Genomic DNA, 144,179 nt, shown 5'->3' with positions numbered 1-144,179 from the left:
AGTAGCCAGGAACAATGCAGCTAAGAGTTCTGAGTTCTAGAAGAACTGTTCTAACAGAAGTTCCATTGCTGGCACTGCCCACTGCCCCACACCTTGGATACAAGGAACCAGGCAGTAGAACCCCGTCCCCAGCTACTGCATCTCGACGTCCCCGTATAGCTCTACCCTGTATTCCTCACTTGCACCTTCCCAGGTGCACCTTTTAAGTTTCACACAGGGGCCTCTGCTCGGAAGAGCTTCGAAGGAGTCTGGGAAAGGGGTTTCTAGGTTTTCAGGCTTTACTCCTGAGGGAGTTACATTGAGACTTGAGGGGCCAGTGGGCTGGGTCTGCTACAGCTCCCATTTACAGGATATATCTCGCTACTCCAGACAAGGTCTGGATTCCCCTAAATGCCTGCATTATGACGCCTGCAGATCTCCATAAGTGAACAAATACCGCAAACCCTCTCGTGATGCTGCTGCCCACTAGCCAGTGGGTCTGTCTCTGTGGTGTCACCATCTTCGTTCAGCAATATCTGTTTTACAGCTATTTGAAACTTTACTTCCCCTTGTTCTTTTTTCTCTCAAATGAGTAGAAAACAGAGATATGAGAGTCATGATATTTGTGGTAAGAAACAAAGTTCTCATAAATTTAGTAAAACTGAAACAAAGACTAAAGATTACCAGGAGTCCCCAAAGAGGTCCACCTATAGCCTCAGTGAGACCCTTTTATGTGACAAAAAGATCAACATATAAAGAACACATCCTTTCTGGGAATGGAAACCCCCTTGTAATGTGGAAGGCTGTTTTTTGGTTTTGCGGGGTTTTTTTGGAGTTCTGAGTATTTATTTAGATAATACTGTATAATTCTAAATTATATATTATACATAAAAATTAATTTATAAAAATATAAGTTATTTAATTATAAGTTTTTGTAATTTAATTTTTTGAATTTTATTTGTTTATACAGCAGATTCTTATTAGTTACCCATTTTATACATATTAGTGTATATATGTCAGGAAGGCTGTTTTTAACTTTTGCACATTATCACTTGGCTGCATTTTCCAGGCTCCATGAATGTATGAAATGTATGTATGTTTCAGTCTACAAAGAAAGAGAAGCAAGAGAACAGGTGTGCACGGGAGAAGAGGGAGAGCCGTACACTGAGTCCTTGCGTGCTGCCCCGCCCAGCACTCTCCACTTTGGCCCATCAGCTGCCAGCCCAGCCCCTCCGCTGGTACCAAGACCTCGCCCAGGAAAGCGATAAGCCCTGTTCTCAATCCTCCGTCCTTTTCTCCGACTCCTGCTGGTCCAGGGCCCCGTTGGCTGGCTGGGAGTGAAGTGAAGACGCCGGGGAAGGGCAGGTGGCCGCTGAAGGAAAGGCGCCCTCCTCACCCACAGTAAGGAGGTAGGTGGAGGGGTGTGAGGGGTTGAGAGGCTGATCAGCCTATGCGGCGTCTACTGCGTGCAGGGCGCCTTGGGCTACACAGAGCTGGACGCCTGTCCTGTGTGTGTTTCCTTCCTTGTAGGCTCCAGTGAAATCTCCTTTCATTTTCTGATACAGTGTCTTCTCACACTTACAGACCTATTTTCCCCTGTGTCATTTCCATGTGAAGGACAGTGGTGATTTCTAACAGAGCACAGAAGCTTACATTGCTGAGGAGGCCACCAGCATGCCCCCCCATGAGACAGCCTTTTGTGAACAGCAAACGACTGGCCCTACAGCTAAATTCACCAAAAAAAAAAAGGAAGGAAGGGAGGAAGGAAGGGAGGGAGGGAGGGAGGAAGGAAGGAAGGAAAAGAAACAAAAGAAATGGTTGGGAACTTCTCCAGATAACAAAAGCTGGTTTAATTGGGGGCCAGTGGAGTCATTACCGGAGCTAGGGGGCCACCTTGTGGCTTAGTATTAAAAAAAATGAGGTCCGGGTTTTTTTTTTCCCCACGCCCAAACACCAGGACAAAATTTGCCAAAATTCTGCTCAGAATGTTCAATTGACCTTCCAGGCTGGAATATTTAAGCCCAAGTATGTGCCTGGGTCGGAATCATCAGCATCACCTGGGAAGTTATTAGAAATGCAGATTTTTAGACCCACCCCAGATCTACTGAATCTGAAACCCCTCTAGGGGTGGAGCCAATCCCCTGAGTTTTAACAAGCCCTTCAGGTGATTCTGATGCCAGGTAAAGTCTGAGAACCACCAGTTTAGACCAGTTGGATTAAAAAAAAGCATCTCCCTGGGCCGGGCTAGCATAACAGCTTGTACTAATTGTTATATTGATTACAATTATTATAGAATTTAATTCACTAATTCATGCATTCAGCAACTATTGGATTTCATTCATTCAACACAGATTTATGGCATATTTAAAGAGCAGCAAGAAAGCTCATGTGATGGGAGCAGAGCCGCCAACAGGGAGAGTGGAAGAAATGAGTTTGGAGAGGCAGGCAGGGGCTGGCTGTGTAGACAGTCGACCATGATGAGACGTGGTGTGTCATGGGAGCCACTGGAGAGTACAGAGCCGGGAAGAGACAGGATAAGACTGTCTTCTCATAAACAATCACTCCAGGTATAGATAGAGAACAGACAGTGGTGGAAGTAGGGGACAGATAAGGAGCTAAAACAAAACTCAGGAGAGGGAGAGAGGAGGTGACCTGGACTGGGGTGTAGTGGCAGAGGTGTCAGCTCAATCCTGGATGGATTTTGAAGGTAGGGTCAGCAGGATTTACAGATGGATTGGATGTGAGATGAGACCAAGGGAAATCTAGGATGACTCCAAGGTTTTGTGCCTGAACAAAACTATATTTAGTGAGAAATAAGGTGCCTACTAAAGATACACTTAAGATGTATCTCATAGTTAAAGATCAAACGTTTTAGTAGGAAAGACAAACTGGAGATTATGGGTTTTTCCTTCCACACAATTTATCTAATTCTTTGTTTTAGTCAAAATATTTCATCATCTTTTATAAAAAAGTGTTTTAATTTCAACAAGTAGCCTGGAATTTCAGACAATACTTTCGTACACTGGTATCTACAATGAAGGTAGGGGCTGTACTTAAGGTAATCAAGGGCTGTTCTTCATATTAGAAGTGGAACTAGAACTCCTTTATCAGTTTGCTACTGTTGTTCTTCCTGCGGTACAAATCAGCAGCAGTTACGTGTACCCGCAAACATACATTTTGATGCATACTAGAGCCGCATCCCCCATTTAATTCCGTAGCCAGGCTCCTGGCTACCTCAGCCATTTGGAACTCAGGTATGAATTCCCAAACCTCACTCAGCGGCTTAAGGGATGTGTCTAAAATTAAAGTTAATGATTTAGTAAGCTTAATCATTTGATTTCCTTTGGCAAACTTCCATTCTTCCCAGGTTTAATCCAATTCGGTAAATGGTTATTGGGTGCTTACTGTGAGCAGGGCCCCCTATTAGGCTGCTATGAGGAGTGTAAGAGGGATAGAGAACAGACTACAGTTACAAGGTGGGGACGTGGGGAGCAGATATGCTGACTGCAGCAAGGAGGAGGAAACGGAAGATCACCATCTAGAAGAGAAGCAAAGTCTCAGGTCTTTTGAATTAACACTAATAACAGCAGGTAATTACATAGCCCCTTAGGCTAGATTACAGCCAGCTCAGTGCCTGAGGTTTCCTAACAATGATTCTGAGTCATAAAATGTTTTTTAAAAAGTTGTTAGTGACTCAATTTCCTATGACAGGCAGTGATACAAGACATTAAAAAAGTATAATCAAAATAATTAGCATTTAACATAAAGGAGTTATTTTTTAGTCGCCTGAATGATTAATTAAATCTATCTAGCTTTCATAAGAATCAATAGGGGGGCTTCCCTGGTGGTACAGTGGTTGAGAGTCCGCCTGCCGATGCAGAGGACACGGGTTCGTGCCCCGGTCCAGGAAGATCCCACATGCTGCGGAGCGGCTGGGCCTGTGAGCCATGGCCGCTGAGCCTTAGTGTCCGGAGCCTGTGCTCCGCAACGGGAGAGGCCACAACAGTGAGAGGCCCCCATACTGCAAAAAAAAAAAAAAAAGAATCCACCTGCCAATGCAGGGGACAAGGGTTTGAGCCCTGGTCCAGGAAGATCCCACATGCCGCAGAGCAACTAAGCCCGTGCACCGCAACTGCTGAGCCCACATGCTGCAACTACTGAAGCCCACACACCTAGAGCCCGTGCTCTGCAACGAGAGAAACTACCCCAATGAGAAGCCCGTGCAGCACAACGAAGAGTAACACCCCCTCACCGCAACTAGAGAAAAGCCCGAGCGCAGCAGCAAAGACCCAACGCAGCCAAAAATAAATAAATAAATAAATAAATTTATTACCAAAAAAAAGAATTAATAAGATGTTATTACAAATGTGCCTGTAAAGTTCTATTAAGGAAAAATTTGAAAACTGAGATCTTGACTGGCCAAATATCAATAGATGTCTAGTCTTTGGATCTTTTCACATTAATGGGCTACAGGCTAGCCAGAGGTGTAGGTCTGGGAATAGAGAGGGTAATCACTAACTTGTTGTTGTCACCTTGTGTTCTTTCCTTTAAAGCCTTTTTATTATGGAAAATTTTAAATACACACAAAAGCGGGGGCTACTCTTCATCGCGGTGCGTGAGTCTCTCACTATCACGGCCTCTCTTGTTGCGGAGCACAGGCTCCAGACGTGCAGGCTCAGTAGTTGTGGCTCACGGGCCTAGTTGCTCCGCAGCATGTGGGATCCTCCCAGACCAGGGCACGAACCCGTGTCCCCTGCATTAGGCAGGCAGATTCTCAACCACTGTGCCACCAGGGAAGCCCCTATGATGTTTTGACATCTTGGGGAGCCTTGCTGACTGGAAGGACACTGCCTCTCGCAGAGCTAGCTAATTCCTAAAATAATAAACAACTCACCTGCACTGCACCTTTCATACGCAAACCAACAAACCCTTAGTCCATACTCCCAACCACAGGCTTTATCTAACTCTCACACACCAAGCCAATATTTCCCTGGCCCCAAATCAACCCAGGGCCAGGTACTGGACAGCTAGAGACCATCCCAGAGCCCACCAACATTATGCAGACTATTCAGTCCTAAACTGTTTATCCTGCTCTGCCCTGCCTTTCACACAGAAAACACAGTAAAGGCTCTGGACCATGCTGTCTCCTCACTCCTTATGCCTTCTGTCGAAACCTGGTGCTTCCCCATATGGCCCAGTGTGGTGTGGCATGCTCTGCTCTTGGAAAATGTTAGTAATAAATTCTTTTAATGGCATTACCTCTCTGTGTCATCGCTCAGTCACCTCCATAAATTAATATCCTAATATTAATATAATATCATAATATTAATATAAAATGGGTACCTTTTAACACATGATGCCACAATCTGGAGGCTAGGAGTGCTCATTATTGGTATGGGTTGGTCATTATTTCTAGGTCTTTTCCATGGACAGAGCTAAGAAATACATTCTGAATTCATCCCAATAGTTCCTATTCAAATTCAGGACCACAGGGATTTTACTTGACCTCTTCTGCCTTATACCCATATCACCTTTCTCCCACACGGAGAATTCTGGCTCTCATTTACTCTGGGAGTGACAGAGTTGCAATGTCACATATTGTATTGCTTTATCATACCGCAACAAACACAACAATCTGAGAATAATACTTCTGCTAGCAAAAACATGATTACTTTACACATCTTATACTTTCATTTTGGCCGTTCTTTTTTGTCCTCAGGGTATATTGGACCGGGGATATACACTTAAGGTTACTGTGTTTTACACTTAGTAGAGTTCCTTCTCTGGGTAGTTATCCCCAAAACTGATTTAGTTTTTACTTTTAGGGATGACTTTAAAATTTTAGAATGTTATTTTGGTTTTTTTTTGTTTTTTTTGGGTTTTTTTTTGCTGTACGCGGGCCTCTCACTGTTGTGGCCTCTCCCGTTGTGGAGCACAGGCTCCGGATGCACAGGCTCATCGGCCGTGGCTCACGGGCCCAGCCGCTCCGCGGCATGTGGGATCTTCCTGGACCGGGGCACGAACCCATGTCCCCTGCATCGGCAGGCGGACTCTCAACCACTGCGCCACCAGGGAAGCCCTAGAATGTTATTTTATATTTATGTAAGTTATTTACATGGCTCCAAAGTCATATCTACAAATGAAGTTATGTTCAGAGAAGCCTGGCTTCTCTTTCTCCTCCCACATGACCCTGTTCCCTCTGTCCCCATAGGTAACCATTTTTTAATTTTATTGATTATTCTCCCATTATTTGGTTTTTAAATATAAGTATATGCATAATTATAGGTATATATATTTAATATTTTATATATTTAATACGGTTGTACACTTTTCTCCACCTTGCTTTTCTCACTTCACAATACATGCTGGAGACCACACCATGGTAGCATTTAGAGATATTCTTTATTCCTTTCATGTGGAGAGCTGTCAACTGTGACTGAGTGCTTAGTTTACCATGTGCCAGGCACTGTGCTAAGTGGCTTACAGAGATTATCCCATTTAATCCTCAGAACAGCCCAGTGAGTTTGGCACTATTGCCATTTTACAAACAAAAAATTGAAGGTTAAGTGATTTGTCCAAGGTCACCCAGCTGAAAAGCGGTGAATAATCTTTTAAGATAGAAACAGGAAATGGGTAAATTTTAGGCCTACATTATACATGTATTTCTTTCTCTCTAGTAAAACATAGAGTTAGAGAAACCATTTATACCAGTGAATTGGTAGACATCAGTGCCCCAGAATACTCAGGAGTCCTGAATCGTTTGTAAACAAGGATTCATGGAGAAGTTTCCATGGATGCAGAGCAGAAAGCAGGCAGAAAATTTAAATAGACCCATAAAATAACTTGAAAATCATTTTTTAAAGTTATCCTGGCATGTGAAAAAGAGCAGCCTACTGTGTAGATTAATATATATATAAATAATGAGGTAACTTGGAATCAGCGAGAAATCAAAGTAGACAAAAGTCATCTTGGAACTGTCAATTCTTTGGACATAAAACCAGAGATGTGTCTACAGACATGCTGCACCTCGTTCTTCATTTTACTGTTGTTCTTTGTTTTCTCATAGGAGAGTCTCTTTCTGCCATCAGCTGTAGTTGGCCTCTACCCAAGGGCAGGTGGGCCAGACTGTAGAGAAAGGGGAATGAATGGCTGGTGGGGTGCAAAGATACCCCACATGGTATCTGTCTCAGGCCTTACAATGCTTTGTATCCTAGTTATTTGTATGCTTATTTTCACCTTTTGGAAAAATTGTTAGCAAATTTAAGCAGTCCCTCATACACTCATTCCCGTATACCTTCCCCCATCTCAGCGTAGCTAGTGGACCAGGGCGGGGCACTTGACCCAAAGGGAGCCAATCAGACTCTTGCCAGACTTTGTGGTTAGGACCTGAGATGTGGAGCGGCCTTTGCTGGACACTCTTGATTCTCACCCCCATCACCACAACTCAGTATTCAGGCCAGCAACTGAGGAGTCCCTCTACTTTTCTTCTTCTCTCACCTCCTACTCACCCGCTTCCCACCCATCGGTAAATCGATCATTGCTGATTCTACCTCTAAAATAGGTCTCAGATTTGCTCGGTTTCTCCATCCCACGGTTGGCACCTGTCTGGGTCTCTGCCATCTTTCACCTGGACAATTGCAGCAAGTTCCAAATTAGTGCCCCTTTTTCTCGAGTGATCTTAAGATGTGAATTGGAGTAAGGCCCACCCCTGCTTCAAATCCTTCGGTGGCTCCTCTCTGCACCCAGAATGGAATCCACACCCTGATTCAGGAAGCCCTGCTACCTCTCCTGTCTCATCCAGGCAGCTGTGCCCTTTGCCCACCTCACTCCAGCCACCTGGCCTTGTGTAGTTTCCTCACGCACCTGGCACTTACCCACTCACAAGCCTGTGCACATCAGGATGCCTGGAATTCCTGCCTTCCCCCTGCCCTTGCTGGCTCCTCAACTCTCCAGCTCGGCTAATGTCACCTCCTCCGAGGAGCTTTCCCTGACCACACCACCTAAAGTAGGTCATCAATATTTTTCTTCTCTCAGCACCTCATTTGTTTCCTTTCTGGCACTTAGCATAATGTAAATTGTCTCCCTAACTACACTGTAAGCTCCATGAGGGCAAGAACCACACCTATCATGCTGGCCATTACATCATATCCTCTTGGGGAAATAAGGACAGACTTTGTATTCATCAGAGTTCTCCAGAGAAACAGAACCAATAGGAGATAATAGAATGTGTATTACTCAGTCTACCTATTCAAATGCTGGTCTCTTCCATAAACACCCTCCTAGACACACACCCAGAAATAATGCTTTACTAGCTCTCTGGGCATCCCTCAGCCCAGTCAAGTTGACGTGTAAATTTTACCATCACAGGCTTCAAAGAAAGAGATGGCATTGGGGCGAGTGTGCTGCATCCCCTCCTCTTTCCATGTAGGACAGCCGCACCTTTGTTTTGTTTTGAGGGCATCGCCCCTCATCTATTTCAGGCACAGGGTTTGGGTTGAAATGACCTCAACCTCAGCACCAGGGAAGACTCTTATTCGTTTAGCTGGATCCGCACATTTCCGTTCTCATCATCATCACCACCACCACCACAGTGATTGGTTCATGAGTGGATGAGTATACAGTGGAAGCCAAAGAATATGAAGATATGTGCTGGGCTTCCAGGCAAGAAGCTTCATCTTCCTTTTATGGAAGCAGCTAAATGAGAACTGCTCCCTCCCTTGAACCATGCAGGGTGAAGATGTATGATGTGGGACTGCTGCAAATCACTTTGCTACCATGGAAGGGGAAAGCCTGCTATATCAGTCAAGATCCCAGCAGGAAATAGAAGGCACACTCCGTGGGGCAGTTTGAGAAGCAATTAATTAATGGCCTATTTACAAAGGTAGGAGCAAAGTGCAGGGAAAACTCAAGGAATAGTAAAGTATCTTGGGGCCGTTACTACTCTAGACCCACAGAGGATGGTTACTGGAATGCAGAGACAGCGAGTACTGTATAGAGACCGTCACCTCATCAGGGAGGGATGTGCCCCATGAAAGACAGAGGTGTGATAAACACCCCAACCATCTTCTGAGCCCTTGCTGGTGCTCTACACTGGCCAAGCCCAAGTGGGAGGCAGAGAACACAGGAGCCCACTAATGTAATCCAGGTCAGCCTCCAAAGACATGGAGGACACCTACCACCACTAGGAGAGGGGAGAGGGGAGCCAACAGGGAAGAGAGGGTGTGTGAAGACAAGCTGATCCTGCAAGAGGCAGAAAAGAAGGCTAGAGCAAAACCACGTCACTTGTGGTGCTGAGTTGCTGGGTCAGGCATCACCTGAAGCCATATACCTCTGTGTTTCTCACTTATATGAGCAAATAGATTCCCTTTATTGTCTGAGTGTCACCTGAAACATAAAGAGCCCTCCCAGATGTAATGAGTCTTTGAATATGATTGAGATTTCAACAAGCAGACATGGGAAAAGAACTTTCCAGAAATAGGGAACAGGATAAGCAAGACAAAGGTAGGAAAATGAGGAACATGTTTAGGGATCTATGTTTGGGTAGGCAGTTGGCTAGAACCTATAGGTCGAGTAGAAGAGTATTAGGAGAAGATACTGGAAAGGTCAGTTGGGATTATAGAGTGAAAGCCCTAGAACTTCCAGGTCAAGGGTCTGGGAGCTCCTGCAATTGGCAATGGTGAGGCATGAAAAGTTGAAATATGCTTATAATAATTATTTTCTTTATAGTTTCTTTGGGGTGCTGTGGAGAGGGGGGCACTGAGGCTGGTACATGTCATTGTGCTTAACTTGATAGCTTGAAAGATCAGTCACCACAAGGCAGGAGAAAGGCTAGATGGGACTCACCTGCAGAAGTAGGCTGAGGGCTCTGTGGCTGCCGTGGAATCTGATCCTGCACCCTGCTAAGCCCCTCTCCTGCCCAGGTTAAGCCGTTCCCACTTACGGTGTCCTCCCATGAAGCACCAAATGGTTGCCCACCTGGCTGTAATAATCACCGCAACAGTCAGCAGCACATCCGAGCGCTACTCCGTGTGCTGAGGAAGCTGGGTGCTCCTAACAGACTGTCATAGAAGTCTGGACATAACCTCATCTCACACTCCCTTTCTCCTGGCAGTGACTCAGCTATTCCAGGAGTGGAAGGAAACAGTCTGACCATCAAAATATGAGGGACATGAAATTAGCTGGGGACTACTAATGATGCCTTATTTTGAATACATTTATTCCCTTGGAAACAAATAAACTCAAGTTACATAATAAAACTATCAGTCCATGCTTGTCTACTCAGGCTGCTATAACAAAATAGCACAGACTGGGTGGCTTAAATAACAGAAATTTACTTTCCTGATTATGGAGGCTGGGAAGTCCAAGATCAAGGTACTGGTCGATTTGGTTTCTGGTAAGTGTTCTCTTTCTGGCTTGTAGACAGTCACCTTCTTGTTGTGTGCTCATCTGGTCCTTCCTTAGTGCATCCAGAAAGAGAGAGAAAGAAAGAGAGAGAGAGAGAGAGGGAGGGAGAGAGGGAGGGAGGGAGAGGGAGAGAGCTCTCCAGTGTCTCTTCTTATAAGGACACTAATCCTATCAGATCATCCTTATTATCCCATTCAACTGTTATCACTTTCTTTCACCAAGTACAGCCACACTGAGGGGTGGGGCTTCAACATATGAATTGGGGGTGGGGGAACAGATACATTCAGTCTACAACACAATCAACATAGTGACTAAGACTGCAGGTTGTGGAACCAGGTTGCTTGGGTTTGAACCTTGGCTCCATCACTTACTTATTGTATGGTCTTAGGCACGTTACTTAATCTCTGTGTGCCTCAGTTTCTTCATCTATAACATGGGGATGAAAAAGTACATGAAGATCAATAATAGTATTTAATGATAATAGTAAAACTGTTGGTGATTAAATGAGATTTATTAATATGTAAATTCCTTAGTGCTGCTTGGTACCTTGTAGATGCCTATGAAATGTTAGCTAGTATTATTGTAATGGACATTAAATTAGAAGTTTCAGTGGAGGCACCAAGATACAATAGATTTTGGATACTAATGTGTGTTGTGAGTTAGAATAATTTGTAGAATTTTCAAAGTAGAGGACTGAGATCTATTAGACAAATTACCCAGATCAAGTGTATCAGAGAGTACTGGTGGTTGGAAATGAGAATAATTTCTGGAGCATTTCTTTAGAGTAACAAAGAAAGGATGTGGCAGTGTTTAAGCTAGGGTCTGTCAGCTTCAGACCCACCCTCTGCACTAGGCTTTGTGATTCCTGGTGGGGACTCTCCTTTGCCAGCTGCTCCTTTTAGGTTCTGCCAATAGGGGGCGTTAGAGGAGCTCGCAAGGCTGGAGCGGGAGGAAGGGCTCTTCCCCTCCGTCTGCTTATCGTTTCTGTTGCCATCACCCTAAAGATTCTTCTTCACCTTGGCAGCAGCAGTTCGTTCCAGTAGCAGCAGTTGGTTCCAACGTACAGTTTTTCCACCTCTGATCCAGCTAATCACACCCCCTTGGGCATGCAGCACCAGCTGGCTGGCACCCCGTCCTCAGAGGTCTGAGTTTCAGCTCTGCTGGCCCCTCCAACAAGCTTCTCCTGGTAAATAATTCCAACGGCTTCTCTGTGCTTCCAGCCTTAGGCTTCCTGTCGTTGCCACCTCCATGATATCTTCACGCTCTTTTGCTTTTTCGGTTCTTCAATACCTCGTTAGCAATTCTTCACGTTAAATTCTCTCGGTTAAAATAACAGATGTGGTTTCTGACTCCTGACTGGACCCTGACTGATGGGGTAGGGCAGTGCCTGCCTTTGCCCAGGCTAAGCAACAGGGGCTTCAACCAGAGCCCTTAGAAACCGGGATCCGTGTGCCCTGCAGCTACGGAGGCAGAGCGGATGAGTGTCTCGCCCTCACTCAGGAAATCTAGAGGCAAGAGGTGGGCTGACGAGCTGCTTTGGGAGGAGAATGAAGAAGAGTTGCCTCTGCCCTGGGATGGACCTGACGCCCAGTTTCTCAGGCCACGTAGAGTGAGAGTGTGTCTCGTGGACCTGATGGTAGCAGAGAGAAAGAGAGCCACTGGGGTTGTCTTAGACCACCACCAATGGGGCCGTCTAGAGGAACATTGCAACCTCAGCCAAAAGAAGACTGAAGTGGATTCTTAGGGACTGTGGAGGGAGCAAATAAACTGCTGAATTCCCAGGTCAAGAGAACTCAGGTGAAACCAGCAGTGTTGGGATTCTTGAAAGAGAACTCCATGAGAAAATCAGCTTTAAACACCTCCAGACCTGAAGAGCAGGAAGCCATCCTACTACAGTACCAGTTGAGTAAAAATGTACCTGGCCCCCTCCCACCTCCTGTAATCCTGAGGGTCCAAAAGCAGAGTTAGAAAGTTGGGGTGGAGGGGGTTTGCCTGGAGCTGGGGACAGGAGGAGACAGACGCCTCCATCCCCGATACACACTGCATAGCGCGCCCTTGTAGGGAGAGGGGAGAATGCTTAAAACAATGTTTGGAGTTCTGATTCTTTAGGACTGACATCTCAATGGCTAAACTGAGCCTGTTTATGATGTAGAGTGATGACCTCTTTTTACTTAAAGTAACTAGGATAATACTGGGGATTGCAGGGTTTAATGCAGATGAAGGGGGAAAATTACTTACACCCCACTCCCAAAAGGGATAATGGGATTTAAAACTAAAGTTGCTGTTTGGATTACAACTCATAAATCCATCTTCTTCAACATACAGTTAGACTAATAATGCTGATAACACTGTACTTCCTATTAATAAGGCATTTTATTTTCTCTAGATAGGAGAGGTTTACTGTCCCCCAACACTCTCTACAGGGAAGATCTGTGCCTTTGGTCAGATTTGCACTTTTCAAATGGGTCAGTGTCCTGGGTTTTTTTTTTTTTTTTTTTTTTTTTAAAGGACTGGAAGGTAGGGAAGAGCTTTGGTAGAAAGCCCCAGGAAATCTCTTGAGTTCTGTTAAATGTTATCTTTTTTCTAAGTGCATTGTCAGAAACAAAAAAGGACTTCAGGCTTAGGGAACTCAGTTTTGCAGTTCACTCTACACCTGGTCAGATATATCAGTGACCAACCTGGAAGGAAAATTTCCCTGATTAGGTAAAGGTCTAAAAGCCTACAGTGGTAAAAAGAGAAACTCACTGTCCTCCCACCAAGCTGAAGCCCCCACTGTACAAGTCAGGAAGCTTCTGGAAGGCAGAGCCCAGTACAGAGAACATCTCCATGGATGTTTGGCAGATGAATATGGCGCTCCCACCCCACCAGTCAACAGTCTAAGGAGCTTTTTGCACAAAAGGGCCTTCACCTTGTGGTCATACTTGAGAACTGCACCATTGCCCAAGGGTAGCAGGATCACCACCCCCTCTTTTCTAGTCCTTCTCATACACGTGGGTCTCTTAAAATAGTATACCAAGATAAACTCTACTGCATGGAACCTCCTGCAGACATCTTAAACACAATTCCTCTCAAACCACATATATTCTTTATTCTCCAAGTGATTATATCCTCTTCTATCCATATAATCGCTTTTCTTTCATTTCTTCTAAGCCACAATAGGCCAGGCGCTTTAAAAACATTTTCATGTCTAATCCTTACAGTAACCCAGGAGACTAACATATGTTACTATGGCCACTTCACAAGTGAGGAAATCTAGGCATGTGGGCTTAGAGAGTTTCAGTAACTTGCCCAAGGCCACACAGCTAATTAGTGGGGGGTGGAGGGCTGGGATTTGAGCTAGGTCCATTAGATCCATGACACAGGCTCTTTCCACCAAAGCTCACTGCTTCCTGATTGATAGGATTTTCATCTACCCAGTTTTGAAACTGGAAATTAGTAAGTTGCTCTTGATTACTCTCTCTCCTTCACCGATAGTCGGAGATGGTTTACTGACATCACCTCCTAAATGGCACTGGAATTTGTCCCTTCCTCTTTCCCCACTGCCATAATATTACTTTGGCCCTTCCTCATGTCTCATATGAAATACTGCAAGAGCCTCCCAACAGGTTTCCCGTCCCTTCCCACCCAACCTCACTGAGGAGAGGTCCTAGTTTTAAAATCTAAATCTGAAAAGTCACAAAGATTCCGGAGGACATTTAGGTCATATGTATCAAGAGCCTTAAAAATGTCGATACCCTTTCAATCAGTAATTCTTCTACTTCTGTGAATCTACCTTTCAAAAAGCATCCCATAGATAGAAAAAACTAAGTGCACAGAGATGGTCAGGGCAGTATTATTGAGGTAGTGCATTAATCCCCTCCAAGTTTTTAAAAACTCTATTATGGAATAAATTATCTAAATCAAGTTAATTTCACCTCCAAACAGGAAGGTCTGTCTCAGGCCATCCTTGGGAGGCCCTTGGAACACCCTGCCATTATGGGTCATCCCTCGTCACTGCCAAGGCCCCCAGTCTCAGTTTACCTGGTTCCCTCAGTTCGAGGAGCCACTAGCTTACATGTCACCCTGGGCGCATGTGGAGATTTGGTGAGGTTGGAAACCCCTCACTGTTCCCTCCGAGGTCACCCAGCCCCTGGGGTGTTGTCAGGGAGCAGGGCACAGGTCCTGGCTGTCGCAGGAGCCTGGACCCTTCCCCCAGCCAGAGGACATCTTTTTTTTTTTTTTGCGGTACGCGGGCCTCTCACTGTTGTGGCCTCTCCCGTTGCGGAGCACAGGCTCCGGACGCGCAGGCCCAGAGGCCATGGCTCACGGGCCCAGCCGCTCCGCGGCATGTGGGATCTTCCCGGACCGGGACACGAACCCTGCATCGGCAGGCGGACCCTCAACCACTGCGCCAACAGGGAAGCCCAAGAAACCTCACCAGTGCCTCTGCTCCCGTAAAGTCATTTCCTGTCTCCTCTCCCCACTGTGCACTAAATCACCTCAGGGGGGCTAGACTTTTGAAAACAAAGCCAGGAATGGAATGTTTCCTAGGCAACTTCTTTCATCTCACCACAAACCTCCCCTGAGGAAAGTAAACACAGAGCCTGCTACCTGCTTGAGGAAGGGGAAGAGGTAAAAATGGTTGAAGGAATAGATATTATTACAACAGTGGCCCTCTGCATTTTCAGCTTTCTAATCTCTTCCACGCCTGTGGAAGTCTCTTTCCTGTCTGTAGCTTTTGCTATATCACATCTGTTGATCTAAATCAAATAGACTGCCAGATTTTTCTCCAGCAAAGATGGGTTTACTCAGGATCAGTCAAAATTTGCAAGTCAGGGTCTGCAAACCTGCCGTGCAAGTTTCCCACGGCAAGGGAAGGAGAACACTTTTATAGAAGGGAAAAGGAAGTGGGGAGAGCTGTAGTAAACAGAGTCCATGGCTTTTCCTTCCCAGGAAAGAAGAGGAGTCTTTCTTCTTCCTGTTGGGCTCCGCTATGGTTGCAGGGTGTGAGAGCTCCCCATTCTGGTCTCCAAATTATTTAATTGAGGTTTCTGCTTATTAATTTTTACATGTGTATATGATCAATTATCCCATCTTCACCTCCAGCCCTGACCTCCAGGTAAGCTTTCCAGACAGTTGGGGAGCAGAAGAAAGTACAGGAGGTGTTTTCTCTTCTCCTCTCTCTCTCCTCCCCCCCACCCATCTTCTTTTTTCCCTCCTTTCTCCTTTTCTTTCTTTCCCCCTTTTTTTCCTCCACCCCCCCGTCATTATTATTTTTTGGTCTACCCAGCATCTGAATAACTTTCCCATCTGAGAGGAATCCCCCATTGTATGAGTCCTGGCAGAAGGCAGGAACACAGTTCCCACTTGAGAAAGCCAGGTCGTTTCTGGCCCTACACCTGGAAGCTTGAGCTTGGGCACAGGACGATCCTGCTAGTGAATCCGTTGAGAAATAATTTACTGCAGGAACATCAAATGTCAGCAGTGGCTGGATTCAGTATGCAGGGCCATGGTGCCAACAGCAGTGTGCAGGCCAGAGTGTCCCTGTGGTGAGAAAAACTGCAAATGCTCAGAAATATTAAAAGAGTACAATAGGTGTATCCTTTACTTAGTGAATTAGTTCTCTGTCACTGTGAAACAAATGACTCCAAAACAGCTACTTAAAGGAACAAATATTTATCATGTCACAGTTTCTGTGGGTCAGGGCCCCAGGCACAGCTTAGCTGGGTGTCTCTGGCTCAGGGTCTCTCATGAGGCTGCAGTCAAGGTCTTCAGACTCCCATGAAGGCTGGTCTGGGGAAAGGTGTGTATTCAAGCTCACTCATGTGGTTGTTGGTCGGATTCTGTTCCTCATGGGCTGTTGGACTGAGGGTCGCAGGTCCTCACTGGCTGTTGGCTGGAGGCCTCCCTAAGTTCCTTGTCACGTGGACTTCTCCATGGAGTGGTTCACAGCAGGGCAACCAGCTTCAATCCGAGCCAGTGAGGGAGAGAGAATGTCCAAGACAGAAGCCACAGTCTTTTTGTGACCCAAGCATAGAAGTGACATCCTATCATTTCTGCCACATGCAGAAGCCAATCACTAACTCTAGCTCATACTCAAGGAAAGAGATTACACAGGGTGTGAATTTCACGGGGGAAGGACAGGATTCATTGCATGCCATCTTAAAGGCTGCCAACCACAGATTCATTGATTGTTAACAGTTGCTATTTTTATATAGCTATAGGTACACACATATACTTTTTTTGTTAACCAAAAATAAGTTATAGACATCAAGACATTTACCTCTAATTACTTCAGCATGTGTCTCCTAACAAGGAGGACATTTTCCTATATAACTACAATCTTAATAATAGTGCTATAATATCACTCCCCCAGAATTTAATAATAGTGCTATAATATAATCTAATATCAGCCCAAATTCAACTCTCTCCAACTTTCCCCCTAAAATCTTTTATAGCTCTTTTTTCATTTTGCTCCAGTTTTCAGTTGAGTTTCCCATATTGTTTTTTGGTTGTTTAATCTATTTAGTCTCTTTTAATCTAGAACAGTTTATCCCGATACCATCTGTTTCTATTTTTTCATACCTTTGACATTTCTGGAGAGTCTAGGCCAATTGTTTTGTAGAACATCCCATATTCTGGAGACAATTATTTCCTTATGGTGGTATTAAACTTGTCCAAGTATCCACTGTATTTCCTGTAGTGGGAAGTTAGGTTAAATATTTTTGGAAAAAATACTTCTTAGGAGGCACAAATTTGGTAGTCCCATTGTTAGTGATTTTGGTCACTTGGGTATGGTGATGACTGCTTGATTTATCCTTTATGAATGCATAACTTTCCTCTTGTAATTAATAAGTAATCTGTGGGGTGATGCTTGGAGTCTGTGTGAATATCCTGTTCCCCAACAACTTTTCCCAATAGTTTTAGCATTCATTAATAATCCTTGACTTGGTTAATTATTACATTTGGGGTTGCAAATGGTGATTATCTATTTTCTTATTCCTTGTACACTTACCACTTTGTAAAGGTGAACTTTTCTTTTTCTTCCCCTTTTTGTTATGTTTTGTTTGTGCAAGAATTACAATGGACGTATTTTTTAAATTATTATAATTGATTAACATTATTCTTTTTGATGTGCAAATTGTCCCAAATTTGGCCAATGACAAACTCTTTGAAGCTGACTCCTGTATCCATTTTTTTTTTAAAGCTTTACTGAGATGTAATTCACCTACCATACAGCTCACCCATTTGCAATGTACAATTCCATGGTTTTTAGTTTATTCACAGAGTTGTGCAGTCATCACCACAATCACTTTTAGAATATTTCACCACTCCACAAAGAAACTTGTTACCCATTAGTGGTCACTTCTAATTCTCCCCAATTTCCTTAGCCCTAGGCAACTATTAATCTATTCTCTGCCTCTATAGATTTGCCTATTCTGAGCATGTCATATGAACGGAATCATATAATATGTGGGTTTTTTTGTGACTGGCTTCTTCCAACTATGTTTTCAGGGTTCATCCATGTTGTGCAGCATACATCAGTACTTCATTCTTTTTCTTGCCAGATAACATTCCATTTTATGGATATACCACATTTTATTTACCCACTCATCAGTTGATGGACATTTGAGTTGTTTCCACTTTTTGACTATTATGGATAACGCTGAGATGAACATTCATGTACAAGTGTTTATGTGAACATATTGTAAGCTCTCTTGGGAACATACCTAAGAATGGAACAGCTGGATCATATGGTAAATCTATGTTTAACCTTTTGAGGAGCTGCCAGACTGTTTTCCCAAGTGGCTGCACCATTTTACATTTCTATTAGCAGTGTATGAGAGTTCCATTTTTTCATATCCTCACCAACACTTGTTATTACCTGCCTTTTTTATTATAGCCAACCTAGTGGACGTGAAGTGATATTTCATTGTGATTTTGGTTTGCATTTCCCTGAGGCTAATGATATTGAGTCCATTTTTTCCCCAGGTCCCTTTGGTCCCTTTGAGGAATTCATGTCTTATTTTATTTCCAGAAAATTGTCTTGTATTATAGTTTCATGGGTGTTTTTGTTTGTTTTTCTTTTTTGGGGACCCTGATGATACATATGTTGGCTCTTCTTTGTCTATCTTCTGTGTTTCTCACTTTTTCTCTGATTGTTTACTTTTCCAAATTTATTTTTGGTTCTCCTGTGTTAATTTTTTTTCTCAATGTTCCTTACTGAATTCTTAGTCTAACCCATTTGTCCTTAGACACCATATAAAGATTATTATTTTTTTTATTTATTTATTTTTTTGCGGTATGCGAGCCTCTCACTGTTGTGGCCTCTCCCGTTGCAGAGCAGAGGCTCTGGACGCGCAGGCTCAGCGGCCATGGCTCACAGGCCCAGCCACTCTGCGGCATGTGGGATCTTCCTGGACCAGGGCACAAACCCGTGTCCCCTGCATCGGCAGGCGGACTCTCAACCACTGCACCACCAGGGAAGCCCAAGATTATTATTTTGTTCTTCTTTTTCTTTTCTGAATCAGTCAATCCTCATTTCTCAGCTTTCTGTTTTGTGTCCATTTCTATCTTGAGCTTTTCAGTGTATGATTTTTTATGTTCTTTGTAGCTGCAGTTGCTTACCAAATGATATTTAATTCATGTTGAGTGCTGTGTTGCAGTTTCCCCCTATTTTTTGGTTGTATTTTCATTAGCTGAAAAGGGTTGTTATTTTCTTCTTATAGTTGATTTATATGGATGGTGTTTGCTGTTTTCTGTTTATTTCAGAAAGTCTTGGATCTTCATGAACCAGAAATAACAAGTTTTTCTAGTGAGGGGAGATTACAGTATAGGAGGCCTAAGGTAAAATAATAGGTCAAGGTTGGAGCAAGAGGTTGGAAGTAAACAAGCAAGCAAGGAAGAGAGGAAGATTTCTTAGGAAGAAAATCTCTAGGGGAAAATGGCCATGGAAGAATATGTGATGAGTGTGAGCATTTTAAAACAATGGTAGAAATATGACACATTTGATGGAAAAAATAAGTAGAGATACAATGAAATCTATGCAGGGAAAAAATCATTAACTCCAGGGAAAATAAAAGTTTTAAGATAAAGAAAATATAACCATGGTATAGAACTTGGCTCAGCAGTAAACAATATTTACAAAGTCATAATGATATAAGTGGTGTCTATTCAAATGGTGTCTATCTTAAATTATAAAGATTGTGATATAGCAAGTAAAAGGTGGATGAGAGAAAATGGGAAAGGGCTAAATTCTCATATAACAAAAAGTCAACAGATCGGGTATCAAATTCATAAATCAATAATAACACAATGAGTATGTTATTTATAAATATGAAGATAATAGAAGAGAAAGCTAAAATTTTGAAAATGAAAGCCTCTAATAAAGGAGACTAAGGGGGCGGAATGGGCAGTGGACTCCTTTGTCTTATTAATCTTCTAGTATTACATGATTTTTAAAAAGAATACGTGCATATATTACTTTAATAACATAAGAATGTAATTTCAAAAAAAGATCAGTTCACGTGCCAGCCAGGAGACAGTACTCTGAGAGTTTGTAGTACTGTCCTGCTAGGTGAAGTGTATGTTCCAAACCAAGGACGAATAGAGTTTTCTTCCTCAGCAGAATGCAAATGTCAGTGAACCAACTGGTTCACTGGTGAAAGTGGGTGTGGCACCTCTCAGATTATTCCTACTGATTCTCCTCCGAAATTCATGCTTCCCTTTTACTCAAATCAGCTGATTTAGATATTCAAGTGCAATACTTTCACCAGAGCCTTACAGCAATGGCTCCTATTAACTGGAAACTGATGTGGTCTCCTCATGCCACTGGAGGTTGCAGTGTTGGCTGGTACCTGGTCCTGACTATCAAGGGGATAGAGGCAGGAGGGGTATGACTGGAACCCAGTAGGTCTCCTGGGACACCTCATCACCCCCACACCAGGGATACAAGTGAATGGAAAGGTACTGTACTACATATAGGCAGGCTCACCAAGTAGGATTCCTCAAGAATGAAAGTTTAGTTAACCCCACCAGGAAAGAATCCTGGGCAGCTTGAAGGTAACTGGAAACCTGGAATAGGTATTGAAGATGGGGAATCATAAATGCAAATAAAGCCTCATGACTAGTTTCAAAAATGAGGATTGTGGCCTCTACTTGTATTTCCTTTCTTGCTGCATTTATAAATGTAAAGTTTTTAGTGACTGTCTTTTTCTTTCATCTTCCTTCTCTTCATTATTGTATTTAAAGTTTATTAGTGATAGTTAATTCCAAAATTTAGTCTACATATTACAACACTGAGATAGGATGATGATGAAAACTTAGAAGAAGGATGTGTTACCAACCTGGGTTCTTGGACTCTTCAATCAATAGAAATTGATAAGAGAACAGATGAGGAATTCAGGCAAGGCTTTACTGGGACTCCTGCTGTAGCACAAGGGAGCAAAAACAAGTAAAAGATTCCCTTGCTCACTCCCTGAGGTGGGGCGACCTGGTTCCTCAAATGGAGTGAGGATTGGAGTGGGTCGGTGGGAGCCGGAGGCGTGGCTTAGGTGGCCTGGCCACCCCCATGGTGGTGCTGTGTGCAGGGATCATGCGTGGCACCCTGCTTTTGCTCCTGGCACCTCAGAAGAGGCAGCTGGGTTTGGGCCTTTTTTGTATTTTGTTGTTCATAATTTGCCCCAACTACTCATGCACACAGTTATTTTTAGTCCCTTATAGTTTCTTTGTATTCTGTTGCTCAAGGAGATGTCTAGCTGCCAGCATTGCAGTAAAGGTCCCAAGTCCCAGGTCCCAGCCTGTCTCAAATGGACCGTCACCTGCAGACTTGGACTTGGGGCCAGATAAAATGACTGATGAGACTTTGAACTGTTCTCCTTTGAGGAGGGCATGAGTGCATTTTTGTTGTTGTAGGAGAGATGGTTGCATTGTGCAGCCTAAGAAATGGACTATAGTGGAGGTCCTTTTGGCTGCCAGCACCTGAATATCCTTCTAATTTGGAGGGAACCCCCTTACTCCGAGTCTTGGAAGGAAATTGGGCCCCTCCTCCCACACTAGAAGCCAACTGATCCAGTACAAGCCACAGTAGAAACCAGAACTCTCCTTGCTTGTTGGCAGTTAGAATACAGGAACATGACCTACAGTTAGACAAGTCAATGGTCCTGCCCAAAACTTGAATCTGGAGTGAATACCTAACATCACAGAAGAGTTGAAAAATAATTCATGGTGGCATTAAAAGTACACGCATACACCCTAACCAGAGCAGCTCAAGCAGCTTGACTTGGGCTGAGTATCTTGCTGCCTGACCTTCCTGGATTTCTACCATTTCCAGACCTGGTCCCCCAGGTTTTCTGATAATAAGGAATATAACCATACACAGCTCTAGGTTTACTTTGCTTAAGCTTAGAGGCACCTGAGGAAATAAACTCTCTGCCAGCCTCATACTTTAAAATCCCAGGCAAGGGTTCAGACCATCTCAGGTTGGGTCTCTGTGGAGAAGAGGAAGGAGACTATAATTGGCCAAGCCTGCTCACTCTCCACCTTTCCTGCCTTGGAAGGAGAAATGAGAGAAATGAGACGCCCCTAAAGAATAATCTGGTCCAGGGGATTTCAGACAATTCCTCAAAGGAAAGATCACTTGTCAGGCAAAAGCAAAAGATGCTCACAACACAAAAGTACAGAACGTCATAGCTGAAAGGAACCTCAGGAGCCATCCATCCTATGCCATCTTACGGATAAGGAAACCATACAGGGTAGAAAACTATAAAGGCTATGGAAAAGGTGAACACAGATGCTGCAGAGTTCAAAGGAGGGAGAGTGCACATCTGGTTGAGGAGATCAGGATGGGATCTGACCTGGGATCTGACACACAGCAGGTATACCGGGCGGCTTTTTTGCTAACTTCAGAATTACTTTTTTTTTAAAATCAGCTCAGCTTTATTTATTTACTTATTTATGGCTGTGTTGGGTCTTCATTTCTGTGCGAGGGCTTTCTCTAGTTGCGGCGAGTGGGGGCCACTCTTCATCGCGGGCCTCTCACTATCGCGGCCTCTCTTGTTGCGGAGCACAGGCTCCAGACGCGCAGGCTCAGTAGTTGTGGCTCACGGGCCTAGTTGCTCCGCGGCGTGTGGGATCTTCCCGGACCGGGGCACGAACCCGTGTCCCCTGCATTGGCGGGCAGATTCTCAACCACTGCGCCACCAGGGAAGCCCCCAGAATTACTTTTATGTTCATAGTCTGCTTATCTCAAATTCCACCACCCATAACTTCCTTGGCTTTTTGAGAGCTTATTCATTTGGGCTTGATTTTGTTTTCAAGTTCCCTTTACTTGGATTTGGTGCCCTGGTTCTATGCTTGACCTGGTTACCCGTTTGGACTTGGCCCCATTCTCTGTCCAGCTGGTTGTCTTGTCTGGGAAAGACCCAAGTCTCAACCAGTGGGATTAGGTGACACCGCCAGAGGTCTTCTGTGTACTCAGAGAAGATCAGGGGTCACAAACGTAAACATCTTTCAGTGTCAGGCAGGTAATAAATGTGTGAAGTGGGTGGCTGTTACTTAATACAGAAGTAGTGCTTGTGGGATTTAAATTCTTAATAAGAAAACAAAAGCAAATAAAATCAACAGACTGCCCAAATAAAAATATCTGTGGGCTAGTTTCTGCTCTTGCTGTCAAAGTTTGTGACCCTTGGATTAGACAAAACCTCCAGCTGTCATGACAGGTTCTGGAAAACCCAACAAGTCTTTTATTTCCTAAACCAGGGGTCCCCAACCCCCAGGCCACGGACGGGTACCGCAGAGCAGGAGGTGAGCAGCGGGCGAGCGAGCGAAGCTTGATCTGTATTTACATCCGCTCCCCATCGCTCGAATTACTGCCTGAGCTGTGCCTCCTGTCATATCAGCAGCGGCATTAGATTCTCATAGGAGCGCGAACCGTACTGTGAACTGCGCATGCGAGGGATCTAGGCTGCGTGCTCCTTATGAGACTCTAATGTCTGATGATCTGAGGTGGAGCTGAGGTGGTGATGCTAGCGCTGGGGAGCAGCTGCAAATACAGATTATCATTAGCAGAGAGGTTTGACTGCACCACAGACCATAATAAATCAATTGCTTGCAGACTCATATCAAAACCCTATCAGTAAGTCGCAAGTGAAAACAAGCTCAGGGCTCCCACTGATTCCGCATTGTGGTGAGTTGTCTAATTATTTCATTATATATTTCAATGTAATAATAATAGAAATAAAGTGCACAATAAATGTAATGCGCTTGAATCATCCCGAAACCACCCCCCTCCCCCCCGCCCCGGAAATACTGTCTTCCACAAAACCAGTCCCTGGTGCCAAAAAGATTGGGGAGTGCTGTCCTAAGCTCTCTGACGCCCAAGAGCTCCACGGTAACTAATTTGTACTCTGGAATTCAAGTTGCCCACAGCTGGGGTTCAGACATTTACGGACATGTTTTACGAACTGGCTAGGCATTCAACGTAACCCAGATTGCTGAAAGTGCTGCTAGGTAAAAGCATCAGAAGGCAGGACCGGTCTGAGAGGGGTTACCTTGTGATCCTTTCCCCCTCCCAGCCCGGTGGGACTCCACTGAGTGGTACAAGCTAAAGAGCTGTGCCAGTATCCTCCCAGGCTTCATGCTGGCGGGAGCGGAGGGGAGGAGGAGGTGGAGGAAGGAGATGTGCATCATAGCCTCCCACGAGCTGGATCCCACTTCCCCTCAAATTCCATTACCGATTTCCCATCGGACCAGGCTGCTCCGAGAGCCGCTAAGCAGCTCCTGGCTCATTTATCCACACCCCTCCCATCCTTTCCGAGCCTGCCTAAGTCCCACCTGCCCCCTAAGGCTGTCTCTAACCACCCGACCTGATGACCTCGCCCTCCTCCGGTGCTTGTGCCCCGTGGCACCTGTTCAGGCCTCGGTTCACGCCTGGTTGTTTACATGCGAATGTAAACAGACGCACAAAGACTGTGGAACCGCCTCCCTGGCAGCGTCGCGCCAGGAACACTGCCCGGCGCTCTGCGCAAAATGAATCAACGAACGCATGCCTCCGGCTGCGGCCTGCTCGCAAGGAGAGCGCCCCAAGTCACCCTCCCCTCCTCGCTGCTCGGGACTACGCGCCCTCTTGCGACCCCATTGGCTCCAAAACACGCAAAGCGAGCGGCGAGCGCGGAAGGCGAGGGAGGACTGCAGATAGAATAAAGTCAGACCTCCCATAGGCCAAGACGGTGCCAGGGGTGGGCTCTTCTTGCAGGAGTGGGTCGTACATTGGTCAATCCTCCGGACTGACGGCTGCGATTGGTCGCGCGGCTCCAAAGACGCCCTCCGCGCGGAGGCAGGGCGGGCCCGAAGGGCGTGGTCATCACTCGGTCCCGCCCCAGGCGTTCAGGACTCCGGCGGGAGGGCGGCGGTATCCACCTGGGAATCCCGTTTCGGGGCCGCTGCGTGCGGCTGCTTTCGCCCCCGGCCCGGTCCGGGAGTCCGAAGGGTTTGAGGCGCGGTATGTAGCTGTCGGCGTACGGGCGCGGGGTTTGGGGGTCCGCGGCGCAGGGGGCTTTGGCCCGGCCCCCTCTGCCCTGCGTTCTCGGGGTCTGCGGAGGCGGGCCGGGCTGGCCTCTGGGCCTCGCGTCCCCCGCCTGGAAGGGCGCAGAGGCTTCGCGGAGGCGGGGGCGCCTCGTGCCTGAGACTCCATTTTGCAGGCGAAACGGCGGGTGAGGTTAGCGGCCGGGAGTCTAGGCGCGGAGGTGGGAGGCCGGCGTTGGAAAAGCCTGAGCGCCGCGAGGCCGGGCCGCGGGAGCGCGCGTGTCCGCGCATCCTCCGGTCGAAGCAGCTGCGCCGCGGGGCTGCCTCAGCTGCTGGGGACTCACTTTCCCTCGCGGCCTCGCCCTGGGCGTATCTTGTTTACACTGCGCGCTCGCCGGGCCCAGGTTCCCCGGGAGTTAGGGGCCCGCGCTGCTCCCGTACCTGGTCTACCGCAGAGACCCTCTCTCACCCGCTCAGGATCATTACCACTGTTAAGATGGAGACGAACGATGCCTTCTGGTCACCTTGAATGCAGCAGCCCCGCTGCCGAGGGGAAAAAGCAATTTGTCTCACTTTTTTTGCCTGGAGGGGCCACCCTTTCCAACTGTCATCGCTAGAACGGTTCTCAGCCCAGGGGCACAAGTCCAAAACCTGTTTCAAGGCCTTTTATAATTATTAGGTTGGGTTCGGTGTATTGTTTGTAATAAAAATGAGCGGAAACCTGCTAGTGCCAGAGCAAATTTGGACCTCACTGGGAATTCATTGGAGTGGGTGGGGGAAGGCGGGCACAAAGATAGATGGCATTCATAAATACCCTTATGTTCCTGGACCTAGGGTGTAAAGGGTATTGTTAAAATGCATGACAAAATGGGTTGGGTCAAGGAGTCAACGATACAGGGCTTGGTTAAAAGAGGTAGAGGTCACCCCTTCTCATCCTTGTTCCCTCCACTACCTGGGTCGATCAGTTCTGGGCCACCCGGTACAGAAAAGAGCAAATAATTCAGGTTTTCTGTCTTCTGGAAAGCTTTTTAAAGCCCTTGCCCTACCCCACAACTAATAATCGTTCCCTCCTTTGCACAGCTGCCTTCCATAGCCTCTGATTTTATACATCACACTGTATTGTGGTTTCCCCAGCCCGTAGCATAGTGCTTGGAGCATAGAAGGCACTCAGTGATTGAAGGAAGCCAAAAGAAAACAAAAAATCAGCAGTGTAACCAAAAGTTGACAAAATAAAAACTTTAATTCCTTTAACTCGGCCCGATTATTCTTACAGGCGAGGGAGTCAGTTGAGCTCTGGCTCTCAAGTCAAATCAGACTTTAGCTCCGCCATGTTCCTAACCCTGGACAAGTTATTTAACTTCCGTATGCCTCAGTCTCTATAAAGTGGGAGTGACAATAGGTCCTACTCCATTATTTCTGAGGTTTAAGTAAAACATTGACATAAAGTGCTTAGCATAGTTCCTGGCACAAAGAAAATGTTCAGTAGCTGTTAGCAGTTGTTAGGATAAAAATAAACGTACTTGAACAGATTTACTAGTGCTAAGTATCTGTATAGTATTTGACCCTTCAGGTTCTGTCTGCCTCTTGGTCCTTATCTGTTCCTTGATTTTAAAAAATCCCTTAAGCCATTCCAGACTTTTCCCCCCACTGTAAAAGTATTCCATGGAAGATTACTTGTTTATGCCTTTAGAGTACCTCTACCCACTGGAGATTGATGGAGTGCCGAATAACAGTTTGGCCAAGTAGTACAGTAGTATTTGATGCACTCTTCACGTGGTCTGTTTCTCAAAATGGTCATGTGAAAGCAGAGGAGATGGGGGCTGATATGGCTGACAAAAATGTTGGTTCAGTTGGAGGCAGACTTGAAGTGGCTTCTCTCCTTTTAACTTAAATCTGTTCTCTCTTAAAAACTGTCTCCTGTCTTTAAAGTTGTTCACAAAAATTGTGAAAAGTGGAAGAAGTCTTCTGGTAGCTCTAAATCTATTTGCCAGACCTTGAGGTGGCATATACATCCCCTAGGAGGATGTTGCCTCACTTCCAGGTTTTCCTGTACCACTTTCTGGTCACAGGAAACAGGCTAAGTTGTCCATTTCCTTCCAGCTGTAGGTCCCCTTGGCGTGTCAGTTTCTCTAAAATTATTTGGAGTCCCCAAAACAGAGACCGTACCTCTTCTCACTTATAACTGTCTCAGGAGAATTCTGGTCTCTGATTCTGCTTTTAGTGTAGTCACATGAATCTTGAATCCTTTCTAGGGAATACTGTTCTTTCTGAAGATGCCCTTCCAGTTGTGACATACTATAATTAACCATTAAAAACCTGCCACAAGGTGCGAGCTTTTTCTAGTGTCCTGTTGGAAAGACCTTGAGCACAAGGACCATAAATTTCCTTCTTCTGTGTGCCTCGCGTAAGTAGGCGCTTGATGAATGGTTCAGGGCGCTGAAACAGGCTTACTAGCCTGGTGGTTCTGAAACATTACTGTGCTTACCAACCACCTCGAGAGCTTGCTAAAATGCAGATTCTGATCCCAAAGCTCTGGGGTAGTGCCTGAGAATCTGCGTTCCCAACAGGCTCTGAGGTGCTGCATATGCTGCTTTTCCGTGGACTTTGAGTAGAAAGGTACTAACATAAGTATCTACGTTTGCTTTTTAGAGGTACTGGTAAACAGGCTTTGTTTCTTTCTGGTATTGAGATGAAGTCTTGGATTTAGGAGTTGTTGTTTTTTTTCCTTCTGTTTTTAACAGTTCCTCTATTTTGTTCCAAAAATGATTTGAGGAATCTTTCCAAAATAGTTTCAGTGTAACAAGATTTTTAATGAAAAGTGATTGAGGCAGATAGGGTAAAAGAAAATTAAGAGAAGTCAAAGATAAGTACAAAAGGTGAGTTCCTCTCTGCGCTATACATTTTACTTGGGTGGGACTACTGATTTGGTTCTGAGCTTCCAAGCAGCAAGAGCAAAGAGGAGAATATTTTTTGGAACCAGTTTTGCCAGTACCTATATAAAGTAAAAACAAACTGGCTACTCAGTGAAACAGCTGTTTCTATTCCTGAGACCTGAGAATTCTTCTCCAAAGAGAAGTGTTCTGAATAGTATCTCCAGAAAATCAGTAAGATTCTTATCAATCTTCATACAGTGTAGCCCAACAGACTCACAGAAAACTGTCAGTACAGTAAAAGCAGTGGCCTGTGGAATTGCAGCCATGTGGTCCAGGGCCAGCTTCTTCAGACAGTAGGAATGATTTTTGTTACAGGGCAGCAGTTTTTCGGCCTTGCTCTTTGGTGGGAACAGAGTGTCCAGCTGATTGACATGTTCAGTCCCCATCATCCTCATACTTCGAGTTTGTTGGATGGCAACAATCTAGTGACTGCTGAGGAGGCCAGAGAGCTTGGGGTTGAGGGGAGGGGTGGCTGGAAGCTCAGTTAAGATCCTCGTAGATGTGGCAGTTGCACCTCTTCATAGGTCATCTAAAGACCTCATGACAAGTTAGAAGACTGGCCTTTCTGTGAGGTTCTCTGCGGCCCCAGTCAGTCAGCCAGCTATTGAGTGAGAGTGTGAAAGTAGGGGAGAGCAGCCTGGTGGCAGCCTTCCCACCACTTCATTAGAGGGACCCAGTGTGCCTCCTAGGGCCCTGGAGGACTCTTTGTCTCCAAGCAAAAGGTAAGGAAGCTGCCCCAGTTGCGGGGGAGGAAAAGGGCTGCTGGGGCCAAGGATCCTGAAGACGGCGTCGACCTATTGCCAAGCTGTGGGAGACACGTCTACCCCTTCATAGCTTTGAGCCTGTTCTCCCTTTTCATTTTGCTTGCTTTCACCTGCAAAGGAGGGGGACAGAACACTTGGGGTGACCTGCCCCACAGGGAAAGACAGGGCCGGTGTGGAGGACTGAGGTGCTGCAGGGCTTGTACATCCAAGGAAGGAGCAGGTGGAACGGCGGTAGCTCTCCGCCGTCGGCCTCCCAGTCTCAAACCTCCTGCCACAGCGTTCCCGGCACCCCCCCCCCCCCCCCCCCGCCTTTGAGGCGGGCCTGGCCCTCTTGTGACTGCCCCTTTTGTTGGCCTCCCCCGCGTAGGTCTTTACCCGCTTTCATGCTGCCTCCCATGCCTGGACTGGCTTCTGCCTTTGAGCTCCTTTCTGCTGTCCATCTAGTTCCCCCAGAAGCCTTCCAGCAACCTGACAGTGCTGGGTCCTCCCCACTGGCCCCCTTTCCTTGTGGGTAGCTTTATGTTCCTAGAGAAAGAGTGGCACTGAGAGCCTCTTTGTCTGCTTCTCTGGCCAGATTCTGCCACTGTGTGTGCACGCCGTGACCACTTACACCTGTGGCCTCCTGCAAAAACAGCACGGAGCTTCAAGACTTTGGACCCTGAACAGGTAGGACTGGCTCTGTCAGGCAGCACCTGGCCTTCGTGGCCTGTACAGGTGCCGTCTGTGCACTTGGCTACAGAGACAGGCCCTGATCAGAACCCAGCTTCCTGGGCAGAGTTGGTAGTAATCAGATTGTTTGGAAGGGGAGCTTGTGATTTACAGAATCGTGGGGAAAGTCTTTCTGATCAGAGGAGGATTGCTCCCTAAGTCGATCATTTGTACATTTGACTGGTTTAGTTAAGGGAGGGGCATCACCCCCCCCCCCCCATACACATGCACACCTCCCTGTCCTCTGTTCTCCATCCTGGACAGCAGCAAGTGGGAGGAAGTCCTGGTAGCTGTGACAGGCCTGCATGAGGGTGGTGCAGCAGATAGCAGGAAGCGTCAGGAGTCCAGGCTTACCCAGTTAGTGTGACCCCATACTTCTGTAGGGCAAGAGTAAGCCAAGCCTACATAACTCCTCATTGTATCTGGTAGGTCATACGGTCTCTGCAGGTCGTAGAAACTAATGGAGAATTTTAATACCAAACTCCAGGTGGTCCCTAGAACATCCTGAAGCTTATGTGTCTTGTCACTTGGTCTGGCCAAGCACAGGGGTGAACTGGTGTGTGCAGACCCTTTTCAGATGGGAGGCTTGAATTCATTGTTCATCGTCTGTGCTCAGAGCTCTCCAGTCACTCTGTCCAATCTCCTGTTGCTTCCCGGTTAGGAAGGAGGCTGACTGAGGCCTCTGCCGACCAAGAAGCTGCTAGCCTCCAGAAACACTGTAAACTGTGTGATCAGAGAGCAGGGAGGACCCACGTAGAGTAGTAGGTTGTTTGAAGCTACTGACGGCATAGCAAGTTGTTTTCATCTGAGCAGTCCATTGGGTGTTTAGGAAAGGAGTAAGCTGTCTCACTGGAAGGGTTCAAGCAGAATCCCCATCTCCATCCTCACCCTCAGAGGGTTAGAAGGAATGATGATGTGTAAAATCTAGCATCTATGGAAATGAGGACTGGACTTCCATGCAGTATTACAGACGCCCACCTGGCAGATGTAGACAGAGTTGAGCCCTAGAAATCCAGAGCTTATACATTTGCTAGGCTCATGTTTTCTTCGGCATGATTGATGTATTCAGCAGTCATCACTTAAAGGAGTTTCCCCTGATTATCTCGCTCCGAGTTGATTTCTCTTTTCTTTGTATTCTGTAGTACTTTACATAGAATTTGGAATGGACACTCCTGGACTTTTTTTCTTTCACATGAATCTGTCTTAGTTCTCACATAAAACCCTGTGGCGCAGGGAAAATAACAGCATGATTTGTTAGGCAGATTAATAAGTAAGATTATGAAGGGACTGCGTATCCAGACTGAGAAAATAACCACCTATAATCTGTCTCTTCAGAAGTACCATTTCCATGAAAATCACTGAATTTCAGACCTTCTTTCCTGGTTGCTGAAGGGCCTCTGGCGACACTGTTAACCTAGTTCAAGTTTGTATGTATACTTGAAAGTTATCTAGAGGTATATCTCCTGCATAGCTTATAATTCTAGCTCACCACTCACCCCCAGAATGAATGGATACCTTCTTTTTTGAATAACGAGATCCAGACAAGACAAATCAAAAATACATCATTAAAACAAGGACAGAGATCATTTGTTTGCACCCCTCTTTTGCCCCAGCATCATCTTATTCCAGTCCTGTCATGACCACACGCTTTAGTGGAGGGGGAGGGGACTAGGAGAGTAAAAGGGGTATTAGCTACCCATCATGGCCCAACTCTGGCCATTGAGAGAATTTCTAGAGGTGGAGCAAGAAGTAGAAATTGGAGGCTGCAGGCTAGGTTCAGCCGTCACCCTAATATTTCCAGCTTGTGGGCTCAGCTTATTCCTATAATTGTGAAAACACAGATTGCCTGAATCGTCTTCATGTGCAGTTCCTTAAATAGCCACTAGGTGAGGATGTGGCTCCAAGAAAATCGTCCTCAGCAGGACTTGGTCACTCATCTCTTTGTTCCTGTACCAGTCTCTCCCCGCTTCTACTTTGTGTGTCTGTCTGTTTTGTAACTTGTTCCCCAGTTCATAAAAAGGTTGGGTTCTGGAGTCACACAGGCCTGGATTTGACTCTCTCTGAGAGGTTTTCCCCTCTGTGAAATGAGGATAGGAGGACCTGCCTTCTGCGGGAAACTGGCACTCTCTCAGGCCACCGGTGGGAGTATAAATTGATGCCACCCGGTAGAGGTAGAACATATGCCAGAAGTACACATGCGGGTCCCCTTCGCCTCAGCACTTCTCCTTCTGACTGTTGGCGCTGTGGGTGTGCTAGCACACGAGCAGTGGTGTGTGTACGTGGTTGTTGATCACAGCGGTGTTTGTAGTAGCAAAAGGTTGGATCTAACGTAAATATCCACCAGTAGGGGACCAGTGGAATATGCTGGCGTGCATCCTTACAGTGGAGTACAGTGCTGGGCAGTGGTTAAAAAAGAGAGAGCGCTGTCTGTTTACTGCTAAGGAAGGATCTCCAAGATATTTCATTTAAAAAAAAGAAAGAAAAGCAAGGTTCTGAACAGTGTGTCCTGTACAGTTTGCTACTTTAATGTAAAAAGAGGGGGATGAATGAAATAGATTTTTGTGTTTGTCTGCATATACAGTCAAGAGGTGAGAAACACACATGACTTTAATTAGCATATTTACCTGTTTTTGTGGGAGTATGTAGTGGTAAGCATTTTGCTTGATTTATATGAAAAAATAACCTGCTTTTTCTTCCTCTGTTGGACTCCTTCGTTCCTCGCAAGGTGACTTTCTGCACTGATTCCGCCCCTCCCCCCAAAACACTAGCTGACACTCAGCATGCACTGTGCACAGGCGCTGTCGTCATGCCCCATGTGCCCTGGCTTGTTTTAGGAATGGGGACAGGGCTGGAGGGAGACTTACATGTGCAGTGTATTTTATATTTGAACCATGTGTGACCAGTTCAAGACTGTCGTTCTTCTGATTAGTCCCTGCGCACGTGCCGCTGGCGGTGAGAAGGCGATGAGAGTGCGTGTGACATGTGCTCTAGGCTCGCCTCTGATTGTCTGGAGCCCCACCAGGCAGGCAGGGCAGGACACTCTTGTTTTCCGGGCACACGGTCCGGTCCGCACCAGTGGTGGTTCCCAGTGTGAGGGCCCAGCAGGATGAGCCTGCAGCCCCAGCCCTCCGCCCTCTCAGGCTTCCCTGCTGCCACCAGCACCTCCTCTTGCCGTCACCCGCCTTCTCGTCTCTGAGGAACGGGGCTGTTTCTGGCCAGGTTTTAGCTTTGAGGTTGACCCAGTGCATTCCAGGCGGCCGCCCAAATCCTGGGTGCTTGTGCTTCCCTCGCCTCCGTGTCCAGATCCTCCTGGAGTTCTCTTCCTGCCCGCTTTTTGTCCCACCCCATCCAGCCAGGGCTCCTGGTAGAGCCCCTGCCTGCACACTCAGGCTGGGGGGGGGGGGGTCTCCCTCTGTGGTCCCTGAAGCTCCTGTTGGAACGGTTCTGTTTTCAGATCCAGCTTCCAGATTGTTCCTTCTCTTGCCCCGAGTGCTCACCCTGGTCCCCTGCCCCGCCTGCCCACCTGCCCGCCGCCTGCCCGGTGTGCTTCTCTCTCACTGTCACGTGCATGCACACGGCGTGACCGTTGCTGTTGTTACCAGCCGGATTTCCACGGTTCCCTCAGTCGCCGGTTACCTGTAACCCAGTCAGCAGGAGGAGAGCTGCCTCTCCCGCCGGTCACGGGCCATCTTGGAGCCCCCCAGTCCGGGTGTGGGTACGAGGCTGCCTCTCGGCCGCTGGGTGTGTTGCGACGACAACTGCTGCAGGCTGGCACAGGGAGGACCCAGGCCGGGCCCCTCACCCAGCGGGGCTAGGCCAAAGCGACAGGGGCGGAAAGGCGACTTGAGGCAGGACAGACCTTGACTCTAATTGGGGCCTGCACTGAGCCTCCTGGCACCTGCTGCTGGGACTGCTGCCAGCCACACAACAGCAGAGGACACAGTGACGTGCTCCCGTGTCCCCTGTGGAAGGGTCTGGAGCTGAGGAAAAGCCAGGCCTCTCTGTTTTCCTTCGAGGAGGGAGCCATCATTTGCTCTTTTGGCCAAAAAAGTGTTTGTCTTAATCATTAGAAGGTAAAAAACAAGGTTTCTTAGCCGTAGATGCAGAAAGCTTCTCTTCTTCTCTCCCCTTCCCATTTTGTAGGGAGCTGAAGCTTCAGCAGAGCCCTGATCTAGGAACATCTCGATGGCCCTGGGAGAAGAAAAGGCAGAGGCAGCTGCGGCCGCGAAGGCCCCGTGCCCTGGGGGGTGGAGCTGCCCGTATCAGGAGCTGGACCCCGCAGGGCCTGCGCGTGGGGAGCAGCCGCCCCACCTGCAAGCCGAGGGGGGCCTGCCTCCCCTGTCAGGGGTGCCCAGGGGCTTCCTGCCCCTGCCTGCCACGGTGGGACTGGCCCTGGCCCCTCGGGAGCCTGCCAGCCGCAGGCCAGCGGGGCCAGCAGGGAGCCGGCAGCGGGTGGGTCTAAGCCAGCTCTCAGTTCCCTGCTTCCCCCTGCCAGCCTGGGGACTGGAGATTGGCGCTCCGTGAGAAGCCAGGTAGGGGCTGAGGCAAGTGGGGCTGTAGCTCACCTAAAGCTGTCCTGTGAGAGTACCTTCCAGCACTGTCTCAGCATCTGGCACGCTTTCCCAGCCCCCGTACGAGGCGGGGAAGTCGGGGAGCTTGGGTGTGATGATTTCTGTTTTACAGGTTCACATGGAGAGTTGGGCCTTGGGGCCAGCAGGGGGCTCTGTCCACAGCAGCTCCTGTTCCTCAGGAGTGTGACTGGTGACCTTTTGAGGACCAGGGAAGCTATGGCCCAGACCTGCTGTCCAGAGGGCGAGGCCGGGGAGCCCCGACAGGGGGAGCCACGTCCTGTTTCTCACTCGGTGACGTGTAGGCTTTACGGGGCCCCTGAGGAGACGTGCGAAAGGAGGGTCCGGGGCTGTGGGCTCCTGAGGGCTCTGAGACTGTATCTCCTCAGGACCCAGGGAACCTGGCGGTACCTTAGAGCCCCTGTGGTGGGCAGCACCATCTCTGGGCAAGGAGAATTTTGGGGGCCTCCCTGATTACAGGGCAGCCTCGCCTAATGGGAGTCACGTGGAGCAGGGAGTCCTGCCTGTGTCTGTGACCTCAGGCAAGTCACCGGATCTTTCAGGCCCTCAGTATAGTTGGGAAGATTATCTGATGGACCTGCCCCTCCCATCTCTACGTCCTGTTGCGTTCTGCTTGCCAAGGCCTTTCATGGGAACGGCTTTGATCTCTTCCACGGCACTGTGGCATTGAGTGCCACATGCTGCCCCCAGAGCCCCATCTTGTGAGGAGGTGCTGAGCTGACTGGGAGAAAACAGGCTAGGCCCACCTGCCTGGGGGCTAGGGGCGGTGCCGGGCTCGGGCACCTGAGTCAGATTCAGTGAGGCTGGCAGCACGTGAGCCAACACAGAAATGGGCTGTTTCCTGAGTGTGAGTCTGGTGCTGTTATAACTCTGCTGTTTGTTGAGCTCTCACCCTGTGCTTTTCACCCTTGAGCTCATTTAATCCACATGTCCTGAGGAAGCGGTCCTGTCACTACCCCCATTTTACAGGTGAGAGAAGTGAGGCTCAGAGTCGTACATCTGGAAGCTGGCAGCTAGGGGCTGGCCTCAGGTCTGTCTGGTTCCAAAGCCCATGCCCTTAACCTCTGTGCTGTCCTGCCCGCCTTGGGGGCAGCCTCTTCATCGAGCATGTTAAAAACTTGAAGGGAAGAGGCTGAGGTGAATGACTCATTTTGCCACGCGTCACCGCTGGGTGTGAGCTGAGCCAGGTGGGCTGCCTGACTGCCAGGTTTGGATGTGAGTCAGCGACAGAATGGTTGAGGTTCTGCCTGCCCAGGACACGCTTCTCAAAGGTTAGGCAGTGTGTTCCGGCTTCAGCACGACAGAGCTATTTGAGTTCTGCTCACTCACGAACTAGGCATCTGCGGAGGAAGAACTTTGGAAAGGACGGGGGTGTAGGATCAGCTCGGGGCAGGCAGTCTGCTCCCCAGAGCAGGCTGCGTCTCCAGTCACCAGCAGCACACTCTGCTGATTCTCGCACCAGGTAGCAGGCTCTTCCTTTCAAGACCTTTCCTCAGTATCATCTGGGTCCCCAGAGAAAAGTGCCAGCTTGTCATTGAGGAAGGAAATTCGGCGTGCTTATTTTCACCTTTTCCTTCCCTCCTGTCACTGCAGATGGAGGAGGCTAGGCCTTCTGCCTCAGAGGAGCTACCTCAGACTCACACCATTCCCAGAACCGCCGCCCTTTGCTCAGGACATGATGCTGACACTGAAGATGACCCGTCCCCAGTGGAGTCGCCGCAGGCGCTAGACCACAGCCCACAGTCTCACGTCTCAGGGTTCCCGTTCCCGTCAAGGTGCAGGTCCACGGTGAGCCCAGGTGCCACTGCGCCTCAGTCTTCCAGCTGCAGCGTCTGTGCCTCATCCCCGGGCAGCAGCCTCCAGGGTCACCAGGAAAAGGTGGAGCCTCAGAGTTGCTCCCTTGCCAAGGTCTCCTCCTCTCTGGAGCTGGCTGTCCCGCCGTCGGCCCCCTCGGTGGTGGGGCCGGGGCCTCGGCTCCAGTGGTCGCCCCAGCCAGTGTCCTCAGGGGGCGATGCTCCCGGGCTGGGCAGGAGGCGCCTCTCCTTCCAGGCCGAGTACTGGGCCTGCGTGCTGCCGGATTCCCTGCCTCCCTCCCCTGACCGCCACTCCCCGCTCTGGAGTCCGAATAAAGAGTATGAAGACCTGCTGGACTATACTTACCCCCTCAGGCCCGGGCCTCAGCTCCCAAAACACCTTGACAGCCGCGTGCTGGCTGAGCCCGTCCTGCAGGACTCAGGCATAGACCTGGATAGCTTCTCCGTCTCCCCAGCAAGCACCCTGAAGTCACCCACTAATGTCTCGCACAGTTGCCCACCAGCAGAGGCTGCTGCCCTGCCGTTCTCAGGGCCCAGAGAGCCGATCCTCAAGCGGTGGCCCTCTGGAGTACCCGAGAAGCAGGGCAGTGTGGGGTTGGCATCTTGTAGCCCCACTGCCTCTACCCCCAGAGCCCCAGGCAGTAGGGACACTCCTTGGGAGAGCAGAGAGCCAGCCCTGAGGGGCATGAAGCACTGGCCACCTGTGGGCAAGCACCTTGAGCTGGGCTCTCCCTACCTGAGAACACGGGACAGAGGGTGGCCCTCGCCCAGGCTGGAAAGGGAGAAGGGGGCCAGCCAGGGTATCGAGCGCTTCGCCTGCACGGAGTCTGGGTGGAAACCACAGGAGGAGGCGGAAAGTGAGGACGAGTATCTGGCCCTGCCCTCTCGGCTGACGCAGGTTTCTAGCTTGGTTTCGTATCTGGGTTGCATTCCCACCTTGGTGCCCCTGCCCACTGATGCTGCCGAAGGGCAGAGATCCCTGGATGTGTCAGACAGTGATGGGCCAGCTTCCCTCCCGTCAGACTCCAGCCAAAGCCAGCTTCCCTCTGGGGCTGCCCTTAGAGGGTCCCGAAGCCCTGAGGACCACAACCACTGTTTGCTGCGCTCCTTCGTCCGCGCAAGGGGCTCAGGAGGAGAGGGCAGTCTGCTGAGCAGCCAGGCCCTGGGGGTCTCCTCTGGACCACTGAGAACACGCGCCTGCTTGCCGGCGATGTTGGACCAGCGGGCATCCTCGGATCCAGATGCCGAAGGGCAGCTTCCCAGGAAAGGAGGAGAGCAGGGAAAAGAGTCGCTCGTGCAGTGTGTGAAGGTAAACTCAGCATTTCAGAGGAGTCTTCTTTCTTCTTCCCCCAGTCCACTGGCCTCATAATAAAACCTAGTGACACTGAGTACTTACGCACCAGGCACTGTATTGCACCTTCTCCTGTCTAACCCTCATGACTTTCTACTGGCGTTCTCATGTCACAGTTGGAGAAAAAGGCAGTGAGAGATGAGGTAACCTACCCATTCACAGTTAACAAGGGCTGGAGCCTGAGCTGCTAACCACTACCCAGGCTGCTCCCCGAGGCACTTGACCTTGAGGATTAACAGGTACTCTGCACAGGAAGGACCGGTGCTCAGATGCCTTCAGGAAATATGGGCTCAGTGAAAGTGCTTCTTGGCCGAAGGACTTCTCAGAGCTTCAGTTTGATAAAGGTGTAACTGCAGGGTTGGAGGTATCAGATCGCCGTTTCCTGGGCTTCTCGGTCACTGAACCTTCTCTTGTGGACCACCTAAGACCACCAGGAGATGGAGCTAATACTCCGAGGAATCGGGTTGTCAGCGTCAGGCAGATGTGAACTTTGGCTCCGTCTCTTAAGCTTTGCTCGTTTGTAGAATGGGGAGCTTTGCCTCTGTGGGACTGTCGTGTGGATTAAATTAAGTAATTCATGCCGAGGGCTTTGCGTAGTCCCTGACACAAGGATGTTTGGAGTGTGGCTGTACACACACTCGGAGAGCCCACGGCCTGCCTTCCGGCTGAGCGCCCAGGTGCTGTGTCCACACGGCAGCAGGGCAGCCAGCCCGAGGGCTGTGTCCCCAGGAGCGACATCACAGAAATTTTCTAGCTCTCAAGGAGGGCTTTAACCTGCCCCCTGATGTTCCGTGGATGACTTCATTTGTACGGTGGAGCAGGTAGGACAGGTGTTAGCCTGTGCCCTCCTTTGTGATGAAAGACTGAGAGAGACCGTGGGGTGAAGTGCTTGGGTCACGGCCACCCCTGATGAGTGGGTGGCAGGAATCTAGGGCCCCAGTTCCCTGGGCGGGTGGGAGCAGAACAGGGACAAGCAGTTTTAATTCAGTCGTTTTCAGGCATAGGATCAGGTAAGTCACAATCACAGTCACGTATTTTACGTCCACGTCTTCCCCAGGAGCAGTTCTAGAGTTGGCGGTAGTGCTGACCCAGGAACTGGTCTCTGTGCCAGGCAGGCCCCTTCTGGGCTGTCCCCGTCCCTGCCCTCACCTGAGCTCCTCTGTCCCTACCTGCGGGGCTGGACTTTCTCAGACTGAGGGGGCAACAGAACCAGGTGCGCTCTTCTTACTGCCCTGGCGGAGGTCTGGAGTCACGGGGTGGGGACAGGCATGGAGGAGAGAGGAGACAGCGCCTCAGTGGGGATTGCTCTCGAAAGGTGCACAGTCTGTATCCTGGGATTCCCCCAGGTATTTTTAGCCTTTGAAAATGTAAACAGTGGTTCCATGGGTAACACCACGTGTTAATTTGTCTACACAGACATTTTGCTGTCAGCTGGAAGAGCTGATCCGCTGGCTGTATAACGTAGCAGACGCTGCTGACCACCTGACTGCATCCAGGTCCAGCCTTACAGGCCTCAAGTCTTCTCTGCAGCTTTACCGGGTAATGTGTGGTCCTGGCATCTGACTGTTCACTCACGAGAGTGGTGGCTAAATTACTTGATTAGAAAGTAGAAGTTCAAATAACTGACACTATGTGTGTTGTGGTCCATTGACTTTCACCTGAAATCTAATCAGAGGTTCTTTTCAAATTCTTAGAGCTGAAAAACTGTAACATGTATGAGTTATTTCCCAGACCAAATAGAATTTGAAGAAAGTGCATTTTATTTATCCTCAATCAAAAATACTTCAGGGTTATTTGTGATATGATTTCCCAAATATCTCAGGGATTGATAGGCATAGATCTGCACTTTTCGGAAGTCATGAGTCACACGTGGCTATTGAAATTAAGTAAAATTAAAGATCAGATTTTTCAGTTATCTGGCCACGTTCCCAGTGTTCAGTCATCACATCTGTCTGGTGGCTACCGTATTGATTGAACAGAGCATTCAGAACCTTTCCAGCATCACAGAAAGCTCTTTTGGACAACACTGACTGGATTTAAGGATCTGAGCTGCAATTGTACTGACTCCAGAATATACACAAGGCATTTTGATGGTATTTAAACAAAAATAGGATCCAGTTTGCTTCTCAAGGTATTTTTTGGGGGTGGAGTTTGCCTCTTTTTAGATTTTGTTATTTTAAAAATCTCTTTGTGGGTTCCGGTTAACTTGACTTTAGAACAGGTGTATTTTGGGTGACAGTTTGTGCTGTTCTGGCGTAATTATCAGTAGGTCCCTCTTCATTCTCAAAAGTGTTCTGAATTGGATGATAATCAGTTACCCTAAGTATAAACATTAACTGTGACTGAAGTACCCACTGACTTCTGGCATGTCTGGTTGGCCAAGCCTTTCTCATCTCTTCTGAAGGAGCAGAGGTGGTATTTGTGGTCTGAACCTGATGCTAGTCTAGGAAGGGTTTTCTGGGACAGTTCTTTGAGTAGGAGAGCGTGTGATTTGCTTGTGCCTGAGCCAGGGCCGTACCACCCCACTCAGAGCTCCCACCACACCCAGGCAGGAGGGAGGGCCTTTGTTTTACAACTTGGAGCCTACTAAGGTTTAGGGGAGGGGGCTTGCCTGGGTGGGCCAGCTGCCCTACCCTAGTGGGAATGCTGTTTCCTGCTGTCTGGAGAGAGGCTGCCAGAGTTCCTTTCCCGGAGTACGCTGGAGGAAGGAGAGGAAGGCCGAGTGCAAGGGTCCTCTGTGTGGGACACCCGCAGAGTATGTGCAGAGCTGGGCAGGGCCCACCCCCGGGAGGCCCAGGGGCAGCACCACTGTGAGGAGAGGACAGTGCCTGGAAATTGCCCTAGTTGGATCTACCTGGGTGGTCTTTCTGGAGTGCCCCAGCCCCGCTCCCGTCAGAGCAGGTGTCACGTAGAACAGCTCCATGCCCTCCGTTTTATCCCGCATTCTGTCCTCCTGCACCTCCACTTCCAGGGTGGTCGTAAGCAACTATCTTGCTCTGTGGGTAGAGCTGAGGTCTGAGCTGGGAGTTACCCCTGCAGGTCAGCGAAGCCTAGCCCACTTGTGTCATCCACACAGCTGTGTCACAGAGTGGGACCACACTGTCAATCCCTCCCTGCACAGAATGGGGCTTGGCTCAGGCACACGTATGAGCTACCTTGACCTAATATAAGCACGCGCACTTGTGTTCATGTATTTTCACTCGTGACTCTGTCGTACTTACTTTGTCTTAATAACACAATAACACAGGTGGGTTCCTGGCAGCATATAAACTGCAGAGAGTGCTAAAGAATAAAATAGTAAGTATAGGTAATAGGGCAAAGGAAAACTGAACACAGGAATACAGTAAATCCAAAAGTAAAATTGTAACTTCAAAATTAAACTGCCAGTTTCTGCACCCTGTACTGAAGGTGGTCACGGATTTGACTTTACGTCTTAGCAGCTAAAGGAAAAACCAGAAACGGCTACAAGGCTTGATACTGCGAGGGGAAAAGAAATCAGCTGCTTAGGAGACTGTCAGCTTCCCTGACGCCTTCCCATGTCCTGAGGTCCACAGAAAGCAGGACCTTGAGGGGAGGACGTGGGGCGAGGCAGCAGCTCCCTGTGGTCATGTGAAAGGCGTTGCCCTTGTGGCTCTTACTTACCAGGTCCGTGTTTTGAGACTCTCACAGGCCTGTGAGTTTAAAGAGAACCCTGTGAGGTGTGGCACAAGCAGGAAACCCTGACTCCAGGCTGTTCCGTGAGCCAGGCTCTGCCAGGGAAAAGAAAGCTTTTCTTTTGTCAAACTGTAAACAGAAAAAAGGATTGACTCTGTGTTTGCCTTGGGCTCAGAGAAGGTGAAGTTAAACTGTTTACTTGGATTCTGAAGACTGGGTGGGTTAAAAGGGGAATCCAGCTTCTGAACAAGGGATCATTTTTAATAACTTCTACGAAATGGTAGTAATGAAACTTTTTTTTTTTTGATATGCTTTAAGCAATTTAAGAAAGATATAGATGAACACCAGTCCCTGACGGAGAGCGTCTTACAGAAAGGGGAGATTCTACTTCAGTGCCTGTTGGATAATACCCCAGGTGAGATGCTTGAGGTTTTGAATTAAGCCAGGGCTTAATACCTCTCAGTGTAAGTCCGGGACCCACACTGTCACTGGGAAGGAGCCTAGTGCCAGAGTCCCGCCCATCCGTACCCGTTGCCTTCGACTCCCACAGCCATCTGCCAGCCCGTCGAATCATCACGGCCCCACAAACACTTGATGAGGCAGTCACGGCCCTGCAGGTGCTAAGAAGTTAGGCACTGAGCCTGCAAGAACCGTGCTCTCTAGTTTCTGCTTTTATCTTTCCTTGGTGGTGTCCTGGATGGGAATGCTGGCTTTAGTCCTGTCCTTGGCTTTCGGCTAGGGTGCTCACAGCAGGGAGCCCCTAGGGTTCCCATCCTTTCGCAGTGCAGGCTGGACCCCTCTCAGATTATCTGTTTGGGGAGGGGTTTGTTCCAGGATCTGAGAGCAGTCAGTCTATTCTACAGGAAGAGACTGAAGGAAGAAGTGAACTGATGAGAGGGGATAAGTGGACAGCAGTGCACAAACTAAGCTCGAGCCCCTTTTGCAGGATGGGGTCCCAGGTTAGAAAGGTGTGAAAATCACAGACTTCGAGAGTACATCTCAGGGGGCAGGGGTTTACGATTGGCCTTGACCTTGCCGGGGGCAGGTATGATAGGATGAGCTAGGAGAACGCTAGGTTAAAGCAGTGAACTGATGGGCCGGCCACCCCCCCCCCCGCCCCCGCCAAGAGCAGCCGCTATTTTCCTGTAAGACTGAACCACCAAGTGTTGAAAGAGCCTGTCTATGTCTTGCCTCAGTTTTGGAGTGAAATGGGGTTTACGCTGGAAGCAAACAGCATAAGCAGAAGTGGGCAGGACCCACTGGCTTGAGATGGGAAGAGGTGGCGCTTTCCTGACCAGAAGTGGTGGGTGGTGGGCGGTAGGGAGGTGGTGGAGACCGGAGTTTCTCAGCCTGAGCACCGCTGACGCTCTGGGCCATGCGATGCTTTGCTGTGAGGGGGCCGTCCTGTTGTTGCAGGGTGTTCAGCAGCGTCCCTGGCCTCTACCCATTAGACGCCAGCAGCACCTCCCCAGTTGTGACAACCCTGAACGTCTCCAGACATTGCCAAAAGTCCCCTGGGAAGAAAAAACCGAGATTGAAAACTGTGAATGGGCAGAGGGGTTTGGATGGGACGAGCAGCCACTGAAGGGTTTTCGGCAGGGCGTGGCTTATCCAGTGTGAATTATGTGAGCCCTTGGTGATCCCCTGCCTGCGGGAGGCCTCTGTCTTGGCTCTTCTGATGTTCTCTTGCACTAGGGTTTTTAGGGTTTTTTGGTTTTTATTGGGGCAGAAATTCAGTATGCCGGGCTCCTTTGCCACTTGTAATTACACCAGTATTTTCTTGAATACTGTGTGCTGAAGCAGTTGACATACCAGTTTTTTCATTCCATCACAGCCCTGTGAGATGGATACTATTATTACTCTTATTTCACAGAGCTGTGCATCTGCCTTGGGCCACACAAGGAGTGGCAGCCTGGCTCCAGCCCCTGTGTGCTGACCCCCCGGCTCAGGCTCCTGCACCTCCAGACTCAGCAGCACAGAAGAGCTCAATACCAGGACACTTCCTGGAGGCCACATGTAACAGTGGGCTTCTTACAAGCTTCAGGTTCTTGGACCTTCATTTAAAAAGTGATTCAGTAATACTTCTCAGTGCTGAATCTGTAATAACAACCCACTTTGCCCTCCTCTCCAAAGGAGTCTAGAAGTATTTTACTGCCCAAATAAGAGGCTTTTAGGGAATTCCCTGGTGGTCCAGTGGTTAAGACTCGGCCCTTTCGTTGCTGTGGGCCTGGGTTTGATCCCTGATTGGGGAACTAAGATCCCACAAGCTGCAGAGCACAGCCAAAAAAAAAAAAGAGGCTTTTGGGTATTCTACGGTTTCAGAGTGACACCCTGCCCCTCCCGACCCTCTGCTTAGAATAGTCAGAAACTTGGCTGTTTTGTGAAAATCACAACTTTCCCTAGACATTCACAGGGTCTCTCCAGCTAGGTGCACAACTCTTCTTTCCAGAGCATGCTGTCAGAGACAGTGGAGCCTGAGCACGGACACCTCCCATCCCGTCCCCCGCCCCCGCCCCCCTCAAGCTTCTTCAGAGCCTGCCTTCTTCCTCAGCCACAAGTATAACTTTAGGGACAGGTCGTCAAATTAATTCCTTCAAAACCTGCCCATCTCGGCCTCCAGCCAAAGGCCTCCCCAATGGCTATCTGGCAGGTTTTCACAACATTTTGACCCAGTTACTTTGATGCATGAGTTGATGGTCCTGTCTCACACCCTAATTTCTCGTTATTACTGGATCAGGTAACTAGAACCCATTGGCATCAAGCTGAACCAGGCCCCTGTATGCATGCATTCAATTAAAACATCAAAGTCTCAACTGAGAAAGATAATTTTGTTACTGTTCCCAGCTTTCCTTTTATTTGGAGCCAACCAAATGTTCTAACATTGTAAAATAAAAGTTCAAAAAATAAAGGTCCCCTGAATTCCATTGACCACTCACAGGAGGACTGGGCAAAGGTCTGGTGAGTGTGGGAGGGGAGAACCCAGCCCATTTGCCTTTCCAGGTGAGCTGTGCCGCGTGCCCTGGCTGCATTCCTCAGCCTGCCTTGCTGGCTCTCATAAAAGTTGTCAGGTCGGCACTTTGCCCCGATGATGCTGCACTGACGTGGCTTCCCCAGGGGCTGATCTCAACACAGCCAGCCCCTGTTCCTTCTTCCACCCCTCTGTCAGTATCCTTTGGAGATATGCAGCTTCCCCTTTCCCTTCCTCTGTTAGCAGATGTTGCAGCTGTGGCAGGAAACTAGGGAGAGTGTGAACACAGCTGATAAAGGCGCAGGAAGCAAAAGCAGCCTTTGTGTTTAACAAAGGAAGTAAAGTTTTTAAGAGAAAGAAACAAGCCTGCTGTGGGTGATGCACTCTGAACCTAGCCCATCCCTTCCTCAGATGAACACTTGACCTGTAGGGGATGGAATCTTGGCCTCACTAACCATCTTGTCTTAGCCTGCTTTCAGGTAATTTTCTTTTGAAGTCTGTTCATTTAGGACCCACAAAAAAGGGTTCACAAGCATTCCCATATTACATTACCAGATCACCCATATATGTGCTAAAGGACAGTCCCACAGCCAACAAGCTGATAGGACCTGGTAGCAGGACCCAGAGTCCTAATCTTGGCATGTTTTGGTTCATTTCAGACTTCTGCCCCACAGGATCTGGGTGTGTGCCCTGGGTCTTATCTCTAAAAGTCAGATAATTCCTGTCACCAGACACCTATGTCTCTGTGCCTTTTTGTGGATTACGTTAACTCCAGAGTGGAGCCAGTGAAATAATTCTCTCAGCTTTAATCAGAAGTTAACAGCATAGGTCCTACAGTGCAATACAGTCCCTGGAGAGTCACTGTCAAAAAAAAAAGTGGACATTGTGAAACGATTGCCATGTTCCTGTCTTGTATGAAGTGCTACACCCTTGTATGTTCTTTTGAAAACACACTTGCATTGCCTCTTTGGCCTGACTGCTTTAAACCTCATTTGTTAGTGTTAAAGGACATCCTCGGGAGGATCTCCAGGCAGCCCAGCGAGCTGGAGAGCCATGCAGATCACCTGTATGACACTATCTTAGCCTCTCTGGACACCCTGGCTGGCTGCACCCTCATCCCCAAGAACACACCAATGGCACACAGGAACGCCAGTGTGAAGGGGATTAGCCTGGTAAGTAGAGCAACCCAAGAGAACATCTGTCCTTGTGCCCAATTAGGGCACAGAGCTCCTGCTGTAACAGTTGGCTGTTTCTTAGAAGCTTGTCCAGCTAAGAGCTGATGAAACAAATAAGAGGCTGGGAGAAGCCCCTGAAACTGAAAAAGGGAGATGCTGGGGGGGTGTCTTCCAGTGATGATGAAAGCTCACTGTGGTGCTTCCCATTACTCAGTTTCAGCCCTGCACCTGCTGAGGACTAGGGTGCTCTAGCTTCCGTTGTCTATGCAGACCCGACACTGCCCCCACCCCCCACGAGAACAACTGCAAAATGTACCTGTACCCACTTTTTTATGTCTGCACATGTACACTTCTCCAGTACAAGCTGCCTCTGTTCTGCAGACTCTTCTCACCCAACGCATTTGGTGCCCCATCTCTAAGCAACTCTTAACAGCACCAAGTACCCACAGGATCCAGAATTGCTGACCCCTCTCCATACCTCCTTTTCCTGAAAAGGCTCCCTTCCAAAAAAGGCTAGGGGGATAAGATGGGAGTTCCATGCCTTGGAGACTTAACAGTACAACTTCGTATCTCTGGAAAAGTCAAGCAGGAGTCATAGGGAAGGGAGGCCAAGAGAACAGAGGGATCACTGCTGGCTGTGGGGTGGCCGCTGCCCAACATGATGATTCCACAACTGGAGCATACTTTCTCTGAAACTTCCTGTCCTACAGCCAAAATCTGGCATTTAACTCATAGATTTTCTGGGTGAGAATTCACTGTAGACAAAAAGAAGGTAAAGGATAAATCCAGGTATATCAAGAGCAGGGGAGTCCCTTTATTTGCCTCAAATCTGAGCAGTAGTCATTTTAATTCTAAAATGAATGCAGGTGACTGCCCTGTCATTTCTTCCTCTGCAGCATTCTGCCTGTAACAGATGCTTCTCTTTCTCTTTCAGGCATCTTCTCAGGAAGAGATGTAATCTGTTAGCCCAAATCTGGCTATTGGGAAACTTTCAGAAGTCCTTGTTGAGAGCCATTCAGTACTGAAATCAAGGGGGAAACTTTCATGTACTAGCTTTAAAATGCCTTTCTCTTCCCTGAAGGGCTGTTGAGTTAACTATTTTTATTTAAAATGAATCCTTCCAAATTAAGGTTTTCCTTTGGTGCTTCTCTACAAAGAGCATGTAGCTTTGCAGTTGTTGATAAAATAATGCAAATAAGGCTTACAGGTCTTTCCTCTGTCCATTTAAAAAGAGGAGAGAGCGCTCCTAAACTAGTCCACCTGCTGAGATCATTTAAAGAAGGTATGAGAAAGCAGGTACCCGATACTTGGTATTCTCAGGCATACAAGAGGATCCAAGAGACTGGTGGGCCAGGAACTTGGGTCTTTTCATAAAATGAAGCATAGGCTTATAAATCCCTCCTCTTTGAAGAGACTTTTAACTCTTCCAATTAATAGAAGGTTCTGAACAAATAGAACCTCTGTCAGTTATTTTGGGCTGCTGTTAGGATATCTTTTATCATCCTAAGTGCTCAGGGCTCCATCTGCCTGCCTAACTAACATCTTAAAGGAGAATGTGTTAGGGACTTGGGGAACTGCCATTGAGCTTCAGCAGGACTATGGACTAATTATCCGCTTTAAGGGTACCTCCAGGAGGAGCCTTCCTCCACTCCTGCTCTCCCTTGTAAGAGTAGTCCAGGGTCAGAGAAGGGCATGGATAGGATCACACAGCCTGGTTAACTACAGAAGCTAAGGCTGTCGATAGTGAGGGGAAAAAAGTAATTCTTCGTTGCTTTGGGAGTTGACATGTAAGTAAGTATCTTGTAGAGAAAGAAAAAAAAAAAATCTATGGATCAGCCATTTAAAGCCAATTCTATGGCTTTTTAAAGCAAAATGATCAGCTACTGCTGGTAACCACAGATTCTGCAAAAATAAAAAAGCACTTAAAAAAAAGTTTTATTGGGCTGTGAATGAACATAGAAGGAGGAAAGCACTTTCCCCGTTTACTTTTAGTGTTACCGTGGGCTAAGACTTGAGGAAAGGTTCTTCACACTTAAATATGTGAGATAAACACTTACAGATCTTTTTTTCAAACTGCAGATTCTCATTTGAGGAGGGTGCTTAAGAAAGGAAGATCTTTTAAGTTTATAAAGCAATGAACAAGTCACCTGAACCCAGAAGGTAACATTAGAAGTTATTCTCGTAGAGCAGACTTCTGATGTCCCCTCAGAATAAAACATTTAATACAAAATTAGCCTCTTTAAGAGAAGTTGTGGACTTTAGTTTTGGGGGCTGAGCCACATAATCTTAACACCATCTCGTCCACCTAGGTGTGAACTAAAATCCTATGAAAGTGACTTTTCTGCTTCAAAATTTCTCAGACTTTATGCTGGAAAATGAGCTATAAGTTCTAATATTTAAAGATTAACTATGAAGTAAAACTATATAATTCAATAGTAGCTATATAAAATGCAGTATTTCAAGTGCCTCTGTTACTCTGGTATGATTTGTCATAATGCTTAAGGGCATGATCAGAACTAAACTGTGTATTATGATTCTGCCATCTCTATTTTAATCTTGGTTCCACACATAGTGAGATTTTAAAAAGACAAAACACCTTCCTAGCAGATCATTATATATGTAAAGTATTTTAAAAGCCTAGAATTGGTTAAAAAGGCCTATCTAATGGCCTCTGTTCTTAAATTGATATATTTCACCTTCTCTCTGTGGCTATAAATTGGTACATGCCTTTCCAATGAGTGTGTTACAAGACAGCCCTTGGGAGTTAAAACCATTTATTTACTAACATTTGATCGGCATGAAAATAAGTCTTACTAGTCAGCAAAAAAATTGAAGATGACAACCCTAGAGAAACTAACTGGCTGATGGTATTTTATAGCAGTTGAATGCTGAACATGCCATTCTACCATTCAACCTAATAATTAAATCAGCTTCAGCTGACAGGAATTTTCACAGAATATTTTATTTCGGAGTACCCTGTTTCCCAACAAAGTACTGCTTTTACCTAGAGATGATCTAAGATATTTTTGTTCACCTCCTTTGAAGTAAGGTGTGACTGAAGGGTGCCTACTCTGGACCTAGTTGTGAATGCCACTGAAGAGTATCAGCACAGCTGTTAATGGTGTCTTCGGCAGTGCTGTAAGCAGTTTGTTTAAGACCTCCCTTACAACTCAAGCTGGAATTGTTTCTGACTAGGAAGACGCTGCCAGCAGCATTCCATGAGCAAATACAGCCAGGTTAGATTCAAGTGGCCTGGCTAGCCAGTGCACTGTGGTACATATTACCTTAAGGACAGCAGTGCCTTACAGTGACATATCATGTAGTTCCAAAATCCCAAGTTTACCTGTATTATAATTTCCTAGTAGTCCCCTTAAATTAGTAGAACTTAAGTCCACAGGGAAGTGGCAGTACTAGGAGCTGGATTGGCAGTTTCAAAACCTGGGTTCTTGTTGAAGCTCCATGGCTAAGCTCATCTGCAAATAGGAGACAGTGTCAATACAGGGCTGTTTTGAAGCTTAAATGGGAACATAAAGAAGGGCCGATGAAAAATATGCTGCAATGGCGACATACATGCCAAAGGAAATTTTGGTCCAAGGTCAAAGAACAGGAAGTTACTGCTCATACCAGAATGGCTATCATCATTCTGTAAGGATTCCCAGAGACTGTGACTGCTTAGGTTTAGAATACTCTTCACTTATGTAAGCTAATTCATGGCAGCCACTTATACTATTTAAAATATGGCAAGCAATAATTCCCTTTACTGAGTTGAACGGATTATTAAAAGCCCATAGTAGCTTGAAATATTTGTGCCTGAAAATGGGGGTAGGAATGGGAATTTCTCCCCCCCCAAACTGCATTTATTGGCAAATTTAAAATAGCCAAGTAGTGAAGCATGCTGAAATATCTTACAGTAAGCCCCAGTCTGGACTGCCATGGAGGAAAAAGAACACTAGACTTTTCCAAACTAAATAAGTATGTAAATATGCTTACATCTCAAATTCATGTAATGTTTTTTGCTAACTCACCAAGAATAAGCTGACAGTTTGAACAACTTGCTGTATAAAACTGAACTGCATCACACTTCTGACATTTGTATCATCTACTTTAAAACACAGTTTCTGAATTCTTTCCCCCTGTATACTGTATTGATAAGGCAAAAAAACAAACCTTCTGAAGCATTAAAAAAAAATCTTCACCCAAATACCTACTGGTAACTTGAGGAATTTTTCAGTTGCCTTATGTGAGGATGAATAGATCCAACAAGCACATCTATAATACAAAGTAAACTGTGATTTTATTGTGAAATTCTCATAGATGGAAAATTAAATTGAATATTTATTCTGTCCATTTCATTTTACAATAATCTTACCACTTATTTTTGTACCGTGTATTTCAATTGCCTGTTTAGTGAAAATAAAGAAACCTATAATTTTTGGCTTGTTTTAGCTTAAATTTTACCATTGAATTAAAGACCCCACCATGAAATGCGTTGCCAACAGCCACATCCCAAGCCCCTAAGTAAAGAATGTTTTGGCTGCTAGTTCAACCCCAAGGAAACAATCTTTCTTTGACTTCTATCACCTTAAAATGCCAGTGTTACTAGCAAAAGATTTTTGTTCCCCACAATAAAAACCAACCCTAGGATCTTTAAGGTCCTGGTTAACAAAATTTTCACGTGTGCAAAATTCGACTGAAATAAATATATTTCTCTCATTTATCATTCCCACCCAGCATTCCTGTTCTCAGCTAATTTTAAGAGATAATGATTTCTAAAATTAGGGCAAAGAGTAAATTTCCTGCATTCTACTTCAATGCTTTAACTCTCCTCCAACCTACACAGCTGTGGAGGATAAGAGAGCTGACATCTGACTCCAAGCATGGAAGAAACAATATTAGCACACGTTAGTCTAATCATCTGCCACTTAGGAAAGGTGTGCTGCTTTCCACCTCTACCACAGAATTAAAATGTTGCTCAATGAAGCCATTTCAAATGGTTTTAGAGAAGGATCAGAGATAACAGGCTAGATAGCATACATCTCCCTGAACCACTAAACTTGGTTAAATCCCTATGCAGCACGGAAGCCTCCCTAGGTCATTTATTAGTTATATTATCTGGAAAGCATATTGGATGCTGCTCTAAGATAGGTCTACAATGCCCTGGTTGCACACACAAATGGCTGTTTTGAGTATAATGCAAGGCTCTATTTCCCTTTAGCCATAAGAATTAAAACAATACTTATCACCATACATTTGATATTACTTCCAATAAGTACAATATTTATTAAACATATCTTCAGTTGTTTTGTTACATAGTGTGCAACAAATTACAATATTCTGCAGCCACAAATTATATGCAGAGTATGAAGAAACTATTAATCAGATAGTGTAATCTTTCTGTTTATAACTCTACGAGGAAGAACTAGCAAATCAGATCTTACATATAACATCTCACTAAACTTTATGCATGGAAAGTGACAGACACTGGTTGTGCTGTTTGATACAAAATGGCTGAACTTCATCTTCAGAAGACTAAACCTGACATCTAAACATGCCAATATAAACATCAAAACAAAATATATTCTAACCAACCACGGGAAACAGTCTGGTATCAGGAAAGCAACAAGGATTACACACATTATTTTATAAACCAGCACACAAAGGTTTAAAACAGTTCTGAAAATGAAGTTAGCTGTCTTGAGTCAAGGGAATAAAAAAAAAGTCAGTATTGACCATTTACAATCTCTGACCTTTGTGGAGACGGTAAGAATCTGTTGTAGTGCAGCTACATACAGTACAATTCAGGCAATTTTGTTTTTTTCACTTGGGTTCAGATTGCAAATTCATTGCTGTGAGAAAAGGATGGAGGCAAATTTTAGCAGCAACCTCCACCTGACTGCTTGACCGGAGTGCTCTGAATTTTAACATTGGACTTCTCTGCACCACCAGCTGTTGCTCCAGGACCCATTCGCTTTTTAATCTCAGCTGCCATTGTCATGAAAGACTGTTCTACATTCGTTGCATTCTTAGCACTGGTTTCCAAAAATGGAATTCCAAGGGAATCAGCAAATTCCTAAGAGAATATATAAGGCACAATTAATTGAAAAATCTTTTTCACTTAGTGCATTTCATCATCTGAAATGGGGATTGATGAAGGACTAAGTTTACTGAATCCAAGTAGACACTGCACAAATTATTACTGTCCAAGTATTCTGGCGCATGTATTTTTAAAAGCTAAGGCGGTTGCGGCCCTTGTGTGACTCCATACCCATATATAATTCAAATTCAGCACCTTCCAATTCAGTTTGAAACTCAAACTTTAAACATACCTTTGCTGTTGTGTAGTCTACTACTTTCTTTGTGGTCAGATCACATTTGTTCCCTACCAACAACTTGTTGACGTTTTCACTGGCATAACGGTCTATTTCCTGCAGCCACTGTTTAACATTATTGAAGGACTCCTAAAAAGATAGACATTTTAAAGAATAATATAGTTCTGGACACAACTGTTCTAATGAAGCAAGTGATAAACAGACGCATCTCTCCTGACCTAAGACGAGCTAGTGAGACAATCTAGCTACAAAAAAAGAACTCTTAATGCTGGGAAAGAAGTGAACTGACATATTAAAATGATACATACGTACATGAATAAGAAAACAGAATTTTAAGGCTTGAGGATGAAAATGCCTTATCTGAGAGGGAAATACAGCTCAGCATTAAACTACAGCTCAGGCAAATCGAATTGTTTTGGAGTATGCCATTTATATGCACTACAAAACCTGGTTTTTGAAACGTGACAAAATTTTGGTTTATGAATAAGCCTACTAAATGTGAACTACCAGAGATGTCAAAAATCATTAAATAAACGGGTCCAAAGTAAAGATGCTTGTTTTTTCCATAGTCATATTTAAGGGAGGAAATTTTCCATTTTTAAATATTACAAGTCATTACTTGAGATTTTTAAAACTAGCAACATTTTTTTCCTCATGTTGATATCACTCACCCAATACTCCTAATGGTGCTGAATCTAGTCTGTAATTCTAGCTGTCTCCTAATTAGCTATGATTTCATAGTTGAGGTGAGATTTAACATCTCCTACAAGCATTATATATTCTAATTTTCAAAGTTCATCTTTCATTCTTTTCTTTGATGGGCAAAATAAAAGGACCCTGAAATTTTCTAACTTTCTGATCAAAAGAACAATTATGGCCCTCAGATCACATTCTTCACACTACCTCCACATCCCCCTACCTTCTTTCAACAGCTCACCTTTAGCTACTCACTCTCCTCTTAAAATCTTCCTCAAAGCTCATCCTATTTCTGAACCACATACTCCACAGGCAGAAGCCTCTAATCTTACTTTTGGCAATTCCGACAGGTCTAATTACCAGGCAAATTCCTGTTAACACTTGGCACCAAAAACACAGTATAAGCCAAACAATCCCAGTCCCTACACACTCTTGACAAAATGATCAGTTATTTAGTTGATAATAAATAGAACTTGGGTCCCTTGAGAGCAAATGTAAAACCAATTACTAAATTTCCTATTTACTAAAGGAAAATATTAGGAAATTTTGGTTGACCCATTCATTAGGTGTTCAAATGATGTAGGGGAGAAAAATAACAATGTACCTGTCCTTAAAAGATAACATTGGTTTAAAACGTTTTTTATGTCATTCACTTCCTTAGGGGTGGACAAAGTTTTCTGCCATATAAATGATACTAATGGCTTATATGTAAAGTAAAATAGTCTGCTATTTATCAAATAGTAGCTTACTACTTTGTCAGTATAACACAATTTTTCCTGGAGCTTACCTGATCTGTAACATCATACACAACTATGATGCCATGGGCTCCTCTGTAATAACTGGAGGTGATTGTTCTAAATCTTTCTTGGCCTGCTGTGTCCCACTGTTATAAAACAATCAAGAAATCCAAACAATTCCATTAAAACAGAGTTGGGGAAAAGGAGGGAGGAGGGAGAACAGTTTAGTTTACATAGTTGTGGATTACCAGGATTTGATATAGAAACATTAGCTCTCTGTGCTCACACTACTAAATTGCAGGGTAACTGCCAAATACCCGAAGGTTCAGAAGAGAAGGTAGTATCTAATTTAGCTTGCAGTAATGCTACCAATACTATAATTATAAGCTCTTTGAGATCAGAAACTGTCATACTTTTCATATTCTCTACAGCCTTTAGCATTGTGCCAGGCTAGTATGAATGCAAAGACAGGCTGACTTGGTTTTAGGAAAGCTACTGGTCTACTAACACCCCTGTAACACAGTACAACTCTCACACATAAGACAGAATTACTTGCTAGCACAATTTATCATCATGGAAAGCGCTGACAGGACCTAATGCAGATAACCACCTGTCAAGACAGCACTTTAGCCATCTCTGGAACAATTATTTTAATCCCAGGGAAAACAATGTAGGTAACATGATTCCAAATACTTTTATAAAATTCATTTTAAGAGCACTTTACCACACTTCATTCAGGCTCCAACACTGGAAACAAATAACATTGCTACATTAAAGTTCTGGGTTAAAAAAAAACTATTAAAAATACCAAGGGACTCCCTGGTGGCACAGTGGTTAAGAATCCACCTGCCAATGCAGGGGACACAGATTCGAGTCCTGGTCCAGGAAGATCCCATATGCCACAGAGCAACTAAGCCTGTGCGCCACAACTACTGAGCCCGTGTGCCACAACTACTGAGCCCGTGCGCCTAGAGCCTGTGCTCCGCAGTAAGAGAAGCCACCGCACCTCAACGAAGAGTAGCCTCCGCTCGCAACAACTAGAGAGAGCCCGCGCGCAGCAATGAAGACCCAATGCAGCCAAAAAAAAAAAAAAATCAAGAAACAGATTTTTAAAGCCACAATTTTAACCAGGGCAATGAGAATTTTGTTTAAATTGCTCCTAGACAATGTCCTTTTCTTAAAAAAAATTGTTTAGAAAAGATACCTGCCCCACTAAAAAATACCGGTAAAAGATAACAGCTTGATTGATGGGGAAATAACAGAATGAGTTACTTAATGATTACCATTAAGGAAACAAAAACAAAAAGTGGACTTAAAGCCTAAGACGAGTGGAGATTAAGATGCAACAGCCTTTAGTGGGAAGGAATTGTAAAGTTTTGGAATATATCTGTGAACTTGACATTGATCCCCACTAGTCCTAGATGGCCAAAAAAAAAAAAAAAGTTCAGGAGCACTCAGTGAAATCACTTCCTTTTCTAAGACCCAGCCAACCTAGAGCTGTTAAAAATAAGCTTTAATTTTGGGGAAATTTAAATACAAACTGGATATTAGATAACATTAAGGCATTAGTGTCAGTTTTGTTAGATGTAATAATGGTGGCTACATAGTAAAATAGAGATGCATAATTAGTATTTCTGGAGTAAAGTATCATATCTATAATTTAACATACTGAGAGGGGAGGGCGGGGAGAAGTAATAATGAAGCAAATAAGGTAGTATGTTAACAACTGTTAACTTAAAACAAACAAAAGCCACCATAGCTTCATTACCTTTTTTGTCCAAAGTACTAGCCTATGAGAGTCAGGAGACTAGATCTACTGTATCAGTAAGGAGCCTCAAGTCTTTCAGGATATCCTTGGAGAAGCATGACCTCTGGAGCCAAGCCAACGTGACTTCAAAACATCTTTAGCTTCCTGGATACTTAACTCTAGGGAGAGTCACCTAACAGTTTCTTCGTCTATAAATCCCAGATACCGCTCACTTTGTAGAATTGCAAAGTTTAAATGAACTAATGCTTGTAAAATGCCTAGCACAACGCCTGATTATAGATGCTGCTCAATAAAATGTTAGTTCCCTTCTCTTCTCTGCCCACCAACCCCTTTCACAAAGATAGCACAGCAACAGGAAGAAAATGTTTCTGCATAAATGTTAACAAAGAATTGTAGCTGACTAAGCAATGGCATCCAAAGAGCAAAACTTCTGAGGTCTCCTTGCCACTTGAAAACTCTGCTGACTCTATATCCTAACAGTACCTTCCTCTGTAATTGATCACCCTTTATGTACATAATCCTCATTACCCCTCATAATCACAGGGTAACTGATTTTCCCATGTTTGTCTCTCCCACTGAAATGGGATCTCCTCCTATGGGGCTGTGTTTCATTCATCCCTGCAACCTTGAATCTACCTGAATGTCTGTGTAACGTATGCATTTCCATAAAGCTTCGAAATTGAATAAACCATCACAGAAAGAGGCCTTTCATGGTATGGGACTACACTCTGTACGTGCCCCGCACTGCTGAATGTTCTGTAATCACCAACTCTGATAAAGACTCAGATGGCACACTTGAACAGGAAAAGCAGAAAAGATAATTAAAATATAGATAAACGCAATCATTTTGAAAGATCCAGAAAACTTGGAAGGGTAATTCAAACCAGGCAAGATGAAATGTAACAGGGTTAAAAGTAAAATCCTGCATTTAGATTTTTAATGCCCTAGTCACAAAATATAAGACTTAAAATCAAACCAAAAAAAACAATCAAAAACTTTAAGATCCAAACTAGTAGGTAAAATGGTTATTGAGGCAGCAAATGTAGTAAACGCAGGTTTTCTTTTTATGTCCTTGAATGGACATAAAAAGAAAACGCAGGTTTTCTTTTTTTGTCTTTTTATGTCCTTGAATGTCCAATGGTGAGAAAATGGCATGAGTCCCTGAAGTGTGAGAGGAAAAAAAGAAATTCAGAGTCCGAATCAATAGAGAATTTACCCCATGTAGTCACACAGGCTGGATTATATCTTTGTATTTGATTTTAGGAATCATATTTTAATAAATGACACGATAAAATGTAAGAGCAACCCAAACCCGAATTGTAAAAGGTTCTGAAAACATGCTTCCAGAAGGGAATGACCGACTTCAGAGGTAGAAGGTGTGGTAAGATCAATCTAAATGGCAGGCTGCCAATAGAAAAGAAATTAATCTCTATCAGGCAGCTACAAAAGGCTGAGTAGTAAGAGACAAAAGTTAAAGGAAACTGGCTTTGGCTCAAAATAAAGAATTAATAACTAAGAGGTTATTTATAAATGGAACTAGCTGCTTTGAAAAATGGTGAGCTTCTCAGAAATGTTCAAAAAAGGCACCAGATAGGGAAAGGAAATTCCTACTGAAGATGAAAGAAGACTGAGTGACCTATAAGATCCCTTCCAGCCAGAGGAAGTAGCAATATATAAGTGTTTCACAAATACATACCCAAATGTTATGAAGACCAATGATCACACATAACACAATCATTTCACATCAGTAGTTACAGGCTTGGGTGCTTCTTTCTGAAATATTCTTTATGGTGCCAAGCTGGCACTCTACATATAATGGGGAAAAATCAATATGGAAGATACTCTGTTCATTGGTTGAAAGTATTTCAAGGTATCTCTGATAACTACATCCTTGCAAGTCCTAATTTGGGACATCAAGGGTGTTGGTCACTTGTATCAAAATCCACAATTCTTTTGTAATGTACCTTTCTTTTCCTTATCAGAGTCACATGAGAGAACAAAGAAAAAAAATAACCTATCAAATATCCACTCGTCTGAGTGTGTCGTATCATCAGTAACAATTGTATATTGCCTAAAAGTTTACAAAGGGCTTTCACATACATTATCATACACACATACACAGAGCTATAGATTTGGTTCTCAAAACTACCTTATTAGTTACTAAATCAAGCATTATCACACTCATTTTAGAGGTAAGAAACTGAGTCTCAGGAAAAAGACTGAAGTTAAACCCATGACGCTAATAAATAGCAGAATGAAGACAACAAATCCAAGTTTTCTGACTCCAAATTCAGAACTCCTTCCAGTTCAGGGTGTTATCAATTCTATATAAAGAACAGTCACTTGTTTTCTATGTTACCTCATACTAATAGCCAACTCTAAAAGATACCCAGAGGTTTTTTTTTATGACCATAGGTATGTCCACACTGGTAGTAGCCAGACCCATATTAAGTTTCTACTACAACTGTCTACTTCTAATTCAGGGTTGAGGATATAAGGATGGATAAGGGAGTGAGGACGGCACAGGGACACAAAATATTGAAAACAGAGAGCTATGGGTTACTTGGTTCTGCTAGTAACTGTAGGCAAGTCACTGAATCTCTTAGCATCCATCTTCTGAGCTGTAAAATATGTAAGAAAAGCTAAGTTCCCTTCCAATAAAATTCTACTTTTCTACAAAGTTGGTACATACTATCTAATAAATACTCTTCAACTAAACCACATATGAAGAACCTCTCCTAGGTTTCTTCGAATGTTCCATAGTATTCAGCACAATAAAAAACACGAAAATTGCTCAATATACTTCTGCTATAAGACAAGGTAAACCTCAACTTAGACCCCTTAGACCACACTGATAAAAGCACAAGAAAAAGAACTAGGACCAAGTTTGACTTAAAAACATGTATTTCTCTGCTTTATGAATAGAAAATTCAATGAGGAAGGTAATCTTATATCATTTTTAATCTAAACAATTCTTATTCTACCACTGTCATTAGATGAATGATTCTTAAGATACTTTAATTTTGTTAACATATTAGTAACAAATACACTCTAAATTTACCAAAATAATTTCCACAAAAATTTCTAGTCCAAAAATTACTTACTATTTGAAGTTTGATTGTTTTCCCATCTAACTCTATAGTTCTTATTTTGAAATCCACACCAATTGTGCTGATATAGCTTTCTGTATATGTATCATCCTGAAGGGAAAGAAAGCTAACAATTAAAATGAATGTTCAATAGAGTAAATAAGAAAATATAAAGTTAATTTTTATCTACAAAGCTGATAAACAAAGTTTATAAGGCATAACATGTTGAGAACAGCCACTCCATCCTCTCCTGCACTCTGTTCATGTTCTGAAGACAAAGTGCTATTTAACAATGGTTTCTTCTTCTTTTTTTTTTTTTAATGGTTTCTTCTTAAGACATTTTTTTTCAATAGCTATTAATTTTTCCAAACATCTCTTGGCAAATTCTTTACATACATCACACAGAGAAAGGTTTTATATTTTCAATGATTATGAAAGATTTTTCTAATTTTCTAATCAGTGGAACTCTTGCTCCTCCCCATCCACTTATTCACCACAAAGCTATGATCATGTCACTCTCCTGAAATTTTTTACAAGTCAATTTTATTTCTTAGTTTTTTTAAACAGATATAACTCACATACATGAAATTCACCCTTTTAAAATGTACAATTCAGTGGTTTTTAGTATATTCAGAAGGTCGTGCAACCATCAGCACTATTTAATTCCAAAATTAATGGCTTCATTCCTTTTCATGGCTGAAAAATGGTACCCTGTATGGATATACCACATTTTGTTTATCCATTCATCAGTTCATGGACATTTGGGTGGTTTCTACATTTTGGCTATTATGAACAATGCTGCTGTGAACATTTGTGTACAAGTTTTTATGTGAACAATAAACTTTTAAACTTTTTAGATTACACCTTTTTTTTTAAATTGAAGTATAGCTGATTTACAATGTGTTAATTTCTGCTGTTCAGCAAAGTGATTCAATTATACGTATATACAAATTCTTTTTTTTATTCTTCTCCATTATGGTTTATCACAGGAAACTGAATATAGTTCCCTGTGCTATACAGTAGGACCTTGTTGTTTTTCCATTCTATATATAATAGTTTCCGTTTGCTAACCCCAAACTCCCACTCCATCCCACCCCATCCTCCCCTCCCCTTGGCAACAACTGTCTTATGTCTATGAGTCTGTGTGAACTATGTTTTGAATCGTGAATCAAACCAACTATAACACCACACTTCTTAGACAACTAGGGAAATTTATTTGTTAAGTCCACAAATGTATTTAATAGGAAAATGTCCAGTTCTTAGAAATACATATTGAAGTATATAAGGGGAAAATGACACATCTGGGATCTGCATTTGTGGCACTCCCAACAAAGAGAAGGGGAAAAAGGATTAAATGAAGCCAGTGTGGGGAAGTCTTGATAATGCTGAACCTGATGTGTACATGAGACTGAAACAAAGATCACTAAAGAATAAAATGTGATCAAAGAAGAGTTCCAAGTGGCTGGAGGTAGCTATGCTGACTTATCCTCCACATATATTCACATTAATGCATACATAGAATCACTGGATAAAAGGATACTCTTGAAGCATTGACTGCAATTTGACAAAATGCTCATCATTAAATTCAAATTTTTTACTTGTCTAATAAGCATCAGGTACTATAGAAAGTGGATAGAGAACAAAATGAATGCAATAAACATTCATTCAGCACTCGTACATGCCACTTACTTTGTTAGAAATACTTATAAATGCTGTTAGAATTCTTATAAACCCCTAAATGACCCTCACTTGCGTGCCTCTGAACCATTGCACATGCCCTTCCTACTGTCCAAATTCTCAGTATCTCCTTCTCCCCACTCCCAAGCTTTATCCCCCTACTCCCCAGTCCCTGGGTCACATGACAATTTTTATTCATTTTTCAATTCTGAGCTCAGGCAATACTGACTGTCCAAACATTCCCCAACTATTCAGCCAATAGTTAAGAGATTCTTCCCTCTGTACTCCCAAAGCTTATACATTTATCACACCTTTTGCAGCTTGTCTCTACTTCAGGGGTGTGAGAATCAGTATTTTCAAAATGCATCCTAGGTGATTCTACTGTGTAGGTAGTATGAAAACCTATGACTTAGGTCAATAGGCATCCTGCAAAGAATTTTCTTTGAAGCAAAAATACCTCAGGCTATAGCCATTTTCCTCAAGAGAGGCCAGCTTCTTCCCACCTACCTAGAATTGCTGATTTTTTTTGAATTGCTGATTTAATACTAGGAATTATTCTTAATTTTAATTAATTTTTAATATTTGCCAATTTAATAAAAGTTAAGTAATATCTAATTTTAAAGTCCTTTAAATACAAATAAAATTGAACCTTTTTTTTTCATATTTATTGGCAATTTGTATTTCTCCTTTTGTGAACTGCCCGCTCATGTATTTGCTCATATTTCCATCAGGGCAAACATCCTTTTATTATTAATGTGTAAGTGTGCTTTATATATTGAGAATATCACCCCTTCCTCATATATATTTTTTCCTAGTACCATTTGTTTTCCAACATTTTTATGTGCTCAGCATTAATCTTAATGCAATCAAATTTAACAATCTTTTCTTTCCTGATTTTTTTTCTATGTTAGAAAATACTTTCACACAAGATTAAAGAGCCACCTAGGTTTTATTCTGGTACTTCCATGGTCTCATTTTTTAACTATTATATATAGTGAAGTTTTATACATATATATATATATATATATGGGATTCATTAATATCACTTATATCATCAGAAAAGTCATATTAAGTATTTGAGACGCTGTCAAGCTTGCAGTGGTAAATTTTAAGTTTTCTAAAATTCTAATTTTCCTTTGAAAAGCTTGAATTTATTACAGACAGCAAATGCTGTTAGATATTTTCCTTGAAGTGATAATGTCTGTTCATCTGATAAAATGTGTACCCAATACTCAATTCTACATAATTATAGTTTGTTAGTTGTTCTTTCAAGTAAAAAAAAAAAAAAAAATGTTCAATGAAAAAAGCAGCTAGTTTAGCTCAAAATGGAAACAACTATACAAGTGCTTTTCTTTCCCTTGAGACAACCAACATATTCCAGTCTTCAGTAAAACTACTTTATGCAAACTCCTCATTTCTTCACACAGAATATTTAAAAAAAGAATACTCGAGGATCAAGATTTTATTAATTAATCATTTTTAGAAGCAACCTAAGTGTCCATCAACAGATTGAATGAATAAATGTGTATACATATACATACAATGGAATACTACTCAGGCATAAAAAACAATAAAATTTTGCCATTTGCAACAACATGGATGGACTTGGAGGGTATTATCGTAACTGAAATAAGTCAGACAAAGACAAGTACTGTATGATATCACTTATATGTGGAATCTAAAAAAATAAACTAATGACTGTAACAAAAAAGAAACAGACTCACAGTTTGTTCATAGAGAACAAACTGGTGGTTACCACTGGGGAGAGGAAAAGAGGGAGGAGCAAGATAGGGGTAGGGGATTTAGAGGTACAACCTACTATATATAAAATAAAAAGCTACAAGGACATACTGTACAACACAGGGAATAGAGCCAATATTTTATAGTAACTATAAATGGAATATAACCTTTAAAAATTGTGAATCACTATGTTGTACACCTGAAACATGTAATATTGTATATCAACTATACCTCAATTTAAAAAAATATGAAAAAAATTAATCATTTTTACTGTTTCATCAAAGACACTCTGAAATGAAAATGGTGTTTTTCCCCACTGTGAGTGAACAGAGGTAAACACCAGGACTGTGAGTATAATTTGGGGCTTAGCACTACTTCAACATGGTGCTAATAAGGCACCGGCAGTTTTACCCACCACTGCTTTTGCATCATCAGAGCAAAGATCAATAGAGTGAAAAAAGGCAAATGTCTTTTGCCTTAGTACTAAGTAATTATTTACTTAGTAAATACTAATGGTTTAGTGTTATTAGGAAAGTAGTTTTGATCTCCTGGACCCCAAGATGGTCTTGATAATCCCTACTGGTCCATACTCTTAAGAACCAATGATCTAGACAGTGAGAAGGAAAACATGCTAAATTTAAAGGCAGCTGATAAGACTATGAATAAGACTGTAGATTTTATTTATTAGGTTGAAAGTTACTTATCAGTTTGTAAATTTCAGCATATAGAACACTATGCCATTTTCAAAAGAATTTTGTACCAGGCCCTGCTTTTTCTTTTTATTCTACTGAAGTTTTACTTGAAGATTTGTTTTCCATCAAGTCACTTTCAACACAGACCTATTATTTTCCCCTTACCTCACTACTTATGTTGGAATGAAACACTGATCTCCAAGAAGAGTATTAGACATTCTGACTTTATAACTATACTTTGCTTGAATTTCTTTGAAGAGCAACAGCATTTCTTCTATTTAAGAGTCTAGATATCACTGGGGATGTACACTTGGAGGCTTTATATATAATATATAAATTCTGGAAGAGTTAATATTCTGAATAAAACTGTTTAAACTTTTGTCTCCCTAGAAAACATAAACAGCATTAATTTCTTTAAAAGCATTTTGATTTCAACTTACTGCAAACCTAAGAAGGAGGCAAGACTTTCCAACTCCAGAGTCGCCAATCAGAAGTAACTTGAATAAATAATCACTGCAAAGAGAAAAAGAAAATCACATTAATAAAAAGCATATTGTATTTTAAGTTCTACAGCAACAAAAATATAGCCAAGAATAACAGCTCACCGAGGAAGACTACAGCTCCTGAAAAGCCCATGAACGGCCTAACAGAAGACCAAACTGCAACAAACAGCAGGAGCCCTTTTGATGAATCACTGAACATGACAGAATTATGTAAAAATAAGATAGGCAATGCCACCCATGATCTCTAATATCAGCTGAACTTCCACTGCCAAGCAATGAATGAAAGGAAACATAAGTGATATGCATTCTTGGAGGGCCGAAGACCTATGCTAGAAAAATCCCACTCTTCTGCAATATTAGAATACCAGGAGTTAACTTTTCATTGTTCTTGCCAATGAAATGTATCTCTCCTTCAAATTCCAATCTAAAGTCATTATTTCATAAGAATCCTCCAACGAAGGGCTTTTATGATCCTTCCCTAGCATCCACCTGGAATTCTCTCCCTTTAAAATGGATCATTTAACTTCTGAAAGTCTGTATTATAAATATCTTAAACTGGAGATGCAGTAAAATCAAAGGCTGTGTAAATGCACAACTTTCCCAACATTCTAAGCTTGTATTAAAGCATTCTTTGGAAAACACTGAAAGCTAGGCTACGTTTATGCACCTTTACCGCTGCCAAACCTAACAAAAAACCATTCCCAGGCACGGACATATATACACTACCAAATGTAAAATAGATAGCTAGTGGGAAGCAGCCGCATAGCACAGGGAGATCAGCTCGGTGCTTTGTGTCCACCTAGAGGGGTGGGATAGGGAGGGTGGGAGGGAGATGCAAGAGGGAGGAGATATGGGGATATATGTATATGTATAGCTGATTCAGTTTGTTATATAGCAGAAACTAACACACCATTGTAAAGCAATTATACTCCAATAAAGATGTTAAAAAACAAAACAAAACATTCCCAGGAATTTTTTCATGAACCTGAAGACAACAGTCAGTCAGCCAACGGTCTCCAAAGGAATCTCTCATAGATTGTTCCCAACTCTGACCAATTCTGTATGTTCTTTTTTTTTTTTTTTGGGTACGCGGGCCTCTCACTGCTGTGGCCTCTCCCGTGGTGGAGCACAGACTCCAGACACGCAGGCTCAGTGGCCATGGCTCACGGGCCCAGCCGCTCCGCGTCATGTGGGATCTTCCCGGACCGGGGCACCAACCCTGTGTCCCCTGCATCGGCAGGGGGACTCTCAACCACTGCGCCACCAGGGAAGCCCTCTGTATGTTCTTTTAAAGCAATGTCAAAATGACAACAAATCCAGAATTCACAGATTTTTTTTTCAGAAGATATACATGATTCTTAATTTTCTTCCTTGTGATTTAGTTAAAAAAAAATGCTATGTACTTAAAGTGAACCCCAAGTATCACTTGCAAATGAAGTGTAGATTACAATTATCAGATTTACATGTAAGCAAGATGTTTAGAAGTGATTATCTCTGTGAATATTAATCAACTGTTACCTAGGTTTATACAGTGATATGTATTACTTAAAACATAGCTTTCTGGTTTTACCGAATTACCATAGTACACTTATTGTTCCTAATTATACCTAAAGGAAAGAATTTTTTTGAAAATCCAAAGTGCCCTAGTCAGCAGCAAAATAAAGGTCACAGAAGGAAGTAAGCTTTTAAATAAGTCATTAGGAAGAGCTGATTGAAACATAGGATGAACTTAACAACTAACATCCTTTCCAGTTGAGATCCTAAGGAAAAAAGGGGGTAGTGGGGATAATGATTATAAAAATTTACTCTTAATAAATTATTGGTACCTAATACCAAACAACTTTTAGTCAATGCAGTTGCTGTGCTGACTCACTTCAGTACTACTGATAGCTTTCTCTTTAATTAGACCAAATGAATTCTTAAGAATGCTGAACACTGAACATTAGCAATGAATTTACATTTCAGTCAGCAAGAAAGAAAATCACACCACCGATACTACTACAATTACTTAGTTTTTAACAAAAATTTTGATACAACAAATGCCCTGAATTAACCAGTTTCCCTCAGGACAGTGCCAGGCATCCAGTAAACACTCAATAAACATCCTCTGAATCAGTGGTACTGGACCCCTTTACAGTAAAAGACAGCACTGGGCCCACATATGCTGCCTGTGGTATCATTCATTACCTTAAAGATCAATTTCTCTCTTTCAGAATAACCATAAGGCTGTAAAAAACATGAAAGCTTCCTAACTGTGCTACAAGTTACATTATGATTTCAAGAAATTAGTAGTCAATTTTTTTAAACTTACTTTTCAATTATCATTCTTTTTAAATTTTACAAGCGGCGTTATTTTGAAACGTTATTTATGAGTTCCTGATAATTTAAGGCTCAGAGCCATTGTAAATAACATGAAGAGTTGAGCACTCTGTTCCAAAATGAATCTTGTCAAAGAAGGCTATTTTGTTCTCTCCCAAACCATCAGCTTCACTAACACCACAAGAGACGTGGAGGAGAATGGCAAACAAAATCAACTAACAAACTTCTTGCCTTATTGAGTTCACACACCAGGAGACTGTGATCAACAGCATGTTACCTGCACTGGAACGTTTTAAATTACCTACTCCTATAGTACCTTATTTCTAAACTATTAATACACAGGATGTACAAGAGAATTCATATTTGAGATCACTTAAAGACATTTCTGTAACTATATTTATAAAACAGAACACAGTAGAAGTGTTGATAGGAAATATACAAATCTAAAGTTAGAAAGCTCAATATCAGAATTCTGGTACAAAGAGTCAAGAATAATTTAGCAAATAGTAAGACTTTAAATGTATTTTTCTTTTATTCTCAAGAATTTGGATTAAGTTTTCAGTCTGCAATACCATTTTGACTTAAGTGAAAAAACTGAATTATATCAGTTGAGAAATCTTTATGTACAACTGTAATCACCACTCACCTAAATCAGATAGTTCTAGTAAATCCTATCCACTGTTCCCAATCAGAATTTCCTCAGGTCCTTTTCATGTCTAATTTACTATGACAACGACACTTCATATTTTCTCCCCGTAAGTAGTCTGGAGTCTGTTTTTCCCCACTCTTATGTTTAACATACCTATCTGTGTGAAGGTAAACTGACTTATTCATCCAAAATATAACACCGTGCCTTTTACAAAGCACTGTGCTAAGAGATCAGAGAACATTTTAATTTTGCGTTTTTAATCAGGTCTCTTTCATTGTGAGAAACACCTAAAGAATATCTATAGCCATACTTGAGTAACATTTTGGGCAAAATGCTAGAGAAAAAAATTTACAGGGACATGGCATATTAAAAGGACAGACACCAACCTCAATGGCCAAGGCAACAATCTGAGCCACAAAGTAAACAATCATGTACTGGATTATAACCCGAAGAATAAAATAAATATCCATGAGTCCATAAGTGTATAAATCATTAACTAAATAAATAGGAGAGGAGAGACAACACTTCCTTACATGAGGATTCCAACTAATGCATGTAGAAGGGATGAGAGAAATAGAAAATCACTGGTAGATTAACTGCTACAGGCAAGATCCACTGATGAATGCTAAAATTAGTGGGTGAAACTTCAAGGAGACTTAGGATATTTGCACAGCCTCAAAATTTGTCCCCCCCAAATATTTATTACTGCAGTGGTTTTAACATATGCCCACAAATTCTTTGAACACTCCTCCCTCCAGGAAGTGGAGCTTAGTTCCCTTCCCCTGAGTGTGGGTTCTTAACGACTGGTTTCTAACAGTGTGTAGAAAGGGAAAAATAGTAATTTTACACTGGAGAAACCTGACAGATGCCACCTTTACTAAGTGATCAACGTGAACATCACCAGCAATAAGTCATATTGATGTTATGTACCTTCTGATATGATGTAATGAGTAGAGTGCTTCACCTCTATGGTATTTCTCTCCAAATCCATAACCCCAGTCTAATCATGAGAAAACATCAGACAAATGCATACCGAGGGAAATTTACAAAGTATCTAAACTCTTCAAAACTGTCATGGTCATGAAAAATAAGACTGAGAAACTCACAGACTGAAGGAGGCTAACATGACATAACAATTAAATACAATATGGTATCTTGGATTAGGTTCTGGAACAGAAAAATGACATCAGTGGAAAAACTGGAGAAATTGGAATAAAAGTCTATAGTTTAGTTCATAGTTTACCAGTGTTAATATCTTAATTTTGATAAATGTACCATGGTATATAAGATGTTAATATTAGGGGAAGCTGGGTGAAGGGTATACAGGAATTCCCTGTACTACTTTTGCAATTCTTCTGTAAATCTATATTTATTTCAAAATAAAAAGGTTTTAGAAAAACAAACTATGAGGACATTAGTGAAACAGGTACAATCTCGTTGAAAAGCTAGCCCCTGATATTTTTTAAACATGAGAGACATATTTTGTGTTTTCTCGAGTTAAATCAACAATCATAAATCATGCTGGATTCTGTAAAATAAAAACTTTGCTTTTGAGGCACAAGTATGTTTTGAGAATATTAAAGTGGAAATAATTCAGTGAGAAAGTAAGACAGTTAAGACTGACATAGATTAAGGCTCGATGGAAAGGGGCAGATTCAACCTTTTAATAATTGGATGGTGGAATGTCAAATATGGTAGCAAGTGAAAAATTATTTTTGCTATCAGTTTCTCCTTAAGTCTACTCCTGGTCTACTTCAGCAATACTCTAGATCCTCTATTTCCATTATTTATGATCTGAACATAATCGTGATACTCATGCCATTTTTGCATGTAAGCATTAACATTTTCTATACCTTAAAAAACATCACTATTGAGAGAGCATGAAACAATATTTTTAAAAAGTTACCAAAACCCATTTTGACTCAAAATTCTATTTAGGTAAAATGTTTTCCTTTTTAATGAAGTTACCAAACTACATCTATAAAATATGAAGTAGGAGATGAATCTGCTTGTTGCTGAATCTAAAATACTACTCGGAATTCTATAATCTCAAAAGAGACTACTACATGATACTGTTATGTAAAAAGATTACAGACTATGTTTGTCTAGTATAACCCATTTTTGTTAAAAAAAAATTGTACACACAAAAGATTTGGGGAAAAATGGACACGTCTAAATTGTACGATTACACTCAATCTTTTCTTTATATTTTTTAAAAAGTCTGCAGTCAGACTGTATTACTTTTCTAACCAGAAAAAAAAAAGTCATTTGAGGGGAGGAAAAACTTTTAATCAATGATTTATTCAATGACTGAACAACCTTACAAGTTCTTTCAGCATACCTGTCCGAACACAAATGACATCTAAGTAGGTAGAGTAGGTCAAGGTTGTAAGCAGACAGCACTGGCACATTCCCAATATAGCCACAAAGATATGAAGTCAACTTTTTGGATTAAATAAGAATAAACATTTTTTTCTTCTTTTATGAAACAAAATTTGGATTACCAGACATAATTCACCTGTCAATGAATATAAGAGATAGTTGACTGACATTAACACAAGTTTCAACTACCCTTTGGAAACACACCAAGGAAGACAAAAGTAAACAGTGAAGAACTATATAATTGTTTTTATCCAAACAGTACCCCCAAAATACAAATTTCATAGTGTCAGCTATAAGTATACCTTAGAAAAGGCCTGTTATATTAAAAAGTTCAATGGAACCTAAATTTGTTCTCTTTCACCTAGAACAAGTTCACCTGCATGATAGAAATCATTTAGTTTTTATCTTTTTATAAAATCATACTTGAAAACACCCTAAAACTAAGCTCACATAACAAATTTAAAACAAAATCATGGTTATGATATTATGATATAGTGGCCAAATAAACTTGAATTCACTTTTAAACTATACACTAATCTATTAGTCTTTGGGGTATGGAATGATTAATAAAACTTGAGCTGCAATAATTGTGCTTGACATCTACTTTTCTTCTTCACTCACTTTAAGTATGCTCCACAGAACACAATTCAAAATTGACCATCAGGGGACTTCCCTGGTGGTCCAGTGGTTAAGATTCTGCACTTTCACTGCAGGGTCCGTGGGTTCTGGGCAGGGAACTAAGATCCCACATGCCATGTGGTGTGGCGGCAACAGCAACAAAATTGCCCATCAGGCTGGATAAAAGAGGTAAGAACTTTTAGTTACTTCATATGCTTCTATATCATTTGAATTTTACAGAGTACATATTACTTTTGTGATTAAATTAATAAAAAAAACTAAATAAACCTTCAGCTATGGACAAAAGCAGCCTGTTAGTCAAATAAATAATTACCAAGAATCTGAGAGGGCAACAGTCTTTCCTCCATATTTAAGAAAACAGCCAAGCAATTTTTAAAAAACTCTCCCCATAACTGACCCCTAAAACTACATTAAAAAAAATATTTAGAGACAATAGATTAATTTTCCATGTTCCACTTTATCTCTGTTTAAAACAGTGTTCCAAAAATCCAAAGCTGGAATTCTGAAAATGAGGGAAACTTTGGTTGTTCTGAAGAAGTAGTAAGCCATACAAGAGGACAAGAGAGTAAATGGTCTTACCACGTAGATAACAGCAAATATTTAGTGAAAAACGCACCAAGGAGGGGCTGTAAGTGTCCATACCTCCTTACCTTTCAAAGCCTGCATGGGTTTTAGACCTGGAAAGAACTGTATTTGAATTCAGGCTTCATCACATACTAGCTACAAGATCTTGAGGTAAGGGTACTTAATCTATCACTATGAGGCTCTATTTCCTCATCTGTAAAAAGATTCAATTAGCACTCTCTACCACCCAATTAGGCTCTGATCAAGATTATAAATATTGCCTCTAAAGCATTTAGCACAGTGTCTGGTACAGGGGCACAATAAGTGGCAATTATTATTATTTTTCCTTCCTCCCTCCAAATCAGGATGCAACCTAATGAAAAATCTCAAGAGCTACAGACAAAAACTTTGAAGCTATTTATCCAAAGTTTCAGTACAGATGATGGGTGACAAAGTATCACAGGAGTTTACCAGTATAATCTAAAGTAAAAGTGTAAAAATTACCAGCTAACAGTTATAAGTACTATGATCACAACTCCCGAAGTCTAGCAACACATGAAACAGTAACACGGTCTGCAGCAAATGTGCCTGCCTCTCCAGGAAGAGACAGGCATTCTCTGCTTTACTTGCTTTTCTCACAGAAAGACATCCATGACTTTAAGGCCCCAAGTATAAGTATTCAAGAATAGTCATGAGGGTAGAAAAACTGAGAATGGATAAGATAATTAACTTCACGCCTAGAGAAGCTTTAAATATCAACCCAACACAAGATGTGAAGAAAGTCAAAGGGCCATTCACAATACATACCTCACAAGCCCTTCTTAACATTTTTAAAAAGGCCTCTCCAATCACGAATTTTAGACATAATTGACCACAAAAATGCTAGTCGTCTAATTAACTGGCTTAATTTTAAATTCCTAGAAGTTAACCACACACACTAAACTGGAAACAGCATACTTGGACTGTAAAATCACAGGCCCTTGAGTTAAAATTCCAATTCTACTGCTTCCTCTGAATGCCCCTGGGCAAGCCATTTAACTCTTCTCTGGCTCTGATTGCTGTAAAATTAGGACACTATTTCTTCATACTATTAGGGGAAATAATGGACATACATAAAATTTCTGAGTAGTGGTGGGAACTCAAATTGTTATTTGTTGACCTTATCCCAAGACTAGTGTCAGGGCTTCTGGAAAGTCCTCCTCAGTGCTCTGTTCCTCTCCAGCTAAAGCAATATAACTAAAACTTTGTGTTAATAATAGAAATCCTAGGCCCCTTCTTCAAATCTTTTGCACTATTATGCCATCTTATTCTTTAAAAATATCACAAGATTTAATTTCTGCTAATACTGTTAAATTGATTATGCTTGTTTGAGCCTGAGTCATCTTAACTGGTAATCACCTGGGAGCAAAGTCCGTGTTTTATAATTAAAAAATAAAAACCCCTCAACTCCTAGCACAGTCTAACTGATAAAAGAGAAAGAAAGGGTTGGCTATTTTCTTTACCAAGCTTTTTTTTCCAGGGAAATCAGATTGTGTGTGCGTGTGTGTGTGTGTGTGTGTGTGTGTGTACATTCATTGGAAGATTTTAAGTATCTGTATTGAAAACATTTTTCAAATAGACAAGGTCAGAGATCAATGTGTAATGATTAAATGTGTTAGAAAAACATTAAGATTGAAACCACCTGCATATATATATATTACATATATTCTAACATCCCTTACTGGAATACACGTGTCAACTCCTGCATAGCACTGTACAGTTTACTCTTGAGACTCAGAACGGAGGCGGTACTAATCACGTTATAAAGAAACAGGCTCAGGGCTTCTGTGGTGGCGCAGTGGTTGAGAGTCTGCCTGCCGATGCAGGGAACACGGGTTCATGGCCCGGTCCGGGAAGATCCCACATGCCGCGGAGCAGCTGGGCCCGTGAGCCATGGCCGCTGAGCCTGCGCTCCGCAACGGGAGAGGCCACAGCAGTGAGAGGCCCGCGTACCGGGAAAAAAAAAAAAAAAAAAAAAAAAGGAATAAATGCCCTAAATCAAGTTACTGGAAAATATCTATGGGCAGAGTAGGAAGGACAAAGAACAATTCCACTTAAGTACTATTGTTATTCAAAGAAAATACATTCAGACAAGTTAAATCCATCACTGTTCCTAGAAAACTTCAATTATATAATTCACTCAATTTCCTTTGTAAAGATCACTAGTTTGAGATGCAGACTGCATAAAATATCCTGGGTAAAGACCCTAGCCAAGTAGCTGGCACAAAGAGTAAGCACTTGTTAAATAGTAGCTATTATTATTAAAAACAATGTTTCCAAAGAGTGGTCACCTTTGTGAGCAAAGGTAACACTACCTGTCAGAATTGGGAATCTATAAACATGGAACAGAGTAAACAACTGGAACCTATCAACAATCTTGGATTTAATAAAGTGGGGTGTTCTGACCAACTGAGCCATCAGTCACAAAAGTACCAAGGAATATTTCATTTCCTACCTCTCCTTTGTACCCTATTTCTTCACATGTTTAAGTCAGTAAACAAACCAACAAACACTTGTTCTCTTGTTTCCTAAGGCCTCAGGACTATTTTTTTCCCCAAAATATCATTACACCATTATCCTTTTATAATCTGAAACATCACAGGGTGGTTCCAAAGAAAAGCCAAGACTTTGGTTTTTTTCCCTAAATTCTATTCCAGATATCAAAGAAGCAATCTCTTCTCAGCCCCACCTTCTACAAGAAAACAGTGGAATAGTCTGACTGTTCCCCTCTCCCTGTAAGATTAAAAAACAAAAGTGGGGGGGACATTTTCGGTTTCTCTTCATCTTAAAACACTCAAAGTATTTTTTAGCAAATCTTTAAAAATCTCAAAATCTTAAAAAGCATTTTATTTAACCCTGTTTTTATATATTAGGAAAGAGACAAGAGTGGGTAACATTAGCAAAAGGAAGCTATTCTTAACTATCAAAAATGAAACTTAACTATTACAACTACAAATAGTAAAACCATCATATATGTACAATCAAAAGTTGCCAAGGAGAGAAAACACACACAGCCAAAGGACTGCTGATAGGATATGAATCCAGCAAGATGCTTAGCATTTGTTAATCATAATCACTTAGATAAATCACTAAGATTGCTTCTAGAATAAAAACTGAAATATTAAAGAAATTGCTCAGAAAGCAAAATTCTCTTTAAAAGTCAACTAAACAGTCGGCAAGAGAACACTTGATTCTGAAGCTCTTCCATCTTTAAGACAAAAAAAAAAAAAAACCAAAAAAACAAAAAAACCCTTGAATATGTAAGAAACCGTCAACATCTTATACTTTAACCTAATTATGATGAAAAGGAAGAAGAAAATTTTAAATGCAAAATTTCAGTTTCTTTCAATGATCCTTCAAGATCATCCATTCACACAAAACTCTTAAGATGGAAAGTCTATATAGCTACTGGTAACTTACATTACCCAAAGAATTACATACATTGATTCTCTACGGACATTAAATAATCATATTCTGAATAGTGAGAATACCTCTTCTTTAAACTTCTTTGAATTTCTCAAATCATTACCAACACTACGAAAAAGTCATCAAGGCAACCTACAAAAAGAAAATCTATTTTTAGTTGATTTCTGCTTCTTTTCTTATAAAAAAATTCTAACTAAAAATTATGTAAAAGGCAGTAATGATATACTTATTAATGAAATTACACTCTTTCAGACAAATAACAGAACTGATTAACTTGTTTTTACCTTTAAACCCTTAAGTTAAAAGACAGATTTATTCAAAGCAGAGTGCTGACAAAAAAAAAAAAAAAAAGTCAGATGTTCCTTGAGTCTACCATAACAGAAAACAAAGTTTAAGAGACTGACTAAAACTTAAGCCATGATATTTTAAAAAGTTAAAAACAAGGTAAGTTTTTTTTTTTAAACAAATTTTTTCTGCATTAACCGATGGATCTAGCCGATCCAAAGAGACTACTACATATAGTTCTTCCTACCGTAGTTAACTGGTATATTCATGATAGGTACACCTACTTTATTCTTAACACACTCCTTGATGAAACGGCCAAAATTATTTTCTTGACACTAAAAAAAAAAAAAATCTGCTAGAAGCTAATGGATTACGAAAAATGCTTCTGATATGAGAATAATGTTAAGTACTTCTTAAGCAGTGTGCTGAAATAATCACTGCCTGCTTTACCACCTAGCTCAGGAAAATCAAAATCTTTCCTCAAATCTCCAGAAAAAAAAGAAAGCTCTGATCCTTTCCATCTACTTTTTCCACCGCTCACATTCCACTTCAGTTGCATTTTGTTTTTGTTTGTAGCATTTGTAATTCAAGTGAGTCAGTCATTAACCTTAATTTCTACCATAAAGATAACGCAGGGCCATCATTTCTCCCAAATCAGCCAAATAACATAGAAAGTAGTAAAAGAAAAAGCTTAAAATTTAATCATTGATTGACATATTTCTTATTCTCCTCACTCCCAAACCAAAAGCTTACAACTTAAAGATCATAAAGTAAAGGCATTCCATAATAAAGCTACCAACAGGTAATCGTATGTCAACCTATATAAATCTAAAATCCTGTTCATTCTGAGAGAACCAAACTTTTTCTTTTGTCAAGAACACATCTTCAGTACCAAATTCAGCAGCACCCATGAAGCAGATTTTGAAAGTTTCTAAAAGGATTAAGATAAATAGTAGATGATAAACCAAAACAAGGAACATTTGGGGGTGCACCTGTAAACATTACCTAGTATACTATTATTTCAAATTAGTATATAAAGTGTATGCTATAATATACATGTATTATAATGTACAATATTGTACCTGGCATATAATAAGTGGCCATAAATGTTAGCTATTAGGATAACACTGTGGAATCATGAAAGGCATTCATCCATTAAAAGTTTTAACTTAAGAAAAAAACATGCGACTTTAAAGTTTAGAACAAGGTTTTAAAGCAAATGGACTTGTGTTTGGGCGATTAAACTGTAAGAATTTCCTTCTTTTCTCTATTTTCCAATTTTGCTCTACTTTTATGATGGTAACAAACTTTATTAAAGATAAAAAGAAGAAACCGCTGAACTCAGATTTCTAAAAATCTGCTTGCTGGTTGCCTTTGTGACCTTCTGTAATAAAATACCACCTCCTCTCACCTTAGTACTTTTCACTAGTGCTTTTCCAAACATTTTTCCAAACTCCTAGGTTATCTTACTTAAGAGACAGTCTAGAATATAAATACAGTAACCCAGGTACAGGCACACTCAAGGCCATAAAAATATACAAATGATTTCTGGGACTGATTCTGTTGAGGTCATTAATCTAGAGTCCTCAAAAGAAAGAATGGTTTGGCACTCTATTTACTTAAGAATTACTACCCTTGCCATTTATTAACCATTCTTCTTTCTTCTTCTCTCTTGAACAATCCTTCTCACTCCCACTGCTTCTCCAAATCTAATGCTAGTAACTCCCTTACTGGTTTGTTTTCTATAAAGTCTTTCTAAACCCAACTAGCCAACCACAATCCCATACCTTCTTTTAAAATCTTGTGGCTCCAATCCATGCCACACATCTGGAACTTGCCATACGTACTGGTATTCAACATATATAAAATCTATTTTTTATATTCCATTATAAGTTCCTTGCAAGTAAGGATTATATTCCTAAATCCCAGCACTACTGGAATGCCTCACATAATGATGTACACCATCTACAGTGCTCTTACAGTTTACCAAATTGTTCTATATATACCTGAGCCTCACAGCTACCCGGATAGGAATAAAGATGACTCCTATTTTACAAAAGGAGAAACAAATTCAGAGTCTAAATCATTTGTCATGGTTCTGTCCAACTAATCTTCAAGATCTATTTACAGTACTAAATATATGTAGCAAATTTAAGAAACTCCTGAACAGAAGACAAACCTCCATAAAATGGAAAATCCATGTGCTTTACTGTTGCCAGGAACTACTAAATTAGGGACCTCAAGTTCAACTCTGCCCAACTATGCATAACCAACTTTGTCCTTGGAGCCCTTGATAAAAAACTGCCAACACAGCAAATACGACACTATTAGAACACTTTCTTCAACTTCTTAAGGTATATAAAATTTTAATAAAATACTATGACTTCTATTTAGAACAAAAAAAAGGGACATTTCAGCATCAAACCACAGTATTACAAAACTTGAAGTCAGAATGCATTTTGCAAGAGCCATGTGACACACACATGACAGTCAGCTAAACCCATGGGCGGACCTTTTAGGGGAAATGTTAGGCAGTAACTGACCAAAGCAGCAAATAAATTCAACATTTAGGTCAAATACTGATCTTTGCTTTAAAAAATTCCTCAAAGCCTTCTGACACTATAGAGGAATACCAATTAAACCTCTTTCAATTATTCCTTAATTTCAATATGCAAACTGTAGAAGGATGTTTTTAAGGGCCATTAAGGAGAACCCAAGAAAGTCTTCCCAAGGAAAGTGAACACCAGTTCCCAGGAAAGGTGCCAGGTGTGTCACATCTGCTGTGGTGACTTACTGAGTAAGCAAGAAAAAGAAATGCATTAACTTTTCATGACACGTCATGGAACCTCATTCCCTATCTGCAAGCATTCAAGTAGGTAATCCAAACCCTACAGATCTATCATAGGGCCCATTCGTTTCTCTTTCAACTTGAAAGCAAAGTCTTCCTTTTAGTTGGTAATATCACAAAGATGTCCCTAGGTTTTAGTGCTGGTGTTTTGTTTTTCCCTTGACCTACACATGGCAAAATGACTGTAGTGTCCTCAAAAAAATAAAAAATTCTCACAAATGCCCAGGTTTTTGGGAAGGCAATGGGACCGCTGAGTTCGTAAAGAGCTCCAGGAAAAAACTAAAAGAGAACTAAAAATTTTAAATCTCTTCTCACCATCTACCCATTCCCCTAAATCCCACGCAATCCTGAAAAGCATCCATATTACCTACAACCTGGCGCGGAGGGTGGAAGAGAGAGCCAACAAGCTCAAGATTTGCAAGTAACGCTGGTTTCCACCCCGACGGCTCTGACAGCTCCGCAGACCGCGGGCGCAGGGTCTAACAGTGTCCTCTAGGAGAGTTCTCCCACCCCATCCCCTCCCTCCCCTTAAAAACAGGCCCTCCTTCAAAAGTCACTGCCTCCAAGAGAAGCTACCCCTTCCCACGACCCCACCACCGACTCCCCGACACCCCAACCCCCTTACCAGGCTGCTCCTCCGCACCGGCCTGGCACTCAGGCCAGGACTCCAACCAGACCGGGTCCAGGCCCGGACGGCTCACCCCTCCGACCCGATCCCTCCCCCCGACCGCCCCTCCTCCGTCAGACAATGGGGCCCGACTCCCCGCCGCCAATCTCTCCTGCCCCATCACCCCCACCTCACCCCGGCCGAGGCCCCCGCCTCCGCCCTCCTCGCCCCCTCTAAGCTTTCCCAGGCTGGCCCACGGACCCAGCCGACCGGCGCTCTCCTGCACTCACTATTCGGGATTCATGCTGGACATGTCACTGCAGCTGCCGCCGCCGCCACCGCCGCCCTTGCTGCTGCAGCCGCCGCCCTGACTCTCCGCGCCACGGGTAGTCGAAGGGAGAGGAATGAGATACGCTGTTCCGAGAGAGCAATCGTCTTCCCTCCACTCCGTCCCCTTAGAACACAATCAGCAGCAGCCACCACTCAGCTATCGCTTCCACCCAAAATGGCCGCCGGCGAACCAGGAAATAGGAAAGCCTTAGACCAAGGGGCCTTTACACAGCCCAAAGGGCGGCCGCACCGCGTGGCATGCCGGGAAAGAGAGTTGCGAGCGTCGCTGCGGGCGCTGGGGAACGACGGTACGGCGCCGCGACCCGGACTCAGCTTCCCGCCAAGCCCCGCGTCTCTGGCGCACGCGTACTTGAGAGGTTGTCGCCCGCCCTATTCCCCCCCTCTCCCAACACCCCCCGCTCCGCCCCTCCCTGCTCCCCTCCCCTCGGACTCGCTGGCTAGGACTTCGCTAGGACTCCCCCTAGCGGATTGGCTAAGGCCGAGCGGCCCTGGTGATGTCATCAGTGAGACGTGGCAGCCAGGCGAGTCAGCGCCCCACGGGGGAGGGGAGGGACTGAGGGCTGTGCCGGCCGCTGGCGGAAGAAGGGGGTGGGGATCAGGGGGCCCTGAGCGGCGGGGAGAGAGGGGTTGGAACCCGAGGGACCGCCTGAGTGCCTAGGCGGGGGGAAGGTTTGCCTCCTGTGCGCCTTTTGCTGGCCTGACCAGCTTGAGGCTTGAGCTTCCCGGCTGGTCCCAGGACCTCCGCTCTAAGGATGGAAGAAGAGTCCAGGGGCCTCTGCGGAAAACTTTGGGTCTTTGGAAAACACGAAGCCGTTCTTTCAGTTCTCTTCCTCACTCACCCAACCCCACTGGGTCTGGTCATCGACCAGTGTTGGCCGCAAGCACTACCATTTTCTTTTTTGATCTCTTACCATTCCCTTTCCAGCCCCTCTCTGATCACGTCAGCCTGGATATTGCAGCAGCCTCCGAGTGGACTATCTGCCTCAGTCTCTTCTCTGCCCCATGCCATTTGCACCCATATCTAGACGTATCTTCCTGAAACATTTCCATCCCTAACCCCACATCTTTCAGTGCCTCCACGTTGCGTGGATGGAGCACAACCCGGAGCCAGACAAAAATCGTGATCTTCCTGCCCTGGTTCCAGCCTTCGGGTTGAGTTATACTTATTTTTAGTTGTTATTTAATTCTGAGCCATTCTACAAGATTGACAAGTAATAAGCAATAACGCAGATCATCACTATACAATATCTGGAAACTTCAGGAGTAATATTAACACTACATTTTTTAAAAAGCTTATTGTCTTAACAGCTCTCTTTAATCAGCTCAGGAATTTAAATCTCCACTAAACTTTAACACATTATCTCGGGTTACTTAATTACACAGGGCATAGTGTAATACATTGGCCAAAGTTTATCTTCCAACTTGTTCTAAGAACCGAGAAAATTATCTCAAAATTGTGGTTGCATGATCACTTTAAATTCCCATGACATCAAACTATGGAAAGAAGGCAGTTCTTACTTCTACCCATTTACTAACTACACCCCTTTAACTCACAAATTTAACGCATGCACTTTAGTTGACCACCTCATCAAACAGTACACTAGAATTCCTTCTCATCATGTTGGCTTCTGAAACGAACGTTGGTCAACACGTCAGAAGTACCCTGAATGGATCAATGATAGACGTCAAAAAGTGTTTATTACCCTAGACTCTCGTCCCTTCCTGCTTATTGTGATTTCACAGAAGAAAAACTCAGAAAATCTCTAAAGAATTCATCTTCAGGGACTTCCCTGGTGGTGCAGTGGTTAAGAATCCGCCTGCCAATGCAGGGGACACGGGTTTGATCCTGCCACGCAGCACCTAAGCCTGTGCGCCACAACTACTGAGCCTGCTCTCTAGACCCCGCATGCCACAACTACTGAAGCCCGTGCACCTAGAGCCCGTGCTCAGCAGCAAGAGAAGCCACTGCAATGAGAAGCCCGCGCACCTCAACGAAGAGTAGCCCCTGCTAGCCACAACTAGAGAAAGCCCGCATGCAGCAATGAAGACCCAACGCAGCCATAAATAAATTTATTTATTTATTTTTTAAAAAAAAAAGAATTCATCTTGAGCCAAAGATAAAAATTCTAACCTGTTACTTCCCTTGGAGGTATAACCCTATACTTCCTTTAATTACTTATTTCCTTTCCCAAGAAATAACTAGTAACTTTAACCTAAGCGAGAGTAGTTGTTAGATTTAAATGAAACATGAAAAAGCATGTAGTACAATGACTTTGGGAGCACTTAGTAAATGGTAATTACCTTCCTGAAAGTTTTTTTTTTGGCTGTGTTGCGTCTTCGTTGCTGCGCACGCGCTTTCTCTAGTTGCGCGAGCGGGGGCTACTCTTCGTTGCAGTGCGCGGGCTTCTCATTGTGGCGGCTTTTCTCACTGTGGAGCACGGGCTCTAGGCACGCGGGCTTCAGTAGTTGCGGCTCATGGGCTCTAGAATGCAGGCTCAGTAGTTGTGGCGCACAGACTTAGTTGCTCCGTGTCCCCTGTAATGGCAGGCGGATTCTCAACCACTGCGCCACCAGGGAAGCCCCCTTCCTGAAAGTTTTAAGTGTACCTGCTGTATACCAAGGACAGAATGCCTCATATCATAGTTGTGATGTTGTAGTATGCAAGGAGATCAGAGGCAGTGGTGGGTGGGTGTTTCCCACCCCGTACTACACCTTGTATGTCATTTACCTTAACTTCCTTCCCCAAAAAAGTGACAGTTTTGCTGATTCAAACTTTAATATATTTCATACTAGGTGTTTGATTAGCTACTTTTATAGTTCCGATTAATAACTCTATAATTCATTAAACTAGCACGAGCCCTGTTGATTGCCCTATTGTTAAATCAGAACTCTCCTAAGGCCATTTGGCTCTTTGTTCTCTGGCTCATTCTTTTCTTTCTTTCTTTCTTCGTTCCTTCTTTTCCTTTTCTTTCCTTTTTCTTTTATTAAATATTTATGACCTGGCATGTAATAAATGTGCTTGGAACTTGTGCTTGGAACGATGAGGAATACAAAGGGGAATGATTACAGCTCTCTAGCTGCAAGATAACAACCTATTGAGAGAAAGATGTGTACACAAATAAGGCTTAGAGGGGAAAATGCAAAAATAAATTTAAATAATACAATGTGTATAGAGACAGAAATCAGATCAGTGACTGCTAGGACCTAGGAATGGGAGGAGGGAATTGTCCACAAACAGACACAAGGGAACTTTTGGGTTTGATGGAAATACTCTTTTTTTTTTGCGGTACGCAGGCCTCTCACTGTCGTGGCCTCTCTTGTTGCGGAGCACAAGCTCCAGATGTGCAGGCTCAGTAGTTGTGGCTCACAGGCCTAGTTGCTCCACGGCATGTGGGATCTTCCCAGACCAGGGCTCCAACCCGTGTCCCCTGCATTAGCAGGCAGATTCTCAACCACTATGCCACCAGGGAAGCCCTGTGGGGATTTTTTTGATGAAGTTTTAAATGGGATTTTTTTTTTAACTTTCTCTTTCTGATATTTCAGTATTAGTATATAGAAACACAATGCATTTCTGTATATTAATCTTGCAACCTTGCTGAATTCATTGATCAGTTCTAATTGTTTTGGGGTGGAGATTTTAGGGTTCTCTATATAAAGTATCATGTCATCTGCAAATAGTGACAGTTTTACTTCTTCCCTTCCAATTTGGATACCTTTTATTTCTTTTTCTTGTCTGATTGCTGTGACTAGGATTTCCAATGCTATGTTAAATAGAAGCAGCAAGAGTGTGCATCCTTGTCTTCTTCCTGAATTTAGTGGGAAGGCTTTTAGCTTTTTACTGTTGAGCATTATGTTGGCTGTGGGTTTGTTGTAAATGGTCTTTATTATGTTAAGATATGTTCCCTTTACCCACTTTGATGAGAGTTTTTATGATGAATGGATGTTGAATTTTGCAGAAGACAGACTTTTTGCATCTTTATCACAAGAGGCCGTGGAGCAAGTTAGAGCAAGTTGTCCACTGAGCTGGGAGTAAGAGTTATCTCTTTGAATGTTTGCATTACAAAGATATAGGAAGCAGAAAAGGATTTATCATTGCAAGCTTTCTAAAGTAACTGCTCTAAGAGGGGGTCCTGTGGCCTGTCTGGCTGTCACCAAGTTTTGGCTGGAATAAATAGTAAATTCTCCAGGCAGTATTGCGCTTTCTCAGGCAGGCATTTTAAGGCGGGCGGGGGTCATCCTAAGAATGTGGCCTCGAGCTGTTAGAAACTATCCTGGTGTTTGTTCAAATCTCTTGGTGTGTAGGGGTGAGTGGGTGGGGTGGGTGGTGTAGACAAAATCATTTGTGCTGAAAGTCCATGATATTTATAGGCCAAGGTTGAGACCTAGTTGAGAAGAGGGCTCAAAGGAAGTTGACCAGATTTTGGCCAAAGAGAGAGTTTTTGTCAAGACAGAACTCTGGCTTTAAGATGTCCAACAATTGTGTGAGAACCACCCCTTTATTTCAGTGACTCTAAAGCACCACATTTGATACAGAAAGTAGGCAGCAATGGTGAAAAATCTTAGTAAAGTTGGAAAAGGTTTCCAGGACTTGAATTTCTGTCATCACCTGCCCCTTCCTCCAGATACCCCCTCCCCATACCCAACTTTACCCTAAAAGTATACCCACAACACACATTCAGCTCATCCCCAATTCAGTTTAAGGGGTTTTCCACTCCTCCTCTACTTTTCCTCACCTCTCCCAACATACAGAACATCTCTTGCCTTAGGGCTGAGAGAGAGTTTCAAGGCGAGGTTACCACTTCACCTCTGCTTTCTCCCTCCAAAACAGGAAGGTGGAGAGGATGTAGACTCTTGCTTCCCTACATCCCCCCCATTGAGTCTTCTCAACCTTGCCCAAGACTTGAAGCTGGATGGCATTGGCTGAACCATCCTGTTTCACTAAAATGTGGTGGGTATCAGGGAACACTGGTACGGGAGAGAACCTTGGAGAATATTTACTAAAGAATGCTTGATTAATTTTAGGCAAGAAAACTAAATCCTGTGGGTGAGTTAACGACACAGGAGGAGTAGAACCCATCCCTCCCAACTCGCATTCTAGTGCTCTTCCCATTAAGTTTAGGATTATGTGCTGAGGCCCCTGGAAGGGAAGTGTCAGAGGGCACTTAAAAAAAAGGGAACTGTCTCATCAAACCCAACCATTTTTTTTTAACACAATAGATGAAATGAAAACCAGAAGAGGACTCTACTCTGTTCAATATTTACTCTCTAGTACCCCCAACAGGGCTCTGAAAATTCCCAGAAGTTGGTACTATCTTCTACTTATTCTCCCATCAGAATTCCACATATTCCTAGGACCCAACTATAATCACACCCCTTCCTGGAAGCCTTTCCTGTCCACATCAACCTGAAGTGGGCTACCTTTGCCCTCTTGTTTACCTCAGCTCTTGTTTTAGTGCTCACATAATTCCTCATACAAAGCTGTCCAATTCAGAAGCCATGATCAACATATGGTTATTTAAAATAATTAAAAGTAAGTTAAAAATTGCACTATCCACAATTCAGATGCTCAACAGTCACATGTGGCTAAATGCCTACTTTATTAGACAATGCACATTATAGAACCTTTCCATCATCACGGAAAGTTCTATTAGACTACATACCATTAGTTATAATATTTTATGTATATATTTTATTTTTTCCAGCTAGACTATGAGCTCCATGAGGGCAGGGACCACACCTTACCGAACTCTGTATCCCTTCCCACCAGCACTTAACATAGTGATTTATACCTAATAAATATCCAACATATTCATTGATTGGGTCCTCAGGAAAGCATTGCCTTATTAGTAAGCTCTAGGATTACTTAAATCTTTTTGCTTTTTCCTCAGCCAAAAATAAATCTCAGTCCATCTTCCCAGAAAGAGGAACAATGCATCAAAGCCTAACAGATAAGAAACTCCTGTCCACCCAGGCATGGTCAGCAGGAAGAAAGGGCAAAGGAAGAGATTGGCTACAGTGTACTATGGCTGGCACGGATATCAAACTCCAGGCCTTTGACCCTCTGAAAAGAGCTCTCTCTGAATGCCTAGTTCCTTGACTTCCACCTCCTGTGGAGTTGTCTCCAATCTGCAATATTTCTGTGTTGCCAAGACCACTACAGTGTTCAGCAATCAGTAGGGCAGGCCACAGGTGTGTCGAATAAAATCAGATTGAATATTCCCTAAATAGCTCTCAGAACCATTCCAGACACCCCAGATCCAGGGTGACAAAGGGCTCAGCTAGTGAACTTGGACCTCCAACAGAGCATACCTCCAACAGCCTGACTTTCACCAGCTCTCAGGTACCGACCTGATCTCAATCAGTCGGGCTTCTGGACTCAGTTACTAAAACCTAATCTCTCCCAGAAATCCACTAGCAAGTAAGAGTTGAACCATGCTTGATTATATTCAGTCCAGTATTTTCTCCTCTAAGAGCTTCTTTATTTTCTAATTGTTTTAAGCGTAATACTTGTACCCTTGAGAGCAGCGACCTCGTTGCCATCACTGTACTCCACATTTTTTGAGGTGATTAAATGAAGGCAATGTTTGTGAAAGTGCCTGCCACGGACGAGACCTCAAAAATGTCAACTCCCTCTGCTGTTGTCTCCCTCTCTGGCATCTAGCCCAGAGCTACACCTCCTTTCCTTGTTCCTCTAAGTCTCACCCATTCTAAAGATGCAATTTAAAGTCTCCTTTCTCTCCAGGAAGTCCCTCTTGACCACCCAGTGGGAAATGATCTCCCTCTCCACTGAACTTCCACTACCAACACCAGTGAGTCCTTCACGACTCTGCTGGCCTGGGTATTTTGTTAGTTACCCTCCTGTGTATGCTTCTTTTTTTTTTTTCCTGTGGTATCATTTTATTTTTTTTTAACATCTTTACTGGAGTATAATTGCTTTACAATGGTGTGTTAGTTTCTGCTTTATAACAAAGTGAATCAGCTATACATATACATATATTCCCATATCCCCTCCCTCTTGCCTCTCCCTCCTACCCTCCTTATCCCACCCCCCTAGGTGGTCACAAAGCACTGAGCTGATCTCCCTGTGCTATGCAGCTGCTTCCCACTAGCTATCTATTTTACATTTGGTAGTGTATATATGTCCATGCCACTCTCTCACTTTGTGTCAGCTTACCCTTCCCCCTCCCTGTGTCCTCAAGTCCATTCTCTAGTAGGTCTGAGTCTTTTTTCCTGTCCTGCCCCTAGGTTCTTCACGACCATTTTTGTTTTTTTAGATTCCATATATATGTAAATACATATTTACATATACAATGTAATTTTTACAAATACAAAAAAATACATACAGTATTTTTTTTCTCTTTCTGACTTACTTCATTCTGTATGACAGACTCTAGGTCCATCCACCTCACTACAAATAACTCAATTTCATTTCTTTTTATGGTTAATATTCCATTGTATATATGTGCCACATTTTCTTTATCCATTCATCTGTCGATGGACATTTAGGTTGCTTCCATGTCCTGGCTATTGTAAATAGAGCTGCAGTGAACATTGTGGTACATGACTCTTTTTGAATTATGGTTTTCTCAGGGTATATGCCCAGTAGTGGGATTGCAGCGTCGAACGGTAGTTCTATTTTTAGTTTTTTAAGGAACCTCCATACTGTTCTCCATAGTAGCTGTATCAATTTACATTCCCACCCATGTATGTTTCTTGAGGATTGTAAACTTCTTTATGTCTCCAGGGCTTAGCCCATAACAGATCTTCTGTAAATATCTAGTGTTTGACTTGTTTGTAAAATCAACAAATACATTTTAACAAATGTTCAATTATATTGAACACACAGGTGTTGGTATCTTTCTCCACGAGAGACTATATTCAGGACACAGGCTGAATGTATAACACATAACAGTGACCGGCTTTTATCAACCACACCATTGATTGGCAAACCTCAGTGATGGCTCTTCTTATGCGGCATGTCCCAGTGCTGTTGCCATGATACCACCTATGGGCATAGCACCATAAACTTCTGCACAGGATCACTCAAATTTCAGCTGATGCTCTTGTAGAGGGAAAATATCTTTTTCCTCTACTCATTTTAGCTTCATTGGCTAGTGCCCCATAAATTAGGTTGATAAAAGACATTAACAAGAGAAAAACAAACAGAAGTTTATTAACATGTGCATTGCACATACACATGGGCGCATTCAGAGAAAGTAACTCAGAGATGAGTTACTCACATAGGTGTTAGCACTTTAGCAAAAGAATAATAAACTTTTAGAGAAGTGTGAAAAGGAAGGGAAAGGACTTTGAGTTTCTAGCAGCAGCAAATTGTGGAAAGGTATATATATGGGGGAACCAATGGAAGAAAAGGGCTAATTAGTGAGATTTGTTATGTAGATTCCTCTGGTGCCATCTCTGGGCTGATAAGGGTCTAGAATTGTCTCTGATGATTAACTTCTGTCCTTCCAGGTAGAGAGGAGAGAGTGGTACATCTTTACAAATGTATGTCCTGCTTTTAGGCAACTATGGGAGGGTAGAGAAATTTTCTTACATCTGCTTCTTCTCTATTGCCTTCAGCTGAAAATAATCCTTATGCCAATGTGGCATATTTTGGGATGGCATATTCTGTTCCCTTTCATTCTTCAATCAGCCAAGCCACAATGACATATCATATGCAAGGAACTCATTTTTACTCACTTTTCAAACAATGGCAACCTGTGTGGACAACTTCTATTTCATATAACAGCAATGCTATGTAAGTAGGCTGAGCAAATAAAAATTATGATCTAGCAGATAAGCAGCTGTAGGACAATATGAGATCATCACTGCATGATGTTCTCTGGAATTGGGCTAGAGTGGAAAGGTAAGAAAGTGCAGTTATCTTTTCTGAGTCACTTTGCCACAAGCGTCTCAGTCAGGAAGTCTCATCACTAAGAGTTGCCTTTGCACGCCATGAAATCTGTCTTGGTCTCTCATCTACTCTTTGATCCACTCATTTATTCAACAGTTGTATATTAAGCACCTATTCTGCTCTGACACAGAGATAAACCAATGAACAAAACTGACCAGGTCTATGTCCTTACAAAGAATGTAAATTCTCCTGAGAGGTCTATCAATGAACTACTGTATTTCCTCAAAGCTAAGGCAACATTGATTTCCATCATGGATTTAATAGCAGTTTTTCAAGAAAAAAAAGTGCTAAACATGTACACTGATTGGATGTTAGCATCAAAAATGCCTCCCATGGGCTTCCCTGGTGCCTCAGTGGTTGAGAGTCCGCCTGCCGATAAGATCCCACATGCCGCGGAGCGGCTGAGCCCGTGAGCCATGGCCGCTGAGCCTGCACGTCCGGAGCCTGTGCTCCGCAACGAGAGAGGCCCCAGCAGTGAGAGGGCCGCGTAGCGCAAAAAAAAAAAAAAAAAAAAAAAAAATGCCTCCCTGCCAATATCACCAAGGCAACGAGTTGCTATGACAAAACTCAGTTTATTGCTTACCAAAGTAAGGGAGAACACTAGACAGCCTTCATAGCATCTCAAAGAGGAGCAAGGGCAAATTGGGCTATTTATTGAACTTTAAAAGTCTGGTTTAAGGTGAGTCTTTCACTGAGGAAAGAGGGAAGTCTTGGTTAGCACTGGATAAGGATCACGATAAAATAGTTTAGGATTGGTAGACACAGAAATTGAGGCAATGGGCTCAAAGAGTCTTGGAGTATAAATTGTCATTTGATGCTTTATTCTGAAGAGTTTATGGGTCTTTCAAGAAGGCCCTGGAATCAACAATAAAGTAATTTGTAACTTTTATCTTCCTGGTCAAGAGTTTCCTAGAATAGTAAAATTATGTTGATGACAGCAGAGGAATAGTAAAGTCATGTTAATGTATGGAGTAAGCTATGTAGGTGGGCTTATAAACGTGAAAAATATGCATCTTAAGAGAAATGAAGTGATTACACAATTAATTATAATTGCAAAATATGTTGTGATGGACAAATATACGGTGTTATGGGAGCATGTAACTCGGGCACCTTGCCTACCCTGCAAAGGTCAGGAAAAGCATCTTTAAGGAACTTGTGTTTAAACTGATGCAAAATGATGAGTTTGGCTTGAGGAAGAAATGGAAAAGTGGGGATGGGAGGATAATATAGCATGTCCAAAAGTCCCATGGCAGGAAGGAACATGGTGTATTAGAGGACTTGTTGAAAGGTCAGCAAGGCTGGAGCACAAGGATTGAGAGGATAGACGCACGTAGATAAGATAATTGGCTGTGGCGTGAGGAAGAGATTGCTGTCCACTGCTTCACAATGATTTTTTTTTTTGAGACAAAAAACACTTTGTGCTCTTAGATCTGAAGATTGTATCCCCAGAATCTCAATCTAACATTCTCAAAGCTTTAAGAGGGGTGACGAATGAGCCTCCATGCTAGGCTCATAACATCAGATTCAAACCGTTGCCCAACAATAGCAAAACCAGTTCTAGTATATCCTCCTACATGAACTCAAACTTGTGATCAAACAGGTTGTCTTGATACCGGTCTGGAGATCTGGCCATGCCTAGGAAGGCAGATAAATTAAGGAAGAAGAGTAATTCTCATGTGTTTGATTTGTAAATGAGCTAGTCAACATTCTTTTTAAAAATCTGGGATTAATCATTCATTAATTCATAAGAATACTTCACTAATGTCTGCTAGGTACCAGCTGCTATGCTAGTTCTTGAATAAAACCTGCTTCCTGTTTTTAAAGATTCTAAGCAATTGAGGATGGGTTTAGAACTACATGGTCAAATGAAGTTCTTTATTCAGGGCCTCTTTGTTCCAATTCTTTATGGTTGTGTAACAAGCTACCCTCAAACAACAAGTTATTATTATCTTTTGTGGGTTTGTGGGTTGTCTGGGTTCAGATCAGCAGTTCTTGCTTGGGGTCTCTGATGCAATTGCAGCTGTAGGTCAACCGGGACTGCAGTCATCTAACTGCTCAACTAAGTTAGATAACCCAGATGGCTCAACCCAGATGGCGGTTGGTGTTGAATGTTGGTCAGGAGCGCACAGCTGAGGCTGTCACCCAGAGCACCTACATCTGGCTTCTCCTCATGGCCTGGACTTCTCACCGCATGAAGGCTGAATTATGAGAGGAAGCAGCCCAAATGTAACCTTCCAAGAGACAGGAGCAGAAGCTGTTGGGCCAGTAAAGGACAATGGGTGGAACTTCCCCAGTGTTACTTCTGCCATGTTCTATTGGTCAGAGAAGCCACAGGGCCTTCTCAGATTCATGGAGATAGAGAAATAGACTCCATCTCTTGATGAGGGAGGGAAAAGGTCACATTGCACAAGAGCAAGGGGGTGGGGTAGGAGATATCACTGCAGCAACCTTTGAAAAGTACGATCTACCATATTAGAATAGTGATAATATTTGGGCAGAAGCTTGTGCCAAACCTTATAAGAAGGAGGAGAGGCGTGCAAAAGAATAACGTGCATGGCTCTCGCCTCTGAGGTGGTTGTTGGCAACGCTAAACACTTGAGAGGATGAGTTAAGTTACTTCCAAAACTACATACCTGTCAGTATAGAGAAATGCACAGGCAGCTTCCACTCAGGAGCAGAAAAGCTCTTTTGAAAAGTGGAAACTCTGTGTAACAACCCCAACTGGGAGCCCAGTTTGTATTATTTAAAGGGGAAAAAGTATAATCAGTTACACATCAACTCCAAACTCCTGATCAATCTTCTCAGTCAAAATTAAAACACTGTAATGCACCCATATATGAGTGACAGTCAATTATTTTAGGGTGTAAAATGCTTAAAACATTTCTTCCTGATCATCGGACGATTAATATGAATGTTTATAAACAGCTGCTTTGTGTCAAGAACTGTGAAGGATTCGAGATTTTTATCCCACTTACAAGTTAACAAGTTAGTCTGCCACAGTTTTGTGGAGGCTGACCAAAGACAACTCTCCTGGGTTAGTGACAAAGGACACTTTAGCACTCAGAGCAATAGAGAACTATCGTTTTCTTGCATCGGTTCTCTGACTCCAGTTCCTACAGGTGTCCCAAAGGAAGACACTATCTTTATTATACTGCATAGCAAACAAACTTTCTGCTCTGGAGGGAGACCCTATCTCCATCTTCCCATGCTACACTATCCTTGAAAAAATAGTGTAGAACAAAAGCCTGTTGGTGCCTTTGCTCACAAGACATGAAGAAACGTGAGAGATCCATGGAGAATTGTCTCCCAACGTTTTGTGGGCAATCAAATGCTATTTCCCGCGTGCTGCAGCTACGGAAGCCCGCGTGCCTAGAGCCCATGCTCCACAACAAGAGACGCCACCGCGCTGAGAAGCCCGCGCACCGCAACGAAGAGTGGCCCCCGCTCACCGCAACTAGAGAAAGCCTGCGTGCAGCGGTGAAGACACAACGCAGACAAAAAAATAACAGTAAGTTAAAAAAAAGAATCAAATCCTATTTCCTAGATGAAACAATCGCTGAATCCTGTGCCCCCTTTGTTGACATTTGGCATTTTCAAAATATCTGCATGGAATTCTGATGTTCTAGCACTTGTTTTAGAATATAAGAGACTTTCCCTGAATATCATTTTATTATTCAGTTTCAAAAAAGAAAGAGAATGGGCAAGATTCCTTTTTTTTTCAGTCACCAATATACTGAAAACTGAGGCCATGAAAGGGGATGATGAGATCACCATCAAACCACTTGTTTATTTCTCCATTTACGCACTCATTCATTTATTCAACAAGTAATTATTTAGGCTCTGAGGATTTTGGAAGTAGAAAAGATCGTCATGTTTCCTGCTGCCATGGAGCTTATGGTCTAGTGGAAGAGACAGACATTAAACAACTAATTACACAATGAATTGTTGTTAGAATTGTGGTAAGTGCTCTCAAAGAGGGAAAGCTGATCCTACCTGGGGAATCGGGGAAGGCTTATTGTAGAGACAGGCAGGTTAACGGATGAGTGGTAGTTAATTAGGCAGCAATGGGGGAGGACTGAGAGCAGTGAAAAGAGAGACAGCTGAGGACAATCCCTGGCGATAAAACCTTGAAGAACACCCTTATTTAAGGGGAGGTAGAGGAAAAGAAGCTCACAAAGAAGATTAAAAAGTAGGAGCTAGAGAGGTTGGAAGAAAATGAGTATTTAGAAAAATTGTCCAAAACTTTGGAAATGAGGTGAAGAGGGCGACTGCATCTTCTTTATTTTTTTAAATATTTTTTTGGGGGGGCCTCACTGTGCAGCACGGGGGATCTTAGTTCCCCCACCAGTGATCGAACCCTGGCCCCCTGCAGTGGAAGCTCAGAGTCTTAACTACTGGATCCCCAGGGAAGTCCTTGCATGTTCTTTCAATGTTATGGTGAAGCACTATTTTAACAGGCCCACCCAAGGATGATTCAGTTTTTGAGGAGAATGTGCCATGTTTGGCTTTGCTCTTTATTACTAATTAAGGACTGAGACTCTGTAAAATTACTAACTGACATGTCAATTTGTGTCTGGTAGAGATTTGAATAATTTATTTCCACTAGAAATGGCATACTGATAAACTGGCTGAGGGACGAGGGACTGGCTTACAAAGATCCTGAATATTTAACAATCAGCTGGTATGACCCAGCTCCAGCACAACACGTGGCGACCTCAAAAGTTATGGTTTATTATCCTGTAGGACATTAACCAATTTTGTCTCTAACCTAGCAATATTACTCTAAAATTCTTTTTTTAAAAGGATTATATAAACTCTGGTTTCTCAAAATACTTTTTGAGCCAGCGCTACCATCTTACTTGTTTACTCATTAATTAATGAATTGATTACATTTTGACACATTTGCATTTTAGATTTGTATAAGGGTCATGTTTTTAAGCTCTTTTGAAAATTATATTTTGATCCTAAGAGTGTAGCTTCATGGAAACCAAGGTAATCATTTATAATCAAGAATAATGGGGGAATTCCCTGGCAGTCCAGTGGTTAGGACTCCACGTTTTCATTGCCGAGGGCCGGGGTTCGATCCTTGGTCCGGGAAGTGGGATCCTGCAAGCTGTGCTGTTCGGCCAAAAAAAGGAAAAAAAAGGAATAATGGTGTGTCACAATGGAAACCACTTCACACCCACTAGGATGACTAGATCAAAAAGTCAGATATTAACAAGAGTTGTCAAGGAAATCAGAACCCTCATACAGCGCTGATGGGAATATAAAGTGGTTGCTTCAGAAAACAGCATGGCAGTTCTTCAAATGATTCAAGAGTGTTACCATATGACCCAGATATTCCACTTCTGGGCATATACCCAAGAGAAATGAAAACATATGCCCACACAAAAACTTGTACACAGATGTTTATAGAAGCATTACTTGTAATAGGTAAAAGGTGTACACAACCCAAATGCCCATCAACTAATGAATGGATAAACAAATGTGATCTATCCATACAATAGAATATTATTCATTGATAAAACGGAATTAAGTACCCGTATGTGCTGTAACTTAGATGAATCTTGAAACCATCATGCTAAGTGAAGGAAGCCAATCACAAAAGTTCACATATTATGTGATTCCATTCATATGAAAGTCCAGATTAGGCAAATGTAAAGAGATAAAAAGTAGATTAATGACTGCCTAGGGAAGGGAGTGGAGGATAGCGAGAAAGGGGAGTGACAGCTAAAGGGTACTAGGTTTCTTTGTGAGTTGATGAAAAGCTGACCGTGGTGATGGTTGTGCATATCTGTGAATATACTTAAAACCACTGAATTGTACACTTTAAATGGGTGAATTATATCTCAATTTTTTTAAAAAAAGAAGAATGGTCTGGTTCATAGTATTAAATGCTCAGAGGAATCAAACAGAAAAAGAACAGTGAAGTAGGAGGTGAAGAAAGAGATGACTGTTTCAGGAAGTTTGGCTGTGAAGGGTAAGGTCTAAGGTGGATGTAATATTGAGGAAATATTTTTTTAAGATTGAAGATGAGAAACTATGTTTAAAGATGTCAGTAGAGGGGAGAAGTTGGAGAGAGGTTTATTGATAGATAGAGGTCCCTGAAATGGCAGCAGTAGGAAAATCCAGGGTACAGGCGACAGGCACAATCACGGGGAACACTTCTTTTGGTGGAATGGTGGAGATGGAGAGAGGCAGGTGGGTGTGTAGCTTGGGTCATAGGAAAGTGAAGAAGTTCTATGATGGCTTCTGTTCTTGCTGTGAAGTAGACTGGACCATCTGAGGGAGAGAGAAAGACGGTGATAGGATCGAAGACGGAGGAGTGGAGTAAGTTGGAATGGTTGCTTCTGAGAATGGGAGGGTGGGTTTGCAGTGTTGCAGGAAGAACTGTAGTTGGAAGAATCTTATTTGGTTCCTACGCAGCAAGTTCAGAAGAAGTTTAATTCATAAATATATCCACCAAGCTGAGCAGGAGAATGATGGACCCAGGGTTAGGGTGGCCTGTTGGCGATTCCTTTGGGGATAAATGATTCTGGGTTTGGGTCTAGAGACCTGAGTTCTAATTTCAGATAAACCGCTTATTTGTTGTGTGATCCTAAGCAATCAGTTAACCTCTCAGTGCTTCAGTAGTTTTTTTCATTGAAATTATATTTTTAATCTTTTATCTTGAAATAATTTTAACTTTATAGAAAATCCAAAGATGATAGAGTTCTCATACACCTTTCACCGAGCTTTCCTTAATGTTAATATTGCCCATAATTACTGCACATTTATCAAAGCTAAGAAATTAACATTGGTACAATACTAAATTACAAATTTTATTTGGATTTTACCAGTTCTTCCACTAACATCCATGTTCTGCTCCAGAATCTAATTCAGGATACCACATTCCATTTACTCATCATGTTTCCTCCCATCTATGACAGCTTCTTAGTCTCTTCCTGTTTTTCATGAACTTGACACTTTTGAAGAGTACTGGTGAAGTATTTTGTACAGTTTCCCTCCATTTGGGATTTGTCTGATGTTTTATCATGATTAGACTGGGGTTATGGATTTGGGGGGAAAGTACTACAGAGGTGATGTACCCTTCTCATCGTATCAGGGGGTTCATGATATCAGCATGACATTACTGGTGATGTTTGTTTGATCCCTTGGTTAAGACGGTGTCTGCCAGATTTCTCCATTATAAAATTATTACTCCCCCCCCATACTCCATTTATTAGAAGTCAGTCACTAATTCCAGCCCATATTCATGAGGAGGGGAATTCTGTGTTTCCGTTTTTTTTTTAACTTTAAAAAATATATATTTATTTATTTGGTTGTGCCAGGTCCTAGTTGCGGCAGGTGGGCTCCTTAGTTGTGGCTCATGGGCTCCTTAGTTGTGGCTTGCTGGCTCTTTAGTTGTGGCATGTGAACTCTTAGTTGTGGCATACATGTGGGATCTAGTTCTCGGACAAGGGATTGAACCCGGGGCCCCTGCATTGGGAGCGTGGAGTCCTAACCACTGTGCCACCAGGGAAGTCTCTGTGTTTCTGTTTTTAATCTTTGCAATGAAATTTAGCCCCCAAATTCTATGCTTCTAGGCTGTTTTCTATAGTTATGCAATTTGAGGGGAACCAAGAAGTTTCCTAAAACTAATCATCTACCTATCTTAGCCTATGATTGAAATTCTGAAATTAATGAGGCATTCCTTGGCGTTTTGTGTTGCTTATATCTTTCAAAATGCAGTCCTTTCTGGGAGAATCAGTATTGTGAATGGGTTGGAGTTTTGGATTTAGAAGGATGCTTGGAGACTAGATAGTGCAACCTTCCATACAAAATGCAAACATTCCTATTGTGTGTATGCATATGTAACCTGAAATTGCCTATGTGGTTAGACCTTTTTTTGTCCTTTGCCCTGCCTTGAGACCACACATTTATTTCCTTATACATATACCGCCCAAAATTGTTCCCAAAGCATTGTTGAGTCATATTGATTTCACTGACATTTTCATGGGGAGATGGAGCCAAACAACAGAAAGTTCCCATTAGACATCTCTCTTCTCTTTCTCAAACCACTCCTACCTCAACTGACTATTCCTAATCTCCTTCCACAGTCTGTCCCCTACCTTACTCTCCATGCCCTCTATTATCCCCATCAATAAACTCTCAGCATCTTCCACTAGTAAAACAAAACCCCAAAGCTGGTGAAATGGCCGCTGGGGTGGATCTCAAGCCTGCTTGTCTCAGCTGGGTCATACCTCTTTGAGACAAAAAGCTAAGAACTCTGTTCCCAAAGAACCAGCAGCTTGCCAACATCTCCAGGAGCATCACTGGACTCCCAAAGTCCATCCTTAATCCCACTCTCCAGATTCCCAATGCTCCACTTCATCCCTGAAAGCTGGCCGTTCATCTCTGCTTGACCATGTCTGGGAGATGGAGTCCTTAAGTAAATCTGTTCTCTGGAGTGACAGATAATAACTCAAGTTTCCTTCCATATCACTGCTTTTCCTATATTTGAGGACTGTCATCATAACCCTTTGGGTTTTCTGATTTTTCTAAGTAGCCTCGTTTTCTTCAGTTATTTCTTAATGTGATATGTTTGCATAAGTTTCATCAACCTCAACACTCCTCACTGGATATAAGACCAGTTTTCAGAGGCTTTTTAAAACGTGATACCCCTAATGAGATTCTACTTCACACCCATCAGATTGGCAAATCTGACAGTACTAAGTGTGGCAAACTGCTACTGGGTAAATAAATTGAAGGATATATCCAACAATGGAACACACAATTGGAATGGAATGGAATCCAACACACGATTAAAAGTCAATGAACCTGAGTTACATGTATCAATACAGATAAATCTCACAAATGTAATGTTGATCAGTGTCAGAAGGAGGGACTCCTCTGGCAGTCCAGTGGTTGAGACTTCGCCTTCCATTACGGGGGGGTGTGAGTTCGATCCCTGGTTGGGGAGCTAAGATGTCTTGTGGCCAAAAAACCAAAAAACATAAAACAGAAGCAATATTGTAACAAATTCAATAAAGACTTTAAAAAAAGCTCCACATCAAAAAAATCTTTAAAAAAAAAGTGGCAGAAGGATACATATAGTATGATTTCATTTATATAAAATATGAATACATGGAAAGCATCTCTATATGTGCAATTAATTTTTTATATGAATATAAAAATATATGGGAATAACAAATACCAAATTTGGCATAGTGGGGTCCTCTGGAAAGAGGGAGGGGATGAAATGGGAAGTACGTACAGAAGGCTTCGACTGCTGGCATTGCTTTACTTAAGTTGGGTGAGGGATACATGTGTGTTTCTGGTACTGATCATAATGTAAAGATAAACAAAAGTGGACCCAAGATCGGCGATTTGTATTAAAAGCCTTAAAATTCTTTAGACCCTTTATCTGCTCATTCCTCTTACAAGGAATTTTCCTAAGGAAATAATAAAAATGTACACAAATACTTATAAATATGGATGGCTGTGGTGGCTTTATTTATAAGAGGGGAAAAATTACAAACCACCTAAAGTTTCAACTCTAAGCGTTTAGTCAAAGATTATGTTCCATTTGTATGATAGATGGATACCATGTAGCCACTAACATTTTTGTGTGTGGAGAGTATTTGGTGGCATGGGAAAGTGCTGACCATTTACTGTAGTTTTTTTAAAAGGTTGTCACAAAGTAATACATACTATATAATTTCAATTAGAAAATGAAGATATAGGGACATGGAGAATGAATAAATTGTGATATATTCCTGCAATGCAATACAAAATAGCGATTAAAAAAATGAATTAACACTCATGTATCAGCTACATAGAGCTCAAAACTATAAAGCTGAGCAAAAAAGGATACAAAATGGTACATAACATATGCTGCCATTTATTGAAAGATTAAAAACAGAGAAAATAGTATCACATCTTGACTGTGGAGATGTACAATTTGTAAAACACTTAAAATAGTACCTGGCACATAATAAGCGCTTGCAGTAGGCTGCATTTTCCAAGATAGCCACAACAAAACTTCTCATCCTACATTGTGACATTTACATTCTTCCTATCAAGAAGTGGGAGGGTCTATGTTCCCTCTTCTTGAATCTGGATGGGCCTATGACTATGGTGGAAATAATGCCACGTGCTTCCAAACACAGATCATAAGAGGTGTTACAACTTCTACCTGCTCCTCTTGAAATCCAGCCACCGTGCTGTGAAGAAGCCCAAGCCACACGAAGAGACCACATGTAGGTGTTCCAGCTGATGGCCCTAGTTGAGGTCTTAACCAAGAGCCAGCATCAGCCACCAGATCTGTGAGTGAGGAAGCCTTCAACGTAACTCCAGGCCCAGCCACCATCTGACTGCAGCTTTATGAGAGAACCACCCAGCTAAGTCCAGTCAATTCACAGAACCGTGAGAGATAATCATACAATTATTGTTGTTACTTTGTGCCAGAGAGTTTGGGGGTGATATGTAATGCAGCAACAGATAACTGTATGGTGTATATATGTGTTTATTAAAGTAAATGAAACAGTAAAAGTATAAAAACAGAGGCAGGAAGTGTACCTGCCAACTTCATGATAGTAAATACATCTGGGAAGGGAGGGAAGAAGATTTAGACTGGGGAGAACTTAATGTGTTCGTTTTTAAAATACAAACAAAAAAATATCTGGAAGAAAGATAAAATTGACATTCGTTAATTCTAGGTTTGAAAGTTTTTAATGAAAAAATTGTCCATTTTCCCCCTACCCTGCAATACACACATACTCCTCCAAAAAGCAGATATAGGTCTACAGAAGGGACCCTAAACCTACCAGTTTTAATCAGATGCTATGTCGCCTGCCAGATGAGCCCTGAAGCTATGAGAGGCTCTTGTCTGTGCTTCTCAGGGTGGGGAAGGGCTTGCGGGCTGAAAGGATAACAAAGAGGCTAGGAGGGCACCGAAGTCAGAGCAGCTTCCTTCACAATCTATGACGGAATGTGGGAAGGTCATCTCATCTCCCATTACCGGTTATAACACACAACTCCTCCTGGAATGGGACAGAGGAATGCGGAGGCACCAGAGAGAGGAGATATTCCTCAGCACCCTCTAAGTACAGGGGCCCGGCCAGTGTATCACACACACATTACAAAGGGCGTACTTTTGTACTGCATAAGTTCTGGAAGGAAATGATTAAGGAGGCTAGCAGGGCAGAAGGAACGGAAACTGGTTCTCCATCAAAGAGCTGGTATTTTCTCCAATGAAAACACCAGATGTTGCATGTCTTCACACTTTGAAGTAGAGCAGCTCAGAAGGACAGAGCAGTATTATTCTGTAGCCTACGAAAATTTTATGTAGACAGTTATGCTTGGAGAAGATAGCATAGTGCTGAAAGATTCCCTACAACAGCACTTCTCAAACTATCTTCAGTGAAGGACCAGATTTTTTAAATTTCCAGTCCAACATCTACTGACACTTTTGCCAAATGAAATGAAAATAAAGTACTAGAAAAATAATCACGTGCTTAGATTGCTGTAAAACTTCCTAGATACTTAATCTCAATTTCCGTGCTCACGTTGTCACGGACAAGCAACAAAGAGTTTGCCAACTGGTCGCAGTCAGTGGATTCCACTTTGAACAGCAATGCCCTACAACGCTGTCTTAAGAAGCAAATCTCCTACTTTCGAGTTTCACAATAAATAGGTCTCTTGTAAGTGAACTACTTATAGAAAGATGGGAATTCAACATCTATGTTTCTTTTTCATTGCTGCATCGAAGGAAGTTGGCTCATTCTAAGCAAATATATTTTAAATGGTTTTGGTGGAAGAAATTAGGACAGGCTGGCATTTTGTAAAACTCCATCTCAAGCCTTAAATATAGAATATGACAGCTATGCAGAGTCTCAGGAGGTAAGCTACTTGTCTTATCTGGCAATTTTTATTAATTGATCCACCAGTTAATTAAGAGAGAGAGAGAGAGCGCACCTTGATAGTTAATCTACAGCATGGATTGTCAAAATTGATGAGCATAAAATTTCACTGACATATGTCATACCTGCCTAACTCTGAACCAGGTGCACCTGTTTCCCAAGACAACCTCAAAGATAATGCAAGGTGGCAAGGAGAGCAATGAGTTTCCTTTGGGGCTTAATGAGGCACATAGGACTATTATTTATAACACAATCACCATACGCAATTTACAAAGTGATTAAATCTTGTCCCAGAAGGTCTCACATGGATCCAGGCCATGAAGACCCGATTATTTAGAAGATTTTTTTTCTATTCTGTCATAATTTGCTCTCCTGTGACCAAAAAAAGGATTTGAACTACTCTGAGATAAAGTTCAAGGCCATAGCAGCCTTTGTTTTCCCAAAGTTAAATGGTAACAGAAACAAAGACTCAGCTTAAGAAGCAAAACAAATTTAAAATAACCTCATCCTGAGCCCCCAGATGTGGCCATGCACATTTTGATCTTTGGGTTTTCGTCCTTGGTAATTTAATATCCTTTCATTCCCTAAGGCCTTACATTGATATGATTGTTATTCTTTGAAAGTATTTTTAGTTACTGTACAAGATCCTTCCAAACTCTTTGGGGTGGGTGGTATAGTTATTATATCCACTTTCTGTGGCAATAGTAAAAATATTTGGCTTGGGCACCACGGGTCTAAATGAGGCACGAACCCATAAGAAGTGACACCGGCAGTGAACTCTCATTGCAGTTGGAGCAGAGCCTACGAGGAAAATGGGCTCTACCCATTTGTGAGAGGAGGAAATAGCCAGGAAAATGGTACCTTATGGTCACACAGTCAATATTTTCCACTTCAAGGTGGTAGGACTGGTTCCAGGCTGCCTGACTTCCAATCCAAACCCCATCCATCCCACCACATTTCTTACCACTTTAAAATAATACTGAAAGTCCAAAATGAGTGGAGAAGATGGTAGATAAGTTTCTTTCATGTCACTAAACAAGGAAAGGAAGAAAGGAAATTTGAAGGGGAAGTGAGAGGGAGAGAGAAAAGGAAATATCAGAGCCCCATAATCAGCATTTTTTATGAGAAGTGGAAATATAGCCTCATTGTGATCAACTATTTTCAAACCTCAATTCTGTTTGAGTTGATTGTAATTGTACGATATATTTTGTCTGTTTAGTGCCAGGTTTTTCAACAGTGGTTCTATTGATATTTGACATTTTGGGTCACATAATTCTTTCTTGTGGGAGCTGTCCTGTGCACTGTAGGATGTTTAGCACCATCCTGGCTTCTACCTACTAGATGTCAATAGCACCCCTGGAGCTGTGGCAACCAAAACTGTCTTCAGACACTGGCAAACATCTCAGACCATTCTCCAATTGAGAACCATTAGTTTAGTCGGTTTGTTCTAAATATGTTTTCAAACTCAATTCATTTTATACCCAAGGATCAAAAAGTTGCAGCTGAGAACTGGAATGTGTATAGCAAAGAAAATACAAGATTCTTGCATTAAAAGAACTCTATAATTTGATCAAAATTTTCCCCCATGATCTTCTCTGACTGGATTTTGAATGCAAATTGAATTATTAAAGCAGACAGGCAGCCAAGAGTAGGTAACTATCTTGTTTTTCGGTACGCGGGCCTCTCACTGTTGTGGCCTCTCCCGTTGTGGAGCACAGGCTCCGGACGTGCAGGCTCAGCGGCCATGGCTCACGGGCCCAGCCGCTCCGCGGCATGTGGGATCTTCCCGGCCCAGGGCACGAACCCGCGTACCCTGCATCGGCAGGCGGACTCTCAACCGCTGCACCACCAGGGAAGCCCAGGTAACTATCTTTGAACTGTATGGTTCACACACCTAACAACAGGTTTGCATTCATCTACCTATTATGATACATAGAATGCCATTTCTTGATATTTTTCTAATATTTTCAATAATTTCTTATGTTTGTTTTAGATTTATAACATATTTTCTTTCATTTTTTCTTAAGTATAATAACTATATTATCTGAGGAATTTACACAAATACTTTTTAATTTTTTCATGCAAAAGTAACTATACTTTGATATCAATACTTTGTATCTATCAAAGTATCAATACTTTGATAGAATTAAAAAGTGCTCAGTAAGAAATATACCTTTCAGGGACTTCCCTCGTGGTGCAGTGGTTAAGAATCTGCCTGCCAAAGCAGGGGTTATGGGTTCGATCCCAGGTCCTGAAGATCCCACATGCCGCAGAGCAACTAAGCCTATGGGCCGCAACTGCTGAGTCTGTGCTCTAGAGCCCACGAGCCACAACTACTGAAGCCCATACGCTCTAGGGCCCTCATGCTGCAACTATGGAGCCTGCGTGCTGCAACTGCTGAAGCCCTCGTGCCTAGAGCCTGTGCTCTGCAACAAGAGAAGCCACCACAATAAGAAGCCCATGCACCGCAAGGAAGAGTAGCCCCGGCTCGCTGCAACTAGAGAAAGCCCGCATGCAACAACAAAGACCCAACGCAGCCAAAAAAAAAAAAAACAAGCTCATTAACGGATGGACAAAATGGATAAACAAAATGTGAAATATAAATACAATGGAATATTAATCAGCCTTAAAAAGGAAAGAAACACATGCAACAACATGCATGAACTTGAAGACATTATGCTAAGTGAAATAAGCCAATCACAAAAGGACAAATATTGTACAATTCCACTTATAAGAGGTACCTGGAATAGTCAAATTCTTAGAGACATAAAGTAGAATGGCGATTACCAGTGGCTAGAGGAAGGAGGAATTGACAGTTTTTATTTAATGGGTACAGGGTTTCTCTTTGGGACAATAAAAAAAGGTCTAGAGGTGGATGGTGGTGATGATTTGCACAACAATGCACTTAACGCCAATAAACTGTATACTTCAAGTGATAAAAATGATAAGTTTTATGTGATGTGTATTTTGTCACAATAAAAAATTAAATTGTAGCATTCAGCCATATAAAAAGACTATGTACATAAAGAATGTGCAAACATAATACCTCATTCACAAAAAGCCCTTTTCTCTGGAGCAAAGGGCATGACATGACTGTGATATTCAGGGACACACGCACTGTTCCTTGGAATTTGGTTGAATGTGTCTCCAGCTGTTCTGCTGAATGGCACTGTGGCCAATTCAGCCATTTCAGTCATCCCTGAAATCCAATTGCTGTGGACAATTCAAAAAAAAGGAACTGCCCTCTCTATGCTTTTTTCTGAGTGCCAACCTTGGATTCAGTTCACTAGCCTCAAAAACCATTCAGATCATTAAGAGTTGAGAATGAACCTTGTTTCTCTCACCCACTGGGAAAACAAGGGAAGCAGCACCCCATTTCCTTTCATTGCCCCAAACCCTATTCATAAATATCTGACACTGTGGAATTGATTTGTTCCGTCAGTAATAGAAAAAAATTAGTGTCTGTCTCTAGTAGAGTGCATTGTGTACAAAATGATACTCTACACTTATCAATGAAATTAAAAGTTGGAAAAGAGAGTTGTCATATGTGGGATGAAGTGCAATCACTGTCCAAACACTTCTGTGTAAAACAGGGCATTTTTTGTCTGGCTACTGTCAACATAGACACCCTACTTCCATCACCAACCCTACACCCAGGTTCATATCAGTTAGCATGTACACATTCATATGTAAGGAGTTCTTATTTTGTAACAGGATGTGGAGAGGAAGTCTGGGGACCGGGAGAGGCTGAGGTTAAGGAATTGGGGAATGGAAGGAAATAGAAGGGCTTCTGGTATCCACCTAGTTCCTTGGACTGGTTTTGAGCTCACTAGTGAGAGAGTTAGAAGCAGAAGTTGATGGAACTATTCAAGAGGGGCTTTGGGAGACCTCAATAACAGGGAAGAGAGAGGAGGTAGCTCCTTCCTCCCCCTTCTGTTTGCTTCAGCACTGTTTTTGGGCTCTGAGAACTTGGAAATGTCGAGACAACCCAGAGACCACAGCTTAGGTATGGGAATCAGAGGGTACCACCATGAGGCTACAGACAGCAGCAGTGGATAAGGTGATTCAAATATGGAGAAGAAGATGGGGAAGGATGTCATGACAGGTTCTACTGAAACACTCCTATTAGTAATGCTGGGTCACTGGGCGGGGAGGAGATGGGAGTGTTGTGATTTGTGAGTATAGCGAGTAGAGTGATTCATAAAAGTCAGAGAGTATTGAATTACATATAGGTTTTTAAAGTTAACCCCTATAATAATTCTGTGAGGGTGTTGTTGTTATTATTCCCATTTTACTGATGAGGAGATTGAGGCTCAGGGAGGTTGGGTAACTTTCTCCAGGCCACATGCTCCCAAGAGGAAGAGCTGGGATTAGAACCCAAGTATGTTTGACTCTAAAACTTATGTCCATAACTGCTATGCTTCACTGCTTCCTAAAGCAGAAAACAAGGGCAGGTTGGGAACATCAGAATTGCAAATGTTGCTAATTGCTCCATTTTATGCTTTAACTATTGCTTTATAAAACACTTAAGAATGCTGCAGTTTGCATATATGCATGATTTTGTCACTTTGCTACTAAATGCTGTAGAAAGAGACTCATCGTCTTTCTCACGAGTTTACACATTCAATATAAGTGACTGTCTTTCTTTTGTAGCTTATATAGTACTTTTAAAACGTTTAGCATAAAAGCGAGGCCAAGTGCCTATCCTAAACCATTTTCAGATCCAGTTGTTTAAAAACAAATGCTCTCTAAAGTACAGTTCGGAAAAATTAAAGGGTGCCTGCATGTACCTCCCACTATCTTTGTAATCTGAGTGCATATATACTTCATACGTTGACAGTTAAGATTCCATCATACTTTATTGTGTCTGATCCTTCTAAAATGTGTTCACACTTTTGGCTTACACAGTCTCCTCCATAACAAGCTCCCTTGATGTAGTTAAACACATTCCAAGTGTTTAACAGAACGTGACAGAGGGACCCTGGATGCCCTTTGGTGGGATTCCTCTTGCATTTAGCTCTCCTGTTTGGTTGCAAGAAGTCTTCCCCTAGACTCAAACTCCCTGAGAACAGAGGCCTCAGTTTGTTCTCTGCTGTAGCTCTGGAATCCGGAACTGTGCCTGGAGTTGAGTAGGTACTCGGAACATACTTGTTGAACAAACAGTGAGTGAGTGAATGCCTCCAGGCTCATTGAAGGAAAGGGAGGGGTGTTATAGATACACATGGAATGGAACTCTAGTGCCTATCTGGCTCTTTGGGAACTACAGGTACTGCCTTTGGGGCCTGGCCTTTGCTTTGGTGCAAATTCCTAGTCTGAGTGGCTCAGCTAATGACCAAGCCCCCTTACACTCTGCCATCTTATATTTTGAAGCCCTCCCTGTGGATAAGACCTTCTTGGCTCAGAGGCCCATCACGGGTCCAATCAGTATCCTCCTCTCCCCAATCCTCACAAAAGTCCTGAATGGAAGACGATGGAGGAGGGTGGTCAGTTTTGGCAGATACCAAGGCTGGCAGACGTGTCCTCTGCTTTACTTTTTGATGTGTGGTCCCTCGACCAGCAGCATCAGCATCACCTAGAGCTTGTTAGAAATGCAGATTCTCAGGTCTACCTCAGATTTACTGAATCAGAATCTGCATCCTAACACAATCCCCAGGTGATTTGTTGGAACATTAAAATGTGCAAAGCACTGTTATTGCAACACCATCCTTGCAACATCCCTGCCAGACACAGTGCTAACCAGACATATTACGTTCAGAGCAGCTCTTCAGTAGCATATTTGACCTCGGTAGTACCATTTTCAAGCTCTCATTTTGCCTCTTATTTTATTTTTATTTATTTATTTATTTATTTTTTGTGGTACGCGGGCCTCTCACTGTTGTGGCCTCACCTGTTGCGGAGCACAGGCTCCAGACGCACAGACTCCAGACGCGCAGACTCAGCGGCCATGGCTCACGGGCCCAGCCGCTCCGCGGCATGAGGGATCTTCCCGGACCAGGGCACGAACCCGCGTCCCCTGCATCGGCAGGAGGACTCTCAACTACTGCGCCATCAGGGAAGCCCTATTTTTATTTTTTAAACAATGGAAGAGTTGCTATTTATTGAGCTCTATGAGATTTTAATTCTCTTTTTTATACTTGAGGAAACTGAGGCTAAGAGATGTTATACTGCCTGCTCAAGAGTGTCATACAATTCCTAAGCACTCCTTGCCACACTCAAGGGATAAGTCCTTAAAAAGTATGCACAGGGGGACTTCCCTGGTGATGCAGTGGTTAAGAATTCACCTGCCAACGCAGAAGACACGGGTTTGAGCCCTGGCCCGGGAAGATCCCACATGCCGCAGAGCAACGAAGCCTGTGCACCACAGCTACTGAGCCCGTGTGCCACAACTACTGAAGCCTGCGTGCCTAGAGCCTGTGCTCCGCAACAAGAGAAGCCATCACAATGAGAAGCATGCGCACTGCAACAAAGAGTAGCCCCTGCTCACCACAACTAGAGAAAGCCTGCGCACAGCAACAAAGACCCAACACAGCCAAAAATAAATTTTTATATATATATATATATATATATATATATATATATATATATATAAAAGCCTGCATAGGTCAAACAATTTCCTCAGAAGGAAAACAATCAAAAGATCTTGTTGCTTCATTTCCAAACTCTCAGAGTTGAAGTGAGGTGGCCTGGGTTCCTCTGGCTTGGCCCTATCTAGAGGAACTATCTTAATAAGCTCTGGAGAAGCCCCCAAAACTTCAGCTAGTCACTTCCCTCCAGTAGCCCCTTGAGTCAGGGCTGTTACCCCTGCTGTGCTTTAGAATCACCAGAGGACCTTAAAAAAAATACCACTGTCTGTGCTCCATCCCCAGATATTCTGAATTAATTAGTCTGGAGTGAGGACTGAGGACAAGCTTTTGTTTTTCTTTATTTTATTTTTTTTTAACATCTTTATTGGGGTATAATTACTTTACAATGGTGTGTTAGTTTCTGCTTTATAACGAAGTGAATCAGTCATACATAAACATATGTTCCCATATGTCTTCCCTCTTGCGTCTCCCTCCCTCCCACCCTCCCTGTTTTTCTTTATTTTTAAGTTTTAGATAATTCTCATTGCAGTCAGTGTTCAGAGCCCATGCCCTAAAACCAGAGAAACCAATGACTCCCAGGAACGACCAGAAGATAAGTGTCTAAATATGGCTCTGCTGAAGGCCCTTTAGTGGCTTCCTGGTGCCACAGCTTTCCAATGAACTAGATTACGAGAAGGGCTTTTCCTGATGGGGTATAAGGCCAATTCACAAGTAGTTTTTGTAATTAGAGTTTATTTTGTGGTGCAGATAAACAAAAAGAGCACAAGAATAGTATGATGGAAACCACACTGGAGGTTTCCATTAGCTGGTGACTAGCTCCTTCCAGAGTTACTGCTGGATAACTCTGGTGTTCCCAAGGCACAGTCCACCACAACTCCTCTCAGGGCCAGTAGGTCATGTCAGTGGTGTCTCTGGGTTATTAAAAGATCTAAGGAGAAAGTTCAGGCCATTCTAAACTTTGAAAGTCTACTAAGAAATGAAAAGCATATTTTATCCATGGAACTGGATTAAGCCTGAGCGCTTGAGTCAGGAATGACAAATAGCAACTGGCACAAAACCTATTAATTTCATTCCCAGAGTTCCAGGGAAAGATAGTAAATACTTTTGCCCAGTAAGACAATAGTAATACTTTTTTTTTTTTTTTTGTGGTACGCGGGCCTCTCACTGTTGTGGCCTCTCCCGTTGTGGAGCACAGGCTCCGGACGCACAGGCCCAGCGGCCATGGCTCACGGGCCCAGCCGCTCCGCGGCATGTGGGATCCTCCCGGACCAGGGCACGAACCCATGTCCCCAGCATCGGCAGGCGGACTCTCAACCACTGTGCCACCAGGGAAGCCCAGTAATACATTTTAAAGGGAGTTTTTTTTAAGGTATAAACTCACAAGAACAGGAAGAATGGGAGAAGAGACAATAGCATCACAGTTTTGGAAGCTGGAAAGCAGGGGGCAAGGGATTTAGCAGAACAGAGAAACCTAAAGGTAATAACATTGAAGGTCACCCAACCAACTGGCTCAGCCAGATCAACTACAGAGAATTTCAGTCAGTAAGGTCCATGTTTGCACTCAAAGCTTCAAATCAGACTTTCCATCTACCCACACGCTCAAACAAGAGTACTATAAGATTGGGACATGACAAGAATGCCTACTTTCACCACTTCTATTCAATATTACACTGGAAGTTCTAGCCAGAGTAATTAGGTAAGAAAAAGAAATATACGGCATTCAAACTGTAAAGGAAGAGATAAAATTATCTGTGTTTTCAGATGACATGACCATATATATAGAAAATTCTAAGGAAACCACACACACACACACACACACACACACACACACACACACACACAACCATTAGCGCTAATAAATGAATGCAGCAAAGTTATAAGATATAAGATCAACACACAAAAATTAGTCATATTTCTATACACTAGCAATGAACAATTCAACAATGAAATTAAGAAAATAATTCCATTTGCAATAAAATCAGAAAGAATAAAATACTTAGGAACATATTTAACCAGGGAAGTATAAGAACTGTACACTGAAAACTAAAAAAAAAAAAATTGCTGAAAGAAACTAAAGAACTAAATAAGTAGTAAGACACCCTATGATTATGATTTAGAAAAAAATATTGTTAACATGACAATACTACCCAAAGTGATCTACAGATTCAATATCAAAATCTCAGCAGCGTTTTTTGCAAAAATGGATAAGCTGACCCTAAAATTCATATGGAATTGTAAGAGACCCTGAATAGCCAAAGCATTCTTGAAAAAGAAAACAAAAACTTTGAGGACTCACACTTTCTGATTCTAAAACTTTCTACAAAGCTACGATAATCAAGGTGGTATAGTAGTGGCATACCAACAGACATATAGATCAACAGAATAAAATCAAAGTCCAGAAGTAAATCCATACAGCTAAGGTCAATTGAGTCTCAACAAGTGTGCCTGATTCCCAACAGTGGGAAAAAAATAATTACTTCAACAAATGGTGCTAGGCCAACTGGATATTCACACACAAAAGAAAAAAGTTAGATCCTTACCTCACATCATATTTTAAAAAGTAACTCAGAATGGGCTTCCCTGGTGGCGCAGTGGTTATGAATCCTCCTGCCAATGCAGGGGACACAGGTTCGAGCCCTGGTCCAGGAAGGTCCCACATGCACGGAGCAACTAAGCCCATGTACCACAACTACTGAGCCTGCGCTCTATAGCCCGCGAACCACAACTACTGAGCCCGCATGCCTTGGAGCTCGTGCTCTGCAACAAGAGAAGCCACCACAATGAGAAGGTCACACACTGCCCCCGCTCCCTGCAATGAAAGCCTGCGCTCAGCAACGAAGACCCAACACAGCCAAAAATAAATAAATTAATTAATTTTTTAAAAAGTAACTCAGAATGAATCAAAGATTTAAATGTAACAGCTAAAAGTATAAAATTCTTAGAAGAAAACAGGAAAATCTGCATGACCATGGATTAGGCAATGGTTTCTTAGATATGACACCAAAAGCATAAGCTACAAAATAAAAAATAGATAAATTAGACTTTGTCAAATTTTAAAACATCTCTGTATTAAAAAAAAACACTATCAAGAAAGTGAAAAGGCAACCTACAGAATGGGAGAGAATATTTGCAAATCACGTATCTGGTAAGGGTCCAGTATCCATAATATTTAATAAAGTCACAACTCAACAACAAGAAAGCAAAGAATTCAATTGAAAAAAAAGCAGACACCTGAGGATTAATAGACATCAGAAGAAAGCTTCTAGTGTCAAAGATGTGGACCAGGACAAGCAAACAGGAAAAAGAAACTGTTGGAAACAGCGATGATGCAGGGAGAAGACAATCAGTAACTATGAAACAAGAACAGTATGCTACTAGGGAAAAAAGAAAACATTCAGAGAATGGTCTTGGAAATTAAAAATAAAAAAACTCTATAGAAGGTTTGGAAAATGAACCAGAGTAACAAAACTGTCATTTAAGCCCAAGTTAGGCTGACCCCAAGGCCCACGAAAATAAAAGATAGATATATTACATTTGTTAACATGATCTAACCTGAATTATAAACTTGTATTTCCCTGTGATGGATAATAGGGCATTTTATATTGCTAGGTTTATTAAAGTCTGCTCGAGACTATAGTTATTTTGGAATCTACTAGATCATCTGTAGAACTAGAGGCAAACTACTGCTTTTATTTGTCCTGGAAATATAAAAAATAACAATAATTTTTTGTTTCAATCTCTTTATGGAGTCATCGTGTGCAAATTATGGGACACCATTCATACAACTTGCTACTGGCTAAGCTCTTACAATATATATAGGGTTTTGTTGTCTGTTTGTTTTTGCTTGGAGAATCTCACTTTGGAAAAAATATGCAATGTTTTAGAATTATGGAATTTTGGAGCTAGGAGGAACACTAGATGTCACCTAGCCTTGTTCAAATATGTGAAAAACTAAGCTAGCTAGTGACTAAATTGGGATTAGAATTTAAGTACGGTAGCTCTGAGTCCACTGCTGTCTCTGCTCTATAGATCTATTAGAAGTTAAAATAGCAATAGCACAAATGCCTGCATATAATTACTTCAAATTCAGGAAACAGTAACTGGGTCATCTGCTTCAACCACGGAGTAAAATGAAAATGAGGACAGAAACATATAATTTGGTCTCCAAACTGTAGTGCTGATGGAAAAGGAAAAGCAAACCTTCTAACTTCACTTTTCCTTCACATAATCATCAATAAGTATTTATTGAATTATCACCAAATACATAACAATGAATAAAGCCACTGGAATATAAATTGAAGCACAAATAATTGCTGTGCATAAGCTGTCTGTACACTATTAAACATCATTTGTTGCAACATTCATTAATTTCAATAAATAACTAACTCAGGAGTGTTATATGTGAAGTTGAATTCCCCTCACAATTAAACCAATTAAACTTTGTCTTTTTGCATGGCAGTATTATTTTTTATAGTGAATAAACTGTGAGAAATCACAGGGAGAGGAAATGGAGCTGGGTCCAACCTATTGAAGTAAAAAAAATATTTTCTAACATTTAAAAAATGACCTCATTATTACAGATGTAGTATAGATGGAGTGGAAAAATTGAAATGCAGATAAGCAGAACTCAAAACCAGAGACCATCACATTAGCTCATATTCAAAATCTTTATCTTTGTAATTATTAACTACATAATAAATTAGATTATATTTTACATACTGCTTTGTAACCTAATTCTTTTTTCAGTCAGTGCTTTCTATCTTTTCATTTTAGTAAATTTTATTTCAATATCCAGATCCCTGTCTTTTTTTTAATTTAAATTATTTTATTTTATTTTTTTTAAACATCTTTATTGGAGTATAATTGTTTTACAATGTTGTGTTAGTTTCTGCTGTATAACAAAGTGAATCAGCTATATGTATTCATATAACCCATGTCCCCTCCCTCTTGCATCTCTGTCCCACCCTCCCTATCCCACCCCTCTAGGTGGTCACAAAGCACCAAGCTGATCTCCTTGTGCTATGCAGCTGCTTCTGACCAGCTATCTATTTTACATTTGGTAGTGTATAAATGTCCATGTCACTCTTGCACTTCGTCCCAGCTTACCCTTCCCTCTCCCCATGTCTTCAAGTCCATTCTCTACGTCTGCGTCTTTATTCCTGTGCTGCCCCTAGGTTCATCAGAACCATTGTTTTTTTTTAAGATTCCGTATATATGTGTTAGCATACGGTATTTGTTTTTTTCTTTCTGACTTACTTCACTCTGTATGACAGACTCTAGGTCCATCCACCTCACTACAAATAACTCAATTTCATTTCTTTTTATGGCTGAGTAATATTCCATTGTATATATGTGCCACATCTTCTTTATCCATTCATCCAATGATGGACACTTAGGTTGTTTCCATCTCCTGGCTATTGTAAATAGAGCTGCAATGAACATATTGGTACATGACTTTTTGAATTATGGTTTTCTCAGGGTGTATGCCCAGTAGTGGGATTGCTGGGTCGTATGGCAGTTCTATTTTTAGTTTCTTAAGGAACCTCCATACTGTTCCCCAGAGTGGCTGTATCAATTTACATTCCCACCAACAGTGCAAGAAGGTTCCCTTTTCTCCACAACCTCTCCAGCATTTATTGTTTGTAGATTCTTTGATGATGGCTATTCTGACCAGTATGAGTTGATACCTCAATGTAGTTTTGATTTGCATTTCTCCCATACACCATGATCAAGAGGGGTTTATCCCAGGAATGCAAGGATTCTTCAATATATGCAAATCAATCAATGTGATAAACCATATTAACAAATTGAAGGAGAAAAACCATATGATCATCTCAATAGATGCAGAAAAAGCTTTTGACAAAATTCAACACCCATTTATGATAAAAACTCTCCAGAAAGTAGACATAGAGGGAACCTACCTCAACATAATAAAGGCCATATATGACAAACTCACAACCAACATCATTCTCAGTGGTGAAAAACTGAAACCATTTCCTCTAAGATCAGGAAAAAGACAAGGTTGCCAACTCTCACCACTATTATTCAACATAGTTTTGGAAGTTTTAACCATGGCAATCAGAGAAGAAAAAGAAATAAAAGGAATCTAAATTGGAAATGAAGAAGTAAAATTGTCATTTTTGCAGATGACATGATACTATACATAGAGAATCCTAAAGATGCTACCAGAAAACTACTAGACCTAATCAATGAATTTGGTAAAGTAGCAGGATACAAAATTAATGCACAGAAATCTCTGGCATTCCTAAACATTAATGATGAAAAATCTGAAAGAGAAATTAAGGAAACACTCCCATTTACCACTGCAACAAAAAGAATAAAATACCTAGGGATAAACCTACCTAAGGAGACAAAAGACCTGTATGCAGAAAACTATAAGACACTGATGAAAGAAATTAAAGATGATACAAACAGGTGGAGCAATATACCATGTTCTTGGATTGGAAGAATCAATATTGTGAAAATGACTACACTACCCAAAGCAATCTACAGATTCAATGCAATCCCTATCAAACTACCAATGGCATTTTTCACAGAAGTAGAAAAAAACATTTCACAATTTATATGGAAACACAAAAGACCCCGAATAGCCAAAGCAATCTTGAGAAAGAAAAACGAAGCTGGAGGAATCAGGCTCCTGGACTTCAGACTATACTACAAAGCTACAGTAATCAAGACAGTATAGTACTGGCACAAAAACATAAATATAGATCAATGGAACAGAATAGAAAGCTCAGAGATAAACCCATGCACTTTTGGTTACCTTATCTTTGATAAAGGAGGCAAGAATATACAATGGAGAAAAGACAGCCTCTTCCATAAGTGGTGCTGGGAAAACTGGACAGCTACATGTAAAAGTATGAGAGTAGATCACTCCCTAACACCATACACAAAAATAAGCTCAAAATGGATTAAAGACCTAAATGTAAGGCCAGAAACTATCAAACTCTTAGAGGAAAACGTAGGCAGAACACTCTATGACATAAAACACAGCAAGATCCTTTTTGACCCACCTCCTAGAGAAATGGAAATAAAACCAAAAATAAACAAATGGGACCTAATGAAACTTCAAAGCTTTTGCACAGCAAAGGAAACTATACACGAGACGAAACGACAACCCTCAGAATGGGAGAAAATATTTGCAAATGAAGCAACTGACAAAGGATTAATCTGCAAAATATAGAAACAGCTCATGCAGCTCAATATCAAAAAAACAAACAACCCAATCCAAAAATGGGCAGAAGACCTAAATAGACATTTCTCCAAAGAAGATATACAGATTGCCAGCAAACACATGAAAGGATGCTCAACATCCCTAACTGTCTTTACCACTTATCTTGTTTAAGAACATTCAGTCCAGGATTTCAATCCCATCTGGTTATTTTGCCCCTTAAGTCTCTTTTAATGTAGCCTAGTCTGCTGCAGTATTGCACTGACTTAGTGAAGAGACTCGGCCAGGTTTCCCACCTCCTGGTTTTTGTCTGATTGCTTGCTTGTGTATATTAGCTTGATCCTCTATCCCCTGTATTTCCTACAAACTATAAATTAGATAGAAATATTTCATGTGTTCCAATTAAACATTTTTGGCTAGACTGTGTCATAGGTGATATTGGTACTTCCTTGCGTTACATCAGAAGACACAGTAATATCTGGTTGCCCAAAAGAGTAGTTATTAATTGCCTCCTGTGTGCCTAGTCCCTAGTAGAACATTAGCAAGTGCCCAGGGAGAAAACAAGAGACGTGTGTCCAACACAGTTTACCTGGTCTTCTTCCCTGTTTTTTCCTTTCAGCTTCTGGATTTTCTATGTTCTACCTTTGTTATTATTAGGTGGCTTGAGAATTTAGGTGGGTTTTCTAGTGAGGAGTGATTATTAGAAGACAGGATGAAATAATGCCCGGGGCTCTGATAAGACTCCATTTGACTCCATTATCCCCTTTCCTGTGTGCACTGCATTGCAGCAATAACTTCCCTACTGGTCTCCCTGTCGCTGGCCTCACCTGCCCAGTGGGACATTTTTCATTCTTTGTCACTAGAGTCTCTGTTTAAAATATAACCTAATTGAATCACGTAACTCTCTTGTTTCAAAGTCTTTGCAGGCTCTGTTCTACGTGCTACAGGATACAACGCAAACTCCCCAACATGTTATACGCGGCTTTCAAAGCCTGCCCCATCCTTACCAGAACATTCATTCCCCACCTTGCAATCACACACCCTTCACTGTGGCCATATTCCGCTTGCTGCCATCCTCTGAACACACCATGTCTCTTCACAATCCTGCCTCAGATCATGATGATTTCTTCCATCTGCAGTGTCATCCCCCACTTCTGGCCTAGAAACTCCTAGTTAACTTTCCAGACCCAAAACAAATAGCCCATTGTGTAAACCATTCTTAACTCCCCTGCATGAGTTGTTCTCTGTTTTGAGCAGATATCACCCTTTGTTGCTATCTTATGCCCTTAGTGTCACATGTTTAACTTGCCTGTTGAACCAGGAGGTTGAGCAAGCATCATACATAGTGATCAAAATCTAACTTTCTTTCTTCCACTCTTCTTTTTCTTTAACTTTATATAGTGGAATCTTCACATATATAGAAGTAGAATAGTTGCCATCACCCAGCTTCAACAATTATCACCTCATGACCAAAACTGTTCATCTATGCCTGCACTCATTTCTTCCCCTCAACAGTATTATTCAGAAGCAAATACCAGACTTCATATCATTTCTTTTTTAAAAAGTTTAATTAATTAATTTATTTTTGGCTGTGTGCTTCGCTGCTGTGTGCGGGCTCTCCCTAGTTGGGGCGAGCGGGGGCCACTCTTCGTTGTGGTGCGTGGGCTTCTCTTGTTATGGAGCACAAGCTCTAGGTGCACGGGCTTCAGTAGTTGTGGCTCGCGGGCTTAGTTGCTCCGCGGAATGTAGGATTTTCCCAGACCAGGACTCAAACCCGTGTCCCCTGCATTGGCAGGAGGACTCTCAACCACTGCGCCACCAGGGAAGCCCCCAGACTTCATATCATTTCATCTATAAGTACCTCAGGATGTATCTCTAAATGACAAGAAATCTTTTAAAAAACATAATAATGATATTAATACCACTCTTTAAAAAATTAACCATAATTTCTTGATAATATCAATGTTCATACAAACGCTGTCATTTTTTATTCAATGGAGTTCCTCTTCTCCTGGCACTAGTTGAAAATTCCAGTTGGCCTGTGATGCCTCTGCTCGGTCTTAGAAAATAGATAGACTTATGCTCACTTTTCCTACAGTCAACTTAAGTAGCAAATACGTCTCATTTCAGAAATCGGAGTGTCCACTTTCTTGTAATAATCAAAACTCAGAGCCTCAACTAGGGTGTATCTTCCTACTGCACTAGGATGGAGAACTTAGATCTTCTTTATTTTCTCTCTGTGCTCACTTCCTTCCCTACTACTGCCAGGGTTGGGGTCTGGGGGAGAGGTGAATGGGCCGCTTCCTTGCCATTTCCCTGCCCAGGGGGATGAGCTGCTCCTCTGGAGAGTACTTGTGCCTCCATCCTCAGCCCCTTGGCCTCTGGGGCCCCTTCCAGCCTCTTCTGTTCTAGGCAGTCAGTCCTACTGGACAGGACAGAGGAAGTGCAGGACGATTCCAATGCCGGGCAGTCTCCTGACCCTACCACCAAAGCAGCAACCCCCTCTCTCAAACCCTGTTCTGTGGTCTGTTTGAAATGTCTCAGGCTTGAGTTCTGCAACTGTCAACTGGAAGAAACACATTCTAGCATACTTATATGGTTATATTTGAAGTGAGCTCCTTGTGGACAGCATCCAGTTGGGTCATGTGTTTTACTGACTCCACCAAGCCCTCTGTTTCAATCAGTTTATTTAGAACATTTATGTTAACAGTGTGTTTGGGCTTAAGTCTGCCATTTGGGTTTTTGTTTTCTGTTTATTCCCTCTGGAAAAATACATTTGAAAGCCCTCCAAGGTATCCACTCAGAGTACCCCTCAAGCATGAGATTAAGAAGGTCGTATTCCAACTCTCTTCTCTCAGGGATTGGCCCTCTACCTTTTTTATAGCCTTGAACTGACTAAGAAGTCTAGGACTTCATTATTTCTCATTTCCTGTGTAAATTCTGCATGGGGAGAGATGAGTCTTACCATCAACTTTCTTTATTACACTGATATCTATTCACTGGTACCTCAGTTGAAGCTGAGACAGGGATACCCCATTTTATTATCCTGCGACATTTATTTACATGTTTCTCTCCCCTTCTGGACTGCGAACAATATGTGGACAAGATCTGAATGCTATTCATCTTTATGTATCCCCAGCAAGACTGCTAAATGCTTAATACATGCTGATGCCTTATTTACTAATACATAGCCCAAAAGGATCAAACCTTTAAAAAAAAGTGTTTATTTTGAAAGAATTCCAAACTTAGAGAAAAGCTGCAAGAATTGTGCAAAGGACTCCCAGACACCCTTTGCCCGGATTCACCAATTGGATTTTGGTGAGGATTTTGCCACATGAATTGCCACATGTATTGCCACATTTTCTCTCTCAGGGATCAGATCTTTTTAAAAACCTCTGTTCAACTTACTGCTGTAAAATTCATTTCCATTTAGTGCTTTTATTAGCTGTCTTTTCTCTCTGAATTCACCAATTTTCATGTCTAATAGAAAGGGAAGAGATGAAGTAGAAAGGATAAGATGAACTTATTCTGTTCAGTAGCCATTGGGCTTTCATCCATTTAAAACTATAAGATTTAGTTTGAGAAACCAAGAAAGGCATTTAAAATGTCTATGAATGCGGTCAAGCTAGAAAAAAGTGGGGCCATCTTCTAGAATAGACTATTTTTAGTAGCAGAATTACTATAGAAAAGAACAATGTTGCATTACATATATAGCCCTTTCTGGGAGCATAATGATAATCCTGCATTAGTTCAAGGGACTAATAACATTTAGGAAGAAGCTGGCTTGTCATTGGATGTAGAGGTGGGAGTGAGTTTTAGGGAGAATAGATATCAAAGGTGCATCTTCATATCCCATGGGACACTTGTTTAATTTCTGCCAGTTCAAAGGGAGATTATTCTTATTCGGACTTTAACTCACACTGATTCTCACCTATTGAGTAGTTTCGTTTCACCTTAAGGAAGTACTAAGTGAAATCAATGAAACAGCTGAATTGATACGAGTTCCAAGAATTGCAACATAACGAATAAAAAGAACAATGAGATCATTCATAGAAGAGGCCATTCACAGACAGCTTTGCACCACTGTAGTAAGAAAATAAAGAACAAACTGGAGTGGCAGGAGAGTGTAGCTCAGGGTTCTGAACTTAAAAGAGTTTTGACTTAAGTTTAATTTATGGCCTATTAAAGTTCACAGTATAGGTTTTTGGCTCAAGAAATACAACCAAAGTGTCACCATTCATTGAATTCATTTATTCTACAAATACTTACTGCCTTCCAGGCTCCATAATTGGCCCAGGCAGTATTCTTGGACAGGCAAAACATCCTTAGCCTCACCAAGCTGATATTCAAGTGGGAGAGACGGTGATCAATACACAAGTGAAATAGCGAGTGTGTTAGAATGTGGCGAGTGCTGTAGGGAAATGAGAGCAGGATTACATGGATCTAGCCTGTGTGGAGAGCAGGCTGCAGTCACAGGGGGAGGCCTTGTTAAGAAGTAACTGTAAGCAAAGACTTGGAAAGGTGTAAATGTTTAGAGGAGGAGGCTTCCAGGAAAGGGTGGCAGCCAGTACAGAGTCCCAAGAAGGCAGGAGCATTTTGGCTTCTCCCAGAAACAGTGAGGGGTCTAGGGTGACTGGAGCAGAGCGGGCCAGGAGGGAAGTGGAAGTAGACCACGCAGGGCCCGGGGCTGTAGAAAGATTTCAGCTTCCACTCTTTCCTTGTTTACTCTGGCTGAGACTCTGCTTTTGAGCAGAGAGGGAACACAATTAGACTTCATTTTTAAAGAGTCTCTCTGGCTTCTCAGTTGAGAATAGACATAGGGGGACAAGGCAGAAACAGGGCAACCAGTTGGGAGACCACTGCAGTGATCCAAGGAAGGGCTGGGAGCGGTTTAGATGGAGGTGCAGAGAGGTGGTGGGGAAAGTGACCATCTCCTGAATACACTCTGCAGACAGAAGCGACAGGACTTTCTGCAGGATGGGATGTGGGCTGGGAGGGAAAGAGGAGTCAATGTGCCTCCAAGGATTTTGGCCTGAACTGCTACAAAAAATGGAGCTCTTATCAACCGAGGTGGGGAAGCTACTGATGGAGCGGCGTTGCAAAGAGGAGGGCAGATCAGTTCAGTTTGGGGTATGTTACTCTGACTCCCAAATGGGTAAGTCGGAGCAGTTGGAGTCTGGAGTTCAGGAGAAAGGTCTGGGCAGGAGACATGATTCGGGAGTCGTCAGTATATATCATCTATATTATAGATGATATTTATTTACCTATTTCCATTCTTTTAACATGTATGTTTATAAACGCAGAATTGTACATATATTTAGTACATATACTTTCTACTTCCATTCAATAATTATTAACGGGCTTCTTTGGTGGTGCAGTGATTGAGGGTCCGCCTGCCGATGCAGGGGACACGGGTTCGTGCCCTGGGTCCGGGAGGATCGCACGTGCCGCGGAGCGGCTGGGCCCGTGAACCAGGGCCGCTGAGCCTGCGCGTCCGGAGCCTGTGCTCCGCAACGGGAGAGGCCACAACAGTGAGAGGCCCGCGTACCGCAAAAAAAAAAAAAAAAAAAAAAAAAAATTATTAACATTTTGCCCCATTTGCCTTATGTTTCTCTATTTACATCCGCTGTGTTTTCTTTGTTTAAAGAACCATTTGAGAGTTGCGGGCATCTTGTCGCCCGCATTCCGGAGTGGAATGTAAAGTCACAAGACTGAATGAGATAACAGGGGAATGAAAGCAGATGGTGACTAGGGCCAAGAAAAGAGCCCTGGGGCTCCCCAAGGGTAAGAGTTCTGGGAGAAGAGGAAGAACCAGAAGGAATAGCCACAGAGGGAGGAAAAAAACAAGAAAGATGTCGAGCTGCAGTATAGTAGCAGACCTTCTCTTCTGACTGCTTACATTTACTGAAAAGTAAAGAGACAGAAAAGCCATTCATGGGACCCGTCCTTCTAACTTCAGAGTTTCTCTCCTTCACACTTGTGGAACTGATCATTTAGTTTTTCCTTGGTCTACTTAAGACAGGAGTAATTATGCGAGGAATCTGGTAACTCCCTTGGATTGTTTTAAATGAGCGACCTAATAAGCCCCAGGTCATAGACTCTGTGAAGGGTCAAAATGTAGCAGAATATGCCACCTCAAAACTCTGGTATGTTGATTATTTTGAGCTGAAGGCACTTGAAAAACAGCAAATGCTGGGATAGACTTTTCTTATCTGCCTGAAGACAGACCCTCCAAAAGGAGCTCAGTTCTCATAAATCTCCTGCCCCAGGAGTTTCATCAACCAGAGAAGACTGACTCTTATCACAGGAAAGGAGACTAGAAGTCGACGTCAAACTATCCTGTCTCCCATCTGTTCTTCTAAGGGCCTGTTCATCTTTCCTAAAAATCGTTTACTCTCCCTAAGGGACTTACTCCCTTTTCCCTACTAAGATGGAATTTAATCCTGAATTCTGAAGCCACCTCGGAGTGTCACTCATTTTTCCCTGGATATCTCCCGTGTGTAGATGAGGTATACATGTGAATCGACTTCTGTTTGCTTTTCTCTCACTCATCTGTCTTTCATCACAGGGGTCTCAACCAAGAACTCAGAAGAGTAGAGGAAAAATTACTTTTCCTCCTTTACAGGAGCAGGAGGCCAAGTCTCAGCATGGCTGTCTGAACTGGTAAAATATCAATTCAGTTTTCAGAACTAACTCAAATCAATCAATCAAATTAAAAGACTAATTTAAATGGGAAAAAAAAAAGAAGTTGGATGACAACTTGATTTTTTGTTTTAATGACACAGCTTTCCTTTTTTTTTTTTTCCAAAGGTGCTATTCACATCTACCTACACAAAATATACTGCAGTTAAAAACTAAAAATATTTTCTTTCCCTTGAAATGCTGTTCATAGTCTAACCATAACTGAGATAAATAGGTTATCTGTAGGTTAAGAGCAAAATTCCACCCTGTATTTGGTCCTTGGGCATATCTCTGAAAAGATTCATTTTTAGACAGAGTTTCCTAAACAGTCAAGCACATCTCATCCATTCTTGGGCTTCCTGAACACTGGAACCCCTCCCTTCATGACTCAGGAAATAATAACCAACAAAATAAATCATATGTGGATCCACGATGCGACAGTCACTTTACAATAAATAATAAACAGTTGATGTCATCTACAGCCTGAAACCCAGAGATAAAAGACACTGGATTGAAGACCAGGGGAACACTTGGGTCCAGCATGATGCATTTTCCTCCAAGTCTAAGAGAAACTAAGTCTGGCCATCCTCGGAAGCTGGAGAGTGATTGCTCCAAAAATGAACTAATCAGCTCCCAGAATGTCTTTTCCCTGGAGTAGGTTGCTTCTCTCTCCAGCTCTGATTCTTTATCCAAGAACCTCTCATCTCTCCTTTTTCAGAAAAGCACCAAGTTCAGAAAAGAAAGTACTGTTAGCTAGACTATCATCTATCTGGTTCAGAACAATATCAAGTCCAGGACAATATCAGCTCCATCCTGAGAAGTTCAAGGGAACAAAGAGCAAAGACGATAAAAGAGAAAGAAAAGAGACCCAGAAGGAAAGGGTTGGGACAGAGGAGGGAAGAAAATGGGAGAAAAAACTATGATGACTCTATTTTTCCACTTAGTTCCCTGAATTCTAAATGCAGAAGGACCAAAGGAAAAAAGAATTCTATTTTAAAATAGCTGCTTGCACATACTAGGAGGGCTGCCAAGGGAGGAATCTTGTTGGAAAGGCACTGCAATGGGCTTTGTTAGGCAGAGGTAGGCTCCTGGGCCAAGTCTAGAAGCAGGAAGTTGAGAAAACAGGAATGAAATCACTCTGCATAATAACCTCAGAGGTTAGCCACAGTGGGACCACGCAAACATTTGCAGATTTGTCCGTTTGATGCAAATTTCCTTTTTCCACTCATTATGAATTTGGACTGTTGTCCCCAGGAGTTGTTAAGTCATTGAGTATGTTGAGTTTTGCCTGAGAGCTACCCACGGGTCACCAGGAATAGAGCTGCAGAGGAAGACAGAGAGCTGAGCAGACCTACCTTGATGTCACAGTGGCAGAGGGCTCCCCAGATTGCGCTTTCAGCTAACATAGAGTGTTTATTATGTTTGAGGTGCTGCTGGAATGCTTTGTCCATATTATGAATACGGCCTTAGGAAATAACAATATTCCTCCAATGTTATGATTGGGAAAACAGGTACACAGAGTGTTCGAGGATGTGTCTCAGGTGGCTCAGGTGGCAAGCGGAAAAGCCCAGGCTCCAACCCCCAGGCAACTTGGACCTCCAGGCACCAGATTTTACCCATTTCACTACACTGCGCTTTTAAGAAGACAGAAACTAGAGGGTTCTTCTCCTCCCTCCCACCCTGCCCTGTACACCCCCTCTCTTGGCTTCTTCCAGTCCTGTGTACCACTCCTGCTTCACCCCGACCTGCTTATTTGAAAAATGCAGCCTGGGAAATGGACTGTTTGGGATCATTATGGTTTAAGGATTATCCTGGGACTTGGGAGAGGGGAGGAGCCATGCTCTGCGGGAAGAAGATAGGGGTGGAGGCCCTCAGAGAACTGAAGAGGACAGGGCCAGCAGCAGGCAGACACGGAGGAACACAGCCTTCTCAGCCCACCCTTCCTCTGAGGGGCAGCACCCAACCAAGGGAGGACCTGGCCAGGGAGGTGGCTTGCGTTAGGGGCTCCATGCATCCTTCGGAGCTCTATTCTTGACCCCCTGCACAATGCCTGGAGCTTATACTTGTTGAATGATTGAGTAAATGAATGAACTAACTCTATAATACACACTTTTCTACAAGTTTTTTTTTTTCCCCACTTAGGTCACATATTGAGTTTCCCTTATTGCCATTGCATGGATACATTTCTCTTTTTCTCAAGCTCTTCCCTAGTAACAGAACATCTAGAGTAGATGTGAAAGCATCTGTTTTTGTTTTGTTTTGTTTTGTTTTTAAAGCCACAAGTCCATTCTGTGAGCATCCCTGCAAGGACTGGCCATCCATCCTTGATTGAGTCCCACCCCCTTTGCTCCTTTCCTACCAACCTCACTAGCCTTTCCTGCCTTGGCATCACAATCCTTGTGAATTGAATGACTTCTGACTTCACTTGATTAATAAGTTTTGTACCGTTAGCTCTTTAGAAATTATCAGTCCTCCTTAAATATTCTTTTAAAATTATTTTAAAAATTTTAATGTTGGAGATCTTGAACTCAAAACCCAACAAGTCTAAAATGCCTTTATTAAAGCAGCATAAGGTTGCCTGCCACATGATCTAAATGCTCAATTAAATATTTCTTGAATAAAAAATGAGGCAAGTGGATCACCATCTGGGGAATTAAAACATCTGTGTCTGTCCCAAGATTATGGCCAGAGGGATGTTCAGGTCACCAAGAATAATTTGGAGGTTGCCAAAGACTTGTTTTTAAAGTGTTTTCAAGTCTGACCGAGAACTCAGACATTTAGAAACAAGTAAGATATGAATGTTTAAAATCATGTTTTCTTTTCAGAAAAAAAAAAAAAAAAAATCTGTGTCCTCCCTCAGCCCTGTCACTTACTTGCTATATGATCTTAAAGCTACTCATACACTGATGTAAACTACTAAAAAACATTTGTATTATGATTCAAAGTTTGTGACGGGGAATGTGGTAGGCAGAATAATGGTCCCCCCCTCCCCAAGAAAAGATGTCTGCATCCTAATCCCCAGAACCTGTGAATAAATTAGCAAAGGGGAATTAGGTTGCAGTTAGAATTAAGGTTGCAATTTAGATGACTTTAAAATAAGATTATTCTGGAGTATCCAAGTGGGTCAATGTAATTACAAGGGTCCTTAAATGTAGAAGAGGGAGGCAGAAGAGAGTCAGAAGGAGATGTGTCTACAGAGCGGTCAAAGAGATGCAATGCTGCTGGCTTTGAAGCAGACAGAAGGGGTGAGCCAAGGAATATGGACGAAAAGCTGAACAAAGAAACAGATTCTCCTCTAGAACTTCCAGAAAGGAATTCAGCCCTGCTCACCCTTTGATTTAAGCCTAGTGAGACCCATGTCAGACTTATAACCTACAGATATGTAACATAATAAATTGTTTTTGTGTTAAGCCACTGAGTTTGTGGTAATTTGTTTCAGCAGCAAAAGAAAACTAATACCTGGATTAATAAAATTTAAAACAATAAAGTCCCCAGAGAGAGCTTTAATAAGTCCTTTGATGTTACATGACTAAATTCAATCAAATATATATTTTTTTAATCAGTTTCTTTTTAAAAATTACCTAGATAGGGCTTCCCTGGTGGTGCAGTGGTTGAGAGTCCGCCTGCCGATGCAGGCGACACGGGTTCATGCCCCAGTCCGGGAAGATCCCACATGCCGCGGAGCGGCTGGGCCCGTGAGCCATGGCCGCTGGGCCTGCGCGTCCGGAGCCTGTGCTCTGCAACGGGAGAGGCCACAGCAGTGAGAGGCCCGCGTACCGCAAAAAAAAAAAAAAAAAAAAAATTACCTAGATAGTAGTCAAGACATGTGCTGCTGGCATAAGGATAGACCTATAGATCAATGGAGTAGCACTGAGTCCAAAAATAAACCCATATGTTTATGACCAATTAATTTTCAACAAGCATAGCAAAACAATTCAAGGTGGGGGAAAGAATAGACTTTTCAACAAATGAAGCTGGGGAAAACTGGATATCCACATGTAAAAGAATGAAGGTAGACTCCTATTTCATACCACATACAAAAATTAACTCAAAATGGATCGGAGACCAATACTTAACAGATAAAACTATAAAACTCTTAGAAGAAAATATAGGTGTATATTTTTAGGACCTTGGATTAGACAATAATTTCTTAAATATGACATTGAAATCACAAGCAATCAAAGAAAAAATAGATAAATTGGTCTTTATCAAAATTAAAATATTTTATGCTTTAAAGGACATTAATCCAGAAAATGAAAAGATAACTCACAAAATGGGAGAAAATACTTGCAAATCATATATCTGACAAGGAACTTTTATACAGAATATATGAGGAACACTCACAGCTCAACAATAAGTCAACCAAATTGAAAAATAGGCAAAGGATTTGAATATATACTTTTTTTCAAAGAAGATATACACATGGTCAATAAGCCCATGAAAGGATGTTCAATGTCATTAGCCATCAGGGGAAATCAAATCAAAACAAACATGATACACTTGATACTTACCATAATGGCTATATTAGAAAACACAGGCAATAACAAGTGTCATAGAGAATCTGGAGAAATTAGTACCCTTGCACATTGATAGTAGAAATGTAAAATGATGCAGCTGCTTTAAAAAGTGGTTTGGCAGTTCCTCGAAAGGTTAAACACAGGGTTACTATATGATCCAGCAATTCCACTCCTGTGTGTATACCTAAGAAAGTTGGAAAACTATGTCCACATTAAAACTTGTACACAGTGTTCATGGTGGCATTATTCGTAAGAGGCAAAAAGTGGAAACAATGTAAATGATCACCTGGGGAATGGGTAAATCAATGTGTTATATCCATACAATGGAATATTATTTAACCATAAAGAGGAATGAATTAGTGATACACACTATGACATGGTTGAACCTCAGAAACATTATGCTAAGTGAAAGAAGCCAGACACAAAAAGGCACATATATATTATACGATTCCATTTATACGAAATGTGCAGAATAGGTAATTCATAGAGACAGAAGGTAGATTGGCAGTTTTGAGGGCTGAAAGGCAGGAGCAATAGAGAGTGAATTTTAATGGGTACAGGGTTTGGGGGAGATTCAGGGAGTGATTAAAATGTTCGGAATTAGATAGCAGTAACGTTTGTGCAACTTTGTGAATATACTAAAAATTGCTGAATTATATACCTTAAATTGGTGAATTTTATCATATGTGAATTATTTCTCAAACAAGAGTACCTAGAAAAAAATCTGGTAACAACCAGATTAAGAAATGTGCAGAAGACCTGAATAGACATTTTTCCAAAGGCATAGAGATGGCCAACAGGCACATAAAAAGATGCTCAACATCGTTAACCATCAGAGAAATGCAAATTAAAACCACAATGAGGTATCATCTCACACCTGTCAGAATGGCTATTGACAAAAAGTACACAGATAACAAATGTTGGCGAGGATTTGGAGAAAAGGGAACCCTCATACACCATTGGTGGGAATGGAAATTGGTGCAGTCACTATGGAAAACAGTATGGAGGTTCCTCAAAAAACTAAAAATAGAACTACTAAATGACCCAACAATTCCAATCCTGGGTATATATCTGAAATAAATGAAAACACTAATTTGAAAAGATACATGCACCCCAATGATCATAGCAGCATTATTTACAATTGCCAAGATAAGGAAGCAACCTAAGCATCCATCAACAGATGAATGTATAAAGAAGATGTGAGATTATATATATATATATGGAATACTAAGCCATAAAAAAGAATAAAATTTTGCTGTTTATGACAACATGGATGGACTTGGAGGGTATTATGCTAAGTGAAATAAGTCACACAGAGAAAGACAAATACTGTATTATATCATTTATATGTGGAATGTAAAAAATAAAACTAACTAGTGAATATAACAAAAAGGAAACAGACTCACAGATATAGAGAACTAGTGGTTACCAGTGGGGAGAGGGAAGGGAGGAGAGGCAAGATAGGGGTGGGAGATTAAGCAGTACAAACTACTATATATAAAATAAATAAGCTACAAGGATATATAGTAAAACACAGGGATTATAACTAATATTTTATAACTATGAATGGAATATAACCTTTAAAAATTGTGAATTACTATGTTGTACACCTGAAACTTTTATAATGTTGTACAGCAACTATACCTCAATAAAAAAAAGTCAGTAGAAGGGCATTCTAAATACTCAAAGAGGATTGATGTACCTTTGTGAAAATACACTTGAGGATATAATCTAACTCAGCAAGAGATGATGTCCTGGATCACAGACTTAAATAAAATCTTAAAACCTTAAAGAAAAAAAAGTATAAAAACAATACTTAGAAACAATTCTGGTTTTAGTAATTCGGACCATACAGAGCTGACTAAAGAAAAGCTAATTATCTCTCTTTTCATTCCTCTTTTAATCTTACCCTTCCATAATAAAATTTAGATCTATTGCAGTCTTTTCTTCTGGCTTATACATACACAAATGCACATAAAAGGAGTTTTATCTTTGTTCTTTATTTTTACAAAAATGAGGTCAGTCTCCCCACTGGTAACCACTTTCTTCACTTAGCTCCTCAGCGACATCCCACCAAGTCAATATGTATTGATTTAATTTGTATAAGGTTCATACCTTTGATCTCTCATAATTTATTTTTCCCCCAATCTGATGGTTTAAAAATGGTATCACACATAGGAAAAAATGGTATCACAACATACCAAAACATCAAGTTGTATACCTTAAATATATACAATTTTTATATGTCAAAGTTATCTCAATAAAGTTGTTAAACTTTACTTTTTGTTATTTTTGTTGTTTAACTTTTTATTGAAGTGCACATATCAGAATATATCTCAGTGGATTTTCGTAATCTGAGCACACCCTGTAACCAGCACCTCAGATTAAGAAACAGGACATTACTGGAACATATGCATTTCCTATGACCTAGCAATTCTACTCCTAGGCATATACCCAAGAAATGCAAATGTATGTTCACAGAAAGACAGAACTTAAATTTGATAACTGTTACCATTTGTCACATTCCTCTTAAATCTTAATATATTTTAATAAAAGAAATAAAGCATTGCAGTTAAAGATGAAATCCCTTTTGACTTCAAATCCCAGGTCTATTACCCTCCCCTAGGCCCCTGGGCCCTGAGACAACCACTCACAGATTGGGTATTTTTAGGCTTTTCTTGCATATTTATATTCATGAATTCATTGCATTTTCCTGACCCCCACTGAGACTAAGCATCTTCTCCTATTTCCTCTTCTATGAATTGCGTCTTCATACACTGGCTCACTTTTCTATTGTGTTGTCTTTTGTTTATTAACCTGTAGGAAGCCAGTTTATTAACATAGTTTCCATTTTCTGTCATTTTTATTACAAACATTTTCCCTCACTTTTTCTTTTCATTTTGTTTATGATATCTTTTGCCTTGCAAAGAAATATTAATTTTTATGTAGTCAAACATGTCTATTTTTTTTCTTTAATTTCTCTGGGTTTCCTGTCCTGCTTAAGAAGACCTCCCTATCCCCAAGGTTATACAAATATTACCTCATATTTTCTTCTGTTTATTAGTTTATTTTTTCTATCTACATTTATTTGCAAAGCACCATATTCCAGACACCACATGGGACACGTATGGATATCCTGGACTGGACCGGGAGAGAGTTTGAAAAACTCTCTTGGAAAGCTAAATTGGAGCCACTTTTGTCTTCAAACGTTTCCTATATGGTTGAGAAAGCAATATATACAACTAAAAATAATTAGTCCAGCTGCTAACCTAGCATTTGATATTCTGTTAGCAGGAAGTTGAGAAATATTAACCATTTGATAAAATGAAATCAGGTGAGGGTTTTTTAATCTGTGACTTTTTTCCGGTGGTACTTGAAAAATGTGGTAGTCCTGAAACTATTGTAGTTTCTTTACAGGTAATGACAAGGCCCAGGTTTGAGTGTTGAGAATAGCTGAAAATAATTGCTTAAATTTGAATACCAGAGAAAGCCATTTTGGGCGTTTGCTATTTCTTTACCAATGCTGGCTCTCTGCTCTGTTGTCCCTCAAGAACAATGGACTTTTTAACACCAAAGGGGGATGGAAGAAGTGAGGAGGCTAAACAAAATTGTCACTGATCCCACTACCCAGACTCCTACAATATGCTGTATTTGATTTCATACTTTCCCAGCAAGGACCATGATGCACCGGCACCTTTCACTGGAACAGTCACCCTGAACGAACTTTGAAGAATACAGAGTTTGCGCTTAATTTGTTAAGCGGTGGTGAGCTGTTCCGAGTTTCTGAGGCAGTTTCACCCTAGCTCGCTTCAGGTAGTTTGATCAGGCAGCCACCCTGGAATAGAAACAGAAACTGATTTAATTGAAATCCTCGGTAACGTCCCTGCGCGCCCCCTTCCGGCTGAGTAAGCGCACATTCCTGCATGATCCGTATTCATTGCAGCTGCCACTAATCGAGACGTTAACGGAGAAGTTGCTATCCGCAAGGGCGGGGGAAGTTCGGTTTGGAAAAAGGTAAATCGTGTAAACTTTCCTTAGATTATTTTTCAACAGTTTGTAGTAGATAAATCGACAACCCATTCAACTCCCCCAGAAAGTTTCCCGTGAATTAATTGAGGGGGGGAAAGGGATGTTTTGTTTGAACTTTACAGCCTTTTAAAAACCTTTTTTTAAAATTTAATTTAATTTTTTATTGAAGTGTAGTTGATTTACAGTGCTGTGCCACTCTCTGCTGTACAGCAAAGTGACTCAGTTATACACATATAGACTTTTTTTTTTTTCGGTTATGCGGGCCTCTCACTGTTGTGGCCCCTCCCGTTGCGGAGCACGGGCTCAGGACGCGCAGGCTCAGTGGCCATGGCTCACGGGCCCAGCCGCTCCGCGGCATGTGGGATCTTCCCGGACCGGGGCACGAACCCGTGTCCCCTGCACCGGCAGGCGGACTCTCAACCACTGCGCCACCAGGTAAGCCCCACATATAGACTTTTAAAAAAATATTCTTTTGTATTATGGTTTCTCACAGGAGATTGAATGTAGTTCCCTGTGCTATACAGAAGGACCTAAAAACCTTTCTTGAAGGTGTTTTTTTCCCTTAAAGATAAGAGGGAAGCATCTTTAGTGAGAGAACCAACAGCTGGACTGAGACAGCTGGTGCTTGGAGCTCCTCACCAAATTAGTTCTCTTCCCTGGTTCCCTGAGAGAGGAAGGTGCCACAGTGTCCTTACTTTTGCTCCCTGACTTGGTTTGCAAGCTTAGTCACATACCCTGTACCACAGAGCACCGGGTTAATGATTTATCTAACGGGGGTAGATACCATATGCCACTTCAACGCTGCATTTTTTTTCTGTTTTTCCAAACTAGTCAGCTATTATACATTGATGACATAGCTTAATGCTGTGTCACTAGACTGTTCTAGAACACAAGTATATATTATGTTCACAGTGTTGCAAGGAGCAAAAGAACTTCCCTTTTTGATAGTACGATGTTTCTGGTAACACTGAAAGGAAAAAAGAAAAGATGACCCAAAGAGACAAGATAGCATGTGAGTAGGGTTAGATCCAATTGGATCTCAGATCTGAGGGCATTTTTAAAGATTTTTATTGAAGTGTAATATACATACAGAAAAGTACAAAGCACAGGCCGTTAATGCTCAGCTTGGTGAATTTCCACAAACTTCACACTCTTGTGTAATGTTCATAGATCACAAAACAGAACATTTTCACAACCACAAGAGACCTCATGTCTCTGTGAACCAGTCACAAAGGCCCCTAAGTTAATCATATGTTCCTTCTGACATCATAGATTAGTTTTGCCTATTTTTGAACTTTATATAGATGGAATCATATGTTTTGATATCTGGGTTCTCAACTTTAAGTTTGTGAAGTTCATCTATGTTGTTGCATGCAACTGGAGTTTGTTCATTCTCATTGATACACAGCATTTGGTGGTGTGTGCATACCACAATTTATTTATCCTTTCTATCATTGATGGGTATTGGGGCGGTTCCTAGCTTTGGATTATTATGGACACTGCTGCTTTGAACAGTCTTAAGCCATATATATGTGTGTGTGTACACATATATGTACACACACATATATGTGTGTATATATATACACACATGTGTGTACACACACACATTTCTTTTTGGCATGTATACCTAGGAATGGAATTGCTGGGTGATATACATATAATTGCATATACACATATGTATACATATTTTTAGCATTAGTAGATACTGCCAGTTTTCCAAAGGAATTGTACAACCATTCTTTTTTTAAAATTAATTAATTAATTTTTATTTTTGGCTGAGTTGGGTCTTTGTTGCTGCATGTGGGCTTTCTCTAGTTGCGGCAAGCGGGGGCTACTCTTTTGTTTCAGTGCGTGGGCTTCTCATTGAGGTGGCTTCTCTTGTTGAGGAACATGGGTTCTAGGCACACAGGTTTCAGTAGTTGTGGCATGAGGGCTCAGTAGTTGTGGTGCACCGGCTTAGTTGACACACGGCATGTGGGATTTTCCTGGACCGGGGCTCGAAACCATGTCCCCTGCATTGGCAGGTAGATTCTTAACCACTGCGCCACCAAGGAAGTCCCCTGTACAGCCATTCTTGTTGCTGTATATCTTCGCCAACTTAGTATTTTCTGTCTTTTTAATTTTAGCCATTCTGGTGGGTATGTCGTGGTATTGTATTGTACTTTGTTTGGTTGTTTTTTTTAACTTTTTATTGAATTATACTATACATACCGGCATACCTTGTTTTATTGCACTTCACTTTGTTGCACTTTGCAGATATTGTGCTTCTTACAAATTGAAGGTTTGTGGCAACCCTGTGCCAAGCAAGTCTATTAGGAGTATTTTTCCAACAGCATGTGCTTACTTTGTGTCTCTGTGTCACATGTTGGTAATTCTTGCAATACTTCAAACTTTTTCTTTATTATTATATTTATTATGGTGATCTGTCATCAGTGATCTTTGATGTTACTACTATGATTTGCTGAAGGGTCAGATGATGATTAGCATTTTTAGCAATGAATTATTTTTAAATTAAGGGATGTATATTTTTAAAAATTATTTATTTATTTTTGCTGTGCCAGGTCTTAGTTGTGGCACGTGGGATCTTCATTGTGGCACGCGGGATCTTTAGTTGCAGTGTGCAGACTTCTTAGTTGTGGCATGCAGACCCTTAGTTGTGGCATGCATGCGGGATCTAGTTCCTGGACCAGGGATCGAACCTGGGCCCCCTGCATTGGGAGCTCAGAGTCTTACCCACTAGACCACCAGAGAAGTCCCATGTACGTTGCTTTTTAGACATAATTCTATTGCACACTTAACAGTATAAATATAAATTTTATACTCACTGAGAAACCAAAAAAATTCATGTAACTCACTTTTTTTTTTTACATCTTTATTGGAGTATAATTGCTTTACAATGGTGTGTTAGTTTCTGCTTTATAACAAAGTGAATCAGTTATACATATACATATGTTCCCATATCTCTTCCCTCTTGCGTCTCCCTCCCTCCCACCCTCCCTATCCCACCCTTCTAGGTGGTGACAAAGCACCTAGCTGATCTCCCTGTGCTATGCGGCTGCTTCCCACTAGCTATCCGTTTTACGTTTGGTAGTGTATGTATGTCCATGCCACTCTCTCGCTTTGTCACAGCTTACCCTTCCCCCTCCACTGTAGCTCACTTTTTATTTTGATTTTTGCTTTATTGCTGTGGTCTGGAATGAGATATGCAATATCTCCCAAAAAATGCATGTATAATGAGTGTAGAGTTCATTGAATTTTCATGAACTGAACACAACTATGTCATCAGTACCCAGATCCAGAAACAGCACATTACCACTATTCCAAAAGCTTCCTCATGTTCCCTTTCAGGCACTACCATAACTCCCACAGAGGGATAATTTCTATGCTGACCTCACACTCATAGATTAATTTTGACTGGTTTTGTACTTTGTGTAAATAAAATCATAAAGAAAGAATCTTTGTGTGTCTGATTTCTGTCACTCAACACCAGCAGTGTATGAGAGTTCTTTCTAGTCATTCCATCTCCTCACTAATACTTGGTATTTTCCATCTTTTTAACTTAATCACTCTGGTGGATGTATAATGTATTGCATTATGATTTTGTAGAATATCACGCTATAATTTTAAATTGCTTTCCCATGATAGCTGATAAAATTGAACATCTTTTCATATATTTATTGGCCATTTGGATCTCTTCTTTTGTAAAATCTGAGTCTTTCTCCTATTCTTCTATATGATTGTTTGTCTTTTTCTTATGTCAGAGTTAATCATATTCTCATAGAGTTAAACATACACCTACCACATGGCCCAACTATTTATGCTTCTAAGAATTTACTCAAAAGAAATAAAGACACAAAATGAGTTGTCTGTGAATGTTCATAGTAGCTTTACTCATAAGAGCTGAACATTGGAAGCAACCTAAATGTTTATTAACAGGAGAATGGATAAATAAAGTATATTCATAAAGTGAAATACTATCCAGCAATAAAGAGGAAGGGACTACTGATAACATACAATGATATGAATGAATTTCAAAAAGATGCTGAGCCAAAGAGGCAAACACAAGTGTACCTACTGAATGATTGTATTTTTGTAAAGTTCTACAACATAGTTAATCCGTGATGAAAGAAATCAGAACAGTGATTGTTTCTGGGAGATGAAGCGAGGAGAGGATTGACGAGAAGGAGGCACAAGTAGCTTTCTGAGTTTTGGGTTTATGCAGGTTTATGTGTTTGTCAAAACTGATTAAAGGGCTTCCCTGGTGGCGCAGTGGTTGAGAGTCCGCCTGCCGATGCAGGGGACGCGGGGTCGCGTCCCGGTCTGGGAAGATCCCACATGCCGCGGAGCGGCTGGGCCCGTGAGCCATGGCTGCTGAGCCTGCGCGTCTGGAGCCTGTGCTCCGCAATAGGAGAGGCCACAACAGTGAGAGGCCCGCGTACCGCAAAAAAAAAAAAAAAAAGAAGAAGACAGAGGTGTCCATTCTGCCGTAGTGAAAATCCAGGCAATCTGATTCTAATACCTGCCGCCTTAGGAATTATGCCACAACAGGCTCCTTGAAGACATCATATGTTCTCAAAATCTTTTTTTTAAATTTATTTATTTTATCTTTGGCTGCATTGGGTCTTCATTGCTGCGTGTGGGCTTTTTTGTGTGTGTGTGCTTCGAGCGGGGGCTACTCTTCATTGCCGTGAGCGGCCTTCTTATCACGGTGGCTTCTCTTGTTGTGGAGCACGGACTCTAGGCGTGCAGGCTTCAGTAGTTGTGGCACGTGGGCTCAGTATTTGTGGCTCGTGGGCTCTAGAGCGCAGGCTCAGTAGTTGTGGTGTGCGGGCTCAGTAGTTATGTCGTACGGGCTTACTTGCTCCGCGGCATGTGGGATCTTCCCGGACCAGGGATCGAACCCATGTCCCCTGCCTGGACAGGCGGATTCTTAACCACTGTGTCACCAGGGAAGCCCCTCAAAATCTATTGATTTCCAACAATTAAAACATTTTATTCAGAGGAAGAAAGGGTACTTTCTCTGAAACCAGGTAGGAAGATGAGTGTTCAAGACCATAAAAGGAGTCATTAGAAGCCTGGAGAAAACAAGACATTCTAAAATGAGGCCATGGAATGAGATTCAACATACATCAATGGATCATTAGAATTTTTTTTAAAAGTAGCTTGCTAGAAAAGCCTACAAATAATGACTAGCTCAGTAACAATGAACCTTTTGCAGTTAGTTTCTAAATAGAGTTTCCTACTAGAAAGAACGTAGCTTCTTGAAGAAATGGCTAATTCCAGGTCTATTTTTCAAGTAGAAAATATACACAATGATCACTGGACCAGCTTATCTTAGCAGAAATCAAAGAAGTTATCAAAGATTAATAAGACCATCTCAAAATTGGTCAGAAACAAACTTGAAGACATTCCTACTGGCCAAAGATGGGACAACTTAAGCATCAATACAAATAATAGCTGTAACTATTTACAATAGCCAAGACATGGAAGCAACCTAAGTGTCCATTAACAGATGAATGGATAAAGAGGTGGTAAATATATACAATGGAATATTACTCAGCCATAAAAAGAAAGAAAAATTGCCACTTGCAGCAACATGGATGGATCTAGAGATTGTCATACTAAGTGAAGTAAGTCAGACAAAGACAAATATCATATGATATCACTTATAATGCAGAATCTAAAAAATAATACAAATGAACTTATTTACAAAACAGAAATAGACTCACAGACATAGAAAACAAACTTATGATTACCATGGGGAAACGGGGAGGGAGGGAAAAATTAGGAGTATGGGATTAACAGATACACATCACTATATACAAAATAGATAAACAAAGGTTTACTGTACAGTACAGGGAACTATATTCAATATCTTGTAATAAGCTATAATAGAAAAGAATCTGGAAAAGTATGTATATATATGTATAACCAAATCACTATGCTGTACACCTGAAACTAATACAATATTGTAAATCAACTGTACTTCAATTAAAAATGTAAAAAAACCTGCAAAAACTTGTTCTATTAGGGACTTCCCTGGTGGCACAGTGGTTTTGAATCTGCCTTCAAATGCAGGGGACACAGGTTCGAGCCCTGGTCCAGGAAGGTCCCACATGCATGGAGCAACTAAGCCCATGCACCACAACTACTGAGGCTGCATTCTAGGGCCTGCGAGCCACAACTGCTGAAGCCCATGTGCGTAGAGCCTGTGCTCCACAACAAGAGAAGCCACTGCAATGAGAAGCCCGCACGCCGCAACAAAGAGTAGCCCCTGCTTGCCACAACTAGAGAAAGCCTGTGCGCAGCAATGAAGACCCAACACAGCCAAAAAAAAAAAAAAAAAGAGAGAGAAAAAGAAAAAAAATTGTTCTATTAAACAAATGAAAGCAATTTAGTAATAAAAAAAGAATAATAGCTGTAATGAATTAAAGCACATTATGTGTAAATAGTTCAAACTTATACTTCAAAAAAACTCACTGATCATTTTTGGAGAATGCTGGAGAACCAATTCATTATTTCTAAAAAATGGACTGTAATACAAGAGAACCTGTTGAAGCTAATTAATTTGTAGTTTTTCAACTAAAACTGGAAGGCTGGACCTTGTTACCTTGGATCCTTGAACATTAAGATGGAGATCATTCTGTTCTATGCTGTTCATAGTTTACTGAATTCTGTAAAAGAAACAGTGGGTAAGAATGCTTTTACTGTATTTTTAACAAATTTTTACTGCAGATTCATAACCCCAGTTAGCTATGTAAAAACGTTAATGAATGATGACAGAGATAGAGAGGAAGAGGCGTCATCATACATAGTTAAACAGAACATGTTAGAGTTCTAACAGATTGCAACCCATTAGTCATTTGTGTTAGTTTTACAGGGACATCTCCATTTAACTTTGCACTGGTATGTTTCACAAGTTCCATTGTGGGCCATTATTCCTATACATTTATATTAGAAACTGCAGGAGACAAAAATATTACAGCATTACATATTTTTAAAAGGACCAACCAAATTAAATTAAATGTCATGAACTTTACTTCTGTCTGTAGGTTTATTTTAAATTATCACTTTATCCTGCATAAAGCAGTTTTTCAAATGGCATGTGACTTTTCCATTCTAATAAACTTCTTTAGAATACCATCATGAAAACTACCTACTTTGCATCCTACTCTATAATTTTCTATCCTGTCCTACGTGGGTGGAGATTACCCCATTTGCTCAATGCATTATTAGGTCAATTCACAGTAACTGCCATGGTTATAGTATATGACCCATTCCAGAATAAAGGGGGTTTGAGGATGTAAGTTATATCAATTACACTCTTTCAAAGAAGGACGGGAAAATGGACTTTAAAATGAGTGAACTAAGAGAAAACAGGCGTCTAGAAGTCTGCTCCTAATTATCGGTTTTAAAGGGTATACACATGGGAGTGGTCACACCAAGGGTACATACAACACTTTTTTCACTCCTCAAAGGCAACAGTATTCACAGATAAGGGTGAATTCAAGAAAACAGAAATCCCATTGTTGCCAGAAGGACAGGTCAAACATTTGTATTAAACATCACTTTGAAAGGCTCTGTACTTCTTGTTAGAGTTACCGAGGAGTATGAAACATAATCATTATTCTCAAAAGACTAACTTTGATGAAGTGCTTCCCATGTACCATGTCCAGCTCTATGTGTGTGTATCTTATACATATATATCAAAACCTCACTCCAACCTCCTCATATAGGTATGGTTATTTCCACTTTAGAAATGGAGAAACTGAAGCTCAGTGAAGTTAAGTAACTTGCCCACGGTCACACAGCAAGTTCAGTATTGGATCTGGGTTTGGAAACTTAACAGTCTGTCCTGAGAGCCTGAGCATTTAACTATTATGCTATCTTCTCTACTGCAGGTTTGGTCAAGAATCAGAACATTTACGTATCCTAGTTAAGACGTGCAGATGGGTAGGTGAGAGATTTTGGTTTTAGTACTTACTCTGACATTTTAGTCGATTCTCTTTGTACCTCATTTTGTTCATCTATCAAATGAGAATCACAACATGTCTATCTTACGTAACCTATCATGCAATTATTACAGTAATTACTGTGAGTGCTTTAAAGGACAAATATTATACAAATAATAAAGTGCTGGGTTTTTTCTAAAGCAACAGAGGGCCCCCATCTGTCCCTGTCTTTGTAGGGTCAAGGTCTGGATTGATATTCTAATTCAACAGATTGAGCATCTACCGTGGACCCAAGAAATGCTTTGCACTACTTCTGTAAAAGGTGTGTGAACAAGATATGATCACTACCTTTGTTGAGTGCCCAGTCTCAAGTCAGAGACAAACATTAAATAAGCAAGTACACAAATATGGGTGTAATTTTTAAATTGTGTTTTAAAAGAAATAAATACCTTGTCAGGAAAGAGAACAAAAGAATGGACTTGAAGGATATGTCTTTCATACTGGTGGAGAGAAGAATTGAAAGTATGGTTGACTAAATGGGAAAAGAATTTGAAAAGGAATAGATACACGTATATGTATTACTGAATCACTTTGCTGTATACCTGAAACTAACACAACACTGTTAATCAACTATGCTCCAATATATATATATATTTTTTAATTTGAAAAAAAAAAAGCAAGTATGGTTGAGGGGGTGTGGTATATGAGGCAGGTGGGAGAGGTACCAGCCTAGGGCTAGGGCATGAGGGCCCTGTAGTGGGTTTTGTATTTTATCCCAAGTGCAATGGGAAATCATTAGTGGGTTAAAAGCGGGGGCCTGGCATGGTCAAAGAGTTGAAGGTGTTTGCAAAAGTGACTACACTGATGACCCATGATGTCAGGGCTGGATGAGGGGTCGAATAGAGGGTGGGACAGCAGGATGGAGAGAAGACAGCTGGTCACTGACCTGGAGGGCTTGGTAAAAGGTGAAAAGAATGTTGCTGGAGTTACTGGAGAAAGCGGAGGGATAGGACAGCGTGTTTGAATGAGTGAGGAATGCAAGGAAATTTCTGGTCCATGTTATGATCATGGGAGTGGGCAGTGGTGACAGAGTAGAGGAAAATGTGGCTGAAGATGTGAAGTGAGAAAACTAAAAGGCCAGGATGACTTGACTGACCTGGGAAGAAAAGTTTCAGCTCCCAGAAGGCTCAAGCTTGAGGGGTTTGTATAGGGCTGACCCCTGCTGGTCAATTCTGGTAGAAGCCCTGAAGCCCAGCTGCTGGCTGAGTCGAACCAGAAGGTCAGTGAAAACTGTAGCCGCCGGCAGCAAAGGAAGAGGGCTGCTTCTACTTAGACATGACCTTTTCACTTTTCAAAATGTCTCTGCCAGGGATTTTGGGCTCAGAATGTCCTCACAACTGAAGCACCCTTTATAAATAATCCTGGGCTCATGTTATCAAATAATGAAAATGCAATGCATGAATAGTTGGAGGACACGAGTTTCTCTCTAAATTTTGTTTTTAACTTAATAAAGTGAAACATACAAGTTATAAAGTACACAAATCTTAACTGTAAAGCAAGATGAAATTTTAGAAATATATAAACCTATTACATTACAAATATAATTAAAATATAGACTATTCCAGCAGCCCAGAAACCTCCCTCTTGCCCACCCCCAGTCACTACTTACTCCACTATCCTAACTTCTAGCCACTATCCTGACTTTTAACAGCATAGATTAGCTTTGTCTGTTCTTGGACATCATATAAATAGAATCAAACTGTATGTACCCTTTTGTACTTTTGCTTCTTCGACTTAACGGATGCCTGTGAAATTTACCCATGTTGCATGTAGCCGTAGTTCATTCCTTTTTTAAAAATTCCATTTTAAAAATATACCATTATTATTTATCCATTCTCTTGCTGATGGCCTTTTAGGTTGTTTTCAGTTTATGAATTTTACACTGCTATGACCATCCCTTTATATATGTCTTCTGTTGATTGTATGTATGTATGATAGATGTATAACTAGATATGGAATTGCCAGGTCACTTTAAGTGGATACTATCAAAGGTTTTCCAAAGAGGCACTCCCACCAGCAGTATATGATAATCCCAGTTGTTTCACATTTTTGCTAACACTTGGTGTTGTTAGGTGTTTTTTTTTTATTCTAATGTATAAAGAAGAGACTTCAAGAGAACCCCTTGGAGTTTGACCCGTGTTTCTTGCAGTTGGTGTGGTACAGAGGTGAGTGCCAAACCTAGTTCTGAAAAACTTCTCCAGGCCAAGGTGGCCGGTTGTGGCAGAGTACAGAGGGCTGCATTTAATGTGTGACATTCCCTCTGAGGGCAGGGCAAAAGCTGGATGACTCTTATGGACCAAATGCAGGTCTTGGGTCCCTCTTGGATCCTGTCCTTAGCAGCCATGAGATCCCAACAGAGAGGTGGCCTGAAAGACAAAAGGGAGCAGTCAAGAATGGCAGTTAGAGGAGGGACATGGCCAGAGTCAGAAGAACTGTCATCAAAGAGCCCAGCGTGGGAATTTCTGAGGGACTCAAGGAAGGGCCCATAAGAGGAAGATCTAGCCTTGGGGGTCTGCCTGCCCCAGAGGGCACCTTCATAAGGCACCTGTCAGTGAGATTTTTCTGTCCCTTCCTGTCCTGGAAAAAGAGCAGAGACAACCTGGTGAGGGCCGGGAGAGAAAAGGAGAACCACAGTGGGAAAAGAGATTCAGAGCTGACCATGCCCTCTCCCCCACTGTTGCTCCCAAACCCCCCTCAGCCTAAAGCAAGCCAGAGCTGAGAGAAGGGAAGAGGTTCAAATGAGGTAAGAGCTGGAGTTTTGATTAATACATACCCTGAATATTTTAATTACTAAAATATCTCTGATAAACGCCCCCCAAAAAACTTGTTCTCCGTACAGAATTGCCTACTTCATTTAATGGCTACTCCATTCTTCTAGTTGTTCAGGCCCAAAGCCATCGATCAGATCATCCTCTGTCTTCTCTCACACTTCATATTCTATCCATCAAGAAATCCTGCCACCTTTACCTTAACATGTTCTATGTTTTGAAAAGGGAGAGTGGTCAAATATGGTTTGGGTGTTTTCTGTATTTAGGGTGTCCTGAATTGTTCACTGTTGGCCAACTTTCAAGAGAATAAGAATTAATACAGTTTGTAGGTTTTCTAAGTTTACATAGAAATGCTCTGTTCATTCTGTTGCACATGCTTATGCTACTAAAGGCTAAATCATCAAACTAAGGACCAAAACCTAAGAAAGGAACCAATGGTTCATTAAAGTGAGATGATTGTGGTTACTACTAATTCATATTTCATACAATCCAGTAAAAGGAATTGTTGGTACCAGATAAACACAGATGAGCTCAATCTTGTAGATGAAGGTTTGATTTGGACACAATTATCTATGAATATGGGTTTTAAAACAAATATAAAGCCTTAACTTAGAGTTTCATTGTGTTTTATAATCATCACTGCCTTCATGTTTAAGTATCTGTTTAAGTCCACCTAATAAAGGAGGAATACATGTTTGTGTATGGGGTTTGTAAATATGAATGCAGTGAACTATAACTTTAAAAAGAACACGTTTTTTTAAAAAAAATAATTCTTATTAATCTAGCCAATAGAATTATTTGCAGAAGAACTGAGCATATAATAAGGAGTTATTTATTTATAAATAAGAATATTTTCCCCAAAAAAGCTTCAGATACTTTAATTATTCTAGGATTCTTTCAAAAACTAAAATTTAAGGGGCTCTATCTCCAGAATGACAGCACGAGGTGCTCCGTGGATCTGTTCCCCAGCAAAATAACTATAACTGGTGAAAACTATAAAAACACCCATTTAACATCTCTGAAAATTGTCCTAAGTTCATACAGCAAATGAAGAAATATTTTTTCAAGGAAATCTACTAAATTTCAGTATGAACAACAAGAGTCCGTGACACTTGAGCTACAACCTGCTCTCTCTCCCCTACTCCAGCTCAGCTTGATGGAAGCTCCAATCCAAGCAATTTGTCCAGAGAGATAGGGCTTCCTTTCTCCTTAGTTCCTAGTCAGCGGATATGGTATATCATCAGGAGGTGCCACCAGCATCTCTCATCTACTCCATCTTTGAGTTGCATAGGCAAGATTCCTGGTAAGTGTGGCCAAGAAGTTGAAGTCTCACTTCCTCTACCCAGCTCTTACTCATATGATGGAGGTTCTACCACAGGCACAGCAGACTGAGAATCCTGGGCCCCCAATTGCCCTTGCCTCAATTTACTTGAAAGGTGGAGGTTTCCACACCAGAAGAGGCAAAACAAAGATACGTGGGGCTACCACCCCTATCCAGATGTTTGTAAAGCAGTTAAAACTCATTACCAACTCCAGCTCCAGAGCAGTGGATCAGAGATATTGTCCAGTGGGAGGTGGTCTATAAGAGCAAAGAGTTCCAAAGCTCTCTCTAAAGGAACTAACTTTATTTCAACTGTCATAAGAATCAACAAACTTAAAGGAAGATCAATAGAGATTGTATAATTCAAAGAACAGAGAGGGGAAAAAATGAAGAAAAATGAACAGAGCCACAGAAAAACGTGAGACACCAACAACCACACTGACATATGTGTAATGAGAGTAGCAGAAAAAGAGAGAAAGGACCAGAAAAAATATTCAAGGAAATAATGGTTGAAAGCTTCTTCAACTGGATGAAAAACAGTAATCTACACATTCAGGATACTCAGTAAACTCCAAGTAGGATAAACTCAAAGAGATCCACATGTAGACACGTCATAGTAAAAAGGTTGGAAAGCAAAGACAAAGATAAAATCTTGAAGGCAACGAAAGAAAAACAACTAATCATAAGTAAAGGAAGCAAAACAATTATAAACTGACTTCTTATCTGAAAGAATGAAGGCTAAAAGGTACTGGAATGACATATTCAAAGTGACATATTCAAAGTGCTGGAAGTGTCAACCAAGAATCTCATATCCAGCAAAGCTATTTTTCAAAAATGAAGGCAAAATAAAAATATTCCCAGGTAAATGAAAACTAGGAGAATTCCTTCTTAGCAGACTCACCTTACAAGAAATATTAAAGGAAGTTCTTTAGGCTGAAAGCAAGTAACTCCAGACAGTAATTTGAAATCAATATTTTAAAAAAGTACTGGTGGGCTTCCCTGGTGGCGCAGTGGTTGAGAGTTCGCCTGCCGATGCAGAGGACATGGGTTTGTGCCCCAGTCCGGGAAGATCCCACATGCCATGGAGCGGCTGGGCCCGTGAGCCATGGCCGCTGAGCCTGTGCATCTGGAGCCTGTGCTCCGCAACGGGAGAGGCCACAACAGTGAGAGGCCTGCGTACCGCAAAAAAAAAAAAAAAAGTACTGGTAAAGGTAGTTATCTAATTATGTAATTATTTTAAAACAGTATAAATGCATCTTTCTTCACCTGTCTTTTTTTTAAGTTGGCTGAATTGTTTAATTTCAAATTCATGTAGTATTTTATATTTAAGTTACATTACTTTTTGTTTACTTTTAAAAATTAATATGTAGTTGTATAATATTATAAGTTACAGCTGCATAGCATAGTGATTCACAATTTTTAAAGGTTATACACCATTTATAGTTATTATAAAATGTTGATTATATTCCCTGTGTTGTACAATATATCCTTGTTGTACAATATATCCTTAATTTATCCTACATAATAGTTTGTACCTCTTAATCCCCTACCCCTAACTTGCCCCTCCCCACTTCCCTCTCCCCACTGGTAACCACTAGTTTGTTCTCTATATCTGTGAGTCTGTTTCCTTTTTGCTATATTCACTAGTTAGTTTTTTTTTTTCAGATACCAACATATAAGTGATATCATACAGTATTTGTCTTTCTTTGTGAGACTTATATCACTTAGCATAATACCCTCCAAGTCTACCCATATTGTTGCACATGGCAAAACTTCATTCTTTTTTATGGCTGAGTAGTATACTGTTGTATATATATATACTACATCTTTATTCATATGTTGATGGACTCTTAGATTGCTTCCATATCTTGGCAATTGTAAATAATGCTGCTATGGACATTAGGGTTCACACATCTTTTCAAATTAGTGTTTTTGTTTATTTCAGATATATACCCAGGAGTGGAATTGCTGGGTCATATGGTAGTTCTATTTTTAGTTTTTTTAGGAACCTCCATACTGTTTTCCATAGTGACTGCACCAATTTACATTCCCACCAACAGTGTACCAGGGTTCCCTTTTCTCCACATCCTGGCCAACGTTTGTTATTTGTGTTCTTTTTGATGATAGCCATTCTGATGGGTTTCAGGTGATACCTCATTGTAGTTTTAATTTGCATTTCTCTGATAATTAACGATGTTGAGTATCTTTTCATGTGCATGTTTATGTCTTCTTTGGAAAAATGTTTATTCAGGTCTTCTGCCCATTTTTTATTGGAGTTTTTTTTTTTTTGATGTTGAGTTGTATGAGCTGTTTAGATATGTTGGATATTAACCCCTTATTATTAGCAAATATTTTCTCCCATTCAGTGGTTGTCTTTTCGTTGTTGGTGGTTTCCTTTGCTGTGCAAAAGCTTATAAGTTTGATTATTTCTCATTTGTTTATTTTTGCTTTTATTTCCTTTGTTTTAGGAGACAGATCCAAAAAAAATATTTCTACAATTAATGTCAAAGAGTGTTCTGCCTATGTTTTCTTCTACAAGTTTTACTGTTCCCGGTCTTACATTTAGGTCTTTAATCAGTTTTGAGTTTATTTTTGTACATGGTGTGAGAAAATGTTCTCATTTCATTCTTTTACATGTAGCTGTCCAATTTTACCAGCACCACTTATTGAAGAGACTTTTTTTCTCCATTGTATATTCTTGCCTCCTTTGTCATAGATTAATTGACAATAAGTGTGTGGGTTTATTTCTGGGCTCTCTGTTCTGTTCCATTGATCTATGTTTCTGTTTTTGTGCCAATACCATAATGTTATTCACCTCCTCTTATTTTAAAGCAGTTGTATAAAACAATATGTATATAATTGTATTGTTCAGCCCATAATATGTAGAAAGGTATTATCTTTGACAATAGCAACACGAAGGAGATGGTGGGAGCTATATGGAGTGAGTAAGGAAAGTACACCAGATGGTAATTATGATCCACAGGAACAAGTTAAGAGATCAGAAGTGGTAAAAAAGGAAGGTTAATGTAACAAATTCTATGTATATGTGTGTGTATATATATATACTTTCCTTTCTTCACTTAGCTTCCTTACTAGACATAAAATTGTATAAGGCAGTAGTTATAATAATGCATTTTCAGTTACATATAGACAATATGTATAACAATAATATTACAAAAATGTGAAGAGATTAGAGATATGTATGAATGATATTTCTATATCTCACTGAATTTGAGTTAGTATAAGTCTGAAGTTTATTCTGATAAGGTGTATATAGTAAGCCTTGGAGCAATCATTAAGAAAATTACTAAAAATTTTTTTTAAATAATTAAAATATTACAGTGGAAAATATTCAATCAATGCAAACAAAAGCAGTAAAGGATGGGCATTCCCTGGTGGTTAGGACTTTGTGCTCTCACTGCTGAGGGCCTGGCTTTAATCCCTGGTCAGGGAACTAAGATCCCACAAGCCACACAGCACCACCATCACCAAAAAAAATAAGAAAAATAGAAAGAGTGCAGTAAAGGAGCACTACAGGAACAAAAAGACAAGGAATGTATAGAAAACAAAGAGTGAAATGTCACATGTAAATCCAAATGTGTCACTAATAATAATAATGTCATTATTTAATCAAATTACTTGATTTGATTTAATCAAAAGGCAGACATTGTCAGACTGGATTATTTTATAAACCCAACTATATTGTATAAAACTTTAGGTTTAAAGATACAAACAAGAAGCTGGAGTGGCTATGCTAATATCAGACAAAATAGACTTTGAGGCAAAAGAAAAGCTGTACTAGAGATAAACAGGAATATTTTATAATGATAAAAGGGATAATCCATCAGGAAAATATGGCAATTTTAAACCTATATGCACCTAATGACAAAACCCCAAAATATATGAAGCAAAACTCACAGAAATGAAAGGAGAAGTAGTCAGTTCAACAATAATGGTTGGGGACTTCCCTGGTGGTGCAGTGGTTAAGAATCCGTCTGCCAATGCAGGAGACATGGGTTCAAGCCCTGGTCAAGGAAGATCCCACATGCCAAAGAGCAACTAAGCCCATGCGCCACAACTACTGAGCCTGCACTCTAGAGCCCACGAGCCACAACTACTGAAGCCCGTGTGCCTAGAGCTTGTGTTCTGCAACAAGAGAAGCCACTGCAATGAGAAGCCCACATGCTGCAATGAAGAATAGCCCCGGTTACCACAACTAGAGAAAGCCCGTGCGCAGCAACGAAGACCCAACACAGCCAAAAATAAAATAAATAAAATAAATAAATTTATTTAAAAAACCCAAAAAACAAAAAGCAATAATTCTTGGCCACTTCAATACCTTACTTTCAATAATGGAAAGAACAATGGGCAGAAGATCAACAAGGAAATAAAAAACTTAAAAACACTAAAGCCCAACTAGATCTAACAGTCATTTATAGAACACTCCATCCAAAAGTAGCAGAATATAATTCTTCTGAAGCTCACACAGAAAATTCTCCAAAATAGACCACATGCTAGGCAATAAAACAAATCTCAATAAATTTAAAAGGATATAAATAATATGAAGTACACTCTCTGGCCACAGGGAATGAAATTAGAAATCAACAACAGAAAGAAATTTGGGAAATTCACAAATATGCAGAAATTAAACAATATATTTCTAAATAACCAAAGGGTCAAAGAAGAAATCACAAAGGAAATTAGAAAATACTTTGGAATGAATGAAAATGAAGATACAACATACCAAAATGTATGTGACTCAGTCAAGCAGTGCTTAGAGGGAAATTTGTAACTCCAAATGCTCCATATTTAAAAAGAAGAAAGGTCTCAGGACTTCCCTAGAGGTCCAGTGGTTGAGATGCCATGCTTCCACTGCAGGGGGCACGGGTTTGATCCCTGCTCAGGGAACTGGGATCCCGCATGCTGCACGGTGCAGCCAAAAAATAGAAAAAAATAAAAAATAGAACAAGATAAAAAGAAGAAAGCACTCAAATTGATAACCTAAGCCTCTAACTTGAGATGTTGGAAAAAGAAGAGCAAACTAAACCAAAAGCAAAAAAGGAAGAAGGAAATAATAAAGATTAAAGTAGAAATTAATGAAATAGAGAATAGAAAAAAATCAACAAAACCAAAAGTTGGTTCTTTCTTTAAAAAATCAACAAAATTGACAAAATTTAGTGAGATTGCCAAGAAAAAAGAAAGAAGACATAAATTACTAAATTTAAAAATGGAAGACGGGACTATCAATCTTACATAAATAAAAAGGATTACAAAGGAATACTATGACCCGTATGCCAATAAATTAAGTAACAACTGAAATGAACAAATTCCGAGAAAGACACAAATGACTGAAATTGATTCAAGAAGAAATAGAAAATGGCAATAGACATGATACATAAAGAGATTAAATTAGTAGCCAAGGGCTTCCCTGGTGGCGGAGTGGTTGAGAGTCCGCCTGCTGATGCAGGGGGCGCGGGTTCGTTCCCTGGTCCAGGAAGATCCCACATGCCGTGGAGCGGCTGGGCCTGTGAGCCATGGCCGCTGGGCCTGCGCGTCCGGAGCCTGTGCTCCGCAAAGGGAGAGACCACAACAGTGAGAGGCCCGCGTACTGAAAAAAAAAAAAAAAAAATTAGTAGCCAAAAACCTACCCACAAAGAAAATCCCAGGCCCAGCTGGCTTCACTGGTGAATCCTACCAAACGTTTAAAGAAGATTTAATACAACTTCTTAAAAACTCTTCCGAAAGATAGAAGAGGAGGGAACACTTCCCAGTTCATCCTGTGAGGCCAATATTACCTTGATATGAAAACCAAAGACATCACAAGAAAGAAAACTACAGACCAATATCTCTTATGAATATATATGCAAAAATTCTCAACAAAAGATTAGCAAATTAAATTCAGCAATATATAGGAAGGATTATACACCAGGACCGAGGGGGGTTTATCCCAGGAATACAAGATTGATTTAACATCCAAAAATCAATTAGTATAATATTCATATGAAAATTCAGGGACCCCAGAATAGCCAAAACAATCTTGAAAAAGAATAACAAAGTTGGAGGACCCACACTTTCCA

General features: G+C 41.8%; 2 protein-coding genes across 2 annotated transcripts; one reads left to right on the top strand and one right to left on the bottom strand.

Annotated features, from left to right (window-relative positions):
* Positions 1-33,475: 33,475 nt before the first annotated feature.
* Positions 33,476-48,521, top strand: CEP68 (centrosomal protein 68; the record flags this gene model as incomplete). The annotated part of the gene is given in 9 exon segments (XM_079941624.1): positions 33,476-33,608; positions 33,611-33,822; positions 35,473-37,002; positions 38,461-38,583; positions 41,017-41,113; positions 44,666-44,838; positions 48,297-48,303; positions 48,306-48,391; positions 48,393-48,521. Coding segments are annotated over 9 exon segments (2,478 nt in total). The 3' UTR covers positions 48,510-48,521.
* A 22-nt stretch (positions 48,522-48,543) lies between these two features.
* On the bottom strand, positions 48,544-76,354 carry RAB1A (RAB1A, member RAS oncogene family). The gene is made up of 6 exons (XM_079941623.1): positions 76,121-76,354; positions 62,010-62,082; positions 57,476-57,571; positions 52,654-52,749; positions 51,168-51,299; positions 48,544-50,911 (listed from the first exon to the last, which is right to left on the bottom strand). Exons 1-6 carry the CDS (start codon positions 76,141-76,143, stop codon positions 50,714-50,716), a joined length of 618 nt encoding a protein of 205 aa, XP_079797749.1. The 5' UTR covers positions 76,144-76,354; the 3' UTR covers positions 48,544-50,713.
* Positions 76,355-144,179: the final 67,825 nt, after the last annotated feature.

The sequence above is a fragment of the Stenella coeruleoalba genome (assembly GCF_951394435.1).
Source record: "Stenella coeruleoalba genome assembly, chromosome: 13".
In the NCBI taxonomy this organism is placed as follows: Eukaryota; Metazoa; Chordata; class Mammalia; order Artiodactyla; family Delphinidae; genus Stenella; species Stenella coeruleoalba.
This window is presented reverse-complemented; position numbering and strand designations above follow the sequence as displayed.

Coding starts and splice junctions, on each gene's coding strand:
- RAB1A (XM_079941623.1), bottom strand. CDS start 76,143: ATGTCCAGCATGAATCCCGAATA. Junction 62,083..76,120: donor TCCAGCATGAATCCCGAATA/GTGAGTGCAGGA, acceptor TTCTCTTTGCAG/TGATTATTTATTCAAGTTAC. Junction 57,572..62,009: donor GCCTCCTTCTTAGGTTTGCA/GTAAGTTGAAAT, acceptor CTTTCCCTTCAG/GATGATACATATACAGAAAG.